Source organism: Podarcis filfolensis (assembly GCF_964270895.1).
Source record: "Podarcis filfolensis genome assembly, chromosome: 2".
Lineage (NCBI taxonomy): Eukaryota > Metazoa > Chordata > Lepidosauria > Squamata > Lacertidae > Podarcis > Podarcis filfolensis.
This window is the reverse complement of record NC_139605.1, coordinates 118647301-118775520: the sequence shown is the minus strand read 5'-3', so window position 1 is coordinate 118775520 and position 128220 is coordinate 118647301. Positions and strand designations below refer to the sequence as shown.

General features: G+C 44.2%; 4 protein-coding genes and 2 long non-coding RNA genes across 7 annotated transcripts; 4 read left to right on the top strand and 2 right to left on the bottom strand.

Annotated features, from left to right (window-relative positions):
• Positions 1-8427: 8427 nt before the first annotated feature.
• Positions 8428-24650, top strand: LOC310755887 (keratin, type II cytoskeletal 75-like). Its single transcript, XM_083599292.1, has 9 exons — positions 8428-9519; positions 12038-12252; positions 12954-13014; positions 14708-14803; positions 14942-15106; positions 16753-16878; positions 19540-19760; positions 22544-22578; positions 24211-24650. The coding sequence occupies exons 1-9, from the start codon at positions 9040-9042 to the stop codon at positions 24399-24401; spliced, it is 1590 nt and encodes a 529-aa protein (XP_083455418.1). The 5' UTR covers positions 8428-9039; the 3' UTR covers positions 24402-24650.
• Positions 24651-31458: 6808 nt separating this feature from the next.
• On the top strand, positions 31459-54868 carry LOC310755901 (keratin, type II cytoskeletal 6A-like). The gene is made up of 9 exons (XM_083599318.1): positions 31459-32158; positions 34231-34445; positions 36241-36301; positions 37857-37952; positions 41209-41373; positions 42817-42942; positions 44753-44973; positions 50968-51002; positions 52777-54868. Exons 1-9 carry the CDS (start codon positions 31604-31606, stop codon positions 53085-53087), a joined length of 1785 nt encoding a protein of 594 aa, XP_083455444.1. The 5' UTR covers positions 31459-31603; the 3' UTR covers positions 53088-54868.
• LOC310756023 lies at positions 35358-36169 on the bottom strand. The gene is made up of 2 exons (XR_014544656.1): positions 35976-36169; positions 35358-35939 (listed from the first exon to the last, which is right to left on the bottom strand). It is a non-coding gene; the product is annotated as an uncharacterized lncRNA (long non-coding RNA).
• A 1564-nt stretch (positions 54869-56432) lies between the features above and the next one.
• Positions 56433-63819, bottom strand: LOC310756044. Its single transcript, XR_014544680.1, has 2 exons — positions 63771-63819; positions 56433-56845 (listed from the first exon to the last, which is right to left on the bottom strand). It is a non-coding gene; the product is annotated as an uncharacterized lncRNA (long non-coding RNA).
• Positions 63820-71867: 8048 nt separating this feature from the next.
• LOC310755872 (keratin, type II cytoskeletal 6A-like) lies at positions 71868-89682 on the top strand. 2 transcript variants are annotated; one of them, XM_083599264.1, is made up of 10 exons: positions 71870-72545; positions 77837-78051; positions 79735-79795; positions 80315-80410; positions 81682-81846; positions 84219-84344; positions 85950-86170; positions 88172-88206; positions 88303-88413; positions 88444-89682. In XM_083599264.1, exons 1-10 carry the CDS (start codon positions 71994-71996, stop codon positions 88650-88652), a joined length of 1791 nt encoding a protein of 596 aa, XP_083455390.1. In that variant the 5' UTR covers positions 71870-71993; the 3' UTR covers positions 88653-89682. The 2 variants fall into 2 exon arrangements, with proteins under 2 accessions (XP_083455389.1, XP_083455390.1); XM_083599263.1 differs by having other exon boundaries at positions 71868-72545; positions 88303-89682.
• A 10677-nt stretch (positions 89683-100359) lies between these two features.
• LOC310754234 (keratin, type II cytoskeletal 71-like) lies at positions 100360-115257 on the top strand (the record flags this gene model as incomplete). Its single annotated transcript, XM_083595953.1, has 9 exons — positions 100360-101103; positions 105062-105273; positions 106199-106259; positions 107383-107478; positions 108841-109005; positions 109127-109252; positions 110968-111188; positions 111769-111797; positions 112287-115257. The coding sequence occupies 9 exons, from the start codon at positions 100360-100362 to the stop codon at positions 112853-112855; spliced, it is 2223 nt and encodes a 740-aa protein (XP_083452079.1). The 3' UTR covers positions 112856-115257.
• Between the last annotated feature and the right edge of the window lie 12963 nt (positions 115258-128220).

Below are 128220 nucleotides of genomic sequence, written 5' to 3'. Positions count from 1 at the left end.
CTGTTAGCTAGGGATCATGGGAGTTGTAGGCCAAAACATCTGGAGGGCCGCAGGTTGGGGATGCCTGGAATAGAGGCTTTGGTTTTGCTTTGTGAAAAAAGGGAGATCTGAAGCCCCTATGAACACCCTTTTACATGCCCTCTCCTTTCAAAATTGACAGCAGGAGGGTGTCACCATGAGCCAGCAGAATCTAGCAGAAAGAGAATCCTGGAAGAAAACCTAGAGTCATTCCTTGAACTATGAAAAATACCATGTGTGCCAAATTCTTCCTTTTGAATAAATTATGCAGGCTGCTACATTTTGCATAAATGTTGCAAAGTATAATTTATTCTAAATTTGCTTTCTGAAGACTCAGAATTTCTTCTGATATTTTTTTTCTGGTAAAGAATAGAGTGGCGGGGGGTAGGCAACAGTATGTAGGTGGAGACTCAGAGCCATGGGAAAGGGGCCAAGAACTATGGGGGGCTATGAAGGCTGACCCTCTAATCACTGGAACCTCTTCCCAGCTTCTGGGAGTCTATTCACATAGATTAGATGGCAAACATGAGACATGAAGTGGACGAGAACAGATTGGTCTCTTACAAACAGTGTGAACAGGTCAGTCCAAATGTTTGTTAAAAGGATGGCAAATTTATCATCATCATCACCCCCAGAGTTTCATGGACATCTTGCCAAAGACATCCCAGGTATTTCACCTGCTAATCATTTGATGAGTTCACTGCCATGGCAACAGCCACAGCGGATCTGTACATTGTACTGTAACGGGTGGAGGCTTGCTGATGTCATCATGGAAAGTGTGAATGAGGAATAAGTCTGCCTGTCTGCTAGATAAGAAAGGCAGGTGCAATACAGCCTCCTGGTTTAAACTGAAACTGGCTAAAAGTGTGTGTGTGTGTGTGTGTGTGTGTGTGTGTGTAAGTAAGTAACACACACACACACTGAAAAAAGGGGGAATGCAATTGTTGTAGATTTTTCTTTTTCTACTACAACCATTACAACAATCCTTTTCTTCTTTTAAAGGTAACCACTAAAAGTAAGCAATTATGCTTATAGCATAATGATAAAGCCATCATATAAGCAGTACAAAACATTATTATTATGAATTATTATTATATTTAGATTTCTTACTCATGCTTCCTCGGGATGCTGGTGGCGCTGTGGTCTAAACCACAGAGCCTAGGGCTTGCCGATCAGAAGGTTGGTGGTTTGAATCCCAGCGACGGGGTGAGCTCCCATTTCTCGGTCCCTGCTCCTGCCAACCTAGCAGTTCAAAAGCACATCAAAGTGTAAGTAGATAAATAGGTACCGCTCCGGCGGGAAGGTAAACAGCGTTTCTGTGTGCTGCTCTGGTTCACCAGAAGTGGCTTAGTCATGCTGGCCACATGACCCGGAAGCTGTACGCTGGCTCCCTCGGCCAATAAAGCGAGATGAGCGCCGCAACCCCAGAGTTGGCCACATCTAGACCTAGTGGACAGGGGTCCCTTTACCTTTACCTTTACTCATGCTTCACCATAAGGTCCCAGTACAAATGTAACAAACAATTTCTAAAAGCACAATTTCTATACAAGCACTTTTACCAGCATTTAAAAGCAAACCAGAAAAACCTGCTTGGAAGGTGCCCTCTATTTGCAGCTCTTTTCTGGTCCAGGTCTGGTGTAAAGAAAGGAAAGGCGTGGCCTTGAAGTTGTCTGCCAACATTTATTCCAAGCAGGAACACAGGTCACTTGGATACAGTTTTCCCCACTATGGTGAGATGTACTTATTCCTACAGGAGGCAGTGATGGCTGCCAACTTGGATTAATCTAATCTTTTAAAAGAATTAGCTTTATCCTCCCTTAATTTATCTAATTCTTTCAAAAGATTAGATTAATCCACTGACACTTTTGCTTGGCCTCCGCAATTGGAGGCGGTAATGGTTCTGAATACCAGGTGCTAGAAGCCACAAGAGTGAAGAATGCTTTTGTGTTCAGGTCCTGCTTAGATTTCCCTTGGGGGCATCTGGTTGGCAACCGTGAGAACCATCATGTGGCCTGATCCAGTAGGGCTCTTTTTATGTATTTGGATTTGAATCTTAGAAATTATTAATAAATGTGCATCTATTCATCTAAATCAGCACCTGCCATTTTGATGCAAATCTGTGTCCTCTTTTGCCCTCTCTTTGTGATGATGCATAATTGGCCACACCCTAACAGGTTACACCTCTGCAATACTGTTCTCTGCAATAGATAAATTCTAGACCCCACCCTAATGAATCCAGCCTGTTTATCCTGTCTCTTACCACACTTCTTCTCCTATATATACACCTACACCCTCAAGTTGCAGTTAAGCCTGCGTGGTTCTCTAAATTTCTACTGGTTCATATGGTTCAGTGTGCCCAGATCTTTACTGCTCAGACTGGGTGATGCTGACTTCTGTCACTTTCCCATCTTGCTCACAATCAGACCTGGTTCATAGAGTCCCAGGATAACAGAGTGAGAAGGAAGCAACATACCACATAATATTCAATCTTAATGTCACAAAGACTCAGCATTTTTGCCTCCTCCTTGGACTCTAAGTAAATGATGTCTCATCCACACTACACATTAAAATCTTAGTCAAACCTCCATTTAAGTCCATTTTGGGGGCCTAATCCTGCCTGCCGGTCGGTAAAAAACCCTCAACGACCTCAATCCTAAAAGAAGCTCAACAGCTCCAACCCTAAAGAAAGCTCAACAACTTCAATCCTAAAAAAGGTCAACAACTTTGGTTGGCCCTTTGGAAGGCCCCATGGCCCTTCACTTCATCAAATCTGGTCCTCTTTGAAAAAAGTTTGGACACCACTGACCTAAACTATGGGAGTAGGATACCTAAACTATGGGTTTTTGTGACATGCCTGACCCTAGCATGATCCAGTCCCTAGGCCAACTGCACACTTCCAGGCTCCACCTCAACCTACCAGAGACATTTTGCCACGACCTGCTAGCCTCTCAGGCTCTGCCCTGACCCCCAGGGTCTGTATCTCTGAAGATTTGGGCAATAATATCCAGACCGCCACCACAAGCCCTCAGTATCCCAAGCCTTAGTTAACAGAAGACTTGAATCTAGCCAATTTATTTCATGCCAATCTGTCCAGGTGCTTCTCCACCTGACTTAGGGTTGCTTGGTCCACTGAGATCCTAAGACCCAGAGGGCAGAGGCTATAACCAGACAGGGGTGGAGAACCTGCAGATATGTTGCTGGAATACAGCTCATATCATCTCTAGTCATTAGCCATGCTGGCTAAGGCTGATGGGATTTGGAGTCCAATACCATCTGAAAGGCCACAGGTTCCCCTTTTCTGAAGTAAGGGGTGCTGCCTGATAGGTTATGGAGTGGAGTCTAGTGGAATGGGGCAGAAGCCTAGCCTAACCTGACAGGAAAGAGAACCTGGTAGATGAAGGGACCAGATCCTGGCTGTGTCTGGTGCATCAGAGGTTGGAGACTGATGAGTATGGGGGGGGGGTGAAAGCTAACAGCAAAGGTTATGAAAGATGAGCAGAAATGACCCTTGTGGTCCCTTCCAACTCTGCAATTCTATGATTCTATGAAATTGGTGTGCCCTCTCTGGTTCTGATCTGTTGCCCAGATACTTTAGCTTTGATTCTCTGACAGTTTGCAGCTATGATCATCTCTTTGTCCCAAGGGTGGAGACGCTTTCCTAGCTTTCGGAATGATGCTGCAACCACAGCACAGAGTGCGAAGAGTTTGGCAATCCACCCCCCCCCCCAATGTTGCCTAAGTACCTGCACAACACTTGCCAAACGAAAGCAAGCATTTCCCAGTTGCCTAGGCACCACAGGAACACACCCTACTCTTTGCACTATGTTGTAAGGATGCAGTGCAGCCTACTGAACTACATGGACCATTAGTCTGACTCAACAGAAAGCAGCTTCCTATGTTCCTTAGTCAAGCTCTAAACTCTTACATGGCCTTTCAATTTTTCTAGGGCAGGGGTGCACAAACGTTTTTCAAAGAGGGCCAAATTTGATGAAGTGAGCATGCATGAGGGCCGACCAAAGTTGTTGAGCTTTTTTTTATACTGATTTTTTTATACTGATTTATACTGCCACGGGGGCCAGATTAAATCGACCGGCAGGCCCAGATTAGGCCCCCAAAACGGACTTTGGACATGCCTGTTCTAGGGTCAGATGAGCTAACCAAAGTCCAGAATGGGGTCAGACTAGAGTTGCAGGACCTTGGATAGCTCCAATCGGACTCTACCTGCCTGACTAACCACCACCAAGTGTTTGTCAGAGTAGTGGTGGTAGGTAATTTTAGATTCTGGACTTAATGATTTTATGAGAAGGCCATATGTAGTTGGTCTTATGACCATTGCCCCTCTTTATGTGCTTTTGGCTACAGTAGAATGATCGTTTCAAGCCTAATTTCAGCAAGGTGGAAGGAGAGGGTCCTGTGGGCACCTGCAAAGTCTTTGAGGGGCCCATGTGTGCCCATGGGCACCATGTTGGCAACCTCTGCTTTAATATTATATTAAAAGAAACCCAAACAATTCATTTATACATTTACTGCACACACACATGTACCATATCAATACAAAAAACATTCAAAATTATCATTCATTATTAAATTCACGGCATGTAGTGCATTATTATAGGATGGACAAACCATCCTATAATAACAGTCCCTTAAAATAAGTTACAGTGGTACCTCAGGTTAAGTACTTAATTCGTTTCAGAGGTCCGTACTTAACCTGAAACTGTTCTTAACCTGAAGCACCACTTTAGCTAATGGGGCCTCCTGCTGCTGCTGTGCCGCTGGAGCACGATTTCTGTTCTCACCCTGAAGCAAAGTTCTTAACCTGAAGCAGTATTTCTGGGTTAGCGGAGTCTGTAACCTGAAGCGTATGTAACCTGAAGCGTATGTAACCCGAGGTACCACTGTATAGCCATTTTTTAAATTATTATTTCCTAATCATATTCTTACAGCATTCCAAAGATCCCAATAGGCCCACATTTTCCTTAAACTTTAAAAAAAAATCCATCTCAGTACATCTTACGTAGATATTTAACATGGTTAATGAATGCAAGTGGCCCTGGTCTAGAGACACCAGAATACTAGTGGCTGGGAACTGTGGAAGGGGAGAATGCTCTTGTGCTCAGGCCCTGCCCTGCTTAAGGGTTTTCCCACGGGCATCTGGGTGGCCCATGGGAGAACAGGATGTTGAACTAGATGGGCACTTGGTCTGATCCAGCAGAACTCTTCTTAGGTTCTTGTGACACTCAGTTGGATGTCTGTAAGTGGTGCTCCATGTTAGGATTCTTGCTCCATGTTTGCAGTCATGGGATTGTTGTCTATCACATGACGGTGTATGTTTTCAATCAACAGTGTGGGAAGTGACGGAGACAGGATGTTTTGTGTTACTGTGTTCCGCGATGTAAGACTATTGTCCTTTGTTTCTTTCTCTCTTTGCTCTCTGATGAGAAAGAGGAAGGGGCTAAGGCAGAATGCTCCGAGTGTATTATATGTAAATACAGTGGTACCTCGGGTTACATACGCTTCAGGTTACATACGCTTCAGGTTACATACACTTCAGGTTACAGACTCTGCTAACCCAGAAATAGTACCTCGGGTTAAGAACTTTGCTTCAGGATGAGAACAGAAATCGTGCTCCGGTGGTATCAGTTGCTGTGATGTTCGGGCTGAAGAAAGCTTTTGTAGCTTCCGAACGACAGACCAGGAGGGAGAGAACTTGCCAGTTGGGCATGTGCCTCTGCCAGGGTCCTACACGAGAGTAAAGGTAAAGGGACCCCTGACAGTTAAGTCCAGTCGCGAATGACTCTGGGGTTGCGGCACTCATCTCGCTTTACAAGCCAAGTGAGCCAATGTTTGTCCGCAGACAGTTTTTTTTTAAAAATAAATATTTATTAAGATTTTACAAGGACAAATATACAAAAACACATAATAATAAAAAATAAAAAATAAAAAAATTAGTAAAACATACAGAAAAAACAAGAAAAATTAAAAACAATTGTTTTTCATAACATAAAACTCATTTGCTTGTTTCTTTGACTTCCTCACACCTCCCCTTCTTGTATTCCCATTTAAATAATCAAATCAGCAAATCCTTGCCCTCTTTCATTTATCTTATCTCTATAACTTAACATTTTATAACTCAGTATTTTCATCCATTATCAATTCATTTTTGCATATTCTTATTAACTTTGTTGCCAATACCACTTATTTCCAATCCAACACCATTTTAGTTATTTTTTTACCTAATTATACCCTTCTTCCGTATTCTTAAAGCATTACAGCTGGAAACCACTTAATTTCTATCCAACATCATTCTAACATTCATTAATTTTGCAATATTTTTGTAAATATTAAATTTCTTCCAATCTTCTTCCACCGCCTCTTCTCCCTGGTCCCGGATTCTGCCAGTCATTTCTGCCAATCCCATATAGTCCATCATCTTCATCTGCCATTCTTCCAAAGTGGGTAAATCTTGTGTCTTCCAATACTTTGCAATAAGTATTCTTGCTGCTGTTGTAGCATACATAAAAAAAGTTCTGTCCTTCTTTGGCACCAATTGGCCAACAATGCCCAGAAGAAAGGCCTCTGGTTTCTTCAGGAAGGTATATTTAAATACCTTTTTCATTTCATTATAAATCATTTCCCAGAAAGCCTTAATCCTTGGGCACGTCCACCAGAGGTGAAAAAATGTACCTTCAGTTTCTTTACATTTCCAACATTTATTATCGGGCAGGTGATATATTTTTGCAAGCTTGACTGGTGTCATGTACCACCTGTATATCATTTTCATAATATTCTCTCTTAAGGCATTACATGCCGTAAATTTCATACCAGTGGTCCACAACTGTTCCCAGTCAGCAAACATAATGTTATGTCCAACATCTTGTGCCCATTTAATCATAGCAGATTTCACTGTTTCATCCTGAGTGTTCCATTTCAACAGCAAGTTATACATCCTTGACAAAATCTTAGTTTTGGGTTCTAACAGTTCTGTTTCTAATTTTGATTTTTCCACCTGGAAGACTGCAGACAGTTTTTCCGGGTCATGTGGCCAGCATGACTAAGCCGCTTCTGGCGAAACCAGAGCAGCGCATGGAAACGCCGTTTACCTTCCCACCGGAGTGGTACCTATTTATCTACTTGCACTTCGTGCTTTTGAACTGCTAGGTTGGCAGGAGCAGGGACTGAGCAACGGGAGCTCACCCCATTGCAGGGATTCAAACTGCTGACCTTTTGATTGGCAAGTCCAAGGCTTAGTGGTTTATACCACAGCGCTACACAAGAGTAGGATGATCCTAACATGGTTATGGGCCCAGGAATCAGGGCCACAGACCCAGTGCCAGCAGATGAAGGACCGGGGGCTGTAAAGTTGTCTGGGTTCTACGCAGACACTCTAATAAACAGGAACGGGATAAGTGTCCCTCTTCTCACACATGCATTCACTGCCCAAGGGCTCCTTCGCATTTTAAAGGGGGTTTGTTTTTTCCTTGGTAATCAGGTCATTTCCCCTCCTAAAACATAGCATTTGTAGCTGGAGGACTGTCTGTGGCAGGAAGTCAATTTCAAAATTCTTAACTTAGAAATCCACATGTCTCCCTTTCTGTATTTATAGATTGCCTTTCAGAATTGTCCCTCAAAGTGGATAATTAAATAATAATATATGCAACAATAGCAGCGAGAATGCTACTAGCCCAGAGATGGAAGGAAGGAGAAGTACCAACGAAAGAAGAATGGCAGACGAAACTGATGGGGTATGCAGAGATGGCAAAACTGATGGAAGACCAGGCAAACCAGGAAGATCAAGTATTTTTAAAAGAAAGACTGGAGTAATTTTTTAATTTACTTAGAAGACCACTGTAAATAGTTAAAATCACTAGCGGGGATGTAATGACACTTGTAATGTGGAATTAACTATGGTAACTATGGATATATAACAGATGGACAATGGTAAAAGATGCAGTAAATTTAATCTTAAATATGGAACACATTGAGGGACGCAGGTGGTGCTGTGGTCTAAACCATTGAACCTAGAGCTTGCCGATCGGAAGGTCAGCAGTTCGAATCCCTGCGACTGGGTGAGCTCCTGTTGCTCGGTCCCAGCTCCTGCCCACCTAGCAGTTCAAAAGCACATCAAAGTGCAAGTAGATAAATAGGTACCGCTCCGGCGGGAAGGTAAATGGCATTTCCGTGCGCTGCTCTGGTTCACCAGAAGCAGCTTAGTCATGCTGGCCACATGAGCTGGAAAAACTGTCTGCGGACAAACGTCAGCACCCTCGGCCAGTAAAGTGAGATGAATGCCGCAACCCCAGAGTCGTTCACGACTGGACTTAACTGTCAGGGGTCCTTGTCCTTTATCTTTATGGAACCCATGGAGGGAGGGAAGGAGGACTCAAGGTTCAAAAGAACCTTTTATTTTAATGCTTGAAATGGTTAAGGTAAAATGTATAAAATTGTGAAAAAACCAATAATATTCTTTTTTAACAGATAATTAAATAATAATAACTTCTGAATGGAAGGGGGAGGGGCAATATACTTCACAAATTGTCAACCACTCCCATAAATTACCAGTGAGGGAGGGATAGATTTACTTGACTGCAGTAAATAGTAGAAAGAAACTAAAGGGGGGGGGGAATAAAAGCTTTCTGAATGTTTATAGCTGACAATTTAATACCTATGTTGGTCATGAGTGACAAGGATGATGAAATATGGATTTCAACTAGAGGCAGATACTGTGTTAATTATATAGGGGTAGGCTTCTGGAGTTAAAATGTTTGCAAGGTGAACGTCTGATAATCTCAATGAAAGTCATTTTTTGCATTTCACCCAGACCCACTAGGTGTGGACATATTATTTAGTGGGTTTCAAGAAAGGATGGGCTGGTGCCAGACTAACCAAGCCTGTGAATAGTTCGAATTTCTTTCATTTCACTTCTCCAACCAAGCCCAGCTTCTGAAAGCCATATAAAGGAAGACTCGGAGAGGATTTTGGACTGTTCATCTCTCTCTACGCCGCCACCTTTATGCCGCAATGAGTCGACAGTTGAATGCCAGAGCTTTGAATGGAGGGAGGGGGTTTAGTGCTGGTTCTGCAGTTGTTTTCGCAGGGGGCAGGATCAATGCCTCCTCTCCTAGCCGAAGAAGCGCCGGAGCAGCAAGTGGAATTGGTGGCATTTACAGTAGAAGTCTTTACAATCTGGGGGGTACTAAGCGCATCTCCCAGAGTGTGGTTCCTGGAGGTGCACATCGTGGAGGTGTATTTGGTAGCAATGCTGGGGTTAGTTTTGGTGGATTTCCTGGTGGTGGATGGGCCAATGGCAACTTTGGCAATGGAAGGAATGGCCCTGGGTTTCTTTCCCATCCTCCGGGGAGCATCCCAGAAGTCATCATTAACCAGAGCCTCCTGGCGCCACTTAACCTGGAAATTGATCCTGAGATCCAGAAAGTACGCAGAGAAGAAAGAGAGCAGATCAAGAACCTCAATGACAAATTTGCTTCCTTTATAGACAAGGTAGGATTTTTGAGCTCCTGTGTTAACTAACCGTTTCGTACTGTTGTTACATATTACTAAACTGTTACTAAATTCCTTTGTCAAACAGGAAACATTTAGCAGTACTCCAAATTGATATCCCTCTGATTATGTTAGTTCATACATTTTTGAATTATATATAATTTATCTGCCTCTTTCCCCCTTCGTGCAAACACTTTACGATTCTTATCTCACTTGTCACCACCAATGGACACACTGACGGTTATATAGGCATCTACTTTGGCCAGTTATTATCTAAATCTGGGAATGGGTCAGCTTTCTTGGATTCTGCCTGTCTTTTCATTATGGCAAATTAAAATACTTTAAATGAAAAATAGACATTTTAGTAGAAACACTGAACCTTAATTCACAGAATGGGGACAGATGGATGATTTAATAAGACTGTCCTTTTCCAAATTGATTTCCAAATCTAACGAAGCTTGGTGATGTTAAGGAAATGGGCTCTTTTCAGTTAGCCAGTGTGGTGTAGTGGTTAAGAGCGGTGGACTCGTAATCTGGTGAACCGGGTTCGATTCCCCACTCCTCCATATGCAGCTGCTGGGTGACCTTCGGCTAGTCACACTTCTTTGAAGTCTCTCAGCCCCACTCACCTCACAGAGTGTTTGTTGTGGGGGAGGAAGGGAAAGGAGAATGTTACCCGCTTTGAGACTCCTTTGGGTAGTGATAAAGCGGCACATCAAATCCAAACTTTTCTTCTTCTTTACATTTGTAAGAAGATCTTCTAACAATGTATTCTGGGTACATCCCCTGTTTCCATTTCAGAGAAAACATCATGTGGTAATATCATGGCATGATGCATTTGGGTTGAAGTTACTTTTTGGACAATTCTTAAAACCTGCTGTGATAGATGATAGATAGATAGATAGATAGATAGATAGATAGATGATAGAGAGATAGATGATAGATGATAGATGATAGATAGATAGATAGATAGATAGATAGATAGATAGATATAGAATATTGAAAGGCAACTCCATAATGTAACACCACTCCGTAACACATATCTTGACAAGTCTTGTGGGAGCCCAACAAACTCTCAGCATTGTTCTTGCTGGGGGTGGGGGGATGAGACGCAAAGCCCAAGGAGGTTAAACAAACAAACAAACAAACAAACAAACAAACAAACAAACTGTAGAGCAGCTTCTCGTTGTTCAGGAAGCATGTCTGAATCAAATTCCATACTCTAATATTTGTAAATTAAAATTCATAGTTTTCCATCTAAGCCAGAGGAAATTTACCTGGCCATTTTAGTGTAGGGGAACATGGGTTGCAAGCTACATAGTAAAGCAGTCAGGTGATTTCTTCAATGTAGACTGACTGGATGGGACACACAATACACCACAAGACTTTCTGTGATGCTGCTTCCTATGTGCTAGAGAAGAAATAAAATTGAAAAGAAATTTTCCTAATTTGATTCTCTTCCCCCAATTTGAAAGCTTTATGATTGCTTATGATGGCATGCGTCTCCATCCAGCAAGTGATATCCATTTGCAGAAGTAGACATTTGTGTGTGCAGCCAGTCAATGGATATTAACATCTTATTGCTCATGCATACTGCAGTGTTTATCCAAATCATATTGAACAGAGAGTAAGACCACTTTCATCCAAGGCCAACAATTGTTTCTGCAACCACAGCTGAATCAGGACCAGGGTGTTTAGAAAACATCTGGTATGTACAGGATTTGGCAAGGAAAATAATAATAGAATGTTAAGCATTATCATCCAGACAACATTTATTCAGTCAGTCATGCATCCAATGTCACAGTGTGGAGTGTTCCAGTTAAGGGTTCCAGCCAGCTAGCCAGCCAGCCATGCCCTTTTCCAGGACTCCATTCCATTTCCTCTCCCTCCTCGCAGGAAGTTTTCCATGCTCTCCTTCAATAGCCAGCATTTTGTGGTCCTCAATGTGCTGCTTTGGAAGTTCCCCTTTCCACATGGTGTTCTGATTTTGTGTGTGTGTGCTTTTGCAAAATTGGGGTTCCCCCATGAGTGCAGATACTACCATCTACAGCATGGAGGGAATTGTTTTGACTACATAAGGATCCATACCTTTGCAATTCATATCAGGAATAGCCAGTATTGTGAGCTCCAGTCAGATGCTGCTAAACCACAACTCCCACCATCCCCAATCATTGACTGTGCTGGATGGAACTTATGGGAGTTGTGGTCCAACATCTTCTGAAGGGCATCACATTGGCTACCCCTGATAGAGAGTGCCCTGTCCTTTAGAGTCGAAACCTGAATTTGAGCATTTTGGACTTCAAAATGTGCACTAAAAAAATTCAACAGTTCAGTTTCTTTTCTTTTATGTCATGTGACATTTTAGCACAATTGCTTTCCATGCTATGCCTGGAAGGGCTTAGAGCTGCAGTGTGACTACCCTTGGCCATTCCTATATGCATGTTGAAGCTGCTCACCACTGCTCTGTTGGGTGCTTGCAAAGCCACTCAGCCTCCCTTTCAATCTGTTTGATCCTCAGGTTCGATTCCTCGAGCAGCAGAACAAAGTCCTAGAGACCAAATGGAACCTCCTGCAGCAGCAACCCATCTCCCATGCGAAGAGCAACATGGATTCCCTCTTTGAGGCCTACACCAACAGCCTGAGGAAACATCTAGACTCTCTAAAGGGTGAAAGAGGGAGGCTGGGTTCAGAACTGAAGAACATGCAGGATCTAGTGGAAGACTTTAAGCGCAGGTAGGTGAGGAAAGGCAAGGCCAGCGCTCAGTTCTTCCCACCCGGAGTGCAATTCCCCAGTGATGGAGACGTACATTTTGAAGTTCAGGAGCTCATCATGACAGCCTTCATAGCTATGATCCGAACAGCAGCTCTCGAATGGAGGCAGCTGTGTTATCCATATCTTCACAGGCCCTTCCCTGTACCAAAGCAGCAGTGTGTAGCATAACACTAAATTTAATTAGGAACAACTGACAAGCCATAGATGTTAAAGAACAAATTCATCTGGTAAAGCACATCAGGCTTGAACCAAAGATCTTCAGCCCAATGAAATGCAACCTTTAGCTTTTAATTAGAAATGCAAACAATCTTGCAAAAGTACCCAGCTTCTCCTTGACCATTCCCCTCATTCTCTGAGTCTCTAAGTTAATCAGTCACAAATAAACTAGCAATCCTCATCAGCACCACATTCACTTGCCAGCGCATTTGCCTGCCGCTCTTTGCTCCTGTTTTGAGAAAGGTCTCCTATCATGGTTTACACATTTGATGGAAAGTGCCATTGTAGAATAGAAATTAGTAGAGCCCCTTACTCTCTATTTCACCTTTCCAGTGGCGTTTCCCCTGGTTTTGTGCCCCCCCTTTTTACTTTAAACAGATATTGAACAGATTATGGCCACAAATCCATCACAATCTTTGCTTTTGTTTTCGTTTACTCTCAAAAGGTACGAGGAAGAAATCAACAAGCGCACCACTGCTGAGAATGAATTTGTGCTGCTAAAAAAGGTAAGTCTTGAAATGCACACAAAGTGATGACACTCGTTATAAATCAGGGGTGAAATACCTCAGGCCTGAGGTCTGAATATAGCTCTGCCCAGGCCTCTTTCTGGCTCTGGGGAATCATCCTGCACAACCACACACTCTGTCTCCTCACTGTCCTGGCTTCATAGCCTCCAGGCTGTAACATGAACTCTGATATTGACTCTTGTGTGCCAGGGTGAAGGCTAGAGCCTCTCTCTCTCTCTCTCTCTCTCTCTCTCTCTCTCTCTCTCTCTCTCTCTCTGTGTGTGTGTGTGTGTGTGTAAAAGCCAACCTTCTGTACAAATGTAAAATCTACCTTCCTTTCCCTGCCCACATGGGCCTCTGGCCCTACCCATTATTGCCATGGGGCGCCTGGGGGGCTGCACAGAAGGGAGTGTGGCCTTTGCTCTGAAAAAGGTTCTCCACATCTATTCCAAATGGAGGTAAATGAAGGGGTATGTGAGTGTGGGAATATGTAAATATACAGATGACCTACCCAACAACTGTCCTGCTTTAAGCGGTACATCCTGGAATTACAGAAGCTTCTGATCAGATCCCATGATGTCCTGTTTTGGCTCACATGAGAGCGCAGCCCTGGAAGATGTGCATTTGGGGGGGCCACGTTCTCACACAAGTCACATGACTCATGCAGGAGCTGCTCTCCCAATTTTCCTCTGTGGCATGTTGGAGGGTATGCAACTAGTCGATTTACAATCAAAGCAGTGCATGAGTTTTGTTAAATTAAAAACAAACGAATGAAGACATATGTCTAGAATGAGCTCCATGTTCGAGTGGGCACTGGGAAAAAATAAAGCCCTCTGGTGTGCCTCCTCTGATGTTGATCTCTCCTGGTGGGCTTACCTGCTAGAGATTATGGCGGCAGCAGTGGCAGGCAGCTGTAGCAGGACTGGTGGCAGAGGCAGCACGGTAAGTCATCTGCCATGTAGATTTCCCACAGTGCTATAGAATGATGTTACGCTGGGGATGTTATGAGTATTTGAAATGGTGGGTGACTAACAAATCCACCATCATGTGTACTGGGCCCTGACACAGCACTGGAGCCCTAGCAGCTGCTCAAGGATATCAGCTGCTGATGCCATCGATGATAGATAGATAGATGACAGATAGATAGATGACAGATAGATAGATGATAGATAGATGATAGACAGATAGATATAGATGATAGATAGATGGATGATAGATATAGATAGACAGATGACAGATGAAATAGATATAGATATAGATAGATAGATAGATAGATAGATAGATGATAGATAGATTCACAATCTTTTCCATTCAACATAGGATTTAAGTTTGGGAGAGTGGAGGGCACAAATCTGAAATCTAAGATGGTAATTTCAGGGCTTTTAGCACTTCCAAAAAAATAAGGGCCTGTGTTTGGAAGGTGGGATGCAATGTGCTTCCGTTTGTACCTCCCTGCTTCAATTGGATTCACCCACAGAGGGAGGTGTGTTTTCAATGTTCTTCCGCTGCAGGCCCAGGACCTTGCATTGTAGATTTGAAAGGACCCTAGAGTAAAGGAGGAATGCCCCACAGTCCGTGATTTACTCCCTGCTGTTTCATCAAATGCTTAACTTAGGCTAGACCTCTACTGCTGTGTGTTCATTTGACTGGTTCTTAACCCTTTATGATCTTCAATGTAATTTCCCCCTCCCAGGATGTAGATGCGGCCTACATGAACAAGGTGGAGCTGGAGACCAGGGTGGCTTCTCTGACAGATGAACTCAACTTCTTGAGATCCCTGTATGAAGTGGTGAGGATACTTTGTGCTCTCCTAAGGACCACCTGAGATTCCCTGCATGAAATAAACTGATTTCAAACATTCCTACCCTTATCTGGATTCCATAGAGCAATGGCTACCCAATGATTAAGATTTTTGTGTGACTTACAGGAGCTATCACAGATGCAAGGGCAGCTAAGTGACACCAGCATCATCCTATCAATGGACAACAACCGTGACCTGGACCTGGACAGCATCATTGCAGAAGTCAAAGCTCAGTATGAAGATATGGCCAACAGGAGCCGAGCAGAAGCAGATGCCATGTACCAAAGCAAGGTGTGTACATATGGCTTGGGCATGTAACATGACAAGTGATGCAAAATGTGGCCATTAAAATGCCACTCGAATCCATATGAAACTTGACAAATTCACCAGAAGAAATTTGGACACCTGGAGCAGATTGAAGCTATCCTTTTTAGGAAGGATCTCTATAATAAAAATGAATGTGCTCCCCAAACTATTGTTTCTCTTTCAATCGATCCCGATACTGGGTGGGACAGACAGTCTCAGGGAATGGCAACGATCTATTTCAAAATTCATCTGGCGGGGGAAGAGACCCAGAACAAAACACCTAGTCTTAATTGATATTAAGGAGGCTTCTCCTCCAAATAAAAGTCTGTACTGTGAGGTGGTCTGTTTCACCTGGTTGAGGGATTGGTGTTCATTGGGGAACCCAGACTTATTAGGTCCTGAAGGATTTAATATCAGGTACAGTTGGCATGTGTACCTGATCTATGGAAAGTACATAAGGACTTTACCAATCATATTATCAGAAAATCCTTATTTATAGCCTGGGAGAAATACAGAGACCTTCTAGAACAGAAGATGCCATAGTGGATCTCACCAATTGAGGCAGTGGCTGTAAGGAGGAAAAACTCAAGTGGAAAGTGGCCCACCTACCGAACATTACTTAAAGAAACTTGACAAATTCCAAACAGGAGAGTTAATGAGAATTTCCCACCTAAAAATAATTCCCGCAGTTAGAGCACTGTAAAGGTAAAGGGACCCCTGACCGTTAGGTCCAGTCGCAAACAACTCTGGGGTTGCAGCGGTCATCTCGCTATACTGGCCGAGGGAGCCGGCGTACACCTTCCGGATCATGTAGCCAGCATGACTAAGCTGCTTCTGGAGAACCAGAGCAGCGCAGGGAAATGCCGTTTACCTTCCCACCGGAGTGGTACCTTTTTATCTACTTGCACTTGATGTGCTTTCGAACTGCTAGGTTGGCAGGAGCAGGGACCAAGCAACGGGAGCTCACCTCATCTTGGGGATTCGAACCGCCAACCTTCTGATCGGCAAGTCCTAGGCTCATGCTTTCTTGTTGCAAAGAAGAGCTCAAAACAATAAAAATCTATTGACTTGCTTCTAAAAAAAAATCTAGTCCACTCTTGTCTACTCTGGCTGGCTGCTATGGCTCCTCAAGGTCTTGGGCAGAGAGAGGGAGAGGGCTTTCTCATCACATGTCCCTTGATCCTATTGATTGGAGATGCCCAGGGACCTCCTTTATGTAAACACATGCTTTGCCACTGAGCTAAGATCCTTCTTGTCTGGGAATTTCTGCATTCAAAAGCCAAAGATGAGAATCTGAGGGACACTCAAGATTCAGAGGGTTTTTTTTTGTTTGTTTTATCGCGTCTTGCTTTTGCAATTGTATGCTGAAACATGCCATTGAACTAATGGATGGAATTCAGCTTAGTGCTAGGTGCAGTATGCACTTGCGGATCAAGGTCTGCTTGTGCAATGAGACCCCCCCACTCTATTCCACCTGCATGCCCCCTAAACCTGTTTTGGGGGCATAGTGCTTCCCTCCAACTCCTCTTTCACCTTCAGCCACTGGCAGTTGCAGGCAGTTGCAACTGGTGATGGATTTGGCCTAAGGTCTGGCTGCTGCTGTTACGCTTTATGATGTCACTTAAAATCAGTTTCAGGAACTTCAGCTCACAGCGAGGAAACATGACGATGCCTTGAAAAATTCCAAGATGGAGATTTCTGAGTTGAATCGACTCATCCACAGACTAAGATCAGAAACGGAAAGTGTGAAGAAACAAGTAAGATGCACATTCCTTTAGCAGATATGCATAGCAAAGGTTGTTTGTTTGCATCCAGTGATTGCTCTGCCACAGAGGTTCTCCATAAGTTGCTGGAATTCAGTTCCTATCAGCCTCAGCTAGCAAAATCAGAGATCATGAATGATGCGAGTTGTAGTCCTTCAACGTCTGGAGAGCCACATGGTTCTCATCCATGGTCTAATAATGTTACAGTGAATAGTGCACATTTCAGTGGTTTGGGAACAGACTTTTAATGGAGTGAATGCATTGTTAGCTACTTAAGAATTTAATATCAGTAATGCTTTCTGGAAAACAACTCAGTGCAGCACTACTTAGCTCCAGCAGTTTTACTATGGTTTTGCAATATTTGGGGTCAGTTTATATACACTGAGGGTGGGGAAACTGTGACCTTCTAGATTCTGTTGGACTCCAACTCCCATCAGCTCCAGACAGCCTGGCCGATGGTCAATGATGATGGGAGTTGTAGTCCATCAAGATCTGAAGTGCCACAGGTTCCCCACCTGTGATATTCACCCTGTTTTCAGGGTGTTTTAGCATCACCTTGTGAAGAAATGATCTTGAGTTAAGCCCAAGGCTGGCAATAATATTTATGTTTGATTCTACAAATATGCCTTGAATCCATTTCAACTAAATAATTCAGTTCCTGGTTTATAAATAGTTTTGCTGCTTTCACAACACAATGGGGTTCTCTCATTTACCGGTTTGGCATTCCATAGATACAGGTGTGTCATGAATCCTTTAAATTATGACTGCTACAAACTTCAAAATGTAAATACGGATTTTTGAGTTGTGAACTTTTTTTTTTTTTTAGTTTTCTTTCAAAAAGATGTATTCTGGTCTGATAATCTGTAACATGCTATGCCTCAAGAAGTGCAGGAAATAATTTTACCTTTGAAAAAATTGGGGGCTAAATCAGGAATAGGCAAATCATTCCTGTTAGCCATTCTGGCTGGGGCTGTTGGGACCTGGAGTCCAACATCATCTAGAACAGGGGTAGGCAACCTAAGGCCCATGGGCCGGATGCGGCCCAATCGCCTTCTCAATCCAGCCCGCGGACGGTCCAGGAATCAGCATGTTTTTACATGAGTAGAATGTGTCCTTTTATTTAAAATGCATCTCTGGGTTATTTGTGGGGCATAGGAATTTGTGTGTGTCCCCCCCCCCCAATATAGTCTGGCCCACCACATGGTCTGAGGCATAGCTGTCAACTGTCCCTTATTTGGCAGGAAACTCCCTTATCCCAGCGCCGTGTCCCGCTGCTGTCCCTTATTGATTATGTCCCTTAAATTTCCCGGGTTTCAAAGGAAGCAGCTCCTCTCCCTCCCTCCCTGCTGGCCAGGGAGGAGGAGGCTCCAACTGGGTTGCTTGGCTGCGTTGCTCACCCAATACGGAGTCTAAGAACGACTGGTGGGTGGAGCTTGCATGCCTTGTGCTGATCAAATCGGCCTCGTTGCCTGGGGATTCACCTTTGCTCAGTGCTTCCCAGCAGAGAGGTGACAGTGGTTTTCCTTGCTGCATCCCCTTTGCTGGGTTGCTGCGCTGTGAGAACCATCGCTTGAGGCTTTGTTTGGCTGATGGCTGGGCTTTCTGCTTTTGGCTCAGAGGGGCTCAGAAGCTGAACATACCTGTGCCCAGAAAATCCCTTATTTTGGCTGCTGATCCCTTATTTTCAAATCTGTAAGTTGACAGCTATGGTCTGAGGGACGGTGGACCGGCTCACGGCTGAAAAAGGTTACTGACCCCTGATCTAGAAGGCACCAAATTTCATGCACTGCAATGATTCCTAAGATGTTTTTGACTTACTGCATAGCTACATCTGATAGTTAAGGGCAAAAAATGGACTCCAGTAATCCAAATGAATGAAGCGTTCATTTAGAGGCAGAAAGAAGCATTTGAAACATTCAAAGCACTGTCACCTGTGGTGTAAATTCTTAAAGCCCCAATTCTTAAATTTATGGGTAGACCTTTTGTCAAGACGTTTGCTAACTTGTACTTGACAATGAAATGGAGTTTGTGACTGTGTAAGAACTTTTGCCTTTGGCTGTGTTATTTCAATTTGTTAGAAAGCTGTGTGCTATGTTCTTAAGAGGGATGCGGGTGGTGCTGTGGGTTAAACCACAGAGCCTAGAACTTGCTGATCAGAAGGTTGGCGGTTTGAATCCCCGTCACGGGGTGAGCTCCCGTTGCTCGGTCCCTGCTCCTGCCAACCTAGCAGTTCAAAAGCACGTCAAAGTGCAAGTAGATAAATAGGTACCACTCCGGCAGGAAGGCAAGCGGCATTTCCGTGCACTGCTCTAGTTTGCCAGAAGTGGCTTAGTCATGCTGGCCACATGACCCGGAAGCTGTACGCTGGCTCCCTCAGTCAATAAAGTGAGATGAGCACCGCAACCCCAGAGTTGGTCACAACTGGACTTAATGGTCAGGGGTCCCTTTACCTTTATGTTCTTAAGTTAGTGTTGTTATGGTAATTCTGGTATCAGTTTGAGACTGTACTGGGCATATGGAAATTTTATGAAAATAATAAATAATAATTAAAATTGTTAATGTTTGCCCTGAAAAAAACGCCCCCCAAAAGAAGCTCTGGTTATATGAGCTGATTTCTATGTGAGCTGATTTCTGTTCTTTGCATTTTCTCCATAGTGTGTCCATCTTCAGTCATCTATTGCTGAAGCTGAAGAACGTGGAGAGATAGCCCTCAAGGATGCAAGGGAAAAGCTGTTGGAACTGGAGAACGCCATGCAGAAGGCTAAGGAGGAGCTGGCCCGCCTTCTGCGTGATTATCAGGAACTTTTGAATATTAAGCTAGCTCTGGATATTGAGATTGCTACCTACAGGACCCTCTTGGAAGGAGAAGAATGGAGGTGGGTTTGGTGAACAGCAATGTCATGGCTGATAGGCTGTCCACACTAGGACTAGTTGCGTGGCGAGTTCTTGCCTCCCCCCTCAGAAATAACGACACGAGACACAAGAATTCAGGTTAATGGGTTAAATTAGGCCACAACTTTATTGATTACAGGAATTGAGCGGTATTGGCTTAGGCATTGGTCCTAACAACTACCCGGCTTCAGCCCGCTTGCTAGAAGACCGGTAAGGGTTAACCACCAGTAGGGGGAGTCCTGCTGAGGCACGTCAACTGGGAGTTCCCCCCGGAGTTACCGCTTGGGGGCGTGCCGTGGGCCCACACCTCCATAGGCTTAGGACAAGGCCACGCCCCCCGGAATCCTTTACCGGACTACCCTTTTGTTTTGGGGGAAGGTGATGGCGCTTCCTTCCCCCTTCATCTGCACAACAATAGAACAATACTCTTACCAATGCCTAACCGCCAATACCAAGTTGTGACGGATTGCTACGAGGTAGGCGAAAACCAAGTGGCTGGTGACAATCTGCCAAATGGAAAAATTCCTACCAGGCCCCTTGACGGCGACCAACCAAAGTCCATAGCAACGTCAGAGAGCCTAGCCTAATGGGTGGGAGGGAAGGGAAAAACCTGGCAAGCTGCAGCGTGGAAAAGAGGAAGAGCCTCGGCCGCGCCAGACCTAAATGTAGTGTGGCCACGCCCCCCGGGCCAGCCAATTGGCTGGCCTGGGGATGATGTGTCCGAGGATTCCCTGAGATCGCGGGAGTGGAAGGCAGCCCCCGCAAGTGTGGGGAGGGGCGTGAAGCCCGCAACCCCACCTCCTCCCTAGCTCGGAAGTGGCTTTGTTTCCATACTCACCATTTTCTCCATTTTCTCTGGCGTTGATGCGTTTTACTCCTCAATTTATTCTTGAGAATCCAGGAACTGATCTCGAAAGGTTCTGTTCTCGTTTACCCTGTTGCCCTGTCTACTTCAAATGTTGATTTGTTCTGTTGTTGTTGTTGTTTAAATCTCGTCACAATCTTCTGAGATCAGAACAAACACTGGACTCAGCTATACAGCTGCAAATAAAACCTTTTAAGTGCAATATACAACGTGACACAGGATGGCGATGGTGAGCCTTATGGAAAATTCAATGTATTTTTAAAAATGCTTTTAAAAAGCATTTTCAGAACGTTTTTAGTATGTGTGTAGATTCCACCACCATTGTCTCATGTAACGACAAGCAATCTTACATTGTTAATGCTGCCTCCTACATTCCCCATCTTCATCCTCCTGTACAGTCAGTGTTGGAGCAATAATAATAATAATAATAATAATAATAATAATAATAACAATAATAGCAATAATAATAAATAAGCCTGGGTGATACTAACAAGCTTCTAGGTAGTTTGATGAAGCTCAGTGCTATAGGGACAGGGGAAACCAGTTTTGCCAGCAAATCCTGAAGAGGGCACATGATCAGTTTCATTCAGCGCTGCTTGAAAAAATAATGGAAAATGTTGCTTTCCCCTTTATATAAAGACTAAATAATGCATTCACCCAGTGAACAGTGGCAGTACTAGTATAGCACTAATGCTTGTTTGTTTTAAAAAAGTTGTCTGGCAGTATTCACTGTATGTGAATACAATCTACACAATGTAAGTAGATTATCAAGCAATTTGCTTTGCTAACAATAATGCTAGCAGGTACAAATGAATTCAGTCTAGCAATGCTCATATTCAGAATGGGAATCCTGTGATCCTCCATGTGTTGATGGTCTACAGTTCTCATCATCCATGATTGTTGGTCATGCTGGCTGGGAGCTTGATTCCGACAATGTCTGGAGGGCCATGGGATCCTCATCCCTGTACAGAGGTGATGCTTTGCCACATTTATGAGCCATAAACAATAATGGATAACAACAGCAAGGCTGCAATCCTATACTGTACTTCCATTCTCAGTGGCAGGGATGTACTCGAATGTTGCAGAAATTGAGTTTCCATTCACACTTTAGCCAAATTTCCTTGACGAAGTGCATCTGCAACTGCTGCCGAATTGATACTGCACTCTGAGCCATTTTCGCTGTTTATCAGAACATATTCCTGCAATTGCTGCAGAAAGAATGAGTTTGACTGCATTTTAGCAAATGCAGTGACTCAAATTGCACCACCAATTTCTGTGTCAACTCTGTTTCCCCCATTGAAGCACATTTATAAAATTTATCTTAAACAACAATTCTAAAACAACAACAACAAACAACAACTGGCAGATTTAAACTTTTCAAGCTGAGAGAGACAACCAGTCTTTCATGGAGAAGAAAGCAAGTTGCAAGCAGGAGTAAGGTGGGAATTTTGTTTTGTTTTGCTGAGAACAAAGACACCACAAGAGCCTGGGGCACAATAGCATCCCTGCAGCCCAGAATAATCAACATGCTGTTAATGTTAGCTGTGCCATCAGTTGCAACTGACATTTCAAGAAACAAAGAGACAATTGAAATCAATTTTGCATTGGACAATTTCAGGTTGATTTACAAAGCGTTTTGTTAGCTGAATGGTTTTATGAGCCAGTTTTGGGCAAGGTAATTTCAGCAGCCAACAAACACCAAAATTCCAGTGAGTTCAATCCCTGCTCAACAGTAAGATCCATTGAACCCTATATACTCTTACTTGGAAGTAAGTCCTACTGAATTCAGTGGGGCTTAGCTTGGAGTAGACCTGAAAGTGTGCATGATGGAATAGTATCTGCAGAGAAGGAGGGTATGGAGTACTGAATTGCTCACTTTTTTCTTTTTCTTTCCCCAAACAGGATGTCTGGAGAATATGGCAGTGCTGTAAACATATGTAAGTAGCCAAAGATTTTGTGCCGGCATTCTGGGTTTGCAACAACAGCATGTTTCTGAAGCACCTGGGTCAGATTCAAGTACACTATTCCACTGGCAAGGACTGTCGCTGGTGCAGTGAAGCTTTCCCTCTCTCCTCTCTCTGCACTTCACCAAATCCACTCTCCACAGGCAGGAGATGCCTAGTACAGCATGTAGGGGCAGGAGAGAGGATATTCCCTTATACAGTGGTACCTCGGGTTACATACGCTTCATGTTAAGAACTTTGCTTCAGGATGAGAACAGGAATCGCGCTCCGGCGGCACGGTGGCAGCAGGAGGCCCCATTAGCTAAAGTGGTGCTTCAGGTTAATAACAGTTTCAGGTTAAGTACGGACCTCCGGAACAAATTAAGTACCGTATTCTTCGCTCTATAGGACGCACCAGACCATAGGACGCACCGGACCATAGGAGGGGGAGAATAGGAAAAAAAAAATTCTCCCCCTCTCTGCTCAGCACCCCTTCAGCAAAGTGGCAGGAGAAACGCTTTGCTGAAGGGGTGCTGCACAGATCTCCCTCTCCGTTGAAGTCAGGAGAGTCTTGTTCTCCCGGCTTCAGCAAAAGGAACCCGAAGCCTTCGGAGCGCAGCGCGAGGTCCCACTGTGGTCCAAAGGCTTCAGGCTGCTATCCCTGAAGCACCGACCCCTCTCGCTCTCCAGGCTTCAGCGAAAGCAACGCGAAGCCTCCGGAGCATGGAGGGAGCTCTCCCTCTGCACTTCGGAGGCTTCGCGTTGCTATCGCTGAAGCCAAGGAGCCTGCATTCGCTCCATAGGACGCACACACATTTTCCCTTAATTTTTGGAGGGGAAAAAGTGTGTCCTATAGAGCAAAAAATACGGTACTTAACCCAAGGTACCACTGTACTGCATCAGACCATTGGTCCATTAGCTCAGCACTGTCTACTCTGACTGGCAGTAGCTCTCTGGGGTTTCAGGCAGAAATCCTTCTACCTGCTCTACCTGGGGATACCTGAGGTTGCAGCTGGGACCTTCTGCGTGCAAAGCAGTTGCTGTACCACTGAGCTATGAACCTTCCCCAAGTTACAGCCCCTAATGAATAAGGATTCAGATTGTTTGCACATTAAATGTTCTGAACATTTCCAAAGCTTTTGAGTGTGAATATCATATGCCAACAGGGAACTCGTTCTCCTAAAGTGGACCCTTAGTTTGCTGAAGTACTTTTTTAAAAAAGCAGGAGGACAAGACCAAAAACAACTCATTGGGGACGGAACATCCTCAGATGGTGTAGAATAGTGGCTGTTAGGAGAAAAATGGGGAAAAAATGGATGAGGGGAGGTGGGTGAGATGGAATTTCTTAGAAAAGGACCCGGCTGGCTGGCTGGCTGGCTGGCTAGCTAGCTGCTGGATTTCAGAAAAAAAGGAACTCCTCTCTACAAGGTTTTGATGCATGGGCAATTTGTATTATGCCAAATTGTATCATATCCTATACAGGCTTAACTGAATGAGTGTCTCACTTGGGAATCTCTTTAAAATTAGTGTGCCACAATTAAAATGATCTTCTTCTTCTTCTTCTTCTTCTTCTTCTTCTTCTTCTTCTTCTTCTTCTTCTTCTTCTTCTTCTTCTTCTTCCTGAAGCTGTAGTTAGCAACAGCGGCATGGCAGGAGGGAATGGACTGAGCCGCAGAGAAGGGCTCAGCATCAGAAGTGGATCAAGTTCTGGAAGTGGCAGGGGCACCATGGGATATGGCTCTGGAGGTGGAGGAAGTTGCTCCGGTCTGAAAATCATATCAACAACCTCTACGAGCAAAAGGACAACCATCAGATGAACCATAATCATAATGTACTGAAGGACCAAACTGACCACTTGCAAAGCCTAGAGGCTGTCAACACTAAATATCTGCTGTGAAGAAACTTGCCCTTTGTGTGCAACAACTCTTTTTCATGGCTTCAGAACGGGGTTGGGAAACCTGTGGCACTCCACATGTTGCTAGACTATATCTCTCAGCAACCTTAGCCACTGACCATGTTGGCTGGCACTGATATATATAAAATCTCCTACAAGCATTTAACTTTAACTGCTATGGCTCCCCACGCCTCCAAATCCTAAGAACATCACAATGCCGAGAAGCCTCTAGTTAGGCTTTGCTAACCACCCTTGCACAAAGAACTACAATTCCCTGGGGTTCCTTCAAAGAGGGGGTGACAGTCAATTCAATACAGTGATACCTCTGGTTACGGGCTTGATCCGTTCCTGGGTGCCATTCGCACCCTAAAAAGTCCACAACTAGAGCGCCGCTTCTGCACACGTGGGCGGCGTGATAGAGCACTTCTGCGCATGTGCGAGGTGCGCAGAGCGCTTCTGCACATGTGTGGATGGCGAAACCCAGAAGTATACACTTCTGGGTTTGCTGCGTTCGTATCCTGAAAAAATGCAACCGGAGAATGATGTAACAAGAGGTAAAGGTAAAGGGAGCCCTGACCATTAGGTCCAGTCGTGGCCGACTCTGGGGTTGCGGCGCTCATCTCGCTTTATTGGCCGAGGGAGCTGGAGTAGAGCTTCTGGGTCATGTGGCCAGCATGACTAAGCCGCTTCTGGCGAACCAGAGCAGCGTACGGAAACGCCGTTTACCTTCCCGACGGAGCGGTACCTATTTATCTAATTGCACTTTGACGTGCTTTCGAACTGCTAGGTTGGCAGAAGCTGGGACTGAGCAACAGGAGCTCACCCCGTCGTGGGGATTCGAACCGCCGACCTTCTGATCGGCAAGTCCTAGGCTCTGTGGTTTAACCCACAGTGCCACCCGCGTCCCCCGTATCAAGAGGTACAACTGTATAAATCTGTGGTGTGCTGGGCTGTTAATATGCTGTCAATATTATTCCACACTGTTGCTTTGTGTTGCAAAAAATGGTTTGTGACACAGCAGCTCAGAATGGCACCCTAACACACATTCTCTCTCTGCTTCCCCCATTCAAACAGTTTGATCTTGCAAGCTTGAGTTCATCTAAAGTGGGCCTGGCTACCATTGTGGCCCTTTAGGTGAGGGGCCCACTGCCCAGTCACCCATCACTTGCTCTCACCGTGCTTTCCTTCTGGGATGTCAGGACCTCCCCAAAAGTACTGATCTTTCACTTTACTGATGGGCTTGTATGGCACAATCCCAGAATGAGAAAAGAATCGCAGGCCCACCAATGCTTGTTTGTGAGAACATACTATCTCCCAGGTTTTTTGAGGAGGGGGGAGGGGTCGGGGACTAAGGGAACATCCCATCTATAGCTCCCATCCTGAAAGAGAAAATCCCTGGAGGACAGAAAGTTAGCAAGAATGCACTTTTCTGCAATGACTAATGAGCAAACCTCCCCAATATAATCCCATTTCCTCATTGGCTGTGAGTAGAGCATATGTTATCTCAGCAGTGAGCAAAGGGCATGAACCTCCTGAGCCACCTGGTTGTGCCTACACGAAAGTTGGGGACTGCCTGCTGACCCAGCCAATAAGCCCTAGCCAGGCATTACATGGGTGTTGGGCATTCACCTTTTGGAAGTAGGAATGCTCGATGGGTGGATGTCCGGGGGGGGGGGGTGTTCAGGGGCGGGACTTGTGATATCAGGGACTGTAGTGCAAGACTGCTTCCCCTTCAACACAGGAGTGTCCTAAAGGTAAAGGTAAAGGGACCCCTGACCATTAGGTCCAGTTGTGACCGACTCTGGGGTTGTGGCACTCATCTTGCTTTATTGGCCGAGGGAGCTGGCGTACAGCTTCCGGGTCATGTGGCCAGCATGACTAAGCCGCTTCTGGTGAACCAGAACAGCGCACGGAAACGCCGTTTACCTTCCCGCCGGAGTGGTACCTATTTATCTACTTGCACTTCGTGCTTTCGAACTGCTAGGTTGGCAGGAGCAGGGACCAAGCAACGGGAGCTCAACCCATCACAGGGATTCGAACCGCCAACCTTCTGATCGGCAAGTCCTAGGCTCTGTGGTTTAACCCACAGCGCCACCTGCATCCCCAGGAGTGCCCTACACGTCTGTAATAGATGAACAGGGCTACTCAGAGGCTGGTGGCTGGAATTCAGGGTGGGGCTTGAACCTCCCTGGGTAAGGTGCCTAGCACTGGACACTTCTCACCATCACAGAAAGTCTTTGAGCTCATGGGCAATTATAAGTTACTGTGAAATCTCACCGTTTTTATTATGGCATCTTTTTCATCTATCCATACATTAGCTAGGGAAAAGAAGCATGTCACACTCACATATCGTCCTGGCATCTGTGTTCTATGTACATCATAGACACCAACTCCTCGGGGCCAAGGGTCTTTGCCCCCCCCTCAATAAAATATTTGAGGGTACCAGGATCCCCCCCCCCAAATCAATGGGCATTGCTATTCAAATAGTGCACATGCACCATGTCATGTGATCTATTATGTGGGGCATGGCTTACCTGGCTTCCCTCCCCAATATTTTATTCAAGTTGGCTTCCCTGATGTACAGTGAGGTGAGGCGGAGTCTGTGGTTCACATACAACTTCCCTTCCCTCCCATGTAGAGTAGGGGTAGGGAATGGCCCTCTAGATGCAGTTTGACGACAACCCCCATCAGCCATTGGCCATTGGCTGCATTGCAGCATAGTTTGAACTGCAGAAAGGTGGCGTACAATTGCAGGTATGTCTGTATGTATGGTGCGAGTTAGAGTCCACCAATATCTGGTAGGTCACAGGATTCTTATCCCTGACACAGAACATAGGGAAGGGATCATAGTTCAGCAGCAGAGCACTTGTTTGCATGCAGAAAGTCCTGGATTTAACTCCCTTCTCCATTTTTTTAAAAAAGCAATATTCATATGGCGAGTGATGTGAAAGACCTCTGACTGAGGAACATTTGGGCCCATCAGAGTAGACAATACTGGACTAGATGGACAAATAATCTGGCCCCATGCTGGGTGGCTTCTTATGTTCCTAGAGTGTGTGATGTGAAGCATGCATGCTTACACCTCTTTGGGTGGATGGAATCTGCACACATGCACAAGCCTGAGGGTGAACATCACATGATTATTTCCTACATGTTCCTTATGTTTAAAGACCATCACTGCCAGAGTTGTATGTGAGCCAGCCCTACATTTGTCATACGCCAACCCCCGTACCAGAACTCCTGATACACAATTCCAGAATGGAACTTGTTCTGTGCTTGGGGAGAAGAAAGGCATCTGATCCTCTGGAGTGGTGACAGCAGTCATATTTGAACGCTTTCCTACATAAAAAAAGTCTCTGCTTATTAAGAAGTCATCATTGCCAACACATGTTTTATAGCCTTAATCATCCCGAAATCTTAATTTTCTATGAGCAAGTAGTTATTGCATTGGGGAGAATTCATATATGTGACCCCCTTCCCTTCCATCATGCATTTGAGTCCAAAGTGGTACTGTCTGTGGAAAGTTGTACCATGCACTCTTTCTGAATGTGTAGATTGGCTTCACCGGCCGCTATATGTTATGTGTCATGGCAGCGCATGCAGTTTCATCACCTGAGGCAAAATGGGAAGGTGCCTCCCTGCTCTGATGTTGCTGCACCCCCAATGCCCCCCTTAACTGCCCAGTACAGTGACACTGGAGGCAGTTAGGGGTGCACTGCCTCTTGAGCTTCTGCCGCCTGAGGTGGTTGCCTCAGCCTACCTCATGGGTAGGCTGGCCCCGATATGTGCTTATATGTTTTTACTATATTCTTGATCCCTCTCACCCTCCAGAATTAAAGCATATCCTTACTTTAATGATGCCAGTAGGAGACCTCCTTAAAAAGAGGAATATTCAACACGCACACAACCTGTGGCTATACTCACAAAGGAAAGGTAGAAAAGACTGGTAGTTGAGAATGAGACCTATCAAGAAGCTATAGAATAATCAGGTCACGAGGAAACAGAGGAATTCCCCCCCCCCAACACCTCATATTAGATTTTTAATAAACATCCCTCTCTTTGCCCCCTCAGGCACATGGCAGTTTGAAGCAACTCCAGCTTGGAACATGAAACATGAAACAATGTGCTCCCCAGGGATGGTATTTGATAGGACCCACCTGCCTTGGATCCCCCCACATTTGGCTGCTTTTGACTGATTGTGTGCAACATTACTGCCTACTCAGATAATACATTGCTTCAGGCCAAGGCAGGTTCTTCCAAATAATGAGGTTAATATCCTGCCAAGGAGTGGGCTTTCTGCCAGGTTGTTTAGTACTGTTGGCACTGTGGCATCTGCCTCTAACGTACGAAGGACCAGAGCTCTTCACCTGTAGCATAAGATGCTATACTGTACATAAGACCAGGGGTGCTCTGTATTCCACTACCACTATTACTACTAGTGGTAAATAATATGATAATTTTATCATATTATTTAGAACACAGATAGCATATGTGGTTCTCTCCAGTTGTTGGGCTACAATTCCCATAATCCCATAACCTCTGGCCATGCTGTTTGGGGAAGATGGGAGCTGTGGTCCAACAAATATCAGGCTACCTCTGATTTAGAATGCTTCTGTTCCATTTCTGAGCCCAGAGAGGCTCTCCAAGTGGCTTACAAAAAGTTCTCAAAACACAAACTCAAATCTAGAACAGGTACAGAAATCACATAGTGTCCACAAAGAATCAAGATTATTCAGGTAGCACCTCCTGGATTCATCCTGCCCCCCCTACCCCCCCAGAATCATACAGTGGTAGGAATGGTAGAGTGATTTGATTTCTGTGAATTCCAACATGAACGCACCTGATCCGCACCTCCCAAACCAATGCGTGGATTGTTATTTTTTTGTGAGAACTAGGCCAACCAGATATCCAAACTCCCACCAGTCCCAACGAGCATGGCTAATGGTCAGGGAGAATACAAGTAGGTGTACATATTCTCCCCTGCAGAATGATGGTGGGAAGATCACAAAGCTTGTCTCTATGCATCACTGGATTCATGACACTGGGGGACTTGAAAACAACACAAAACACCTATCTGCAGAGCAGATGGAGATGCACAGATGTTGCTTTGTTGTTGTTTAGTCGTTTAGTCGTGTCCGACTCTTCATGACCCCATGGACAAGAGCACGCCAGGCACTCCTGTCTTCCACTGCCTCCCGCAGTTTGGTCAAACTCATGCTGGTAGCTTCGAGAACACTATCCAACCATCTCGTCCTCTGTCGTCCCCTTCTCCTTGTGCCCTCCATCTTTCCCAACATCAGGGTCTTTTCCAGGGAGTCTTCTCTTCTCATGAGGTGGCCAAAGTATTGGCGCCTCAGCTTCACGATCTGTCCTTCCAGTGAGCACTCAGGGCTGATTTCCTTAAGAATGGATAGGTTTGATCTTCTTGCAGTCCATGGGGCTCTCAAGAGTCTCCTCCAGCACCATAATTCAAAAGCATCAATTCTTCTGTGATCAGCCTTCTTTATGGTCCAGCTCTCACTTCCATACATCACTACCGGGAAACCATAGCTTTAACTATATGGACCTTTGTTGGCAAGGTGATGTCTCTGCTTTTTAAGATGCTGTCTAGGTTTGTCATTGCTTTTCTCCCAAGAAGCAGGCGTATTTTAATTTCATGGCTGCTGTCACCATCTGCAGTGATCATGGAGCCCAAGAAAGTAAAATCTCTCACTGCCTCCATGTTGCTACAACTCCCTTAATCCCTGACCATTACCCTTCCTGGAGTTAGGGCTGATGCGAGTTGGACTCCAACAGCATTCAGAGGGGACCATGTAGGCTACTGCTGCTTTAGAGTAGCAATTTTCAAGTTTTGGACTTTGAAATAATCAAAAGTATCCACAGACTCTTTCATCCATCCTCTTTAACCATGTGGAGGGGAGAGACTGTAATGTAAAACACTGACTGGGCAGGTTTCCACACCACACCATGGAGGGAAGTCTACATGCTTAGAGAAGGTTCTCTTCTGCAGACATGACCCCCAGTGTGTAGATGGTGGGGAACCAGCATCCAGTGCCTCTTCCCCATTTCTATTCCACTGCATTCAGGTCAGCCACATGTTGCAGAGGATTCTGTGCCTGTTGTAGGCAGCAAGGTTGGCTCAGGCAGAGCCCTGGCTTAGATCTGCTGGGCTCCTTTTTAACACCTGCATAGACTAAGGTTGCAAGGACTAAACCTTCTCTCTCCATCACATGTAGGGCGAGAGATGAGCAAGCCTCCTTTCCAGGACCTCTTGTTCTGCTGCTTAAAAGTCCTCTGATGTTTGGGGAACTGCTGCTTTCTAGCATTGTTAGGCCTTCCTTTGGCTTCTGCTGTTCTCAAGGTAGAAGAAAGAAGCACATGTCTCAAGGTTCTTGGGGAAAGGCTGTCCTTTCAACTACAGCGGCAGAAGCAGCAAATGCTGTTGCCCAGGGCAGCTGCTGGGACTGGCCTTGGGCTAAGAAATGTACTGTTCTTGTTCCAAAAGAAGATGAATGTCATTCCATGGCTATATGGGAAAGAGAGCAAAAAAGAGAATTGAACCAGAATCACCTCAGGGATTACATGTGATTCATCATAGCTCTCGGAGGCACTATGGATTTCAAGCCAATGATGTGAGGAGGGGAAAATAGGGAGCTTTGAAGTAAGATGCTGAAGAGGGATAATCCACAATTAAAGCAACTTTTTTAAAAAATAGTTGGGGAAAAGAACCATTTGCTGAGGTGTATTTATTATTATTTGGCTGAGGTGTGGAGGTGGTGGTGAGAAAATTAATTTGTTAGCATAGTTTTTGTGCCATTAAAGCCTGCAAGCCAAGCAATTTTGGTGCTTTGCTTCACTTCAAAGGAACACTTAGAGGACGTTTTTTAAAACAATCTGTTGCTGCCAAACATAGCCCAGCCCATTAACGAGCTTATTCTTGATTAATTACCTAACTCCAGCCAAGCCCACCTCAACATACATATGCGTGTATATATAGGGAGAGGAGACAGAATTTCTACCTCAGAGAGGGGTCTGGCGTCCTTCTCTCTCTTTCTTCCTCTCTCTCCCTCTTTTCCATAATAACTTTTTGCTAAATATTCTTCCCTATACTTTGAATAAGACACAATGAACAGGCAATTCAGTTCCAGGTCTGGGGGTGGGGTCAGGGTCTCCCGCGGCTACAGTTCTTCGACTGCTGCCATTCCTGGAGGGACAAAAGGCAGCTTCACCTCAGTTTCTTTATCCCGGGCTGGGAGAAGCAGTGGAGGGCTAGGGGGTGGCTTTGGGAGCAGAAGCCTATACAGCCTAGGAGTCAACAAAAGCAGCTCCATTAGTCATGGTACAGGTGGAACTGGAGGCTTCTGGGGTGGTGGAATGAGTAGTGGTGGTGGGTTTGGTGCAGGTGGGTTTGGTGGTGGAGGATTTTCAGTTGGGGGGTACGGAGCTGGAGGTGGTTCCTTTGCAGGATTTGGTGGTGGTGCATCAGGAATGGGGGGCTTTGGTGGTGGTCCAAGGATGGGCTTAATAGTTCCTCCTGGGGGCATCCAGCAAGTGACTGTCAACTCCAACCTCCTGTCACCACTCAACTTAGAGATTGACCCCGAGATCCAAAAAGTGCGTGTGCATGAAAGGGAGCAGATCAAATCCCTCAACAACAAGTTTGCATCCTTCATTGACAAGGTGAGTCAATTGAACGCAACATTGTGGTAGAGTTTGCAGGAAAGGGATGGGCCGCTCAAGGGTACGCTGGATGAAAGCAGATTGCAGGCATCATTCTTCCCAACCAAGGTTTCAGTCTGCCTCCTCTGTGGTTTCCCACAAACCATGTCTGGAATTGTAGATTGTTAGATGTCACGGATCTCTTTCACAGGACTACATTTCCCAGAATCCCATGGGAAGAGGGAATGACTATTAAAGCATAGTGTGGGTTTGCCTGCTGCTGCTTCTTCTTCAGCTGTTTGCCTTATTAAAGCAGCTGCCACACCCCATCCCCATTAACAAACCTTAGGTTAAGGTTGTGGGCCTTATTTTTAGTAGAAGACATTTTCAAGCCTGAGTCACCATTATATGCAAGAGCATTTATGTCCATGTTCATAGATGTTATGGATTTAGATCAGGGGTAGTCAATGTGGTAACCTCCACATCATGGGTAGGCAAACTAAGGCCCGGGGGCCAGATCTGGCCCTTCTAAATCCAGCCCGCAGACGGTCCGGGAATCAGCGTGTTTTTACATGAGTAGAATGTGTCCTTTTATTTAAAATGCACATCTGGGTTATTTGTGGGGCATAGGAATTCGTTCTTTTTCTTTCTTTCCAAAATATAGTCCGGCCCCCCCACAAGGTCTGAGGGACAGTGGACCGGCCCCCTGCTAAAAAAGTTTGCTGACCCCTGCTCCACATGTTGTGGCCTGCAACTCCCATCAGCCACCTATCCATTGGCTATGCACTGGAAACCCTGATTTAGATTATGAGTTGCCAGCTTGTAGCATGGGAGGGGCAGAAGCAGCAGGGCTTTCTTGTGGCACCTGGAGAGAAGCAGAATGGCCTGTGAGCCTGGCTATGCTATAAAGGCTAGCCTACATTCTTGCCTGGCTCTCCCATGTTGTGCTGCTGCTTGTTCTCCTGCTCAGTAGATCAGAGGCAAAACACCCTGAAGTTGCCTATATACTATAGTGCACACTACTAAGATGTTATGTAATACATTGGGCTTGACTTTTTGGTAGGATTGCTACCTTCTCAGTTTTCAACTAGCCACTTAAGTTGTGCCTAACAGGACCTTTATGTGAGATTCTAGCTGGTGAAAATACTCCCCCCTCCCATGCTGCGGAAACTAAATTTTCGCTTGCAAAGCTGCTGTTCAAAGGCACAAGCAAAAGCACATCTGTTTTGCCACCGTCAGCTGGCAACCTGGGTCACTCAGTGCTCTCAACAGCACAGCTATTTTAGGACTAAGTGGGGGTAGATTGAGATAAAAGTAGCATACAGGTTGACTCCTCGTAAGTAAAGAGTCTCCAAGAAGATTCTGGAGGCAAAGGCATGCTCATTTTAAGACTGTCATGTTTTGGTGAAGAACAAGCTGCTGTCACAGGTAGAAGACCAGTCCAGGAATGGGGAGGAGGCATGTTTTTGGTCATTTGGCAGTACTATTTATGGGACTCTTGTCGGAAAGGCTGGCTGCCATTGATTTAGAATCATGTTTCACAAAAAGGAGGGTACTGAATTCCCTTTATATGTAGCAATGATGATTAGTTGAAGCTTATCTTTGCTGTAGGAGGCCTCAGGATCCCACCAACACAAGTAAAGGCAAGATTCCTGCATCCTCCTTATGATGTCTTGAGAGAGATGCTGGTACAGCAGAGTGGCCAGGAGTGTGAGCCAGAAAATTCCCAATTCTAGTTTCATCTCAGAGAGGTGGATTTAGGCAAGCCACCATTGTCTCAGCCTCCGTTGCCATTGCAAAATGTGGATAATAATACTGGTCTGCCTTACAGGAGTGCTGTAAGTGCTTTGAAAACTTGAAACATTCAGCGGTATGCATGGCAATTTAAGCCATTCCCTGGGTCTTTTGCATTCATTCAGATATGTGTATCTCCAGGGTCTTTGATGATTTAAGGGGATTCATTGAAGAGTGCATCTAATCCTCATTGGTCAGTATGTAATAAGGACTGGGCTCTGGTTCCAGTATGCTTTTGACTCAGTTTATAGTTGTGATGATATGACTTTACATACCATGGGTCTCTTGATGGGTTTCAGGTACGGTTTCTGGAGCAACAGAATAAGGTTCTAGAAACCAAATGGGACCTACTACAGCAACACAGCAGCACAGGTACTAAGATCAACATCGAGCCAATGTTCGAGGCTTACATCGCTAATCTCAGGAGACAGCTGGATACCCTGACTGGTGATCGTGGGAGGCTGGATGGAGAACTCAGAAATGTGCAGGATCAGGTGGAAGACTTTAGAAAGAGGTGAGTGAGCCATGAGGGCCTGCTTGGGTAAGATGACTCAGCATACTCATTGATGCAGCAGAATAGTAAAGGTAAAGGGACCCCTGACCATTAGGTCCAGTCGCAGACGACTCTGGGGTTGCGGCACTCATCTCACTTTACTGGCCGAGGGAGCCGGCGTACAGCTTCCGGGTCATCTGGCCAGCATGACTAAGCTGCTTCTGGCAAACCAGAGCAGTGCATGGAAATGCCATTTATCTTCCTGCTGGAGTGGTACCTATTTATCAACTTGTACTTGGACGTGCTTTCGAACTGCTAGGTTGGCAGGAGCAGGGACCGAGCAACGGCAGCTCACCCCGTCACGGGGATTTGAACCGCCGACCTTCTGATCAGCAAGCCCTAGGCTCTGGTTTAACCAGCCTTGAAAAGGTGGCATGGACGGTACTATTTCAGACTGCAGGAGTGTGTGTGTGTGTGTGCGTGTGTGCGTGTGTGTACGATCCCATTTTTAATGCCCCCCTTAATATAAACCCAAATCTTCCTGGAAGTAGAAAATGAGCATGTAATTATGAAAAGTAGCATAGTCTGGCTCTCTATATCATCATCATCATCATCATCATCATCATCATCATCAAACCTTTTATTGGCATCACATACAAACATCCAAAACAGACCAATACAGAATTACCACTTCCCCAGTGGCACAAAACATTTGCTAAAAGAATGGAGGCAGAGCAGTCTATCGTCACATCTTTAGGTCTCCAGAGAGATCAGACGTCTGCAGTGTATTTCGATGACAAAAAACCAAATAGAGATATTTAGACACTAACTTGGTGAGCTCCTGATCAGGCTTTCTATACGCTGTGTTTATTTTCTGCTTGCAAGGAGGTTGCTGTTGTTTAATGTAGGGATTGGGAGCATTTTTTTAAAAAAAAGAATTCTGTTCCTGCTGTCTGAAATGGGGAGAGTGCCGTATGAGAAGACCATAGGCTTCTAGTTGGCCACTGTGAGAGAAAGATGTTGGACTAGATCAGCCATTGGCCTGACCCAACAGGCTCCTCTCAAGTGGCAAATTCCATCCTACTGCCATCTCAGGTCTTTGATGAGCTCAGTGGTCTGTCATGTGTCAATCCAGCCTTAGGAATGAGCTGAAGATGCAATCTAGATGTTTTCTGGCCTCATAGCAATGCTATCTTCTTTTCTTGGCATGGATTCCACCTTGTGGTTTAGGCTGGAGAAGTTTTCATTGCATATTAAAAAAATGAGGGCATTTAAAGCAAGTATTTACAGGATCATAAAATGCAGCTTGGCTCACAAAAAGAGCCATAAAAACGTGCAGCAGCAAATTCTGTCATATATAGTCATGATTCCTTGGCCTGTTGAAAAGTGTGTTGGTAGAAAAACACTGTAGAAACTTAGGGGCACAACTGCTTTAAAGGCAAGTGGGACTGAGGCACTTGAGACAGACTTTTAGGACCCCCACACAGATGGGATAGTCATTATCCTCTGACTTGGCTGATTTGAAGAATATTTTTGTATGCACTCCCTCACATATATGCAGCACACACAGATGGCCATGCATGCTGCTTGCATGCCTACAGCAAAACCCAACAAGTGTAATCTAGGCCCCATCTGCACTATACCTTTAAAGCACTATTATCCCACTTTAAACAGTCATAACCAGGTACCCCCAAACTCAGCCCTCCAGATGTTTTGGGACTACAACTCCCATCATCCCTAGCTAACGGGACAGTGGTCAGGAATGTTGGGAATTGTAGTTCTCAGAAGAATCCAAATCTGTTTCTTCTCTTAATAGATATGAAGATGAAATCAACAAGCGCACTGCGGCTGAAAATGAGTTTGTTGGCATCAAGAAGGTGACTTTTTATTTTTTTTAAAGCAGCAGCAATAAGTAGGAGTCTACTTTCAAGGGGAAATAGCATTTTGTCTCAGCTCTTAGAGGAGTCCAGATTAAATGAGTTTCAAATTCCAGCTCAGCTGGCTGTTTCCGGAATAGTTGTCTACTGGCTTTATTATTATCAATAATCAATGAAAGGAAGATGTAGTCAACTGATTGAGGCTGCAATTCTATACCCACTTACCTCAAAGCAAGCATTATTGACCTCTATGGGTCTTACTTCTGAGTAGATATGTAGGACACTTGGCTCTGAGTCAGGAGGCCCTTGGTTCAAACCTTTGCAATGTAAGGCTAATAGTACTGACCTTCTTTACAGATTTCTTGTGACAAATAGTGAAATAACATATGTGAAGCTCTGCATATGCTTTAGCATGGCTAATAGGAGCCTCCATAATACAGAAGAAGCACATAAGTGGATCACCACTTCTAGGGGACAAACAGCATTGCCTTGCGTGTCGAGGTCCCCAGGGCCACCCCAATAACTCACACATCACACCAAATTTTTTGTTTAAGGTTTTTGGCATAATTTTGACCACAACTTTATTAAATTACAAACACGTGAGTCATTATTTAGGCATTGGTTGTGACTATCTGCCCCCACCGTGGGGGACAGACTGACATTCCGCACGCCTGCGAAAGTCAGAAAAGGGGAATACACTTGGGGGTAGCGATGGAGCAGGGAACCTGCCCTCAGCCCTCCCCAAATGCAGCCAGGAGCTCTTGCAGTGGCCCGAGTCCCCTTGACAGGGTGGACAAGCAATAGTTAGCCCCCGATTCCTTTAACGGAATCCCTTGCAGCAGCAGCATTGGAGGGGCAGGCACAGCCAATCCATGCCCCTCCACCAACCAAACCATAAACCAATGCCTAACCGCAACCTTACAAGTTGTGACGATTTGCTACGCAGTAGGCAAAAACCAAATGGCCCCAGCCAATCAGCCAGGTGGACAAAATTCCTACCGGGCCCCTGCCCCAAGAGCAGATGACCCCATGACAGGCATAGCAAGGTCAAAGCAAACAATCCTAATTCTAGGGAGGGGGGGACGGGCAATCCGATGCACAGGCGAAAAGAGGAAGCCCTAGCCTTGTGCAAGGAGTTTTAGCATTTCTGGCTGTCAATCAACAAATGGCAACATTAACTTCTTCCCAACAACAAGGGAAGCCCAGTCGCATCAGTGGCCAACAATCAATTAGCCTGCCCCACAACTTTGGAGTGTCCTGGCGGCCCCCACCGCAACACGTGCTCTCCATGAAGGAGAACACGCTTTCTTTGTGTCCTGCTCATAAGCTTCCAGACGCATATTGGAAAATTATGCAGAACTTCATGGAAAACACATGCTTTGGTTGAAGGAGGTCCCTTAAAGTATCTTTAAGGTTTTCTAATGCCCCCGGGAAAGTCCTCTACCAAGTTGGCTGCCAGTCAGAGTTACTGGGCTGAGCACCAACAGCTGTCTATGACTTCTAGCTCGACTCTAGTCATGTTTAATGTAACACGAATTCAATGCATTTATTTCAGGATGTGGATGGTTCCTTCATGCACAAAATAGAGCTGCAAGCAAAAGGTGATAAACTGAGAGATGAAATCGACTTCTTGAGAGCCCTCTATGAGGCAGTAAGTGCTTAACTTTCTTGATTCAAAGAAATCAGAGTAATATGGAAACTGATGGGCTGTGTCCTCACTGCTGGAAGCCAAGTTACTTCTTGCAGAAAGAAGTGGGCTGACTCACGTGAGAAAGAGCACATGCAAAAGATGTTTCAGCTGAATAAGTTGAAAATGGGACATGTGACTGGATCCTTGGCAGATTCTGGAGGACAACATTTCATAGGTCTGCTGGGGAGTTAAATGTGAGCCTTGTTCAGTCATTTTTGAATTTTGCACAGACCTAGGAATGATTCATGGGAGTTGTGAGTGAACTGCCCTCAATATTGCATTGATGGTGCTCTAAAATATTTGTTTTAGAGTTGGTTATCTCTCCATCAGTTCAAAGTGGTGTTAGGAATCAGAAATGGGATACTGCAGGACAGCAAGGGAGGCAAAATGAAAACAAAACCAGTTACTCCTATCAGGCAGAGCCTTGTTGTTGCTTAGTCGTTTAGTCGTGTCCGACTCTTCGTGACCCCATGGAGCAGAGCACGCCAGGCACTCCTGTCTTCCACTGCCTCCCGCAGTTTGGTCAAACTCATGCTGGTAGCTTCGAGAACACTGTCCAACCATCTCGTCCTCTGTCGTCCCCTTCTCCTTGTGCCCTCCATCTTTCCGAACATCAGGGTCTTTTCCAGGGAGTCTTCTCTTCTCATGAGGTGGCCAAAGTATTGGAGCCTCAGCTTCAGGATCTGTCCTTCCAGTGAGCACTCAGGGCTGATTTCCTTAAGAATGGAGAGTTTTGATCTTCTTGCAGTCCATGGGACTCTCAAGAGTCTCCTCCAGCACCATAATTCAAAAGCATCAATTCTTCGGCGATCAGCCTTCTTTATGGTCCAGCCCTTACTTCCATACATCACTACTGGGAAAACCAAAGCCTTACAAGAGGACAAAATCTGGCATGCATTAGACATAACCTGGGGTTTTTTTTGGGGGGGAGGGGGTTATTGGGTTGTTGTTTTTATTTTGATTATATATTTTTATTTTGTTCTGTGAGACCTCTGGGTATAGGGCGGTATATAAAATAAAATAAAATAACCCAGTTATTTTATGTGATGGGGGAAAGCCGTATACATTCAAAGGAAAGGCTCTGATAGGGAAACATGAATGCACAGGAGTACCCTTGGCATGTCGCAACATAAACTGTGGATCAGATGGTTCTTTATAGAACAGGACGGGGAACCTGTGTTTCTCCAGATGCTGCTGGACTACAACTCCCATCATCCCTGCCTATTGGCTGGGACTGATGGGCGCTGGAGTCCATCCACTTCTGGAGGTGCCACAGATTCCCCATCTCTGTTTCAGAGCTTTGCTTTAAATGAAGGACAAAAAAGTTATTTAGAGTCTAGCCACAGAGTGAAGAATGTATGAGAGGGAAATTCTATGCAAGTTTATTTCAAAGTAAGTAAGTAAGTGGTACTAACTCCCAGGTAGGTAGGTGTGCATAGAATTTCACTGTGAGTCACATTTTATAATATGGCTGCCACACCCAGTATGCCTGAAACTAGTGGCTGTTCCACATGCTAGAGTGGTAAGAAATTAAGGTTGCCATATATCCAGAATTTCCCAGACACAGCCGGGATTTGGCCATCAAAAAAAGTGTCTGTGCGGAAATCGCTGTAAACGGCCTCGGCCCAGTATACCTGAACAGGCGTCTCCACCCCCATTGTTCTGCCCAGATGCTGAGGTCCAGCGCCGAGGGCCTTCTGGCGGTTCCCTCATTGCGAGAAGCAAAGCTATAGGGAACCAGGCAGAGGGCCTTCTCGGTAGTGGCGCCCACCCTGTGGAACGCCCTCCCATCAGATGTCAAAGCGATAAACAACTACCTGACATTTAGAAGACATCTTAAGGCAGCCCTGTTCAGGGAAGTTTTTAATGTGTGATATTTTAGTGTATTTTTGGTCTCTGTGGAAGCCGCCCAGAGTAGCTGGGGAAACCCAGCCAGATGGGCGGGATACAAATAATAAATTATTATTATTATTATTATTATTATTATTATTATTATTATTATTTTTCCAGGAAAATCCATACGTATGGCAACCCCTGTCAGAAGTGTAGAATTTGGCAAATTTCTTTCAAAAAAGCTCAAAAACTTTGGGGTCCGGATTTCCCCTTTTTGAAATATGGCAACCCTAAAGAAACCATTTCAGAATTATTATGTTTTTGGCGGGGGATGTTCCTCCTGCTATTTGAGTGCAGCTAAACTCCTCGATTCCATTTCAGATTTGAGGCTTGCCACACTGGGCTCACAAACAAACATATGCCAGGTTTTGCCATGAATGCTCAAAGGCCTCCTGCACTTGGCACTGGTCAGTCATGTCACATGTTGTTGTGAGACTCATGGCCAGGCATAGCAGGAACAGTGAGTCTGAAATGGTAGAGGTCCTTGCAGAATGTGCCATATGATGCTGAACTCTGCTATGTCTCTTGTATAACTGTTGTATAATTCTACCGTATCTCTAGTAGCAAGCCATATGGCCTGGCCAACACGTGGGTGGTCCCCCACCCACCCTCTGTGTGGTTTATCTCCACACCACTGCCATCCATTAGCAGGAATGTTTGACAGCAGGATGGGCGATGAATCACATAGTGGAGGCCTGATCTGTGTTTTGAGCTGGTACACACATTATAAAGGTTTCCATGTGGAGCAACTGCCATGCAGAGGCAGAGAAAGATAGCCTCCCTGTGGTGGTCCCATCATGGAAGGGTTTTCTCATTTAGTCACTTCTTAATAATTAAATTTTTCACCCAGCTGTAATCCTAAAATCCCTGGGTAGGTTGTTGTTGTTGTTTAGTCGTTTAGTCATGTCCGACTCTTCGTGACCCCCTGGACCAGAGTACGCCAGGCACTCCTGTCTTCCACTGCCTCCCGCAGTTTGGTCAAACTCATGCTGGTAGCTTTGAGAACACTGTCCAACCATCTCGACCTCTGTCGTCCCCTTCTCCTTGCGCCCTCAATCTTTCCCAGCATCAGGGTCTTTTCCAGGGAGTCTTCTCTTCTCACGAGGTGGCCAAAGTATTGGAGCCTCAGCTTCACGATCTGTCCTTCCAGTGAGCACTCAGGGCTGATTTCCTTAAGAATGGATAGGTTTGATCTTCTTGCAGTCCATGGGACCCTCAAGAGTCTCCTCCAACACCATAATTCAAAAGCATCAATTATTCGGCGATCAGCCTTCTTTATGGTCCAGCTCTCAGTGGGATACTAAGAACTTATTTTTTCATGCAGGAACTGGCTCAGATCCACGGACAGATCAGTGACACCAGCGTGATCCTACAGATGGACAACAACCGAGATCTAGACCTCAATAGCATCATTGCTGAGGTGAAAGCACAGTATGAAGACATTGCTAACAGGAGCCGGGCCGAAGCAGAAGCTTGGTATCAAAGCAAGGTGAGACCTTCTGCAGACTTTATCTCTGGCGCTCAGTGACTAAGAGGCCTCTGATCCATATCTGGGCCCTATTTTTCAGTCAACAGAGAAGCCTGAGGCAAATGAAAACTAAGTTGAACTTGCAGACCAAAAAGATTTTAAATCCAAAATGTTCCATTTTAATGGGAATATTTGCCAAATTGTAAGTTTTTGTGCCACAAATATTTGGAGCTCCTCTTTGTCCTGCCCCTCCAAATGCAATAACGTAGAACCATCAGGTAAGCATCACAGAAGGATGTGCAGACAATGCAGTATAGAGCCAACACTAATGCACTATTATTGACTCAGTGATATGTTGCAGAATACACCCTTCTTTAAAAAGTGTGGAAGGATTCAAAGAGGCAGTGCAAGAAGAATCTTCTGGGTGGCAAGCCTATTACTCAGGTTGCCTAGACTATTATTGTGGTTGTTGATGTAGTATTTATTTATGTCCCACCTTTTTTCCTGGTGGAATGCAAGGCAGCTTACAGATAAAAGCATGAATTGCTAAAAACATAGAAAAATAGTAAACATTAATAGATTCAAAAGTATTGTTGTTGTTGTTTAGTTGTTTAGTTGTGTCCGACTCTTCGTGACCCCATGGACCAGAGCACGCCAGGCACTCCTGTCTTCCACTGCCTCCTGCAGTTTGGTCAAACTCATGCTGGTAGCTTTGAGAACACTGTCCAACCATATAGTATATTGTATATTGTATATAGTATATAAAGGTAAAGGTACCCCTGATCATTAGGTCCAGTTGCGGACGACTGGGGTTGCAGTACTCATCTTGCTTTATTGGCCGAAATGCCGTTTACCTTCCCGCCAGAGCGGTACCTATTTATCTACTTGCACTTTGACCTGCTTTTGAACTGCTAGGTTGGCAGGAGCTGTGACCGAGCAATGGGAGCTCACCCCGTCGTGGGGATTCGAACTGCTGACCTTCTGATTGGCAAGTCCTGGCTCTGTGGTTTAATCCACAGCACCACCTGTGTCCCTTTAGTATATAGTATATAGTATATAGTATATCGTATATAGTATATCGTATATAGTATATAGTATATACTATATACTATATACTATATACTATATACTATATACTATATACTATATACTATATACTATATACTATATACTATACTATATACTATATAGTATATAGATATATTAAAAAATTCAAGCATTTTCTACCAAGGAAGCTATCAAACCACTTATAATTATAATAAAAACAGCACAGCACCAGCACTTTCATTAAAAGCAGTCCATTCTCAAAAGCCTATTGAAACAAGAGGGACAACAAGGAGGGAGCCAGTCTTGCTTCTCCAGGGAGGGAGTTCCAGAGCCTAACCAAGCTCCCCTTTCCCAAATCCTAGAACTGGTACTGCTTAAAGTAGCTCAGTTACCAAAGAATGCGTTTCTGCATTGCAGTTTCAGGAACTTCAGAGTACAGCAGCTGGTCATGGTGATGACCTGAAGAGTACCAAGAACGAGATTGCAGAGCTGAATCGAATCATCCACAGAATAAAATCAGAAATTGATAACGTTAAGAAACAGGTGGGGACCATTTTAATATAGCCACAACCGAATCTATGGCATGTGTGTATTTCATCCCCCTCCTTCTTTTTTTCTTCTTTTAATTATTTATTCAATTTGTATTTTCTTGCAAGTTCAGGCTGGGTGGAGCCTTTGCTCAATGGCAGAACACATGGACGGTATGCACAAGGTTGCAGGTTCAATCTCTGCTTGGTGATGCACATGGTGGGGGAATATGGGCTAGCATTTTGATGTCAGCGACATGGGGTGGGTGCTGCAAAAAACCTGTGTGCATGAGTAGTACTGATCCCACAATAAACACCCACCTGGAAGCAGTCACAGACAGCAGTTCCTGACAGTTGTCCACCACCCACCATTCTTCCATTCCAGATCTCTCTCACACTATAAACTTACTAAAACAGGAGCTAGAACCCTTCTCAAAAGTGTCATCAGGCTTAATATTTGTGGCCGCTGTTTAGTGCTCAGCACTAAACTGGGGAAAGCTGAGAAAATCTCAGTGGACACGGTGAAATTTATTTCTGTCCTGCTGCCACTTCTGCTTTTCCTCCTGAGCCCCTTGATTGAAATAGCAGCAGAAGAGGAATAAAGACAGGGACTGTTATAGATTCACTTTCATGGCTAATAGTGGCTTTGGGGCTGTAATGGGAAATAGTTCAAGGTAACAAATCCTGCAACCCTGACTCAATTTGTGCCTGCTGCAGCTACTTTTACTTTAGACTTGCATTTAACCAAAGGTTTTTATAGAGCCAGACATGGATCTCTCAGTCCACTGGGGGACGTCTGTTCATGCCCCGTGATACTAAAATAATGTATTGGTATTTGACACATCAAATCCATGCTAACTTAAGATGTTTTAAGTTAAAGCTGGGTGTATAATTCCAAACTACTCCTGAAAAGAATACGTTTGGCCCTGTAAGTTACCTGGTTGAGAAACTGCCTAGGAATTATATTGGGCAGCCCATATGAGTTCCTTGGAGCAGGATTGTGTAAATAAATACATATATACATACAATAGGTAAAGGGACCCCTGACTGTTAGGTCCAGTTGCGGACAACTCTGGGGTTGCGGCGCTCATCTCACTTTATTGGCCGAGGGAGCCGGGGTACAGCTTCCGGGTCATGTGGCCAGCATGACTAAGCCGCTTCTGGCGAACCAGAGCAGCGCACGGAAATGCTGTTTACCTTCCCACCGGAGTGGTACCTATTTATCTACTTGCACTTTGACACATTTTCGAACTGCTAGGTTGGCAGGAGCAGGGACCGAGCAACGGGAGCTCACCCCGTCGCAGGGATTCGAACCGCCGACCTTCTGATCAGCAAGACCTAGGCTCAGTGGCTTAGACCTCAGCGCCACCTGTGTCCCTATACATACCATTGATAGCCTTAATTATAGTGAGAGACAGAAAATAATCAAAATTCACAGAGGATTCTATGAGCTACACTTTAAATCGATTGCCTTTCGGTTTGATGTTTATCTGGCCAGCAATCCAGACTATCATCTGGAATATTTAGACTGACCTCTTGACAAACTTACAATGCCTCCAGCTGACCCTTTCCATTCTGACACCGAAATGGGAACCAAGGTATGACTGTGTGTTCACGAGGAAAACTGCTGTCACTTCATGAAAACAGGGTTAGGTGTCTCTGCGCTTCTTCTGTAGCAGATGTATGGAAAGAGCTGATTTGTGGCCAGTGGGCTCTTGAACTATCTACACGTAACACTGACAAGGCAATATTACATATTATGGTGTATGTAAAATAAACACTTTAGGAAGCTACTGACTATTTGACTTTCCTGATACCTGCTGCAGATTGCTCAGCTCCAGACAGCTATTGCTGATGCTGAACAGCGAGGGGAAATGGCCCTGAAAGATGCCAGAATGAAACTCACTGATCTTCAGCATGCCCTACAAAGTGCCAAGGATGAGCTGGCGCGCCTACTGCGGGATTACCAGGAGCTCATGAATGTCAAATTATCCCTGGATATTGAGATTGCTACATATAGAACTCTGTTGGAAGGAGAGGAATGCAGGTGGGTTCCATCTTGCGATGGTTTTATTTCATACCAGGTGCTGTAGCGTACTTTTGTTTGACACAACATGGCTAATGCCTGCATACGTGGGGTGTGAGTATCCATATTCAAATCTACACATATTTTAATACCCTAAAACTATACATTTGGTTTTGTATAACTATCAGATACCTTCAGCAAAGATTTGCCTGGTTAGTTTGTTCACGTCAGGGTGTGAAATGCTGCCTGCCCACTCTTTGCCCTTCAGTGTTGCCTTAGGTCTCGGATCTTAGCCTCCCAGTTTCTCCTGCTTGCCCATTCTTTGATCGTGGGTTACAAAGACCATACTTGGGCCTGCCTCCTTTCTCTTTGGCTCCTCCTCCCATTGAGCTGATGTTTCCTCTGTCCCACTTCCCCTCAGATCTTTGCTTCCTCCAAACATTATTCACAAGTCCAACTCACTTAGCATGCTCTCTCCCTTCAGCAATGCTGCCCCAGGATTCCCTGCTCCTTAGATGCCTCCTCTCCCTCACTTGGGCTTCCTGCCCCTATCTGCCCTCTCTCACCTTCCACTCCCCTTCCTACCAGCAATATATACAGTGGTACCTCTGGTTAAGAACTTAATTCGTTCCAGAGGTCCGTTCTTAACCTGAAACTGTTCTTAACCTGAGGTACCACTTTAGCTATTGGGGCCTTCCGCTGCCGCCGCCATGCTATTTCTGTTCTCATCCTGAAGCAAAGTTCTTAACCCGAGGTACTACTTCTGGGTTAGTGGAGTCTGTAACCTGAAGCATTTGTAACCTGAAGTGTTTGTAACCTGAGGTATCACTGTACAGCAGCGGGAGGCCCCATTAGGTAAAGTTGGTACCTCAGGTTAAGAACAGTTTCAGGTTAAGGAATGGACTTCCAGAACGAATTAAGTTCTTAACCTGAGGTACCACTGTACTCCCTCTTGTCCAGGGGAACCAGATACACAGATGCACACACACACACACCCTTCCACACACACAAAGTTAATTTCTATATCTTTAATGGTTGTGTAGGAGAGGTTATGTTAGTACAAGAGGCCTTTCTCTCTCATTCAAAAGTTTTCTCTTCTGTACAACAAAGGTTGTACAGGATTCTGTACGAAGCAAATGCAAGAACTCTGTACAGTATTTGAATCTGGTCACCCTACTCCTGTACCTAAAACCTACAAGAGATATTTTGTAGCCAAATGGATAGTACACATTTCTGTGTGGGAAGTGAAATATCTCGGCCTAGACTGATCCTTTCCCCACATTCCACAATACCATGGAGAATACTCATGGACATGCTATGCCATCATGGTAGCTCAGAAACTACAGTGGTACCTCGGGTTAAGTACGTAATTTGTTCCGGAGGTCTGTACTTAATCTGAAACTGTTCTTAACCTGAAGCACCACTTTAGCTAATGGGGCCTCCTGTGCCGCTGCGCCACCAGGGCACGATTTCTGTTCTCAACCTGAAGCAAAGTTCTTAACCTGAAGCACTTATTTCTGGGTTAGCGGACTCTGTTACCTGAAGCGTATGTAACCTGAAGCGTACATAAACCGCGGTACCACTGTAGTTAGAAGGGAGTTTCAAATGATAGGCATCAGCCAGTTTATAAACATAGAACATGGCATGATTCGCCCAGTTTGGGATTTTGCAAGAGAATCATTCAGGTGGTGGCACCCATTATTCCTGCTTTTTATTACATTTATTCATGTGGGCATTGAAAGGCAGATACATTTGCATGGCATTTATCCAATCATGTAAAATGTCTCATATTTAATGGATCTCTTAGCCAATATCTATGTGCATACTTAGGAAGTATTGCCTGCTGTTGCACATCATCAGTAACATTGCATGCATATGTCATAGAATTTTGTGTTTCCACATGCATTTTATTTGCATTCATATTAGCTGAAGCAGCTTATAACATTGGGTGGATTTTAAAAATGCAAATGCACAAATGTTTTACATGCATATAAGTAAGTCTGTGTTTGTTTATTAGTAGATGTGTATCTGCATTTTTAAAAAACATAATGCTACTTAGAGACTATTCATAAAAGGAATCTCTATTCATAAAAGGGTCTCTTAGCCCCTATCTTGGGCATGAAAGGCCTACTGACAGTTATGCAATGGTGAAAAACAGGTACTCTGTGCATGCTTAGAGGAACCTGCAACTTTGTTATTATTTGCTTATGTGCCTAAGGCTGACATCTGGCATTCAAAACAGATTCCAAGTACGACTCCTGTTGCTAGCTTGATAAGTCTCAATGAGTAAAAGGACCAGCCATTCATTCCTGGTCAAAGTGTTCCCACATATAAGCACCCTGGCCACTTGAGGGAGCTCTTGGTGATTGCTCCATGGCTGAAGTTGCTTGGGTTATTAATTGGCCCCTGGGGGCAGGTTTTGCAACTGGGGAAGGGAGAGGGAGTGTGCATGGCAATGTCAGGGGTGATTACATGGACTTACACCATAGTCCCAGCCAGTGGCAAAATGTTTCCCATTGAGCAGTGGCGTAGCGTGGGGGGTGCAGGGGGGGCCGGCCGCACTGGGCGCAACATCTGGGGGTTAGGGTTAGGGGGCGCAAATCCACGGGTTAGGGGGTGCAAATTACTTGCCTTGCCCCGGGTGCTGACAACCCACGCTACGCCACTGCCATTGAGATCTGAGCTCAACCGCACAATGACAGCAACCATGTAATGTAGACTATCTCAGAGGCAGAGCACTGGTTCCACTAGTTTGACTGGTGTGTCCTCCACCCCAGGATTGTGAGAAATGGTTAAGCCTGAAGCTGGCAAACAACCCCAGAAACCACTGTCAGTCTTGCACTCTGAGGCTGTGATTGCAGAATCCCCAGAGGCAGGGATAATGAAACGGCTTAGGACCGCAGCAACTGGGGAAACAAAATGGTGTGAACTGCCCCTCTGCTTACCAAATCAGAGTCCCCATTTCTTCACAAGCCACTCCCCTTCATACGCCTCCAGAGGGCGGGTCCAAGGCCTTTTGTTTCCTGAGATGATAGACTAGACACTGACTCCCTTCCCTAATTTGATGCACAGAAACCAATTGGACCGGCAGTTGAACTGTATTTCAGTGCTGGGTAGCCTCTACTAGACCTGACAGCTTAGCTTATTAGGAGTAGAGCAGTCTGTGTGGCAACAACCCCTACCTCCCAGTATTTGCTGGGAGAGCATGTTGAATTTTTCAAATTCCAGTTATGAGGGGTGCTAAAAAGTTGTGACATGACTTGGAAATTCAAAAAACATTCAGGGTAAATTAATATAATTTAGTTTTACCTGGTAAAATTAAAAGTATGTAAAATTGCATAGGAAAAATTAAAAATGGTTGTCAGATATTTGCATTATATAATATTATAGAATACATAATACACAATACGTAATATTAATTATATTATATTCTTGCTATTTATTCTTATTATTTCTATTCCCTGACATTTTCAGAAGGTAAAATTAAAATTCTTTGGTTTTCTGAAAGCTTTTTCATCAAGTGTAGACTTACCAAGCTAAATGTTGTCCAAACACAAAAATAATAGCGGATTTGAATTCTTCACACCCAAAAACATACAGTGGAACCTCGGGTTACATACCATCCTCCTCATCCTCTTTATGAATGCTTCGGGTAACAAGCTCCACTAACCCGGAAGTAGATGCCCCTAGTTGTGAACTTTGCCCCGGGATGCAAGTGGAAGTTGCACACCAGTGGCGCGGCGGCAGCAGGAGGCGCCATTAGCGAAAGCGCACCTCATGTTAAGAACGGTTTTGGCTTAAGAACGGACCTCTGGAACAAATTAAGTTCGTAACCGGAGGTACCACTGTATTTTAAAGACTGCTCACTGATAAACATTGCAAAATTATGTTTCACCCCCTAAAATGACACACCCTATTGTGGTTGCATCATCCTGGCCAATGGTTGGGCCGGCCCTGTGAGGCCTCCCACAAGCTCAAACAAAACCTGTGTCCCTTTCTCCCATTTAGTCAACATGTCAGAACAGCCATTTGGTTGAGGAAAAGGGCAATCTCACGGTCACTTCCTAGAGGCCCCCCGCTTTCAAGTATTGGAGGACGGGATAGTTTGTCAGAAGGTGAGGCACATGAATTCCTTTTAAAAGGGGGAAAATTCTCAAGGAACAAGGTGCAGTTTCACCTAAGAGCAGTATCTCCTGTTCCTGTAGTGGCTCTAAAATGTATTCTGAGTGGAAAGGTCTCTCTTTCCACTGACAGTATGTATCGTGAGGTGCTGGGCATTACTGTGAATTTGCAAATCATAAACTTATGACCAGTACCATCTGGAAGGCTATGAGTTGCCCATCTCTGCCTTAGGTCTGCTGGGCCAGTGCAACGTGGAAACCTGCTATATGTAATATTACACCAACAACCCAAGTTCGGGTGGGAGATGTTGCCTGCCATGACACCAGTGATGGGCAAGGGCAGGAAATGCTGCCTGACTAATCCTGGTAGTGTAAACGAACCATTGAGCCTCCCCAGGCTATAGAATGGGGCCTTCCAGATGTTGCTGGACTACAGCTCCCATCATGCCTGATGCTCACTGGGAATGATGGGAGTTGAAGTCAATGATATTTGGAGGGCAAGAGGTTCCCCATCCTTGGTCTAAGGTATGCAGATGCATGACTGGGATCTAGAGGAGGGCTCTTTAGTAGGTTTTCTTGCAGGGAGAGACATGCAGCTTCTCTTGTCCTTGGATGGCAAGCTTCATTTACTAGGAAATCTCCTTTTGTATGCAAGATACCAGGGGCCCTCACCTATCAGACCTCACCTGGAGTACTGTGTCCAGTTCTGGGCACCACAGTTCAAGAAGGACACTGACAAACTGGAACGTGTCCAGAGGAGGGCAACCAAAATGGTCAAAGGCCTGGAAACGATGCCTTATGAGGAACGGCTAAGGGAGCTGGGCATGTTTAGCCTGGAGAAGAGGAGGTTAAGGGGTGATATGATAGCCATGTTCAAATATATAAAAGGATGTCACATAGAGGAGGGAGAAGGGTTGTTTTCTGCTGCTCCAGAGAAGCGGACACGGAGCAATGGATCCAAACTACAAGAAAGAAGATTCCACCTAAACATTAGGAAGAACTTCCTGACAGTAAGAGCTGTTCGACAGTGGAATTTGCTGCCAAGGAGTGTGGTGGAGTCTCCTTCTTTGGAGGTCTTTAAGCAGAGGCTTGACAACCATATGTCAGGAGTGCTCTGATGGTGTTTCCTGCTTGGCAGGGGGTTGGACTCGATGGCCCTTGTGGTCTCTTCCAACTCTATGATTCTATGATTCGATGAACTTCCTCCATGTCTGATCTCCCCACTGAGTGACTAAAGTGCCAGGCAGAGTTTCTTGCTCTGTGTCTGGATACTGTCCTTATGACTTCTTGTTGTTGTTGTTGTTTAGTTGTTTAGTCGTGTCTGACTCTTCGTGACCCCATGGACCAGAGCACGCCAGGCACTTCTGTCTTCCACTGCCTCCCGCAGTTTGGTCAAACTCATGCTGGTAGCTTCGAGAACACTATCCAACCATCTCGTCCTCTGCCGTCCCCTTCTCCTTGTGCCCTCCATCTTTCCCAACATCAGGGTCTTTTCCAGGGAGTCTTCTTTTCTCATGAGGTGGCCAAAGTATTGGAGCCTCAGCTTCAGGATCTGTCCTTCCAGTGAGCACTCCGGGCTGATTTCCTTAAGAATGGATAGCTTTGATCTTCTTGCAGTCCATGGGACTCTCAAGAGTCTCCTCCAGCACCATAATTCAAAAGCATCAATTCTTCGGCGATCAGCCTTCTTTATGGTCCAGCTCTCACTTCCATACATCACTACTGGGAAAACCATAGCTTTTATTATACGGACCTTATGACTTAGCAGACATATTTATTTTGCCTGGGCACTGTTTCATTGGATTGTACTGTAACACACCTTAATCATTTTGCTCAAAAGCATTTCATCCTTGAATGATTGGCTGACTTGCCTTCAATGTTTTTCTCTCGCTAGGATGTCTGGAGAACTCACCACCCCTGTAAGCATGTGTAAGTATTTTAGTTATACTACTTTTCACTATGAATGTCCATGATACCGCACTCTCTCCCATAGGGTTTACCTCTGGGCTGAAGTTCCTGGGCTGAAGTTCTCCCAATCTAGAATTGTGCAGGACTTCCGAAGGCTCTTTTGAGAACTTCATAGAGTTGGGAAGAACGAAGGGACTGGGAAGGGCCATAGCTTAGATGGGGTTCATCTGCTTTGTGTGCGGAAGGTCTCCAATTTCATCCTTGGCATCTCCAGATAGCAGATTAAGCTGAATTAAACTGAAATCCCACATGGCTGCTGCCAGTCAATGTACTGAACTAGATGGAACAATGGTCTGACTTACTATTAGGCAGCTTCCTATGTTGCTATGAATCTCACATCCATACCATACATTTAAAGCATGTGGCTTCTCCTAAAGAACCCTGGGAACTGCAGTTTTGTTGGGGTGCTGGGAACTTAGAACTAAAGGGGTGAGCTACAGTTCCCATGATTCTTTGGGGGAAGCTATGTGTGTTAAATATGTTTTAAATGTATAGTGTGGTTTCTAACAGATGCCTTGTCACGTATCCCATCAAGAACCTCCAGGGAACAAAATTTCATAGCTTCCAAGTGGCCAACTTTGACAGAAAACAGTTTCCTTCCAGAAACTGAAGACAGTCTGAAGAAGAGGTCCCTGCCTGTGGTGTCTGCAGTCATCCCCTCTGTTGACTGTAGTAAAGAGATTTTGTAGGTTTTTGTATTGTTTTAAAAATACTAAAACGTGTGGTTATGTGTACACCACTGGCAGTGATGCTTCTTATATACCATACCTTGCCAAAGCCCCTTTCAGGCTTTATACTCATATATATTTCTCTATATGATCTCTTTGGATGGAAACTTACTTAAAAAGTTTATTGGTACTATTGCGTCACCTCACATCTCAAACCAAAAGTTTGATGGTGATCTGTAGATGAAAATATATATACAGGAGAAGCCAGCAGTGGATGTTGTAATTATGAGTTAGCAAATACCACAGGTTGACCAAAACGCATTAAGGTTACAACAGAGAGATCACATTTCTAGATACAATAAATGATGCCACCCTAATCTAACTAGAAAGGAGGCAAGCCTTGAAGTAATTCTGAGTGCTGCCCTGGATCTGGTGAAAGATGTAGGTGTTCTCATACTGGCTGGTGCAAATAAGTCCAAGGGGATGCCTGTGTGGTTAACAAGCAGAATCAAGGAATAAAAGCAGAATAAAAGGCAAGAAGGATTCTTTTGGGAAAATGTAAGCCTTGCCCAAATGAGGAATATAAAAAGGGGCACAAATTTTGGCGGGAACAAAAATGCAAGTTGACAAGAAGGCAGGTGAAAAAATAATAGTAATTTGAGAAGGGTATGTAAATAAGAATAATTAAAACTTATGATAAGTAATGTATTAGAGGCAGGGAAATAAATCAGAGGCAGGAAACGAGTTGGTTTGGCCTCTCAATGGGGTGCTGAATTGGACAGATCTTCGGTCCGATTCAGCAGTGCTCAGTCCTGAAACAAATTTATATATTATATTTGTTTTATTGCATTTATACGCCATCTTTCCTCCAAAAAGCTCAAGGTGGTTTGTTTACTTCTCCCTTGACCCATTTTATTCTCATAGCCACCCTGTGGGTTAGGCTAGGCTGCGAGGCAGCGATGGGCCCAAGGTTACCCAGTGAGCTTTGCAGTGTTTTGCACGCCGTGGCATCTGCTTGGAGAATTTCTCTGGAGCATCTTCCAGTAAAATGCCTTTTTTTCCCCCAGCGGTGATCAGCAGCTCTTCTACCGTGGGCGGAAGCAGTTACGGCCTTGGCGGCGGTGGCGGCGGCGGCCGAGTGAGCAGCGGAGGATTTTCCCTGGGTGGTGGTGGAGGAGGAGGCAGCGGCGGCAGCCTTCATCTCGGAATGGGGGGTGGCAGTGGCGGCGGTTATGGCATGAGCAGTGCGGTCACTGCAGGAGGGAGCAGTTACAGCTCTGGCTTTGGTGGGGGGCTGAGTTCAGGAGGGGGAGGGGGCTCCTCGAGTGTGAGATACAGCTCAACAACCTCATCATCAAGCAAGAAAGTAGTCAGATAAAAAGGAAAAGAACCACACTCACACAAGTGCAGCTACTTCTAGAAAATGTTCATATTTGTTCTAACTGCCCGCAGCAACACCCAGCCTCCAAGCTAGTTGTCCTTGACTCAATGATGGGAGAAATGATCCCCCAAATGATCACACACAGAAATGCAGTGGATATTCATGAAGAATGCCTTTCCACAGTGCCCCCTAGCCTATAGATTCTGTTGTTTAAGGCTATATTTCCCAATTAACATCATCATTGTGGCTGCACAAACATCTAGACCTCATTGGAATAAATGAGAGCAAACTTGACCAGAGAGCAGCGCAACTCCCACTTTGTTTATCTTTTCCATTCAGTCCCTGTTTCCCCGCTTCTCTCTGACACGGTTAACATTGGCTGCAGTGCAAGAATTCAGAACCACTTGCAGCGTGAATGAATCGAGGCACCCACATTAAATTGCGTTAGCTGCTGTCTCTGTTCCAGTTGTTTGGGAGGGAGCGCGGACGGAACTGGCATGACAGTTTGAAATCTTTCAAAAAGTCCGACAAAACCAGCAGGAAATTTACTTCAAATTTTGGGTATATTTTTTTTTTCTCCATTGAAGGCAAATAATATAACACTTGGATCCCATTGTAATATTGCAATCATTTGGGGGCATGCTCCAACTGCAAAAAAATAAATAAAGCACTTTAATGCCCTGCTGATTTCAGTGAGAGAATTAAGGATGTAATTCAACTTTGCCCACTGAAATGAAAGTGGCTGATAAAATGCTTAATCTTTGGCTGGATTGTACTTCTTAAAAACAAAACAACACCCTAGAAAACTTGAGTATGTCAAAGAATGACATTTATTTTAGATCATAGCTCCACTTCAAAAGACACATTTAAAATAAATCCCTACTTCTAATGACTTTGTTCTAAACTTTAGGCAGCAACTGAATGTACAGTTACACACAGGGTTTTAGAATGTGTAACACTATGTGAATTGCAACCTTAATGTCTGTGTTTTTCCCTATGAAATTCCATTGCTCCATTTGCAGATTTGTGGACTGATCTCTTGGAGCATTGAGAAGTGTGGAATGCAATGTATACCATCCTCCAGCCAAGGTGACACTGGGAATATCAAGTACTATATATTAAAATAATTTTGCCATAAAAGGCGTCTGAATTCAGTGCAATCTGATGCACATCTACTCAGAAGTAAGCCCCATTATGTTCAGTAGGACTTACTCACAGGTAAATGGCTGTACTCTTATGAATCCCATACCCACTTGCCTGAGTGTAAGTCCCCTTGAACTCAGGGGTCTTTACTACAGAGTAGACATATTGCGGATTGCACTGTTCATTTATTTTGAATGATTATAAACCACTTCTGACACCATGTGCCACAGGCACAGTCAAAACAGGGAATTGTTTAATGAACAAAAGGAGCAAGTGCACCAATCAATCAGCTTTGGTTCTTTTTTATTTTTCATGAGTGCCCAGGACAATGATAGAGTTTGGCTTCATCAACGTCACAGTATTCATTCCAGTGTAGTGGTCTTTAGGTCACATACCACTTGCAGCTCCTAAGTGGAGCACATATTTGTCTTGGTTGGGTTGCTTTGCAAAGTGATGAATTTTACAAGTTTGAATAGAATTTACACACTGTTGAATCCATAACTTAGCAAGCACATTCACCTTGATTGGTTTCTGTCTGCTAGTGCTTATTGTAAATAAAATTGCAGAGGCCCATCCTTTTCTCACTGTTCATTTTTTCTGCATGATCTTTATTGCCAATAAACTGCATTGTAATATTTCTTTCCTGCAAGTGTTTTTTTTTAAAATAAAAATTTAAAGTATAATGGAAGGATACCATGCAGCCTTGCAGAATTGCCTGGACCACATACAATCTGGGCAAGGAAGAGTCTAGTATAGGGAGCCTGTTGGGTCTCTGGTGAGACCAGAACATACTACCACATGGAAATACAGGACTGGACTGAGCTCCTGTAAACGAGGGTGGAAGGAAATGTGGTTTTGTGTGTGGATGTGTTTCTGTGGATGTGCTTTAAATGTATGATGCACACACAGTCAGAGTTTCAGAATTCAGTTAAGTCATCCCAGCTGAAGACGGCTAAAACTCAGAGTCAAATCACCACCTGAAGTTTATTAGATCAGTTGCAGCACCCCTAGTGCCATGGGTCACATGACAAAAGAAAGCTCAACTCCAGTATAGTCTGATGAAGCATGGAAAGATTACTACTGCCCCTATAGCTATGTGCATATATTAAGACGGAAGCTACACTGAGATTGTATTTGGTAATGCCAACTAAGAATAGGACACAGACTTACACCTTGATGCCAATTAGGGTTGTTCCGATGTAAGTCTCATTGAGCCCAAGGGGCCTCACTCCCAAAGAAGTATGGAAAAGATTGAAATACTTATTGTGGAGGACATCAAATGATGGCCAGGCTGACAATACAATTTATGTTGCTGTCATTTGCAGTGTTAGCATGTTGTTGTTGTTGTTCAGTCGTTTAGTCGTGTCCCCCTGGACCAGAGCACTCTTCTTGACCCCCTGGACCAGAGCACGCCAGGCACTTCTGTCCTCCACTGCCTCCCGCAGTTTGGTCAAACTCATGCTGGTAGCTTCGGGAACACCATCCAACCATCTCATCCTCTGCCATCCCCTTCTCCTTGTGCCCTCCATCTTTCCCAACATCAAGGTCTTTTCCAGGGAGTCTTCTCTTCTCATGAGGTGGCCAAAGTATTGGAGCCTCAGCTTCCCGATCTGTCCTTCCAGTGAGCACTCAGGGCTGATTTCCTTAAGAATGGAGAGGTTTGATCTTCTTGCAGTCCATGGGACCATTATGGTGCAGTCCAGCACCATAATTCAAAAGCAAGTGTTAGCATACTAGATGATAGATAGATGATAGATAGATGATAGATAGATAGATAGATAGATAGATAGATAGATAGATAATAGATAGATGATAGATAAAATATTCTTTCCACTGGATAAATTTGGTGAAATGTTCTCCCCCTCCCCAGTTTCTCTGACTACAAGTAAGATGGAGAATGGCAAAAGGTCATGTGCTCAGAGCTCTAAGTGAAATATACAGGAAATGTGAGAGTCAGTAGATAACTGCTTTCTGACCTGATCATTAGACCTGAAGGTGCAAATCAAGACAGTTTATATCAGAATCAAATAAACAGATCAAATTCCTAAATGAATCCATTTGGATTAGACGCAGCGCGTAATACATTCCAGGCTACCGCCATGACCTACATGCATGCCAAATTTGCTGTGTGAACCTTCTGGGAGAAAGAAGGCTGTGGCATGAAGACTTTCCCTGCAATCACCCACACCCACAAGAGGATTTGGACATCCTGCCTTTGAAGTAGAAGCCTGGTATATTAATTATAAGATTTCATGATGTCCACAGCCATATATGCATGGTACTTGACAATGATAACCCAAGATACCAGCTCCAGCTTGCTGTTCCAAACTGCTATAGTGAGAAGAAATTTCCTAAAACAGCCATGGAAATGTTCTTGTGGTCTTCTCCATTTCACACCTTTGTGTGAATCTCCAAGCTGCTGCCAGCCAGAAGCTCAAGATGTAGCCCAGTCAGAGATCCACGAGGCAGGAGACCATAGTAGCCAATCACTCCAAACTAAATCTGTCCCAAATGAACAGATGTGGATCCAAAGAGGGATGGTCAAATCAGTCTATCTCCAGATGGATATCACTGTTGTATGTGTTTACTTGCAAATTTGTTCTGTTTCATTTCTGTATAAATTGGTGAATAAGAAAAAAAAATCAGTATAAATGTATTTTGATCAAAATATGCATTTCTACAAAATGTATTTGGATACTATTTTCCCCATACAGGAACTGTACAAGTCAGTCAGCAGAGATGCTGTAGTGGTGGTTCCTGAGTCTGGATAATGGGGCTATTGCCTGTTTTGGATGGGGCCACACTCCTGTTGAAGGAGCAGGTTCATAGAGGCAGGGTGTGCTACTACTGGATCCATCTCTGTCACTAGAGCCCCAAGTGACCTCAGTGGTTAGGATTGCCTTTTCCCAGCTTTGGTCCATGTGCTGGTGACCTCAAGATTGGATTGCTGCCATATATGGAGTGAGAATGACCTGGAAGCTGCAGCTAGTGCAAAAGTGCAGTGGCTCGACTGCTCCTTAGGGAAGAATATCGCCATCATATTATGCCAGAAAGAATGGCATTGGCTGCCATCAGCTAACTGCCTAATTCCAACCTGCTGGTACAGGTGAACAAAGCCATATATAGCTCAGGACCAGGAAACTTAAAACAGTGTATTACATATACTCAACTGATTGCTGAGTTCTGCAGGAGAAGACATCCTGCAGATAATCATCTTTCTTTGGTCCCTATTACAGGTCTCAAACTGTGTCCCAAATTCAATTCTGTTTCTGGAAACAGGTGAATGCCCACTCTCCACCAAAGCATGGTGGGCTGCCTTGAGATACTGGCTCAAGATCTCAGTATTTGGCCTGGGGAAGGGATTATTAGTACATTTAACCAATGAGAAGTTTGTCAGCCCATGGCTGAAAACGATGGCCATAAAAGCCTCCTTGATTGGACTGCCATCATCCCTCTTATATCATCTGGGTCACGACACTGCCATTGAATCCCTGAGGCAAAGGCTTTGGGACATCTCACATAGCGACCTGCAATCCCAATCATATGTAATTTGTAGCCCAGTCACAGCTGGAATCCAATACAGGTACGACTTTCAGATATCCTCATACCTTACGAATTTGTCTGTACCTACCTATCGGCATTTATTTACCAAAGCCAGACTAAATGTATTTCCCTCAGAAGTTCTAAATGGCAGACTGAGGGGCATCCCCTCTCAGAACAGGCTTTGTTTATGTTCCCAGGACATCGATTGTATGAAGCATATCCTATTGCGATGTGGGCAATATGGGCAAGCAAGGGATCAACTGATCAAACCCATACTGGCAAATTTGCTGGGAAAATCCGAAGCCTCCCATATTAAATATCTTTTGGAAGACACGTCAAACGAAATTCCACTGGCCGTGGCAAAGTTTCTTTCAGGGGTTATAATAAATAAAAATCATTATGCCCTAGACGGGACGCGGGTGGCGCTGTGGGTAAAACCTCAGTGCCTAGGACTTGCCGATTGTATGGTCGGCGGTTCGAATCCCCGCGGCGGGGTGAGCTCCCATCTTTGGTCCCAGCTCCTGCCCACCTAGCAGTTTGAAAGCATCCCTAAGTGCAAGTAGATAAATAGGTACCGCTTTCTAGCGGGAAGGTAAACGGCGTTTCTGTGTGCTGCGCTGGTGCAGGCTCGCCAGAGCAGCTTCGTCATGCTGGCCACGTGACCCGGAAGTGTCTCCGGACAGCGCTGGCCCCCGGCCTCTTAAGTGAGATGGGCGCACAACCCTACAGTCGGACACGACTGGCCCGTATGGGCAGGGGTACCTTTACCTTTACCTTTTTATGCCCTAGATACAACAAAATGACTGCCTTGGTTTCTTCCATCTGTCTGTCTGGTTGATTTAACTGTATCTAGTTTTGAAATTGTTTTATGTTTTATGTTTTATGGGTCTTTGGACCGCAATAAAATATTGTTTGATTGATATCATCTTTATAAGGAGGTACATTCTGCATGAAGCCAGAATTGGGCCTTTAATGTGGCGCCAACTCCCCTTTAAAACTGCCCCTCTTTGTATATTATGCAGGATATTCTTTTTGGTGTATGTTGAAGAGTTGCCACTTTCAACAAACCTTCTAAGTGCAGCTTTTTTAAAAAAAGAAGATCCCAATTGGTATCTGTGTAACATCTAAAACTGTGTAATCTGCACATTAGTCTAGGAGCTGCAGGATCAGGTCAGTTCCCACCAGAGTTCACAAGAATTGAATTTTTCAAGCACTCCTTGAAGGGGGCAACTTTCCATGCAAAATGAGCACTATAGCTTTGCACATTTAAGAAGTGTAATAACATTCCCTTCTCCACATGCAGTTTTTTTTTAATGATGCAAAGGTGGTAATGATTCGAGGAAGAAGGGGGAAGTTGGTACCCTCTTGGGAATCTGCTGCCTTTATTCATAGCTTCACTGTGTTCCATTGTTGGTACAGCCCTGCATGTAGGGACTTGTGCTCCCACAATTAAAGCCCAACCCAATGCCTGGGAAGTAGGGCAGGCTTGCCATATATGGCTGCTGTAAGTTTGCATGGGCCTCTGTGGATGCTGTCTGGGCTGGAGGCTCATATATGATGGCTAGCGGGACCTGCTTAAGGTGTTACGCAAAGGAGACCCAGTGCGTTCCCATCAGAATCATCATACAGTGGACCCTCTGGATAATAACTTAATTTGTTCCAGGGGTCCGTTCACACCTGAAAATTACATAAATAGAGGCGCACTTCTGCGCACATGCACGGCGTGTTTGAGTGCATGTGCGCGTAGCGATACACTTCTGGGTTTGTTGTGGCTGTAACCCAAAGATTCTGTATCCAGAGGGATACAGAAGTAGATGTACAACTGTACTTTTCCTTCATTCATAAACTTTATTGCGCTAGCCAAAGGCCATGGCATCGTTCACGGGGGAACAAAAGGTAAAACAGCAATAACCATAAAAACATTTTAAAAAACATTTAGAACTACCGGTGCAATAAACCATGGTCAAGTCTCCTAGAGATTATTTGTTGCATAAGCTAGAATAGCAGGGAAATCTCAGGTAAAATATGCCAGCTTAAATGTCCAAATCCCCTTTGCAGTTGACCACTATTTTCTCTAGCTCTTTTCTCCTGATCTTCTTAGCTGCCAACGCATATAATGCTACTTTATAAGTTACAAAGGACTGTACTTCCTTTGTCTGGTACACTCAGGGCAGGGCAAAGGCAGGAGGTAGCAGGCGGGCCAACACTAGGGGGCCAAGGGGTCTTTGGTCCCCTCAATATCTAGAAGAAACAGGCCAGGGGCCCTGAATGTTTGAGACCTCCTTCCAATGGCTGGCTATTGGCCTCCTACAGTCTCACATATGACACACGAAGTTCCAAGGTGCACTGTGCTCATCAACAGAGCCATGCCGGAGGGCTGGATCTTCAGCATGACCCTTTGAGGAGCCCAGCACACCAGTGCTGCTGTATGGTGTCACACATGTTTGATGTCATTCATGTGTGACATCATGCAAACCCTCAATGTTGGGTGCAACTTGGTGCCTCTGGGAGGTTGCCTAGCAGCTGAGTTTGTTTATGTTTGTTTATTTAGCAATAATTATATACCACCTGATTGAAACAAAACCTCCAAGCAGTTTACCAGAAATATTAAATTTATCAATAAAAACTTTCAAAACTATTAAAATCCAGAACCAGCAGGACTAGGCTTTTCAGAAAGACTGGAAAAAAATTATGCTATATTTGAAAGACAACTGTAAACTATTAACATCGTTGGTAGGGTTATAAGAAGTTTTGTAAGGATAAAATTATCATTCATTACTAATTGTATTTAAGTATTTCTATAAGGATATAATTTAATAGGAATAAGAAATATAGGAAATTGCAGTATATGGAGATTAGATTTGAAAACCATCATTCGGGGAGGAGGGAAGTCACAGGCTCATGGAGCCAATTGTTTTATTTTGCAAAGTATGATGTTATGTAAGAAAATATCTGTAAAAACCAATAAAAATATATTTTTTTAAATATTTTTTAAAAACCCAATCTAAATCAGCAGTAAACTAAAAAGGGATTAAAGCATGTCAACATCTATGTACCTGGGTGGGCTTGTCTAAGCAAAAAAATGTTTTTGTACAGTTTGGAAAGGTATAAATACAAATATAATACATTGGAATAAATTGAGACTCTCCATCATCTAAAATGATGATTGTAACTCAATTCTTTTTTTTTGTTTGTTGTTTGTTTCAGATGCTGCCAATTTGGATACCAATAGCTCATCTGAACAAATGGCATTAAAACAATTAATAAGTTTATATTTCAATTGGACTGATCACGTATTTAAGAAATCTTTATTATACCCAGGGCTTTTTTTCAGCCGGAACTTTCCAGAACTCAGTTCTGGCACCTCTCATTGCCATGATAAGAAGAGAACAAGGTAGGCATTTATGGAGAGTTCTGGTACATCTTTTTCCAGAAAAAATAGCACTGATTATACTTCCACCAATCAGGCAGCAGTTGGGGCATTCCAAACTTAAGTAGCTATTATGAAGGGAGCCAATTTAGCCATACGGTGGAATTGTTGTTATCTAATAAGAGAACCCATTGGTCAAAACTGGTGGATAAAGAAATCCATATTGTTCCTATAGGGGTATTAACATTAATAATAATAAAAAAGCTTTGCTCACTGAGTTGGCTTACTAATTCCTATACACACAAATCATTTAGAATATGGAAAAAATGGACATTTTATCATGCTTGGTGAACATGTAAAAAAGCCAAAACATATTGAATACAAATATATGCATTGATCAGTGGCGTAGCATGGGTTGTCAGCACCCGGGGCAAGGCAAGTAATTTGCGCCCCCTAACCCGTGGATTTGCGCCCCCTAACCCGTGGATTTGCGCCCCCTAACCCATGGATTTGCCCTAACCCCAGATGTTGCGCCCGGTGCGGCCCGCCCCCCCCTGCACCCCCCACGCTACGCCACTGGCATTGATATGGAGAATTTTGAAGACTAACTATCAACTGAAGCCAGAATTCTTCCTGCTGGAACTTATAAACAGTTAGAAAAGGACTATGGAACTTTGCTTCAATATTTGATTATGACGGCGAGCAGTGGCGTAGCGTGGGTTGTCAGCACCCGGGGCAAGGCAAGTAATTTGCGCCCCCTAACCCGTGGATTTGCCCTAACCCCAGATGTTGCGCCCGGTGCGGCCAGCCCCCCCTGCACCCCCACGCTACGCCACTGACGGCGAGACTTTTAGATCCACAAAGATGGAAGGGCTCATCACTACCAACAATGGAAGAATGGCTATTAAAATTAACAGATTCAGCTGAGATGGTGAAACTGTCATGTTTAATGAGAGAAAAGTCATTGTTAACATTTATTGAAGAGTAGAAACCTCTCATAGACTTTTTGCATGAAAACGAAAACAAAATAATGACATTTCGATCTGAGGATGGAAGATAATGTTTGTTTATAAGAAGTGGCTTTTTAGGGTGTTATACTGGAGTGGTTGAAATGAATATTGTTTATATACAGTGGTCAGACGAAGAAACGAAAATTCTTTAATTTCTGAATTTTATTTCTCTCTCTCTTTCTTTCTATTTACCTGCTTTTATTTCTCTCTTTTTTCTATGTTCTTATTGTACAGTGGTACCTCAGGTTAAGTACTTAATTCATTCTGGAGGTCCATACTTAACCTGAAACTGTTCTTAACCTGAAGCACCACTTTAGCTAATGGGGCCTTCTGCTGCTGCTGCGCCGCCGGAGCACGATTTCTGTTCTCATCCTGAAGCAAAGTTCTTAACCTGAAGCACTATTTCTGGGTTAGCGGAGTCTGTAACCTGAAGCATATGTAACCTGAAGCGTATGTAACCTGAGGTACCACTGTATTTAGATTAATGTTTTAGTTTTATATTTATTTTTTAAAAAAGGCTATTTAGTATTAAGCCGATAAAATATAAAATATTTGAGAGGGCCTGGCCCATCCAAAGTTACTGGGCATTGCCATTCAAATGATCTTGTGATCAATTGTGTGGTACAGGGCCCCAACATTTTATTCAAGTTGGCACTCCTACCTCTGGCCATACAAACAGAGCTCTATATGATGCATGTTCCCCCCAATGTCTCAGATGTGGTAGAAGATACTTCTCTCCCCCGCCTCTTACTGTCAAATTAAGAGTCAATTGACAGCCTTATCAGATTGTTTGTGGAAGAGGGAGGGATGCTATCTTATCCTTCACTTCAGGAAACAAAATATATTGGCCCAGTCTTGAGCATAGATTGATAAACAGTGCATCCATGACATAATTGCTGCCATAATAGTAGTAGTAGTAATACTACTACTACTACTACTACTACTACTACTACTACTAATAATAATAATAATAATGTATGTTTGGACCATCCTACCTTACTCAAAAATCTGGCTACCTACAGAGGTTGCCCCACAAATAACTCACTGGAAGGACAGATTGTGAAGCTGAGGCTCCAATACTTTGGCCACCTCATGAGAAGAGAAGACTCCCTGGAAAAGACCCTGATGTTGGGAAGCATGGAGGGCACAAGGAGAAGGGGACGACAGAGGACGAGATGGTTGGATAGTGTTCTCGAAGCTACGAACATGAGTTTGACCAAACTGCCAGGGGCAGTGGAAGACAAGAGTGCCTGGCGTGCTCTGGTCCAGGGGGTCACAAAGAGCCGGACACGACTAAACGGCTAAACAACAACAACAACAACAACAGTAGTTCAACCAAGAGGTTACTAGAGCATAGTCAACAGAAGTTAGGCTACCCCTATCCAGATAAACTCTAATCTGATGGAAAACACACTGGGCTACTGAGGCTACTTGAGCCTCAAGTGACAGGAATGGTTCCAGAAGTACCCATAGATATGTTCATGCTCCTACAGAGAGAGTGTCTCCCCACCCAGAGCAAGCCACATCTCACCCACCCAGTCTAGGGAGCCACCTTGGGACTTGTGCCCCTTCTTAGCATCCCTTTTGAAAAAGCGCCCTGATGTTTTGCCTGACCTTGGCATCCCTCACCATCAGAAATGCTGTACGTCTCTTGGAGTCAAACATGTGCAGGCACGATCAGAAAGGAGTCTCTTCGTTTTAAGGCTTGATGTTATCAAGGCAACACAATTCCTCCTATCATGTTCAGTCCTGTATTATTAAATGGTGGGTTGGCCACTACGCTGGCCTAGGATGAATGAAAATGCTTTGAGTTCACAAGGGAAAGAGACGGAGCAGGTGGAAGCCTCATTCCTGCCCATCTTGCTCGGCATCAGCCACCTTAGGTGTGGCTTCCCGAGCATTATCCTGGATGGCACCACAAGTTTTAGCCAGCTCTGTAGCTATACAGGAGAAGGCTTAAGGATATAGAGTGATGAAAAGAGCTCCTTTGGCGCTTAGGGATTCTACAGAAGGTTCATTATGCCATTTCTCATTTTCTCCTTCTCTGGGTGGGGAACCATTTTCAGCCTGAGGACTTCATTCCCTTCTGGATAACCTTCTGAGGGCCTTATGCCATTGGTGGGAGGGAGCAGAGGCAGAGAAATGAATGTAGGGTTGACCTTTGTGCAGTAGGCTAGTTTCTAGAAACTCACACGCCCTTCTCTACTGTCTTGGCATGCAAGAGGCAGTATCAGAGTACAAGGCCACATCTCAGACAGGGAAAAACAATGACTGAAGCAAGGGCCATTGAGAGATGTGGCCTGAGGAGAGTATGAGGGCCAAACAGAGTTACATTAGACACACATTTGGGCACATTCCCCACCCTTGTGTGCTCTCTCGCTCTCTCCCCCTGGCCAAACAGATTGGAATATTTCAATAGGGGAAAAAATAGATGAAAACCGAGGAAAGAAAAAGCTGATGGACTTCTTTGTCCAGAGGGTGTGTGGCTGGGGAGAGGGTGTGGTCTGTGCAGAGTCCCAAGGGCTGCAAGAGTGCCCTGGAGGGCCACATTTGGCCTGAGCCCCCCCCCAAAAAATACATGTTTAAATATGCCCTCCTCAACTGCATACCCAATGCAACCTTACTGCTCACACTGCCCTAAATTTGCTGATTTGAATTTTTTGAGGAACCTTAAACAAATGCTTAAGAACTTGAGAATCTGTCTGGAATAGTGTTCAAATCCAGGGTTCATATCCCCACTCAACCATGAGGCTCACTGGGTGACTTTTGCTTATGGAGATCGGCATCTTCAACACTTTCCGTTTCCTGGCAGCGAGTTGCCCTGCTCTTTGGTCATGCATGCTGGGAAGTTGGGGGAACATTCTCCAATATGAATAGTCTTCAACCTTTTCAGACCCAGGAGCCACCTTTAACCCCTCATATAATTGTAGTGTTGTTGTGGCCCAACTTGGATCAGGCTGCAAGCCATAATGGGTCCCATCTGAAGAGCAATGCCCTAGATTGAGCCTTATTTGGATTGCAGAGAAACAGAGAAAGTTTTGTTTCATAAACACCCAATTTTGCTTTAACTGGTTTTTTGGGGAAACTGCCCTTTTTGCGCCTACCCTTTTAATTTTTTTTTTTTTGTATTTCTAAGATCTCTTGATTCCATGGGCATGTTGATATCCTCCCTCTTGTGCATGGCTAGTGCTGTCTTGGCTACAGAATCATCCTTGATGGATGTTGGGTCCATTATGTAATTGGCAGTGCTATTTTAGCAACATAAACAACAGCACCTACCCCCTGAAGATTGATGTTAAAGGGAATGATAGCTGCCTTGGTGGGAGGGGTCAGATAATGCCACAAAGCATTCAGATGAGATGCAAAATCTTGCTTGAAGAATGTTTGATGACTTCAGATGACTTCAGATACTCACCACATAATGAAGAGGAAAAGGTTGTATGTCCTCACATAAGGGCTGTAAAAAAGTATGGGAGCATCTTTGTGAGTGCTAAAGAGCCCTAGTAGGGAAGGCAAGACTTCAGAACTACGTTTAGCACAGGGAGGAGGGGGACTGTGATCTTCCAGATGTTGTGGGCTCCAGTTCCTATCAGCATCAGCCAACATGGCCAAAGGCCAGGGATGTTGGGGTATGTAGTCTTAGAACATTTGGAGGGTCATGTGTGCCTCATCTCTGGTTTAGCATGAGGGTTTTTAGGGTTTTTGTTTTTTTAAAACTAGACTACTGGTGTATATGACTTATGAATGAATGAATGAAACTTTATTTGCATCAGCCATCGGCCATAGCAACAAAAGAACATTGCGATATACACAGAACAAAATTAAAAGTCGATTATATAAAACACAGTTTAGGGTCCTGAATCAACAGTCAAATAGTGGACCTTATTCTGATTGTCCCAGCTAAAAACCTTGCAACTGTTGCTATCATCTGCTCCTCTTGATCTGCCAGGAGAAAAGACACTGTGGCAGTGGTTGGGCAACCCAGAATAGACAATAAAAGAGGGGTGATAATCTTATTCCTCAGGTCTTTATAAAGAGTGCAAGCCAGGAGGGCATGTGCCACTGATTCGGTGCTGCCATCTCCGCAGGGACATAAGCGTTTTTCGTGTGGAATCTGTTGGAATTGTCCCTCAAGTACAGCTGAGGGCAATACATTCAATCTCTCAAGAGTAAAAGCACATCTATATTTTGGAATTGCTAGGTTATACAGATGGGGTGCCAGAGAATCGAAGTGGGAAGATGGAAAATGGTCATACCATGGGGAAAATTTCCTTATTGTGGCCAAGTTGTTCTGATGCTCAAAATCATTTAGGCGTTGACAAATTAGACTGTTTGCTTTACTGAAACCTATAGTGATAATAATAATAATAATAATAATAATAATAATAATAATAATAATAATAATAATAATTTATTATTTATACCCTGCCCATCTGGCTGCCCCCCCCCCCAGCCACTCTGGGCGGCTTCCATAAAAACCAAAAATACAGTAAGTGAGTAGCTGGTGTGGGGATAAACCACAAGAGTGAAGTTTTTGATAGACAATTTTAGACCAGGCACTCTTGTGACAGTCTTGTAGCACTAGGGATATTAGACTGGGGGGGGGGGATTTGAGTTTAGCCGAAGCCAGAAGTTAAATGTCCTGTGCCAGATCCGTGACTTACTTGCTAACAGAGAGACAAAGAGTGGGGAATTTCTGGTCTCTCTCAGGTATGTGCTTCCCAGTGCTTGGGGGACTAGTCAGATCTAGACAGATGATTCAAGTTCAGCTCAAGAACAAACATAGCACAAATTAACATAAACATCCATATTTTGCCCACCCTGGTTGTGCCCACTCTGAGGGCATGCAGAGCCCATGGGGGAAAGGTGCAGTGTGCATGTATCCACTTGAAACATTTGCAGCTGCAGAAATTGACAGCCTAGTTCAGAAACACATCCTGCGGAAAGACTCTGAAGGGAGTGAGTCTTGGACCGGCTACTTGTTGCATTCCATTGGCCTTTCTGCCTGTTTAAACCTCTGACATCCTGAACATTTGCTCCTATATGACAACAAGAGTAGAGTACTGTGTCTCTGCAGTGCAGCAACCATGAACCGTGATAGATGGAACTCTGTATCCTAAATATTAACTGTATAGTACAGCTAGTCTTAGGTTTGGGCCGTAATAAGTCACAACTATAAATGAAGAGAAAAGAAGGTAACTCTGTGTGTGACCCGGAAGGTGAAAGGAGATTCCTGTGACTTGCTGCTATATTTAAAGCTGTTATGTACTGAGTTGAATAGGATCCAAAATGCAGCAGTCTGATTGGTCCTAGAACAATAGGATTCAAAATGCAGCAGTCTGATTGGTCCTAGAACAATGCAGCAGTATGATTGGTCTGCAGGAGCCACCCAATCCAGCTCCAGATGGAAGAGAATCCACAACCTGATTGGCCTACAGTAGAATTCCGGAATTAGCCAATCACGTGCAGCCCATTGTGTAAATAATGTATATAAAGCAGATACTTTGAGGGGACTTTCATTCCTCCTCACCACTATGAGCTGAATAAAGAGCATGAAATCCACTCTTGACTCTGAGTATATTTCAAAAGCATTATCATACCACTTTAAACTGAAATGGTTTCCCTCAAATAATCATGGGAGCTGAAGTTTGTCAAGGGTGTGGATAGTTGTTAGGGGGCCCTATTCCCCTTAAAAGGTAAAGGGACCCCTGACCATTAGGTCCAGTCGTGGCCGACTCTGGGGTTGCGGCGCTCATCTTGCTTTATTGGCCAAGGGAGCCAGCGTACAGCTTCCGGGTCATGTGGCCAGCATGACTAAGCTGCTTCTGGCAAACCAGAGCAGCGCATGGAAATGCTGTTTACCTTCCCACCAGAGTGGTACCTATTTATCTACTTGCACTTTGACACGCTTTCAAACTGCTAGGTTGGCAGGAGCTGGGACTGAGCAACAGAAGCTCACTCCGTCGTGGGGATTCGAACCACCGACCTTCTGATCGGCAAGTCCTAGGCTCAGTGGTTTAACCCACAGCGCCACCCGTGTCCCTCCTTATTCCCCTTACAGAGCTACAATTCTCAGAGTCAGTGCCTTTTTTCTAAAAAATGTTTAGGGGTACTCTCATTTTGACTCCAGAAAACCACCATTTTATAGTTCAAATCAGGGAAAATAAATACAGTAAATGGACAAAAGTACAAAGATTCACAAAATGTTTGGGGGTATGCGTGCCCCTGCGTACCCCCAGGGGAAAAGCAACAACACTGCTCAATCCCTCTTCCCAGAGAACTCTTGAAATTGTAACTCTGTGGGGGTGATCAGGGTCTTTTAGCAACTCTCTTTTTTTTTTTTAAGAAATATTTATTGAAATATTACAAAAACATAAATACAAGAGCACATAGTAAAAGAAAAAATAAAAATAAAAATACGACATATAAAAGCACAAAAACAATAAGAAAAATTAAAAACAATTCCATTTTTCATAGCTCAAAACCCATTTGCTTGTTTCTTTGACCTCCTCACACCTCCCCTTCTTGTATTCCCATTTAAATAATCAAACCAGCAAATCCTTACCCTCTTTCATTTATCTTAACTCTATATCTTAACATTTTATAACTCTGTATTTTCATCCATTATCAATTCATTTTTGCATATTCTTATTAACTTTGTTGCTGATACCACTTATTTCCAATCCAACATCATTTTGATTATGTTTTTACCTATTTATAACCCTTTTTTCATATTCTCTTAAAGCATTACAGCTGGAAACCACTTAATTTCTATCCAACATCATTCTAACATTCATTAATTTTACAATATTTCTGTAGATAGTCTTTAAATTTCTTCCAATCTTTAGTAACTCTCAACACCTTCAGCTAACTACAGTCCCCAGGAAGTTTTGGGGGGAAGCCATGGCTGTTTAAAGTTGTATGATACTGCTTTAAATGTTTCGTGAAAATGGGGCTATGACTCAGAAAAACCTTCTTTGAAAAAGTGACCAAGTGGACAGAAAGAATGCGTTGTTAACTAGCCTCACATAGCCGCCAACATTTATATGATGAAAATAGGGATGTCCCATTCCACAATGGTGATTTTACTATTTAGACCCCACACGTCTTATTGGGTTGCCGCAGCGCTCTGGGCATCTTACAACATGTATAAAAACATAATAAAACATTAAACATTTATTTAAAAAACTTCCCTATACAGGATTGCCTTCAGACGGCTCAGGGGTCGGATAACTCCAAACCCTCCAACATTTCTCTAATGAAAAAAAGGACGTCCTAAGGAAAAGCGGGACATTTCAGGATCAAATCAGAAACCAGGACGGCTTCTCTAAATCAGGGATGTCCCTGGAAAATAGGGACATTTGGAGGGTCTGGCCTCAGGGTTGGGACAGGCTCATCCACCTTTAGTCAGCAGGAGGTGGTTGTGGCAGCTTCTATCCTTAGCAAACACATGCATAGTTTGTTCCATTGCAGATCTCATTTGCTGCAAAGTTATTAAAGTTGTGGCTTTACTTTACCCAAAGTCAAGTTATTTTATTTCTGAGTGTGAGTGCAATCAAACCGCAAGCTATTACCTGCAAAAATAGTTCCGAGTGTGAGCAGATAAGTGTGACTCAAAACATAGCCCTGAGACACATCAATTCTCTCTCTCCCCCCCCCCCCGCTCCCATCATTGATTTTTGGGCACCACCATTAAGGGATGCAGTCTATTTATGCCACACTGTAAACCCTGGCAGGCCAACCGACTAAGCATTGGGTTCTAAAGAAGACAAAAAACCATTTGTATAAAGACAGAAACAAAGTGATTACTTATGACATGTATTCAAGGACATAATTTGCTTCTTGTCAAGGGTGTAGACTGGTGTTACTGCATTTGCTTTGCTGTGGAGGTAGCCGATGGACCACTATTCTGATCTAGGCTGTTCTCTAATTCTAAAACAAATCATTAGGGGTTGTGTACCATGCTGCATGAGTGAAGTTCCACTTGTATAATGAAACTTCCCCTTCATCTTTTGTCCCTGTGTGACTCCCAAATCTTCTATGGGAGACCCCAAGCCCTGTGGAGGGCATTTTAAAGTTGTGGGCAGCAGTGAAGATGAGAAGAAAGACAAGTTCGATTACACAAATGGAGGTCTGTTGCAAAAGCAGCACATAAATGCTGTTTACACTGGAACCTCGGGTTGCGAATGTGATCCATGCAGGAGGCATGTTTGCAACCCGCAGTGTTCGCAACCCGCAGCACTGCGTCTGCGCACACACGTGACATGATCCGGCGCTTCTGCACATGCGCTAAGCGCGATTTAGTGTTTCTGCACATGCACGATTGCCGAAACCCAGAAGCAACCCGTTCTGGTACTTCCGGGTTCAGCACGTCCATAACCCGAAAACACGCAACCCGCAGCGATCGCAACCTGAGGTATAACTGTACAGCCCTTAATCAATATTTTCCTGATATTTGCAGGTTGCATAATGGAATTTCTCAGCTGAAATTGATTTATGACTTATTGAACATAACGTGATTTTCATCTTCTTGTACATTGCTCTTATTGGTTGTAGCTCTTATGACTATTTTACTATTTTAAATGTTTAAATGAATATGCTGAAATGAAGGATGCAAAAGAAGGAACCAATAAACATAAGACATATAAAAATCCAATTAAAAATTGACTGGGTGGAATCCAACCAATGCATCCCAGGAGTGCAAAGATTTCTGCTTGTGAAGTGGGACTCCTGCCCCTTCCCCCCTCCAATGCATTCTGCTTGAATCTGCTATGTAGGGTTTGGGGCACCCCTAGTACAGATTTAGGAGATGTTCAGGGAGAAGAGAGTAGGGAAGTCCCATTGTACATGCAGGAATCCTTGCATCGATGTGTCAGTGAATTTGTGCTGCTTTGGATACAACCCATTGAAGTTCTCGCTGCATGTAAATTTGAAATGGAATACCCATGAAAGTCTTGGAAAGTGTGGGTTAGGCAACTTTGTATGTGAAGTGAATCAAATTTCTTCCCCCATCTCAAGTCTCTGTGTGGTACACATAGATCTGTTTAGTCCAGCTAACAAGCAAACAAATGAAAAGCAACAATTGTGGGTAGATAGACCTTGCATATCAGTGATGCTCTAGCATGAAGTAAAATATGTTGTTACCCAATGGCTCTATCTTTGCTAGTTTCTTCTCACATCACCATGGGCTCATGAGGAATGGAAATGAGTAGAGACACTGCAGCTAGCAATTCCTCCTCTCCTCCTCACTGAACGACTTCTGTATTTTATTGCACACAAAACATCAGTTTCCCTTTTCCATGTCTCGCGTTCTCTAAAGGATATCACCCTAAAGGTGTGCAAATTATGGCTTCTGCAGAACATTCTTCATCCCGACGCATACTTAGATCTCTCTACGCAAGACCATTAATGGGTAGAGAATATATCTCTTGGTTAGCATCATCCTACATTGCGTTATCTCACCTTTGTGTCCCATAGCTTAAAGCCGTTTGCAGGAGGCAAACATGGTAGCGGTTAACATGAAAGAGATGCTAACGAGCAAGTATTGCATGGCAAGCAATTTCGACAAATTAAAAGCTATCTAATAGGTGTGTTGCATTTGGTGTTGAGCCGTTAGTGGAGAACTCATTGCTTGAAGGCAAGCCAAGCCCTTGATGAATATTTTGCCTTAATCTTCCCATTCCCAGGCAACCAAGCCCAGCTCTCCAAACACATATAAGGAGAAATATCCCACTCCCACATCACAGGGGGCTCTCGGTCTCCTCCAGTCTCCGCTCGTCTCTCCCTGCTTCGCAACTTTTGCCATCCTACCTTTTGCCATCCTCCCAAGGAGCCACAATGAACCGGCAATTCAGTTCCAGATCGTTCTCAACAGGTGGAAGAAGGGGCTATTCTGTTTCTGGCAGTGGCTTTCGAATGGGCAGCGGCTCAACTTCCGTTGTTCCTGTTGGAGGAGTGGGAGCCTTCAGCGGTGGCTTTGGCAGCAGAAGTCTCTACAACCTTAATGGAAGCAGGCGGATATCCACGGGCCTAGTTTCTGGTGGTGGTGGTGGTGCTCACTTTGGAGGAGGCTTTGGCGCACGAAGTGTTGGGGGCGGTCTAGGATTCAGCAGTTTTAGCAGCGGTTATGGAGGTTATGGTGGTGGGGTAGGCTTTGGTGGTGGTCTTGGCATGGGCAGTCATGTTGGAGGCTTTGGTGGTGGTGGTGGATATGCCCTTGCAGGCCCTGCTCCCTGTCCAGCTCCGGGACGAATCCACAATGTCATTATAAACAAGAGCCTATTGGCTCCTCTGCACATGGAGGTTGATCCTGACATCCAGAGGGTCCGGGTGCAAGAGAGGGAACAGATCAAGACCCTCAACAACAAATTTGCCTCTTTCATCGATAAGGTAAGATGGAACAGGGAGGAAGTTGTATTGCAAAAGGGGCGAAAGGAAGACCTGTTGATATTCTAAAATAGGAAATGAAGTAACTTTTTCTCGCAATACAAGTGGTTAGAATGATGCTATTTCATGTATGGGTATCTTGGTGAACACAAAGCAGTCTAAGGGGGGATAGCATCACTAGGCCTGAAGCAATAAAATGTTGGTTTTCAATTGCTTGTAATTCTAGGGCAAGGGCAAATAACTTTAATCTATGGATGTAGGTTAAACACTAAGAAACTATGCAAGCATAGTTCAGCAGCAGAATTAGCTTCTTTAAGGGGATTGTAGAATATCCTTGTTGTTCAAAGCCTGGACAAGCAGCTGTCAAGGATGCTACAGATATGAGGAGCTAATTTTTGAGGATGAGATGAGTAGTTGGTTCCTTTTAACTCTGTGATTCTATCTACTTATACCTATGTAAAAAGATAAACTATTGAGATTTGTAAGCTTCTAAAGATTCCATACATCATGCCATCTGGGCAATTTAGATGTTTATGAGCCATGAAGTTTGTGGACCATACCTTACTGTTGATCACATATGCTTAAAAGGCTGGTTCTGTTTTGTGGATGCTTACATGTTTAGGACATTTAATATTAGCGTAACATGGAATGAGTAGAGCTCCCATTATCAGAGTATATGTGCAAGGACCTAAATTCTATCCACAGCATTTCTAGCACATGGGCTAGGAAAGATCTCTGACTGAGAAATTCAATAGTGATGATGCTATTCTAGTGTTCTAGGTAGCCTTGCAAGCAAATGTAGGACCAGCAACGTCAGTTATATTGACTTATAAGCATCCATGAGGCACAAACCATTTTGATTCCTCAACAGACATTAATCTGCAGAGCAAGTCATTTGGGGCAAATATTTCATTGCTGCTTCTCAAAAGAGGATTTTGTGTTCCTAAAATTGAAATGCATCTGAGTAAATATAGCTGGATACACAGTAGATTTTTTACAAGAGCAGAAAATGGCTGGAATGTACACAGAACTCATTGCATCCATTTTATTGGTTTCCCCCCTGAGGTTCCCACATGCAAGGTGATTTTGAGGACCAAACTACTTTTAAACATACATCTATTCCAAATGGAATGGAAATGAAATTTCATGAAGTCAACAGTTAGCAAGATTCTAGAACTTACCTTTTTGAATTTGGAAATGCTACAGATTCTGTGTTTGAAATTTGTCTTTGAGAGAGTTACATCATCATCATCATCATCATCATCATCATCATCATCATCATGACAACAGCAATAATACACATAAATCTTAAATCTTTGATTAGTTTTACAGCAGTAATGTCAAGGGTAAATTTTATGTTGTGAACAGCCCTGAGATTTACGGATGGTGGGCAGTACACAAATTTTGAAAAGAGAAAAGAAAAGGAAGAATTAAACCCAATCGCAAAGATACAAAGAACTGTGGATCCAGTACTGGGCTGGGGAAAGCTAGTGTCACATGATACTTCTGAAGTCACAATGTAGCTGAAGGCTCACTAAATTCCTCCATGTTCAGCGTGATCATTTTCGCAGCTCTTCAACGTAGCCTTTAAGATGTGTTAATAATCTTCTAGATGGACAAATTCCAGCAATTTTAAAGGTGTATTGATGTTTCGCCTCAGTTAGAATTGTCTCTGACATTTACCTTGTCAATTTCATGCCAAACACTGATTCAAAACATTCCCCTTTGGGAAGCTCATTGCTTTCCAAAGCCTTGACAAAGTTATCAAATGCTGCACATCTACAGTTTGCCAGGAGAACGTCATTGTTTTCCCCTTTTAAAATGCAAATGGAGAAAGAGAGTGGAAGATTGCGTAACTGAGTAGGGCACTATCTATAGCTGTACTGTAATGCTATAATCATAATAATTTAATTCAAAGCTACTGAATAACCCCACTCTCTCCCCAATATTTAAGGCTGCAGTCGTGTTCTCATTTCCCTAAGAGCAAGTCCCACTGGGACTTCTCAGCAGACAGGCTTAGGGTTCTGCTGTAATTAGACCTTTTAGCTATACAGTGGTACCTTGGGTTACATACGCTTCAGGTTACATACGCATCAGGTTACAAACTCCGCTAACTCAGAAATATTACCTTGGGTTAAGAACTTTGCTTCAGGATGAGAACAGAAATCGTGCTCCAGCGGTGCGTCAGCAGCAGGAGGCCCCATTAGCTAAAGTAGTGCTTCAGGTTAAGAACAGTTTCAGGTTAAGAAGCGACCTCTGGAATGAATTAAGTAATTAACCCGAGGTACCACTGTACATTTTGATGAAGAAGGGACTATAAAAATGTATTGCAGCCACATGTGATAGCCCAGGCACTGAATTTAACAACTGATTAGCAAAATATAAATATTAGTCTTTTCAAAATGCAGGAATAGGTGGGGAATTCAATTCAGTTTGCACTTTCTGAATCAAGATGTGAACAGAAACACATCCTTTGTGATTTGGAATCCAGTTCTCCAGCCAATAATGTGTACAAAGAGCATATGCTAAAGTCTGGATGTACATGCAAATATTAATAAACATACAGAAATACATTGTATCAGGGGAAATTGTTTTGCAAAAATGTCTCTGTTAGGCAAATTGCACACAAAAATGTATATTCACACTAAATTCACACTAAAATGATGATGACTTTTCACTAGAATTTTTTTATTTTATTTCAAACTGATATGGAAATGCGAAGGACGGGGAAAAGAAGAAATAAAAAGAAACTGAAATTTACAGATTGGCCCATCCCTATTGAAATATTAGGCACAAATTTCCACAGATGTTGAACACAGATGTTTTATCAGGAAAGTGTTCCTTTTTGAAAAATTCAGGGCCATGTGTACATATATAAGTATTGAATTAATACAAAACCAGTTCAGGCTACTTCTTGTATGTCAATGTTGTTGTATTGTGGCTGCCATAGGTGGGATAGATCAGATATGGAGTCAGGGGCTGTGTTCATTCTTGTGCTGAAGGGGTAAATGGAGATCAAGTGAAGACAGTATTATGCTTCCTTGCCCTATCAGAAGAGGAATATGTAGCTTGTGGAGAGGGGTGTCATTTCCCTTATTGGTTTCCAAAAAAATATATTGGGATGATATTCTGGTCCTGTCTTCTCACATTGAATACGATGTGCACACTTAACACCCTCAAGGAACACAGGATGTGCTTCACGCATAGTTACGCATAGGCCTGATTTATGCCATCGTGGTTTCATCCATATGATTTCATCCAGGTACTTGTTGCTCGCCTGTGAGATGATATGGTGTCAGAAGCCTGCATGCAGCCCGTACCAATTATGGCCTGTTGTGGAATCAGATGTTAACTCGGATCACAGCTTTGGGATTAGGGTGCAGGCTACTAGTGTTTAATGTTAATCTGAATCCATGTTATGCATGGAATTCAGGTATCTCCTACCCCTCTACCCAAAAAAAGGAAGATGGAAAGGCCTTATTTTAGACATAGCGTTATTTTCAAAGAACAGCAAACAGTCAGAACTTTCATGCAGTCTGCTCCTGTGCAGAACCTAAAACCTATAAACACTCTCAATATAATTTCACACTTTTCAGCAGTTTCTCTGTACCTGTACTTCTTATAAGCAAAGTTTTCCTACTGCTTATGTCAGAATTAGGGGACGCGGGTGGCACTTTAAACCACAGAGCCTAGGACTTGCTGATCAGAAGGTCGGCGGTTCGAATCCTGTTGCTTGGTCCCAGCTCCTGCCCACCTAGCAGTTCGAAATATTCACACATTACACTTTAGTACAAAGATATGGTCCATATGGGATGCGGATGGCGCTGTGGGTTAAACCACAGAGCCTAGGACTTGCCGATCAGAAGGTCGGCGGTTCGAATCCCCGCGACGGGGTGAGCTCCCGTTGCTCGGTCCCTGCTCCTGCCAACCTAGCAGTTCGAAAGCACATCAAAGTGCAAGTAGATAAATAGGTACCACTCCGGCAGAAAGGTAAACGGCGTTTCCATGCGCTGCTCTGGTTCGCCAGAAGCAGATTAGTCATGCTGGCCACATGACCTGGAAGCTGTACGCTGGCTCCCTCGGCCAATAAAGCAAGATGAGCGCCGCAACCCCAGAGTCGGTCACGACTGGACCTAATGGTCAGGGGGTCCCTTTACCTTTACCTTTACGTCAGAATTACTTCCCTCTCCGTGCAAAGATGTCCAGGGCTCTGTGCTCTACTAATGGGGAAAGGATCATCTTCAGCCAAGTGAGCAAGCAAGGGTTTCAGAGTCCCATGTTGGGAATAGTCTTGCAACTGTGCTACACTTGCACCAAGCTTCAAAAACCATTATCCCATTAATTCTTCCAACATCCCTTTAGGCTCAGTTCCTTATTACTATGTCTCTTGTTGTACAGATTAAGGAGCTGAAACTGTGAGATAGATAGTTTGCCCAAGGCCACCCACAGACTCCTTGGCAGAGTTCCAGTGTGCATTCAGTTCCCACAGTATAAAAGCCTGTATTCTGGAATAATTTGAGAGTTTGAATTACTGTTAGGAAATGGGTTTCTGTGCTTGATTTATATCTTAATAATAAATATGTTTTAACTGAAAATCATTTATCAGCACCACCCAGTTCCCCCTTTCCTATATTTTCACTCTCACTTTAGGGGCTCCATGATCAAGAACGGATCATGCTCACTCCCAAAATATACAAAGTGGCTTTCATTTTATAACAAAGAGTCCTTACTAGTTAGAAAAACATTTCTATTTTTTCACTTCCCCAAATGTACTGAGCAGATCTTCACTAAGGCCCCCTCTGGACTGGGCAGTTTTGTTGTTGTTGCTGCAGCAGCAAATATACTTATGGTCTTAATTGTCATTCACAATAAAATTTTGAAAGTCACCATTTTCAAAAGTCATAGTTCCGCCTTTTAGAACGTAATATTTCAAATACTGCTGAGTTATAAATTCATGCATGATTTCATTTCAGTTTTAATTGGCTTTTAAAATGCACTGAAGGGGTACGCGAAAGGTTGAAGGAAGCTATGCCTCTCCTGGTACTAATATATTGTGAGACAGGTATACCTGTGGTGGTATAGTCCTACCACAGGAGTGTAATACCTTAGAATGCGCGTGGCAGGTATTTAGTACAGGGCCAAAGACTCACCATCTTCTTTTTACATGATGAAAACTCTGTGAATTGACTCTGACCACATTCACACCACGCTTTTAAAGTACGTGGTTTTCCTCAAGGAATCCTGGGAATGATAACCTCTAGTCTCATCTCTGCCCTTCCCTTGTTGTGTTTCAGGTGCGATTCCTTGAGCAACAGAACAAAGTGCTGGAGACCAAATGGGACTTGCTCTACCAGCAGGGCAGCCCAGCTCTGAGGGACAATCTTGAGCCGCTTTATGAGGCTTACATTGACACTCTTCGAAGGCAGCTTGACCACCTAGTCAACGATAAAAACCACCTGGACATTGAACTGAAGAACACACAGGAGCTTGTAGAGGATTTCAAGAACAAGTATGTGGCAGAAAAGATGGCAGTGAGGGTGACAATGCCTCTTGCTTGCCTGCTTGGAGGACAAATAGATGTGTGTGTTGTGTGTGAGTGTGTGTGACTTTAGCCTGACTGAAATCGAGCCTACTTTTAAAAAGTGACATCCATAGTTCTGCACACTTTTTTTTGCCTCTGGCCCTACTTGGCATGTGGCCTCTGGAAGGTTCTCTATGGGGAAATGTGGCCCTCAGGCTGAAAAGTATTTCACACCTCTGGACTTTTGGGAGGTCTCTTCCATTCATCATCAGTTAATTTCCCACAAGGATAGCATACTCCTCAACCATCCCAATTTGAGCAGGACATCCCAGAATTACAGAAACCATCCTTGTTTCTGATTGGATCCTGGCATGTCCTGCTTTTTGGCCCAGCGCAGGAATTTGGGACCAAAAAGTGAGCGTCTTGATTTTGATCAGCAGGAAGTTTGAGGGTGTGAGATGGCTGTGATCCAGCAGAATGACCGCTCCCCACATCAAATGGGGCGCCTTTTGCGTGGTCACACACAGCTCCCCAGATCCCAGTGCAGCTCCTAGTTGTACAGGCTGGCTTCACCCTCCCCAGGCTGGATACCTGGAGGTCTCTGCCTACCTCAGCCAATCACCCAATCCCTCCTGGGGAGGTGTTGCCAGGGGATTGGCCAGGTAGGGGGAGGGACCACCCTGCCCACACAACAGAAGGTGAATCTTACCTGCGAAGCGTCAGTTGGCTCCAGAGCTTCTCCCACCCTGCCCTCCCTCAGTTAAGCCTTCTTTTGCAGGTTAACCTCTTCTCCACAGGTACACTGGCGCTGCTACGTCATGGTCGCTGTTGAGGGGCCGGAAAGGAATTTTCCTGCAATGGCAGGTTTTGCCTTTCCCATAGCAAAATGTCACAACTTTGGCAGTTTCAGGCCTTGGGTGGAATCCTTTAGTCTATCTTCCTAAATCGGGTGTGTGTGTGTGAAGTGGTGACCCACACCCCCCCTTGTGGCGATGATCCCAGGGTTCCTTGTTAAAGGGGTCTTGAGGGGAGGCATTGACCATATGCCGAGAGGTTGTCATTGCTCTCTCCTGCGATGGTGGCAAAACGGGGGCCGGGTTCTCTGGTTGAACATATATTCTCCAGAGCCAGCCCAATCCCTACACATTCTGGATAACCCTGATGTCTCCTAGATCCCCGGCTGGGGACTGGGAAGGATAAACACCCAGTGCCTGAGCCAAGGTCTCCCTACATCTGAAACTTAATAAAGTTGTGGCCAATTTTAATCTCATAGCATGTTGCCTTGAGTCATTATTCCACTTGGGGGTCGCCTGGGGTTGGGGGACTCTGCCTGTCCATGCAAAGCATATTCTCTTGGGATAAAGCAGTCTTCCAAAACATTGGGCTTCCTGTAACACTTTGAGTAAATCACTGTCTCATAGCTTCATCTGCCTCACAATGTTGTTATGAAGATATATACTACTGGATAGCTCAGTTGGTTATAGTGTGGTGCTGATAACACCAAGGTTGCAGGTTCAGTCCCATATGGGACACTGCATTGCAGGAGGTTGTACTAGATGATCCTCAGAGTCCCTTTCAACTGTATAATTCTATGATTCTATGCCTGTAAGGTTTGTATTTCATGCACTTAAATTATCATGGTGACAATAATTATTTTCCCCTTTCTAACAGATATGAAGATGAAATTAATAAACGTACAGCTTGTGAAAATGACTTTGTGGTGCTCAAAAAGGTAAGTGGCATTAGGAAAGTTTAAAACCAGAATGGCAGACCACTCTTATTTCCTATTTCTTATACACCCTGATCCTAAGTATCTGTATTCGTGTATTCATCTGTGAATGTGCAAGAATAATGACTAAAGTCAACACTTTTGCATTTTGTAGTTCCACTTGTGCAAAACCCAGACCTAAACCATGGTTTGTGCCATTTGACTGGTGAAGCAGACAATGGTCAGAGCTGGCGTGAAAGGTCACACACTTACTTTTCAGTTAATGTTCAAAATCGTCTAAAGCTCAGCTTTGGGTGGATTTTGATTGTTAAATTCAATTTTGAGGAAGACTTTTGACAAAACAGAAGCCTAGCTGTTGAGGTTAGTTCTTAATCAACAGATTCACATCAGGGAATTCCACTTCACTTTGTTCCAGGGTGTATCACACCAATATGTTTTGGAGTTTGCCCCTAATATTGGGCCTTATTGCACACACTGCTCTGCTTGGCTTATGCTAACAGTGATTTTATGTTCACCCCTAAGGATGTGGATGGCTCCTACATGCACAAGATAGATCTGGGATCCAAGGCTGACTCCTTGACTCAGCACATCCAGTTCTTAAGAGCGCTCTTCGATGCGGTAAATATTTTTATCTCCTTTTCTAACTGTATGGAAATGTATTCGCAAACCAATTGCATCATCCAAAATGTGACAAATAACTACAGCCCCACAAACAACAGATCCCTTGGACAGACTAAAGTACAGTCGTACCTTGGCTCCCGAACGCCTTGGGAGTTGAATGTTCTGGTTCCTGAATGATTGAAAACCAGAAGTGAGTGTTCTGGTTTTTGAATGTGTTTTTGGAAGCTAAATGTCCAGTGCAGCTTCCACTATTGTTTCTGGTGTGCCTGTGCAATTGGGACGCAATTGGAAGCCATGCCTTGGTTTTAGAACTTTTCAGAAGTTGAACGGACTTCTGGAATGGATTCCGTTCGACTTCTGAGGTACGCTTGTACTTCAACAAATTCATATCCACCTGCCAATCTATTCCCCAAGGACTTGACTTTATTCCAGTTTGTTAAAAACAAGCAAACATCCTAAACTGAACATTTCTCTTCAAGCCAGTCATTAATTTTAACACTGGCTAAACCAATTCCTGTTATTATGGCAGGGTGAGTGCCAGGGTCCTTGGTTGGAATGTGCACAGGCGGAAGAAGGGATGTGTGGTGGGTACTGTCCACCCTGGGTGTCACCACTGAGGGGGGTGACAAAATGCCGTGCAGCACTCACCGCAGGGCCTGCAGTGCACCCGAGCCATGTGTCTCTCCTGGGAGAGACACGGTGGCTTGGGTGCACACAGGCTCTGCACTGCCCAAACAGTCCGCCTGCTGCCTCCCCCCCAGTTGTATGGCGGCTGAGGGGGAGGAGGCAGGCAGACTCTGTGGTGTGCCCCACCCTTGCCCCGGCCCTATGGGTGGCTCGCCCCACCCCTGGGCGTGCCACCCCAGGCTCCTGAGTGGCTTTCTCCGCCACTGGTGATGTGCTATGCTGTTATGTGCTCTGTGCATACAGGCACATGAAAGCCAGGCTGTCAAGCACCAGGAGTCAGGGAAGAGTTTCCCCCTTTTGCGACAGCACCTTCAAGTGCAGTCTCTGCTTTTCCCCATAAGGACCTCTTACAGTATATCTGATAGTGGCGTTTGTAGCAAGGCTATAAATAAAATCCATTTATTTTCAGCAACCACAGGTTTCAGTCCAGTTTGTAGGCTATCTCAAATGTTCCTTTTAATAGAAAGGAAGGATTAAAAATGAATAAATACCTGCTGGCGCCAGAAACCACAAGATGTAAAGACCAAGATAGCACAAAAGTTTTTCAATTGATAATAAAAATTCTTTAATAATTCCCACAGGAACTGACTCAAGTACAGGCACAGGTTAAAGACACCAATGTCGTCCTACAAATGGACAACAACAGAGATCTGGACCTGAACAGCATCATTGCTGAAGTGAGAGCTCAGTATGAAGATATTGCCAACAGGAGCAGAGCTGAGGCAGAGGCTTGGTACCAAAATAAGGTAAAATTTTGGTGTAACTCAGACACAAATTGTTGCCAAAAACTGAAATTCAAAGGCCCTCCTGAATTTGAAAGTAGATTTTTGAACTGTTCCAAATTGTCCATTGGATTTCAAAGCTTAATTTAGAGCCCCATGCAAAATTTCAGAATACTTTATATTTGACAGTCAACAGTTGGCAATCAAATATTAAATTATTTTTCAGAAATGTGTAAAATTTTATGGATATTAAAGTTTGAACAATATGAGTTCAAAAAATTATAATTCTAAATTGGCACTTTATTTTTCACATGGTGACTTATGGAACCACTAGTTTTCCCCCCATTAGCCAATGCTCATCTTTTCAAGTGGTGGGGCTAAGTCTTTAGGAAAATGAAAAGAATAGTTTGTCACACAAATAAATCCAAACTGATATAAAACTTTTGCAATATGAAAATTCTCTCTATTCTTATTTTCTTTTTTGAGCTCCAAAATTGCTAAACTATGATCCAGTTATAGCAACTGAGAAGCACAACAATTTGAGCAATAGTTTTTATGACCTGATGTGGAGTATCTCTCCTCACATCACTCTAATAATAGTTGACAGAACTATTTATGTTGGGCCAAAGCCATGGTTTCTTCCTGCCTCAACATCACCCTCCCCAGCTAGTTGATGTTAATGTAGGAATGAAGTAACTACATTACCAATTCATAGGCATCACAAAATGGACAATGTTTATGATTGCCTACTTCACACATTGGGTGAGATTCAGCTAACAAAGCATGCCAACAGAAGCTCATGACTTGCACTAGCACAATGGGGGTTTCACTCCCCCCATTCCCCATGCCCCCCCTTATTGGTTTAGGGGTGTCAGGAGAACCCCCAAAAACAACATGCAGGGGGAGATCATTCCGTCAAGCCAGCATAAATGCTTTTCTCAATGGAGCAATCAGCTTAGCGTTGCACTGAATTCCTTCCATTAAGTATTTCCACATGAGTCCATTCACAAGGACACAAGGACTTTCTCCCATGTGTCTTTGCTGGTTTATATAGACAAGCTGAACAATATAACACAACACGATGGCCAATAACAATGGCACTAAACACTATTTATAGACTAATACAAATGATCAGAAATTACAACCAAAGTCTCTAAATCTTCTTCACCAGTCGCAGTAGAATAATTCAAAAGTTCGATATATACATAATCTGTCACCAAATATCGCTGGAACAGAGTTTCCGGATAACCAATCTGTTTCGTTCAATGCTTCATCAGCCAATCTTTTTTTTAAAAAAAATAGTTTTATTGGTTTACAAGAAAAACAAAAACACATATTAATTTCACATCGAATTTTTCACAAATTCTTCTTTTTCTGGACTTCCTTCAGCTTTTCCATAAATCATCCATAGTCATTATTTAAATTACGCATTCCTTAGATTTATATTGACATTATTTATATCTTTCTTTCTATTCCCTTTAGACAATACTTCTTAATTTTTCACAGTGCTTCTTTAAATCCCTCTAGCGTTATCTGTCCCTCACTTATATTTTCCAGATATTCCACAAATTTCCCCCAGTCCTCGATGAACTTTTGGTCTCTTAAATATCTAATCTTCCCTGTCAATTTGTCCAACTCTGCATAGTCTAACAGCTTCGTTCTCCAGTCTTCCACTGTCGGTATTTCCTGTTGTTTCCATGGAAACATCAGCCAATCTTGATCAATTCTTCATCAGCCAGATTTGTAAGAATTAATATGAGAAGGATGCAGTTCAATTTCTTAACAAGCCAATCTTACATGTAAGCAAATATAAATATAAAATATGCTCTGGATCAGTGCTCATATGATACTGTAGTCACTGATGAAGAAGATTTAGAGACTTTGGTTGCAATTTCTGATCATTTGTATTAGTCTATAAATAGTGTTTAGTGCCATTGTTATTGGCCATCGTGTTGTGTTATATTGTTCAACTCATTTTTGTTGGCTTAAGCAGAAAATATTCACACATTACACTTTAGTACAAAGATATGGTCCATATGGCCTTCCTGGTGTTGTTGAACTCCAACAGTTTCCAGCTCCAACATGACAAATTAGGAGGGGTGGTGGAAGTTGTAGTCCAACATTTGGATGGCCGAAGGTTCCACATCCCTGGTTTAATACCATCCAGAACTTTATCTGTTTCCAACATCTGTGTAGAAGTGCATCCATTATACCTTTCTTTGTAAAATTGCAACGATGTGTCCTTTCTAATCGATGCAATATGCTACCAACTGAAATCTAACTGAGCACCAACTCCTTTATCTATATCCATTTACAGACATGTACTTAGAAGAACTTGTTGACATGAGTTGCTTATGGAGTATATGATGATTGCTATTTTGTTTTGTGGATATCAGTTCCAGGAACTCCAAACTACAGCTTTCAAACACGGCGATGACTTGAAATCCACCAAAGATGAGATCGCAGAGATGAGCCGGCTTGTCCAAAGACTTCGCTCTGAAATTGAAATTGTGCAGAAAGCTGTAAGACATAACTTTCCCCCCCTCCGCATAGCATGTAGGCAACCAATTGAGGCAGCTAAGGGCTTCATGAGGCTCAAGGTTCCTTCTCCTATAATATGCTGTATAAATCTACGACAATCTCAGCCCATCCTGGACAAGTTTTGAGCAAGTCACAAGATATCCTAACAATTCCTTCTGATCACTTTTATTCAGTTTGTCAAGGACCTGTGTTGTTGCTATTTGTGTCTTAGGCTTGTACATCTTGTTCTTCCTCCTAGGAGTTTAAAGCAGCTTATATATAGTTCACTATACAATTGTCCCATCCATGCAACTCCCAGGTCCAGACCTGAATAACATGCCTTCAGACAGCTCTCATATATTCTAACCCTCCTAACACCTTCCTCACCCCCAGGATTTAACCTGGGCTTACCGTATGCAATTATCGATGCTTGGGTGCATTTTTGGCTTATGAAAGGAGGTGGATTTAAGAAATAGCAGGGGCAGGAGGGAGTGGAGAGCCATGGAACACCATAAACCACAGGCAAGGTAATAAGTATTAAAGTTTCAGAGGGAAAGGTAGGTGAGGAGCAGGGATGTTTCAAGGCATCATTTCCCACTCTGCCCTGTATTTGTTGCATACAGTACTGCTTCCGCTCTGCTGCAGTTCATCTTCTGCCAAAACCTACATTATTCATCTCACTGTCCACTGTGGCTTATATTACATAAATTATGCAATGACAGCATCCACCCCATTCATTTCAGTGCAAAGGAAATGCAATGAAAATAGTGGGGGGAATGCAATCAATTTTGTATTGTTCGTGGATTGAAAGCAACAACAGCAGTGAATGCCAACTGTATTCTCTAGATTAGTTTCCATTCCAGACATGAAACAAATAAGAGAACATTGTTGGCATTGGAATTATCTGACATCTCTAATGAGAAGTGACCAACAGCAGTTATGGCAAGACTGTTGCAATATCAGATGTCAAAAGCATCTCTTGAATGTGTGAGCAACTATAGTGTCAAAGTAAGATTTTGTAGATAGACTCAGTGGGTAGACTTGGCAATAGCCAATAGAATGAAAGAAAGTTCCAAGCTGGCCTTCCCTTTGCATTTATTATTTATTATTTTTGGGGGGCCTCATTCCTTCCTACATACAGAGTACTTCTTTAGTCCTAACCTGTTCCTCATCCCTTATCCCATAAAGCAAAAAATTCACCTCTCATTGTAACAAGCAACAGCATCACAAATAAAAGCAGCAATATGAGGGCAGGGTGTTTCTTTCAGGGACAGGACTTAGGATATGTACATGGTCAGCTTTGAGTATGGTGAGAGGAGAAGTCTTGCATGATGATGAATAAAGTGGAAAGACCAATGGAAAGCGGAAAGCAAAACCTACTTATTTTACTGGATCCTGTATCGTAAAATGGATGTTGACAGAACCCACAAAATCTTTGATTAAGACATCTTCGGATGCACAGTTGCCTTGGCAATTGCCATCTTTGATACTCCCCCTTTCTTTCAGAATAGCGTTTGGGGGAAAGATGTAGGAAACCAACCCACATGATTAATAACTAATAACCAAAGGAGGCACTTCTCCATTTTTTATTTTATTTTATTTTTTAGATTAATGGCCTGCAATCTTCCATAGCAGAATGTGAGCAGCGTGGGGAAATGGCCCTCAAAGATGCCAGGACAAAACTGGTCGACTTGCAGACTGCCCTGCACACGGCAAAGGATGAGCTGGCTCGTCTGCTGCGGGACTACCAGGAACTGATGAATGTGAAGCTGTCCCTGGATGTTGAAATTGCTACATACAAGACACTGCTGGAGGGAGAGGAGATCAGGTAGGCACTGGGAAATCAGACATATCTGACGGCATGTGGACCCAGGTGCAAAATATGTCTGCCCATTTTGTGGTTGGATGTTTTGAATGGGACACCTAGTTCTTTTTAGAATGTGGAACATAGGAGGCTGATTTATACTAAGACAGACTATTGGTTCACCTATCTCAGAACTGCCTACACTGACCGACAGCAGCTCTCCAGGGTTTCAGAATGGAGTCCGTCCCCAACATTACCTGGAGCAAACAGGGATTGGATAGGCATATAAGGCGCATATTCTGTCACTGAGCTCCGCCCCTGCCCCGTATCCAGTTCATGGAGCAGCCACTGCCTAGTAGCCCTTGGGGAGTTTCTTCAATGAGGAATGTACTCTGTTGAATGTTAATCTGTTGAATTTTCAAGGACCATGCAATGTTCATTCTGTAGCTGTCAGGTGTCAATCCATCAATGTGGCAGTGCCTTTGCTTTGGAACTCCCTTCCTGTTAACATTAGACAGGCACCCTCGCTATCCTGTTTTAAATGTCTGTTTAAAACCTTTTTATAGTCATACCTCGGTTTGCAAACGTGATCCGTGCGGGAGGCACGTTCGCAACCCGCAGCATTCGCAGGCTGAAGAGCCGCGTCTGCCCACATGTGTGAAGTGATTTGGTGTTTCTGTGCATGTGTGTGATGTCATTTTGTGCTTCTGCGCATGTGTGAGCGCTGAAACCCGGAAGTAACCCGTTCTGGTACTTCCGTGTTCAGCGCGGTCCGCAACCCAAAAATGCGCAACCCGCAGCGTTTGTAACCCGAGGTATGACTATATTTCAGGATTTTTCTTAGAAGGGTTGTGGGAATGGGTGATTGGCTAATGGGTGTGGTGAACCTGTTGACGACTGTTGATTACTGTAATTGGTCTTACATGAAAAAGCAAGGGATGCTTGCTAAAGCTATTATTGGTCACTAGTTCTTTAAAAATCCCTTGCTTTGTCCTGTCAGACCAATTGCAGTCATCAATCCTTCCCCTCCTTCTTATTATATATAAGGGTTTGGCGACTTCTGTCTCAGAGTACCTGAAGAAGTGTGCATACACACAAAAGCTTATACCCAGAACAAACTTAGTTGGTCTCTAAGGTGCTATTGGAAGGATTCTTTTAAAGACTTTCTTAGGACAAATAGACTTGATTCTTTTAAGGGAGTTTCTTTGTAAGAGCTTTTTAACAATCTATTTAAAGAATTTTTTTATTTTGCATTGGTTTGTGTACACTGCCAGGGCCGTCTTTAGCATATGTGCCTCTGGGGTGCAAAGATCAGCCCAGCACCCCCAAATTTAGTTTAGCTGGCGCATTTTTGAGGAAATGGAAATTCCCAGAATTCAGCACCCAGGTGCCCTGCACCCCTCTACCCCCCGGGCCCTGTACATTGCTTAGATTTTAAAAAATCAAGATATATAAATTATATATACCCCCCCTAAATAGAATGAATGTAGGTAGATTCAAGTACTGGAGCAGGGCTGGGGAAGCAGTGGCCCTCCAAATTAGGAGGCGCTGTTTCCTGTTCCACCTTGTTTTTGTCACGTGCAGCACTGTTTCCGTTTGCTGCAGTTTGACTTCTGCCCAAAGCTACATTATTCGTCTCAGGGCTTATCCACACTTACTTTTCCTCCACTCTTAAATTGTGGCACAGCCCACAATTGAAAGCTCTGTGTCCCAGCCCCCCTCCTTTTGCTCCGGAGCTTTCCCCATGAAAACCCACTCTTGGAAGCTGAATTGGAGCAAATGTCCATCTGCGAAAAACCCAACTTGACATTTGCTCTGGTAGAGCACTAAAGAGTGGGTTGGACTGCACCCCTGAACATTGACCATGCTGGCTGGGCTGGGGCTGATGGGAATTGTAGTCCAAAATATCTGGAGGGCAACAGGTTGAGGATGGCTGAGCTAAATCAATCCCTATAACTAATGAAATTACCAGGCTGGTCTAGCATGGTTTGCTCTCACTTCAATAGGTTGTGTTTATCTTTTTAGGATGTCTGGAGAATTCTCAACCCCTGTTAACGTATGTAAGTATGTGCCATAGCATCTGACTCCGTTAAGAAACAAGGCTCTTTGCTTGAGGGACAGAAGGACATCTCTAATATGATTTTCCTATCCCATAGCTGTGGTCAGCAGTTCTAGCACCATCAGTGGTGGCGGTGGAGGAGGAGGATATGGCCTTGGAGGCGGAAGCGGATACGGCCTTGGAGGAGGAAGTGGATATGGTGTCGGAGGTGCAGCAGGAAGCGGATATGGCATCGGAGGAGGAAGTGGGATGAGCCTTGGCGGTGGAGGCGGCGGGAGCTGTGGACATGGCCATGTCAGTGTTGGAGGAGGAAGAGTCAGCAGAATTAGTACCGGAGGCAGTTTAAGCGGTTCCGGAAGCCTCACCGGTGGAGGATATGGCTATGGAGGAGGCAGTTCGAGTGTGAAGATCGTACATTCCTCTTCAAGCAAGAGAATAAGCAGCTAAGGTGTCCTTGCTCGCACCCTCCAAAAGTACGCACCATTCCTTGCTTCAAGAAAACAAAGATTCTCCCCCAATTATGTACATCCCCCTCAAAGCCCATAACACACACACACACACACTTACTGGTGATTTTCACCTGTATAACTTCCCCCTCAACAATGCAACAAGGAAAGTGCCAAATATTCAATTATTCTGTTTATGCCACTCTTTGAGTCATGATGAGAAAAGTTAGCTGGTGCAGCTTTGTACCAGGCTGTAGGTCAGAGAAGCCCAGGCTTGAATATGTAGGCATATTTTTTAAAAAAAGAAAGAAAGAAAATGAATTCTTAAATTAGTGTTAAGGAGGAGGGTTTCTTGTTCAGCTTTCTCGCTGGCATGCTAGTTTTGTGTGGACAGGGAGGCTTTGTAATAAATAGGAAGCAGTTAAAAATGTGCTTGCTCTCCTCACCCAAGCAAAGGGCTGAAGTGGTACAGTACAGGAGAAATTGTACCACGCGACACGACTGTTCCAGTAGTGTGGTGTCTTCAGCCCAGTGCTCAGCCACAATAAGGTTGTAGAGAGTTGCTTTTTCCTTGCGCTCTAATTTTCTCTGTTGATACTTGATCTTCTCCACCCATGGGGTGCTTCTTCCAGAGCACTCTCATCCTTTTTGTGTTACAGTTGCATAATTCTGAAGCAAACTGGTGCATAGCCTTGTCCCAGAATGTCTCTTTTCTCACCCAAGTGGCTCCTCCCCAAGCCCATTTCATGGCAAAGAAAAGGAATGTCCGGAAGCGAAATGAGAAATGGATAAATAAGGTGGTGCAAAACAACAGAAGTGCTTTCATAAGCTCCCTTTAAAAATAATAATAATTGTGTTGTATATTCCATTTTAAAATACACAGTCTGTGTGTGTTTCCAATGTTAAACATTGCTGACAATAAGCTACAATTCACGTATTCAACAATTTCATTGGCCGTTCCGTAAGTCTGATGAAGTATGCTCTTGTCTATGGAAGCTTATACTGCAATAAATCTGTTAGCTTTTATGGTATGACTGTATTTCAGGATTTTTCTTAGAAGGGTTGTGGGAATGGGTGATTGGCTAAGGGGTATGGTGAACCTGTTGACGACTGTTGATTACTGTAATTGGTCCTACATGAAAAAGCAAGGGATGCTTGCTAAAGCAATTTCTGGTCACTATCTCTTTAAAAATCCCTTGCTTTTTCCTATCAGACCAATTGCAGTCATCAGTCCTTCCCTCCTTCTTATTATACATAAGGGTTTGGTGACTTCTGTCTCAGAGTACCTGAAGAAGTGTGCATACACACAAAAGCTTATACCCAGAACAAACTTAGTTGGTCTCTAAGGTGCTATTGGAAGGATTCTTTTAAGACTCCTTGTTGTTTTTACAGTTCAAAGCATTGGTATCTCTCTAGGCAACAGGTAGAAATGTGCTTACAGATCAGGCCCAGGAAGACTACTCTGGAGACCGCTTATGTCAGGCATGGCCAAACCTGGCCCTCCCCCTGTTTTGGGACTACAGTTCCCGTCATCCCTGACCACTGGTCCTGTTAGCTAAGGATGATGGGAGTTGTAGTCCCAAAACAGCTGGAGGGCCAAGTTTGGCCATGCCTGGCTTATGTTAAATACCAGGTACTTGTCATGTGTTCATGCTGCTCCCGTGGCGAGAGAGGGAGACATGTGAGAGACATCAAAATGGACAGATACTCCCATCTCTAAAACCAGGGTGGAACCCACATGGTGCCTTCTGTTAGACTCCAAATTCCCACTGAACAAAGTGAATGCAAGCAATATTCAGGGATAAAGATTGGTGGAGCAGGTACATCCTAATCCAGATAGGAGCTCAGTCAATGCTAATTCCCACCTCATACACTGATGCAATGCCTATGTAAAGGAGGAATTTCAGAAGCTCAGTCAAAATCTGAAAATCAAAACATACCTCTGCTGCAAGGACTGCTTACCGTATTCCGGTGTGGACATGAGCAGGCAGCTCATCTGTATGCCTTACTCTGGAACTATTCAGCTGCCGTATTCGGAGCTAGGAAGGAATTTGCCTGCAGACAAATGATGCTTGCCTGGGGTTTTTGCCTACCTCATAGCAATTGTCACAACTTTTGGCAAAAAAGGCATTGAGTTGGATTCTTAGTCAAGACCTAGGGGGTGGGTGGGTGCCCGACCCCCAGGTCCAGGATCAAATTCAGGATACCCCAGTAACAGGGTATAGGGGTTGGGTTCTCCTCAAAGCCCCACATGGGGGACTGATGGGCCACAGGATATACCAAAATCACGACCCATTAGATTTGTGTCAGTGGGATATCCTTACCACAAGGTTCCACCCTGATGGAGGTATCAGCAAACAGTTGGTTTGGCAGATGCAAGATAAAGATCCAGTGCTGATGTCAAAGCCAATTTACACCTGGTCAATAAAGTTATGGCCATTTCAATCCCAAGCTGGTGTCATATGTTTTTCTCTCCCCCTCCTCCACCTCATATACAGTGGTACCTCAGTTTAAGTACTTAATTCGTTCCAGAGGTCCGTTCTTAACCTGAAACTGTTCTTAACCTGAAGCACCACTTTAGCTAATGGGGGCCTCCTGATGCCGCCACGCCGCCGTCATGCGATTTCTGTTCTCATCCTGAAGCAAAGTTCTTAACCCAAGGTACTATTTCTGGGTTAGTGGAGTCTGTAACCTGAAGCGTATGTAACCCGAGGTACCACTGTATTTGGCCCCACTTCACTGTTGTCTGCAACTTTATTCTCAGCTCTGTGGTGTGAGAGGCCTTATTTTTGGCTCAAAATGTAAACATTTAAAAACATGGACTCTCTTTCTGCAGACCAGATAACACCACTCTCCAAACACACAGACACTGCTGCTTATTGCAATAAATATATCCCTGCACTGAAGGGGGTTGGACTAGATGACTCTTAGGGTCCATTCCAACTCTACAGTTCTGTGATTCTACAGTGGGAAGGAAAGCTCCATCCAGTGGAGGATTCCCTCCAGTAGGGGAAGAGACATAGCTCAGTGGCAGAGCATCTACTTTGCATACAGAAGATCCCAGGTTCAGTCTCTGGAATCTCCAGGTAGGGCTCTGAATGTCCCCTGGCTGAAACCATGGGAAGGTGCTGCCAATCCGTGTAGGCAATACTGAGCTAGATGGGCCAGTGGTGTAAGGCAGCTTTCTAAGTTCTTCCTATGGTGCATATAACCGGATCCTCTGCCATTTGCTATTCTTTACATAGCAAAACAGGGACGCGGGTGGTGCTGTGGTCCAAAACACAGAGCCTTGGGCTTGCTGATCGGAAGGTTAGTGGTTCAAATCCCCACGACAGGGTGAGCTCCGGTTGTTCAGTCCCAGCTCCTGCCAACCCAGCAGTTCGAAAGCACATCAAAGTGCAAGTAGATAAATAGGTACCACTCCGGCAGGAAGGTAAACAGCGTTTCCATGCGCTGCCCTGGTTCGCCAGAAGCAGCTTAGTCATGCTGGCCCCATGACCTGGAAGCTGTATGCTGGCTCCCTCGGCCAGTAAAGCAAGATGAGAGCCGCAACCCCAGAGTCGTCCACGACTGGACCTAATGGTCAGGGGTCCCTTTACCTTTTTACATAACAAAACAGTGTGCATGTTACTTACATTACGGCTGTGTTCAGCACTTTTACAAAAGGGATGTGTGTGGGGAAAAACAGAATCAGTATCATCCACAAGTACATAGAAGACAATGCCTTGCCTGCACCTTATAATCTAAATATGTCCCTGTTTCAGGAGGCCTCAATTTAGTTATCTTATATCCGTTTTGAAGATCTCCATCATGGATTCTGTTTCATGCAAAAGGGCAGAATGATATATTTCTGTCCTGCACTCTAGGATAGCTCAGCTGAATCTCAGGGTCATGGCTTTGAGTTCCACATTGGGCGAAAGATTCCTGCATTCCAGGAGGTTGGACTAGATGAGCCTTGTGAACCCTTCCAACTCTACAGTTCTATGACTGTATGACCTGAGCCATCTTCCTGTGGTCAGGTTGTTTACCTTGTCCTAAACACCTGTCAGGTGAGATCGCTGGACAGCCTGTTCTATGCTGACATTGTTTCCCCCCTGAAGTGTTGAATTGACTTCATGGCTATGGTTCTTCTTCCCAAAAGCTGCTTTGTGGACCTATTTTGGCTGGGCAAAAGGCCTCAAACAAATCAACCAGCATGGGCCAACTGCAACAAAAGAGAAGTTTTCAGTGTTCCCATGGAAATACTTGAGTGTGCAGAAAAACAACAATATTAGCTTCTTAAATTAGTTGATACATTTTATTCCTGCCACACACAGGGGCATAGCAGCGGGCGGGCGATAGGGGCGCTCCGCACCGGGTGCCACCACTGAAAGGGTGACAGATTCTGGGCGGCACTCACCATGGAGCCTGCAGTGCACCCAAGCCATGCGTCTCTCCTGGGAGAGATGCGGTGTCTCGGGCGCGCACAGGCTCCGCTGCCGAAAAGGTCTGCCTGCTGCCTCCCCGCTCAGCTGTAGGGTGGCTGAGGGGGAGGAAGCAGGCAGACACCTCAGAGCCCCACAGGCGCTTGCTCTGCTTCTAGCACATTCCTCTCGCAGGACAAGACTTGGCATGGGGCACTGGAGCAAGCACTGGAGCCAAGAACTTCCTGCTGAAGATTAAGCCATTTGAAAATTAATTGAGTTAATTGTTCCCTCAGCTGCTATTTGGTCTGCAGGAAAGGCCTCTTATGCTTAGCTTTTCTGCTTATTTGCATGCTATGAATGGATGAAACACATAAGAGTTTGGATTTGATATCCCGCTTTATCACTACCCGAAGGAGTCTCAAAGCGGCTAACATTCTCCTTTCCCTTTCTCCCCCACAACAAACACTCTGTGAGGTGAGTGAGGCTGAGGGACTTCAGAGAAGTGTGACTGGCCCAAGGTCACCCGGCAGCTGCATGTGGAGGAGCGGAGACGCAAACCCAGTTCACCAGATTACAAGACTACCGCTCTTAACCACTACACCACATTGGCTCTCATAAGGGGGAAGGGCTTGGGACTGGGCTAAATTAAATTGTGCTGGTTGGGGGAGGTATTGAGCACAGGACGCTATAAAGTTCATGTTTAAATTACTGCCTTTGAAGCATACCACAATGAATTTTCAGAATAAAAAAAATGCATTTTGAGGAGTTATTTCACCTATGAGAAGACTGCACGAGATTTTTGTTTTCTCCCTGCAATTCGCTTCAGTTTTTTATTGTTCTTTTGTTTTGTTTCATGTTTTGGATCCAGTTCCTTGAGCAGCAGATGATGCTGCCGACCAAATGGGAAATGCTACAGCAACGCCATAGGTGCCTTTGACTGGACTTAACTGTCCAGTGGTCCTTTTTCTTTAGGGACACGGGTGACGCTGTGGTCTAAACCACTGAGCCTCTTGGGCTTGCCGATCAGAAGGTCAGCGGTTCTAATCCCCACGATGGGGTGAGCTCCTGCCAACCTAGCAGTTTGAAAGCACGCCAAAAAGTGCAAGCAAATAAATAGGTACCGCTCCAGCAGGAGGGTAAATGGCATTTCTGTGCGCTGCTCTGGTTTTGAGTTTCCGTTGTGCCAGAAACAGCTTAGTCATGCTCACCACATGACCCAGAAAAACTGCAGACAAACACTGGCTCCCTCGGCCAGTAAAGTGAGATGAGCACCGCAACCCCAGAGTTGTCTGCGACTGGACTTAACTGTCAGGGGTCCTTTACCTTTACCTTTTTACAGCACTATAGTCTGCAAAGTGTGAACCTTCAAAGTACTGAATCACTTTTTCCAGTCTTCTACCCAAAACTTGAGGATGCAACTAAGCGGAGTGCAAGGACAGAAGGGACTGCTGTTATCAGAACCCCAGCTACTGCAAGTGGTTGTGGAACACCCAGCTACAAGGTTGGAGAATATAGTTAAAAAGGAACAAGCACTTTGGAAATTGCCTCAGACAATTGGAAAACTGGAGGTTATGCAAAACAATGGATAAGGTCTTGCTCTGACGCTGCAATTGGTGGAGATATCTCAGGTGGCCTAGAAAACTTTGAAGGCATCTTCTGTTGTTCTGCAAGTCAGAGATATAGCTCTGGAAGGGTAGGGTGTTGCTCCAGATGCATTACCTGCTCTAGTGGTAGCATAGGTAGATCAGCATCTTGTGGGAGTGAAGGATATGCTTCTCCCATTTTTGTAAGAGAGCATTTTTGTAGAAGTAGTGTATATGACACTAGAGGCAAAGAGAGCTCTGAGATATGTGTAGCTCTAGAAGTTCAGGTTGCAGCTCCAAAGACAAGAGATACAATTGTATGCATGAGGAATGTGATTACAAAAGCTTAGGGAACTGCTGCAGGAAGAGTGTTTGGCTAGAAGATTGTAGAGATGAAGGAAGATTTTTGGGTACTATGTTTGGCTCCAAACCTTCTGGAGATGAGCAGTTCTGGAAGTAAGAGACCCAGTTTTGGAATTGGGAAGGGTAGATCTAGAGGTATTAGTAGTTTAGAGTGGGGAATAAATAGCCCACCAGAATGTGGAAGTGGAGGGTTTCATTTTGGGACACTTGACTGTGGGTCAACTGAATGTGAAGGACGTGCCTTCTGGGCAAGGAACTACTTTGTGAGCATTGGGGTTCATGGAGTTACCTGGGCAGGGAAGATTGATTGTTAAACCATTCTGGAAACTGTAGATTTGTAAGGGGCAAATAGTCTGCTAACAGCTCTCAGAACCCTTCACAGACGGATGGATGCGGGTGGCGCTGTGGGTTAAACCACAGAGCCTAGGGCCTTGCCAATCAGAAGGTTGGCGGTTCGAATCCCCGCGACGGGGTGAGCTCCCGTTGCTCGGTCCCTGCTCCTGCCAACCTAGCAGTTCAAAAGCATATCAAGTGCAAGTAGATAAATATGTACCACTCCAGCGGGAAGGTAAACGGCGTTTCTGTGCACTGCTCTGGTTTGCCAGAAGCGGCTTAGTCATGCTGGCCACATGACCCGGAAGCTGTACGCTGGCTCCCTCGGCCAATAAAGCGAGATGAGCACTGCAACCCCAGAGTCGTCCATGACTGGTCCTAACGGTCAGGGGTCCCTTTACCCTTTACCTTTATGGATGTTTAAAGTGGCATGATATTGCTTTAAATGTATCATACAGATGGTTTCTATTGCACTATTGCATCAAGAATATGTGGCAGAATACACCCACAAGAAAATACATCCGTCTGGAGAAGCCTGAAGTATATGGCAGACTGTACTCTTCTGAGTAACCATAAGAATATTCTATTCATCCAGCAAAAAATATTTCCTCTGTAGGTGTGTTTTTCTTCCCCCGCCCACCTTAATAGATTCCTGTTCTTGAAATCTTTAGTAGCCCTAAGCAGTTGTCAAATTACAAGAGGCATATATTTAATGGAGCAAATTGCATCTTAGATGGAAAAGGATCCTCCCTGCAGAAGGTGGTGAGCCTGGCATTCCTCATGAACCCAATAAAATTAACGAATGCCTAAGTGAGGGGATTAACAAGGCAAATAAGCCTGGTCTAACTTTGCCACAGACACAGGGCTCAATAAATGCTGCCCGTTCTGTCTCAAAGGCAGACATGCCTTTTAAATGAAAGGGAGTTGGTTGCTGGATCAAGGCTGGAACAGAATCCCAAGGAGGTCCTTCCTCTTCTTGCCCCACAGTCATCAGACTTGGTGGCACCTCCGGAACAGGGCATGGTGATCTTTGGACGTGTCAGCTGGTCCAGAGGAATGTGATGAACAAGTGAATAGCCCAAGTGTATGGCCCCCTACAGACACACACAAACCCACACACCCAAAATCAAAACAACCATCTCCTCCCACAAAGACATTAAAACTTTGTGCCAGTTGAACCATTTTTGAATGAGTTACTTACAAGGAGATGTCTGATTGTGCAAGTATAGCTGTCTAGATTCAAATGCCAGAGGCAGATGCTTTTATTCCAGCCTCACAGAATCCCCTTTCCTTCATTCTGTGGAACTGTGTGAACATAACAACACCAACCACATTTATATCCTGCCTTTTCTCCAAAGTGTTCAGGGAGGCATACATGACTCTCTCCCTGTCCCTTTTATCTGCACAACAAACCTGTGAGGTATGTTAGCCTGAAAGAGAGTCGCTTATCCAAGGTCCCCAGTCTACCCATTCATGGCTGAGTGGGGATTTGAACTCTATCTCTGAGATCTTATTCCAGTAGACTACTGGAATAAGCCACTACACTGGCTTTCACATCCTTTCTTTCCCTCCATTCCCTTCTCAGGAAAATGTCTGTCCACTCCTTGACCATATACAATAAGATGCATGAGAGCATTAAGTGGCAAGAGAGATTTTCATTTATTGCCATCATGGATGTTTGCACCTTGCAAGCTGGTTTCTGTCTGTCATCTGCGTAAAAAGGTAAAGGACGCCTGACCGTTAAGTTCAGTCACGGACAACTCTGGGGTTGCGGCGCTCATCTAGCTTTAGTGGCCGAGGGAGCCAGCGTTTGTCCACGGACAGCTTCCAGGTCATGTGGCCAGCATGACTAACCCACTTCTGGTGAACCAGAGCAGCGCACAGAAACGCCGTTTACCTTCCCGCCGGAGTGGTACCTATTTATCTACTTGCACTTTGAGGTGCTTTCGAACTGCTAGGTTGGCAGGAGCAGGGACCAAGCAACGGGAACTCACCCCGTCGTGGGGATTTGAACCGCCAACCTTCTGATCGGCAAGTCCTAGGCTCTATGGTTTAGACCACAGCACCACCTGCGTCCCTTGCCATCTGTGTACAACAGCACTTATTTCCATGCAAGCTGCTTGTCTCAGAAATACTGATGGTATTTCTCATTTAAGTCAGCAAATGACTCACTTGCTGGGTTGTAGCTTAGCCTTGATGCTTTCTTCAGCTCCACCATTGCAGGTTGCTTGCCTGGTTTCATATTTACTCAAAGGTCCAGACCTTAACTAGCATTCCAGTCCTGAAAAGTAGCTGAGTGACCAAGAACTGCTAGAGGCTGGGCTATTCCAAATTTAAAAAATGATTATGAGGCATGTGAACCACAGCACTTGCTGTCCTTGCTGAGCAAGAGGCAGGAGAGCCAGTGGCTTCAATTAGAATGCTTCTTACTGACAGATGTACAGCTGCTGGCATTTTGCCACACATGAAGAAATATGTTAAATTCAGGACGACAAATCAACATACTACAATGCAGGCAGTTTTTCAGGCCTTGATGAGGAGAATGGAACTGCTATCGCAGGGGCTCTCTCCAGTAACTCTCCTGCAAGATCATCTGGTGTACATACTACCTCAGAAGGTGCTGGGCTCTCCTGTAATGGAAGTTTTAAAGCAGAGGTTGGGTGTCCATCTGCGATGGGTGCTTTAGTTGAGATTTCTGCATTGCAATGGGTTGGGTTAGATGTCCCATACAATTCTATGGTTCTATGATTCCGTTGTATGCATGTGTGGGTATAAATGCAGCTGGTGTGATTCGTGCCAGCAGGATCTAGTGCAATGCCTCAAAATGGAGCAATGCGGGGGGGGGGGCAGGACAGAGTTTGCCTGGGTCTATTGGATCATGAGCCGGCCCCACTGCCACCACGTGACAGCATTTCTGGTGGTTTGTTGTTCTTCAGTTCTATGAATTTGCGCCTTTGTAGAAAACTGGATGATGCTAATGCTTCTCTTCATTTCTTGTTGCTTGCATTAATTGTGTCTCTGTACACTAACACCATCTCAGTACAGTGGAACCTCTACTTATCACCATAATCTGTTCCGGTGGCCCGTCCTTTAGGTGAAATGGGTTGCTGATAGAAGCGCCGTTGTGCGCATGTGCAGATGGCGGCAGCTGCTTCTGCGCATGCGCAAATGGCGGAAGCTGCTTCTACGCATGCATGAATCACAGCAAACCCAGTATTTACTTCCGGGTTTGCCGCAGTCACGACTTGGATCGGGCCCAAGTAGAGGCAGTCGTAAGTAGAGGTTCTACTGTACAGTGATACCTTGGTTTACATCCATAATCCGTTCTGGAGGTCCGGTTGTAAACCAAAACAGGTTGTATCCCAAGGCGTGCTTTCACCAATGGGGCCTCCCTCCCCCCCAAAAAATGGGTTGTAATCCAAAAAAAGGGACACGCACTTCCGGGTTTGACGTGGTTGTAATCCAAAACAGTTGCAAACCAAGGTACCACTGTATTAGAAACATCTTCTGAACAGATAAGGGTGACAGTAACAACAAACAATAATGCTTCAGCTTTTATATTGTATTTCCCCCCCAAAACACAGGCATTATTGCAATAATCATTACAAAAACACTGTAAGCATAGCTATATAGAAGCAGGGAGAAGAGTGCATTCATGTTTTCATAATTTTCCAGCCAACCAGCTGGCTCCACTCACTGATCTGTTCATGCTATAAATAATAAAAGGGTAGATGTGCCAGCTGTGCATGTTAAAGGCACAATCATTTGATTGAAAATGGAACGGCTTTTTGAGATGTGTCAATAATAATGAGCAACGAAAATAGTAGGCATGAGAAGTAGTCTTGATTTACGCCCCCCCCCCATGTAATCCTGATTATGTCAGAGGTGGGCAACCTGGGTGCATTATAGCCAGCTCTCATCAGCTGTAGTCCAGCAAGAACTGGAGGGTCTCAGGTTACCCATACCTGTTACATATCTTAGAGAGGACTTTTACACCTCGTTTTTTATGATTTTAGTTCTGAATTTCAAAAGTTTGCAAAACGATACATACATTCCAAATACACATCCATTTCACATTTGACTTCCCCTCCATGGTTTCCCCTGTAATTTCTAAATTTGTTGCATATTATAAATATTCTATCCTTTCCAAATTGCACTCCAATAAGTCTTCATCTGCTGTTCTTCATTCAAATTCTACCTGCATTTTTACATGTTTACAGTAATTCTTTAAATATTCAACAAAAGTTTTCCACTCCGCCTTAAAGTCTGCCTCTTCTTGATCTCTTGATAGTTAAATTCGCTAATTCAGCGTATTTCATCAGTTTTAGCTGCCACACTTCTTTAGTAGGTACCGCCTGATTTTGCCATTTTTGTGCATTTAAGTGCCAGCCTTTGCAGTGTGGCGCCCAGTGCCAGTCACGCTTCGTTGCGTTTGTTGACTGAACTAAAAAGTTTCGTGAGCCTATTTATTTATTTATTGTGAAACTCATATTTCGTCATTTTGTCACACACACACCCCTCAGTGATGACACCCGGGGCAGCCCGCACCCACCGCAGCCCCCTTCCTTCGCTGCTGCATGGAAGATGGGGCAGGATGGTGGCATCTGCATGAGGCAAATTGCAAAGGGCCTTCCTGAAGCCATTTAGCTTGAGCCTAATTTCCTTATGGAAAACAGATTAATTAGATAACACAACATCATCATCCAGCTGCTTGCAACCCAAGCGACTTCTCCCCATTTCAGATTACTTCATTGGCATAAGGTTCTCTTTCTTTGATGTCTCCTTTTGTATGCATGTTGAAAAATGCATTTCATTTGCCATTTATGACTTCCAAGTCAACCAGTCCCATGGATTAAACTGATTGCTACCTTGAGGCCAAGCCCATCTTATTGAAGGTATATAAAGCCTAAACTTCCAGTGGACATGTGAAAAGGGGTTCCATTCTCTTCCCCTCTCTCTGGGACACCTGGTTGCAGCTCAGCTTTGCTTCAATAATCTCTGTCCCATCCCTGATTAAGCCATCATGAGCCGGCAGTGCTTCAGTTCCCGGTCCCTTAATGGAAGACGGCCATCATCTGGCTCAGCCATCAGCAGTGGATTTAGGGGTGGCAACAGTCTGTCTTCGATCTGCTACACCGGAGCAGGCAGATGTGGTGGCTACAGCAGTATAAGCCACTATAATATCGGCCGTAGCAGAAGACTTTCTGGCGGAAGCCTTGGTGGATACGGAGGAAGTTCTGGTGGATACAGTGCAGGCTTTAGGGACTTCAGTGGTTTGGGCTATGGTCCTGGGCCATTGGGCTATGGTTTTGGGCATGTAGGTTATGGTGCTGGCATTGGCAGGCCTGGAGGCTTTAGTAGTCGAAGTGCAGGGGCCTATGGCACAGCTGGAGGAGTCGGCAGCCAAAGCCTTGGAGGCTACGGTGGCGAAGGAAGTGGTAGCTGCAGATATGGTGGCTTCAGCAGCCGAAGTTTTGGTGGTGTTTGTGGCAGAGGCTATAGGACAGTTGGCTTTGGCAGCCCGAGTCTGGGTGGTGGTGTGTATGGCAGCAGAAGCATTATTTGTGGTCGTCCTGTTTGTGGGGGATTGGGCAATGAGCCCATTGGCCGTTTTGGTGACTGCAGGGGGATCCAGTCGGTCAGGGTCAATACAAACCTCTTGAGGCCCCTTTGCATACAGGTTGATCCAGAGATCTCTAGAGTGAAGGTGGAGGAGCGAGAGCAGATCAAATGCCTCAATGACAAGTTTGCCTGCTTCATCGATAAGGTGAGATTGTATGGTGAGTCTGCTCTGTTGCATTCTGTTTGAGTTAGCCTCTTGTGAAGAGACAAAGAGATGTTTTACTTTTCAAAGAGCTTCTAGTAGTTTTTGTGTCTGGGATTAAGTGGGGGAATGCAAGGATGTGTAACCATTTGGACTGCATGTTTAGTTTCCGAGTTACTCAACTTATGATTACATTTCTCCTTGCCTTTTAAAAACAGATTTCATTTCTAGGCCTGTCAATCAATGAAATAAAACTGACTAATCAACTATGTTTATTTACTAATCAACTAATCAAAATGTTTATTTAAATATTAATTATTTAAATAGTTTTGCATATAACTAAAAAATACAGGGCAAATATCCTTTTAGAGCATTAAAGGGCTGTGTCCACACTACAGTAACACACCAGAACCAAAATAGCCCTTATTAACAAAATAATAATAATAATATTTTTTTATTATTTTTATCCCGCCCTCCCCAGCCGAAGCTGGGCTCAGAGTGGCTAACAACAGTAAAATAATGCAACATTCTAAAATCATTTCATTATAAAATTAATTCAAATCAGATTAATGGCAAAAGTGATTCTAATGCCTCCAGACTGATTAAAATTGGCCTGCATTGGTTATTTTATTTCTTTTTTAAGATGTATATTGTGTATGGTGTTGGAATGGGTCACAACAAACAAGATAAAGAGATAAAACAGAGTTTAAAACAAAAATCCAGCAAAAGTAATAGTCCTTCAGTCTGGACATACTATCATAAAAGGTCTGCAAGAAGAAAGCAAGCTTTTATTGGGTGCCAAAATATATACAAAGCAGAAGCCAGACAGAGCTCAGAGGGGAGAATATTCCACAGGTGGGTGCTACTGGGCAAGACTGCATGGGGAATGGCATTCCTTCAGGCACTCAGACCCCGAGTCATTTAGGCTTTTGCATATTGCATTGGTGACTAATAGGCATTTAGCATTAATATTTAAGAACTGGTGTCATAAGATCTTGCAAATGTGCCTGATGATCATCTGGCTGCTGCATTCAGATCTAGTTATAATCTCCAGACCGTCTACATGGGTAGACCCTTGTAGAATGCATTTCAGTAATCCAACTGTGAGATTACCAGGGCATGGATAAAATAGGCTAGAATCCTAGTGTGACACCCTGCAGAACCAAACTGTGCAGATTCCTGAAATCCTGACCAGTAGCCTCTTGGAGACTGCGTGAAAAGAGGCAAGTTGCAGCACAGCACTCAGCAGTGGCCAGCACAACTCATGGCCAGAATGAGCAAGAGGGAGTTTAGCTGTGAGTTGTGCCACGTTGCTGAATGCTCTGCATCCTCCAACTTCTTTCCTATGGTCTATGGACGCAGGTGGCACTGTTGTCTAAACCACAGAGCCTAGGGCTTGTTGATCAGAAGGTCGGCGGTTTGAATCCCCATGATGGGGTGAGCTCCCATTGCTCGGTCCCTGCTCCTGCCAACCTAGCAGTTCGAAAGCACATCAAAGTGCAAGTAGATAAATAGGTACCACTCTGGTGGGAAGGTAAATAATGTTTCTGTATGCTGCTTTGGTTTTGCCAGAAGCAGCTTAGTCATGCTGGCCACATGACCCAGAAAAACTGTCTGCAGACAAACGCCAGCTCCCTCGGCCTGTAAAGCGAGATGAGCGCCGCAACCCCAGAGTTGTCTGCGACTGGACTTAACTGTCAGGGGTCCTTTACCTTTTTACCAAGCAGGGCCTCCTTCTCCAGCTGCTTTAAAGCAAGAGGTCCATGGAAGCAAATAAATCCCTCTGGGTTTTCACATGCATTGAGTGTGTGGGTGCAAATGGCCCCTTTTCTTGGCTGCTCTAACTTATGGAGGTGATGGAAATGCATAATTTCCAGCTGCCTTGTAAAAACCCAGTGGGGTCTCAAAATTTCAGTAGCACCCTGCGCAATGCCAAAATTCAATGACTCCCACCTCTCGTCTTCCATTCTACATGGCAGCACTGCCTGCAGTGCCCCCAAGGCTCTGCGCCCAGTGCAGCCAAACCAGTCGTGCTCTCCTAAATCTGCCTCGGACAAACCCCACCCAACCCAGTATTGCCTTTGCAAACAGACAACAGCTCTCTAGGGGTTCAGACAGGGGAGATTCCCAGCCCTATTGGGAGGTGCTGGGAAAATGAACCTGGGACCTTCTGCTTGGGGGGGGGAAATGCTGTACCACTGTCCTGTGGCCCTTCCACAATTCTATTTAAGCAGAAATGGACTGAACTCTTTCAGACCCTTTGGAATTTAAACTTGAAAATCATTTTGTGTGTGTGTAATATTAAACAATTTATACTCCACTCTGTGTATTTTGATGTTTCCTTTGGATGAATTTGAACTGGGAACTGAATGTGAACCAAACTAGTTTCTTTAGTAAAGCGACAAATGTGAACTGGAATTAGTTATTTATTTTTTATTTTTTTAAAATGGACTTTCCAAGCTCTGGTTCTGTGTGGCTTGCTCCCAGGCCAAGCCTTAACTTGATTAACAATTAAATTTATTGCGTGTCGAGGTCCCCAATCCACCCCCCAAAATAACTCACAACGGACACGTAATTTTTTGTTTAAGATTTTTGGCATGATTTTGGCCACAACTTTATTAAAATACAAACTGTGAGTGGTTGTTTAGGCATTGGTTAAGACTATCTGTCCCCCCGCCTGGGGACAGAACTGACTTCCGGGCACCACCGAAAGACAGTGCGGGGGAAAGCAGGTCGGGGAAGAATTGGAGCTGAGACACAGACCCTCAACTCTCACCCGCCTGCTCCCCGAAGGCTTGCCGGCCCTAGTCCCATTCCAGGGATTGGACGAAAAGATGGCAAGCCCCAGGATTCCTTTAACGGAATTCCCTTTCTGCAGCAACCATGGAGGGGCAGGCCCAGCCTATCCTAACCCCTCCTCCACCAGATTTATAACCAATGCCTAACCACAACCTTACAAGTTGTGACGATTTGCTACGCAGTAGGCAAAAACCACCCAGCCAGCCAATTTGCCAGGTGGAAAAATTCCTACCAGGCCCCTGCTCAAAGGCAGACGACCCCATGACAGGCATAGCAAGGTCAACGCAACAACCCCTTATTCTAGGGCGGGTGGGCGGGTGATCTGTTGCATGCAGCAAAAGAGAAAGTACAAGGCTGCATGCAGAGTATTTAAACCTTTTACCCCTCCCACCAAAATTGCAACATAACTTTTCCCCCAGCAACTCGGCAATCCAATCAATGCCCCCTGGCCATCTTGGAGAACTTACCCAGCAACAAAGGGGGTGGCTCAGTAGACCCCACCGCAACACGTGCTCTCCCTGAAGGAGAACACGCTTTATGACTGCACGCTTAGATAAAACTTGCTTGGGAGTAAGCCCCATTCAACATAGGAGGGCAAACTGTCGATTCTGAGTCAATAAAAATAGGATTGCACTATAAGGCTTGCAGCTCTGTCTATTTGCAAACCATTCTTTTTTCCAATGGCAGATTTAAATGCTCTTGTTCCATAGTTTGTCACTGTATACTTAAAAGTAGTCATTTCTTCTCCGATAGCATTCCCTAAGCAATTACAGCTGTACTGCATAGTATACTATCCATCAACTCAGTTCCTGGGAATCACAAGTGGGAGAATGCTGTTACACAAGGTACTGCTTGTGGGTTTCCCACAGGCATCTGGCTAGCTACTGTGAGAACAGAACAATGGACTACAATGGGCCTTTGGCTTGATCCAGCAGAGCTCTTTATGTTCCTAGATAATTGTGGGTTCACTCTGTTTCTTCATTGTCAACTCAACTCTTCTGTTTGCTTTAGAAATGCATGAAATGCCAGTGCCTGGTTCTGGCAAAACAACCCAACCCACTGGATTCAAGAACTGAGGAGGAGATTTTTCTCCACCTCATAGGAAGACCTAATAGGTTCCTGTGTTTAGTAGACTATCACCATGGCTCCATTTTAATTGCAGGTGAGGCACTTGGAGCAGCAAAACAAGCTTTTGGAAACCAAATGGAATTGCCTGCAGCAACAGGGGCCTGTTGAGAAGAAAACCATTGACCACCTGTTTGAGAACTACATTGCAACCCTGAGGAGGCAGCTGGATCTTTTGCTGAATGAGCGGGAGCAGCTGCAATGTGAACAAGCTAAATTCCAGGATGTGGTTGAAGAGTACAAATGCAGGTAAATGGTGGGCTGTCTTCCCCGCAAAAGGTCTGGTTTAAGAAATGAATAAGGGGCCTATTTCTCCTGGGATGCTGTGTCCTCTAACCATTTGTGATGGTTCTAAGACACAGCTATCGGCAATTTGAGAAGAATAATGCTGGCCCACCTTATAGGGCTATTGTAAAGATTATGGTGGTTGTTGTTTAGTCGCGTCCGACTCTTCATGACCCCATGGACCAGAGCACGCCAGGCACTCCTGTCTTCCACTGCCTCCCGCAGTTTGGTCAAACTCATGCTGGTAGCGTTGAGAACACTATCCAACCATCTTGTCCTCTGTCGTCCCCTTCTCCTTGTGCCCTCCATCTTTCCCAACATCAGGGTCTTTTCCAGGGAGTCTTCTCTTCTCATGAGGTAGCCAAAGTATTGGAGTCTCAGCTTCAGGATCTGTCCTTCCAGTGAGCACTCAGGGCTGATTTCCTTAAGAATGGATAGCTTTGATCTTCTTGCAGTCCATGGGACTCTCAAGAGTCTCCTCCAGCACCATAATTCAAAAGCATCAATTCTTCAGCGATCAGCCTTCTTTATGGTCCAGCTCTCACTTTCATACATCACTACTGGGAAAATTATGGTGGTAGAGTGACTAAAAAAAAAGTTTGGACACTTGAAATGTGCTTTATAAAACAAGTGCTAAGTGTTACTTTTATGTTATTTTCATTCTGAGTTCTACGAGATAGATTCAGTGGAGAAATATTGCCTGGTTCAATATGATGAACATGCTCACCCTTCTTTCACCCTGTGCTTCTCAGCCATGCTGAGTCCCAAGCCAGAATCTCCCCAATGCAAGTCCAGCCCTCTGTCCATGGCCAGACAGTGGCTCCCAGACACTTTGCAGTAGAGCTGATTCTCAGGAATCTTTGTATCTCCTTCTGTTCTCCACTACAAGGTATGAAGAAGAAATCAACCGGCGTATGGCTGCGGAAAATGAATTTGTGTTGCTGAAAAAGGTGAGTCAAACTGGTTTCGAAGAATGGAAAAGGCAATTAATTAAAATGTTCAAAGAGTTGGAGGCATGGCATGGTCATTACAATTTGCCCTGCTTGAGAAGCTCCCCCCAAAGCATCTTCTAAGCACATTGCTGGAAAAAGATCTTTCTTTTTATGCATCCATATTCTTCTTACTAGGTACCTTATAATAGTCTTTGTGTGCACGTTGCCTATATTGTAGCAGAAGTAGGGAACTGATGGCCTTCCAGATGTTGATAGACTCAGTCCCACCATTGGCTCCAGACAGGTGGATGGTGGAATTTGTAGTCTGGCAACATCTAGAAGGTTGTGTGTACCCTACACCCTTTTAAATTTTTTTTTAGAAAGGCCCAATAAAATCATAGTATACATACATATGCAATGCTACAGTGATTTTTTTTCTTTTGATCTAAGAGTCGAAAGCACGTCAAGTGCAAGTAGATAAATAGGTACGGGAAGGTAAACGGTGTTTCCATGTGCTGCTCTGGTTCACCAGAAGCGGCTTAGTCATGCTGGCCACATGACCCGGAAAAACTGTCTGCGGACAAATATCGGCTCCCTCGGCCTTTGAGTGAGATGAGCGCCACAACCCCAGAGTCGTCCGCAACTGGACCTAATGGTCAGGGGGTACCTTTACCTTTTTTAGAATCAAGCAAATATCAGGTTTGGGTCAGGTTACAGACAGTAAAACTTTGGGGTTCACTCTGTGTCAGCTACAGTGGATTGCAGGGAGTGACATGGTACAATTCTAACCATCTCTACTCAGAAGAAAGTCCCATTGAGCGCAATGAGACTTACTCCCAGCAGTGAGAGCTACTTCAAATGTGTGAAAATATACCAATATGGGAAGCACAGTCCCATAAGTATATATTGTTTGGAAAAGTTCTGGTAAGCTGCACATTGACAGAAAGGTTCCCTTCCTGTGACTGTGCCTCTACTTCTCCCAACTCCACTTGAGACAAGTAGATAACACAAGAATGGTTGATTATCTGCCATATTAAAGCTCAGGTCTTTCTTGACTGAAAGTATGGAGACCTCCTCTCCTCTCTCTCTTAAGCAAGCCTTGTTGTCACAAGAGAAGTATTTATTGCGTCTTGTCTTTCAGGATGTGGATTGTGCTTACACCGGGAAAGTGGAGCTGGAGGTGAAAGTGGAAGCTCTAAGACAGGAGCTGGAGTTCCTCAGATGTGTCCATGAAGCAGTAAGTATTTTTCATGATTTATTTTGGATCTCGGTTTTCTTAACTTAAATTCATTTTTTCACATTTCTGCAGCAATTTGCGATTTTTGAAATAAGAAAAACAAATTCTCATGAAATTTCGCCTGCAGTTTAGCATGAATATCTCCTAATAAACACATTTTATATGAAGTTTTCACCAATGTACATTTTTTTAAAGCAATGTCCCCTAAAATAAAGCAATTTTGCATGCTATTTTCCCCAGAATATCCATTCTTGTGAACATTGGTTGGAGAACTGCATTGTAAAATTCGATAGATCCGCCTTTAAATGTGAGCTGAATCAAACCAATTCCCCATGCCAATTTCCAAGGCAACCGGAAGACAGCTTTAGATAGTTCATCCATCTCTACAGCTAATGAAGTAGTGTCTTCTATTAATATTGGATACAGCAGCAAGCTTTAAAAATACAAACTAATCATCATTCACATTAAAATTATTACCCGCCCTTCAACATGAGAGCAGTACATGTGAAAAGGATCTAGGAGTCTTGGTTGACCACAAACTTGACATGAGCCAACAGTGTGACGCGGCAGCTAAAAAAGCCAATGCAATTCTGGGCTGCATCAATAGGAGTATAGCATCTAGATCAAGGGAAGTAATAGTGCCACTGTATTCTGCTCTGGTCAGACCTCACCTGGACTACTGTGTCCAGTTCTGGGCACCACAGTTCAAGAAGGACACTGACAAACTGGAACGTGTCCAGAGGAGGGCAACCAAAATGGTCAAAGGCCTGGAAACGATGCCTTATGAGGAACGGCTAAGGGAGCTGGGCATGTTTAGCCTGGAGAAGAGGAGGTTAAGGGGTGATATGATAGCCATGTTCAAATATATAAAAGGATGTCACATAGAGGAGGGAGAAAGGTTGTTTTCTGCTGCTCCAGAGAAGCGGACACGGAGCAATGGTTCCAAACTACAAGAAAGAAAATTCCACCTAAACATTAGGAAGAACTTCCGGACAGTAAGAGCTGTTCGACAGTGGAATTTGCTGCCAAGGAGTGTGGTGGAGTCTCCTTCTTTGGAGGTCTTTAAGCAGAGGCTTGACAACCATATGTCAGGAGTGCTCTGATGGTGTTTCCTGCTTGGCAGGGGGTTGGACTCGATGGCCCTTGTGGTCTCTTCCAACTCTATGATTCTATGATTCTATGATTCTAACATCAGGTACCCTGGTGGGTTACAACACTTTAAAAGTCAGAACTAAAACCATTTAAAAGGTGTTACAGTCACAAGAATAGAGTGGCGACATGGAACAGCCCAAACTGTCTCCCTCCAGTATGGACAATTGATGACCTGCTAAAAAAACAACACCAATTATGTTTTCTTTTCAGGAAATAGAAAGCTTACAGACAACAACAGCTGACACCAACGTTGTTGTGTCTATGGACAACAACCGAGAGCTGGACATGGAGGGGATCATTAACTCTGTGAGGTGTCAGTATGAGGAGATTGTACAGAGGAGCAAGGATGAGGTCAATGCTCTTTACGAAACCAAGGTAAACATGATATAGGCCTGTCTGCAACAGAGAGAAGCAAATGCCATTGACGGTTACCACTGTTTTAGATAGCTGAATCCACAGAGGCAAAAATAAAGGCATCCTTTCTCTCTGATTTTAGTTCAAAGATCTGCAGTCCACCTATGGGCATCACTGTGACGCTTTGGCTAAGGGCCGCCATGAAATCCAGGACCTGACTCGCCTTATCCAGCGACTCAAGGCTGATATGGAAAATGCCAAGAAACAGGTGAGAGAGGTGAAGTTGAACAGGAGAAGGTTGAGCAGCAGAAATCATTTTCCTGGTCTTGATGTACACCAGGGATAGTCAATGAGGAGCCTTCCAGGTGCGTTTTGTCAATGGGAGATGTAGTCCATCAGGGATGGTAGGAGCCAACAGCACCTGGAGGTCACCTCACTGGCCACCCCCAGATTCACACTGACCTTTGTGCTTACCATTCAGAACTGAAAGAAACGTTTTGTATTTATTAAAAAATGGGAGGCAAAGGAAGGAAAATTCCCGGTCCTGCTGTAATAAAAGTTAAGGCATTAATGCTGTCTTAGGTTGCTAGATTCATTGGTTTATATTCTACTCATTCCAAAACCTGAAACCTCATTGATAATTTTAAAAATCCACCTGCTCATACATAATTTCCATTCCTCTTTGTACCAGCCTTTCTAATTCTCCCCTCCAAGAAGTCATCTGATTTCCCCACCACCACCCTACGTTTCCTCTTTCCTGCCCCAGCTCTTTCCTTCATACCATAGACACCTCTGGCGCATTTCTTAATGTCTAATGATCAGAGAGCCTTGGACTAAACTGAATCAGAAGAATCACATACGGCTTCAGAGTCTGGGGCTGCATGCATACCATACTCTTAAAGCACATTCAAAGCACATTCTGCCACCCTCCCCCAGTAATAATGGGACCTGCAAATTACCCCTCAGAGAACTATAATTCTTAGCCCCTTAAGAAACTACATTTCTCAGGATTCTTGGGTGTGTGTGTGCTTTGAATGTGCTTCAAAAGTATGTAATGCATGTAGTCTGTGACTATCTACTTAGACTGGGCCAGGAGGCAGAATAGGTACAGATCTTTCTCCTACTCATTGAATGTTATTACACTGAGAATGACCTTTCAAGCCCTAAACAGCCTCGGTCCAGTATACCTGAAGGAGCGTCTCCACCCCCATTGTTCTGCCTGGACACTTAGGTCCAGCTTTGAGGGCCTTTTGGCAGTTCCCTCACTGCAATAAGTGAAGCTACAGGGAACCAGGCAGAGGCCTTCTCGGTAGTGGCGCCCGCTCTGTGGAACACCCTCCCATCAGATGTCAAAGAAATAAACAACTATCTGATGTTTAGAAGACATCTGAAGGCTGCCCTGTTTAGGGAAGCTTTTAATGACTGATGTTTTAATGTATTTTTAATCTTTTGTTACTGGGACGCGGGTGGCGCTGTGGTTAAACCACAGAGCCTAGGACTTGCCGATCAGAAGGTCGGCGGTTCGAATCCCCGCGACGGGGTGAGCTCCCGTTGCTCGGTCCCTGCTCCTGCCAACCTAGCAGTTTGAAAGCACGTCAAAGTGCAAGTAGATAAATAGGTACCGCTCTGGAGGGAAGGTAAACAGTGTTTCCATGCGCTGCTCTGGTTTGCCAGAAGCGGCTTAGTCATGCTGGCCACATGACCCGGAAGCTGTACGCTGGCTCCCTTGGCCAATAAAGCGAGATGAGCGCCGCAACCCCAGAGTCGGTCACGACTGGACCTAATGGTCAGGGGTCCCTTTACCTTTACCTAATCTTTTGTTGGAAGCCGCCCAGAGTGGCTAGGGAAACCCAGCCATATGGGTGGGGTATAAATAATAATAATAATAATAATAATAATAATAATAATAATAATAATAATAATAATAATAAATTTATTATTCATGGAACAACTCTTTTCTCTCTTTATCTGTGCCTTTTGAAGATTGATGTACTACAGACAGCGATCGCTGACAATGAGCAGCGTGGCGACTGTGCCCTGAAGGATGCCAAGGCAAAACTTGCGGAGGTGGAGAATGCCCTGCAGTGCTCTAAGGATGAACTTGCCCGCCTGCTAAGGGATTACCAGGATTTGCTGAATGTCAAGATGGCTTTGGACATCGAGATTGCTATGTATAGGTCACTTCTGGAAGGAGAAGAGAGCAGGTGGGTGGGGGAAAAATCAGCGCCCATGCAATACTCATACATCCTTGCTAGAACATTGCTTATATTGCTCTTTGGAATGTAAATATAGAGATTTTGATGAACAACCTAAAATCAACAATAATATCGCATTGATAAAATGAATACAGAATAAAAGAAAAGATCAGATTACTACATCATAGAAAGATCACTCCTCAGGAAGTGCTTGGGTTAAGATGCTGAATTAATCAGCTGGAATCCAGGAAGAAATCCTGTTATCAAGTTATCTCAATAATGTGTGGTTGATTCTTCACTATTACTAAGTTTTGAAACGTGGCCAAATAATATATGATATGATTGAACCTAGTAAGCTTACACAAAAATCTTGCCTTTCAATTATTCACTATTCCTCAAAGTCACATTTCAAAAGTGAGATTCGGAAATATAAAAGAAAATTTGAAAGTAATTTGAATTCTGAAATACTGGGGGGGGGGATTAATATTTTGACTACTGCTGCTACTTCTGCTGCTATTATTAAATCCCCGATTACTACAGAATTGTGGCACTCTTGGAATATTAACATTTTCTTTTCTTTTCGCAACAGGATATGTAGTTCTACTCCGGTTAACATAGGTAAGTAACTTTAAAGCTATATATTATTGCATTAGGAAGCGGGTGGCGCTGTGGTCTAAACCACAGAGCCCAGGGCTCGCTGATCAGAAGGTCGGCGGTTCAAATCCCCGAGACAGGGTGAGCTCCCGTTGTTCGGTCCCTGCTCTTGCCAACCTAGCAGTTCAAAAGCACATCAAAGTGCAAGTAGATAAATAGGTACCACTCCAGCGGGAATGTAAATGGCGTTTCTGTGCGCTGCTCTGGTTCACCAGAAGCGGCTTAGTCATGATGGCCACATGACCTGGCAGCTGTCTGCAGACAAACACCGGCTCCCTTGGCTTATAGAGCAAGATGAGTGCCGCAACCCCAGAGTCGTCCATGACTGGACCTAATGGTCAGGGGTGCCTTTACCTTTACCTTTATTATTGCATTGAAAAATGCTATTCATTTCACTGAGAGGCCTTAGATGTGTGTGTCTGAGTAACTGTTTCTTTTCCTCTACTCTTGTAGCTGTGTTGGGTTGCTCCAACATCTCTCCAGGCGGTGGAGCTGCATATGGTGGTACCTTGGGAGGAGGTGGTGGATTTGGAAGGAGATGTGTCTATGGACTTGGATCAGAAGGACAAAGTGCCAGCGGCGGTGGAGGATTCAGTTCCAGAAGTGGAAGGCTGAACTACAGAGCTGGATTTAGCTCTAGGAGTGGAGGGTACCTTTCAAGATGCACAATGAGCTCTGGATTTGGGCAATGCAATACCAGTAGTGTGGCTCCCTGTGGACCTAGAGATTGTGGCTTAGGGTCCATAGGTAGTGGAGGCTTTAGTTCTAGGAGCAGAGGATACAGTTCCAGAAGTGGGGGTTACAGCTCAAGTGGACCATGCATTTCCTCTGCTGGTGGAGGCTACACCACTGAGAGCACAGGAGGCTGTGGAGTGACCCACACCTCTGAGTGTTCAAGTGGTGGCTACGCCACTGGTGCCGCTTCTTCCACTAATGCCGGATGCAGCAGTGGAGATGCGAGACACAACTCTGGGAGTGGATGTCGAACAGGGTATGGAGGAAGCTGCTCCATCATCAGATAAAGTTCAGGCCCAGAATATTGTTTGGGGGCAGTGGGGGATGTTTCTGTTTGCTGAGGAAAGCAATATACCATTATCCATCACTGCAATTTGTGTTAAAAACGAGGAAGATCTTGGTATTAGGGAATCCCCTTTCTTTGGCCTTTTAACTCCCCCCACCCCTCCCAAAGTCCAGAACACCTTGATTCTGTACATCACTACAGAAGTGATGGGTTTTTGCCACATGGTGGGTTTTGCCATAGGGGTGAGAAGGGTGTCAGAGAGGGCAACCTCACTGAGAAACCCCCACCATTTCAGTCATTGCATTGTATCCAACTAAGTTATAATCAGAGTAGACCCATTTAAATTAATGGACCTAAGTTAGTCATGTGTCCAGTAGCTTCAGTGGGTCTCCTCTGAGAAGGGCTAACTTTGGTTACAACCCATAATTATTGACAACCTCTTGCCTCATGATATGGTGCCATCTTTTCATGAAGATTTCTGCACCTAGTAATGTTGGCTGTTTGCTGGGTGACTTAAAGTAGTCAATAATATTCATACTGAAGCCCAGAATCCTAGGGAAGACGCTTTGGGTGGATTTCAGCATCATGCTATGGTGAATGTCCCACCAGCACAAGCATTGCAACTTGCCAGGTGGAATGGTCCTCTCTCTTTGCCCCTTGTGTGTTGTTCTGGAGGTTCTCCCAATGCCTTCCAAGCCAATTTCAGGGTTGCCAGGGGGCATGAGGGGGGAGAAGAAGGGGTAAAGCCCCTTTGCACGAGGGGTGGCCCTCACACAGGGCTTGTGCTGATGGGACTCATTAGGTGAATCCCACACTATGTCAAGGGCATTGTAGGAAATTGAAATGGCTGATCTTCAGGCTCAGCCACGTAGTATGAGCAGGGCTTCCCACCTGGGTGCTGGAATCCCAGCAGCTATATGAGGATGCTGTGGGTTGTATTCAACCAACCCTTACTCAGGTAGATCCATCAAAATCAATGGCCAAGACTAACCGGGGGCCCATCTGCACTATGCATTTAAAGCATAAAAAGTCATTACTCCTCCAAAGAATTCTGGGAACTGTAGTTTGTTGAAGGTGCTTGGGAGATCCCATTCCCCTCACAGAGTGACAGCCCCCAGAGGTCCCTGGGAAGAGAGACTGATGGATAAATCACTCTGGGAACTGTAGCTTTGTGAAGGGAATAGGGCTCATCTAGCAACTCTTGGCACCCTTGACAAAACATTGTTCCCTTGATTTTTTAAGAGAAGCCAAAACTGTTTAAAGTGGTGTGATACTGCTTTAAATGTATGGCACATGTCTCATGTGCATTCGTTTTATGGGTCTGCCTTGAATAAAAGTTACTTGAACACAACCCTGTGTTTCTAATGCTAGCCTTTGTGAACAGGTTCAGAAACTTAATCTTAACAATTTTTGGAGGTAGTTTAATTGACCTGTGAGATGGTGGAGGTTGATTCCTCCCATTATAGTATTTATTATTCAATGGATCAGAGAAAACCATTTTAGGTCCATTACATTAGATGAGGGGTAGGGAACCTCTGGTCATCCAGATGTTTTTGAATTATGCTGACTGGGGTTGGTGGGAGTTGGAAGCCAACAGCATCTGGAGGGCCACATGTTCCTCATCCCTGCATCCCATGGAACATCTGTATTTCTTTGATCATATGTGAACTATGCTTGCATCAAAGTTATATTTGTTTAATTATGAAGTCTCAGAATGAGGCCTGGGAATTATTGTTTGGTGAAGATGCTGTCTGTTCCTAGCTCAGATAAGTACTGTTTCCAATTGTTCATGGGAAAGCAAATACTGTTATATATTCTTTTTTGTAGTTCACAGTGGAAATAACACTTTCCTCCTCAGTGCTACTGGTGGGAACAGATTTAATAGTTATTCCCATTTTCCAGATATCCCAAGGGATTGTCATTCTGTGAGAAGCAGCTAGAATATTCTATAACAGAAAATGTACAGTACTCCACTAAAGTATCACTCTCAAAATCCTTGGGGTATCTGTTAAATGTTCAAAAAAACCAACACGTATTTCTCATGTAAATATGGCTTCATCTCTCTGCTGTGTAATTGTATCTTCTGAGGTTAAATAAGGATCAGTTGATACATCTCTTTGTAGTAACTTGAACAAAGAGTACTAATGGCTTACACTTCTTATTTTCCACTCAATATACATGAAAGGAAAGCTTTGGGATTATTATGCATATATGTGATTACTATCACACTGCCTGCCCGCCACTTATCAAACAGCCCTCCCCTTTTCTTTGTCTGGCAAATAAACAGTATCTGTAAATCTTCTTGTGTCAGATGATTATTTTTAATATGAGGTGGTTCAAGGTAGGGATTGGGGATAGATTTGATTCTGTTCACGTTTAAAAGCGAATCTACCTATTTTACAATTTTACAATTTCTGAAACGATGAGTGAACAAAAACGCATCCATCCTTCCAAATCTACACTTTTCTGAATTTTGCAATGCAAGTAGTGTGTACGGCAAGGCATATATTAGGGTAAAAAGTGTGCATAGAAATGCATATATTAATAAAATACAACAAAGGTGCATTATATTAGGGAGAACTGCTTTGCAAATATGTATGTATTAGGCATACAACAAGTATAGACATTAGGAGAAATTTGCACTAAAACGCTGATGAATTCTCAAACTGCCTATCTGTAGCTTATGGTCAACCTGTAAAACAGGGGTAGTCAATGTCCTCCAGCTGCTGTTGGATTCAAAGTCCCATCAGCCCAAGCCACCACATTCAGTGGGTCAGAGACGATGGGAGTTGTTGTCTAACAATATTTGGAGGATGGCAGACTGGCTGCTCTTGCTTAAAGATACCAAGTGTTCACCAATGGCCATCTAAACCAGGCTTCCTCAACCTGTGCTCTCCAGATGTTTGGAGACTACAATTCCCATAATCCCTGACCACTGGTCCTGCTAGCTGGGGATCATGGGAGTTGTAGGCCAAAACATCTGGAGGGTCGAGGTTGAGGAAGCCTGATCTAAACTATAGGATACAGCTATATTATCACAACTGCTCAGAAACTGAACACATCAATTGAAAGTTGGCTTCCTTTGGAATGATAGTTATAGGTGGAATATTATGCTTCGAAATAACATTGCTTCATTTATAATTTTGATTGGAAAGTTATATGGCCTTGAATTTGATTTTCTTTTTAAATCCACTTTTTTCCTACCTGTTCAAAACTCGATTGCAAAAAGAGATTTCTTTAGGAGGAGAGTAATCATTGACCCGTGGGATGCAGGTGGCGCTGTGGGTTAAACCACAGAGCCTAGGACTTGCCGGTCAGAAGGTCGGCGGTTCAAATCCCCGCAACGGGGTGAGCTCCCATTGCTCCGTCCCTGCTCCTGTCCACCTAGCAGTTCGAAAGCACATCAAAGTGCAAGTAGATAAATAGGTACTGCTCTGGTGGGAAGGTAAATGGCGTTTCCGTGCGCTGCTCTGGTTCTCCGGAAGCGGCTTAGTCATGCTGGCCACGCTGTATGCCGGCTCCCTTGGCCAATAAAGCGAGATGAGCGCCACAACCCCAGAGTCGGCCACGACTGGACCTAATGGTCAGGGGTCCCTTTACCTTTACCTTTAATCATCGACCCTAGCCTCTGAGAAGTAGAACAGAAAAGGCAATGATTGCACTACCAGGAGGTAGTTTTACACTACTTACATTAGTCCTTTGCATGTACCTGTACCATACTTTGCTACACTATATGTGCCCACTTCCTGAACTGTTCCCCCCACCTTTCTGGAAATTGTGGAAATATAAATATAAGTTTGTTCTGGATCATCTGAGAACAAAACTACAAAAAACAATTTTGTGTGCCCTGTGAGAATAATATTCACTCTTTTAGATTCAGACAAGAGTATCAGTGTCATATACATATCTTGCTTTCCATGGAAAATTATTGCACTGGAACATTATTTGACGTTTATGAAATTCTCCCAGGATTATTATTATTATTATTATTAGGGGGAGAGCAAGTATTACCAAATCTTGTTTCCAGAGTGATACAGTTTTATGTGTTCAGAATCCAATCACTATGATATATATGGACTTTGTGCAGACTGCTGTGTATATCATTTGGTACATTTTTGTACAGGTTACATCACAACCCCAGAATAAATGTTGATGAGATTTTGGGATCACAACGGCACCTTCATTCACTCTCCCCTTTTGCTCTTAAAAATGGGGCTCTCTGCATTATACATGCTTGGGGGCAAGACCTGCATTCAAGGCCTTAGTTTGCCCTTCTGCACCACGTGTTAAGAAAGATGCTGATCAGGTGTGGTCTCACCTGCGGCCCTCCAGCTGTTGCTGCAGCTGTTGTCCTGCCGTACTGATGGGCCAGGCTGATGGGAGTTGGAGATCTAATTTGTTTCCCTGCGCCAAACTCCGGTTCACTGAAGCTGTCATTTGTGCCTGCACAATGGCTGCCTGAAATGTACACACCTCAGCTTAACTATGGCTTCCATTTTCAAATCGGATGGAAGCTGGTTTGAGGGGAGAGCACCTTGAACAGGGGCATTTCTTAAGAAGCTACAGGACACCTATTGATTGTGGCTAATGTGATGTCTACTCAGCTTCAAAATCCAGCCATGGGAGGGCGCTGGAGCCACTGTAAGTGGTAATGTGTACACATTATTCTGCTGCCCCAAAGGACAGGGCTGGAATTAATAGACTTACGTTACAGAAGGGTAGGTTTCAGCTGAACATTAAAAGAACCTTCTTTACTGTTTATAGTAGGTTGACATTGGAACCAATTAGCAAGGTTGGTATTCTCCTGCTTGTTGGAGGTTTTCAAGCAGAAGATGGACAGCCACCTAGATCTTGGTTTCCTGTATCAAGCAGGGGGTTGATCTAGATGGCTTAAAAGGAACCCCACTGCAGCTCTACAGTTCTATGGCAGTGACAGCCGATAAGATCCTTGCTAATGACCCATCTAGTCCAGCATCCCGGGCTCACAGTGGCCAATCAGAGGCCTGTCCTGTGGGAAGCCCAAAAGCAGAACCAGAGTGAGACAACACTCCCCATTCACACACACAAACACTTGTGTTTCCTACCAATTAACATACAGAGTCATGCCGTCTCTGACAGTGGTGGGAGAATACAGCCATTGTGCAAGTATTCACACCAGTGACCAGATTACGGTGACAATAGTGATGGGCTTTTTCACAAGAAATATAAACAAACAAGCCAACAAAAAGGACAGGCACGCCAGCAAAATATTAGAAGATGTATTGGCTAGCACCATCTAGTGGGAAAGGAATGGCAGACAGTTTTTGTAAGGATTAGATCTAGAATAATTTGGAGAGGAAGCATTCTTCTTTACTGCCAAAAGGTTGGATTTGAATTTACCTTCTCTCCTGCCCCCCCCATCATCATTTTCAGTTATGGATATTCGTGGATGGGCTTTCTGAGGGAGGGGAAAATAAAATGTAAAGTATTGGCTTGGAGAAGTCTCCATTTAATTTCCTTGAAATCCATCAACAACAAAAATGTGAGAATGATGGGCAAACACCTACAGCTTGTTTTGGAATGGGTCTGCTAAAAGCAAATAGTACTGAAGAATGCTCAGTGCACATTTGAACACAAGCTATTTTTGTTTGACATCATGCCAAATCAAGTGCCAATGAGCCCCCAGTGAGGAACTCAGGAGACAATGGGTCTTAGAGACTTTGCTCCAGCTGAAGCTGAACATAACATCAAGGTCTTCCTTCTGCAATAGCTTCCCCCTTTCCTCAAATTTGCTAAGGCAGGGGGGGCAGCAGTGCAGAGATCTCGTTGCAACTGTAGGTCCATCTGTGTCCATTGACAATGGGAAATATGGGGACTACATTTCAAAACAGGTAGATTGAAAGACCTGTTGATAGAATAAACCTATTTACTGCCATTTCTATTAAAAGAATAAGGACTGTTTACAACAGATAGGAAAATGCAACACATGACAATAAAAAGAACATCAGTGAACTAAAACCTACAAAAGAAAATATAAAAAACCAAAATATAATAGAAAAAAACTAACAGATTACTGGGTGCAGATGGCATCCACCTGAGAGTTGCAAAATTGCTGCTCTAACAAAAATGCCCTTCTCAGGTGAGCCTCCATACCCGAAGACCAGAAAGTGTCCAAGGTAGCACCCATTTTTTAAAAGGGGTCTGGGGTGTGTCCTGCAGGAAATTGCAGGCCAATCAGCTGTACGTCTGCCCCAGAAAAACTGGTGGGAAGTATTGTTAAAATAACAGTGCATAAAGAAGAACAAGCCTAGCTAAAGCAGAACCAGCATGGCTTCTGCAAAAAAAGTTGTGCCTTGTGAACCTATAAAAGTTCTTTGAGAATGTCACCAAGCAGATAAAGAGGTGGTCTTGTTGACATAATGCACTTCAGGGATGTCTGAGCTGAACTCTGAGCTCTGTCTTAGGAGGGAGGAGCATGAAATCTGAATTTCACCACATTGCTAGGCTTGATCCATTTCCATTTGCATGAGAGGGGAAAAGGTGCTTGAGCTTCTTGTTTCTAATAATGGGTTGCTGTGCTATTTAATATACATACTCACCAGGGAGGAAGAATAAAGACTTTGCATTGCCCCCGCCCCATCCTAGAGATGGATTGTGCTATATGGGTTTCATATCCTGCAGTGTCACTCACCTGGTGGTTAAGTTTCTGTCAATGGAATAAAGATTGAAGCAATTTTCAATTCTCTCTCCTGCAGTCACTCACCCCCGATACACCTCAATCCTCTGGACCAGATTTGGGGGGGGGGGCTGCAAGGTGGAGGGGGTATTAAAAATGGCTTCTCTCCTTGTTCTACTGATAGACATCTTACCAGCTGAGTGAGACCCCTGGGTGTTATCCAGTGTTCTTTAAAAGTGTCCCTTAAAACTGAATTACTAGCATGTCATTTGTCCTGCATTGTTCAAGAATCTGTAGTCTCCTACGGAAAACTGCAAAAATCACAGGTTGGGATAAGGAGTAGAAGCAAAGGTGTTTGTCTTATTTGTTCCACTTGTTTGCCCCTCACATGCATGTAATAACTACATAATTGTATACCTTGCCAGGAAACAGAACAAGTTGTGAAATTTCTTTCTCTGGTTGTTCGTAGTGACTGGAGCAGCATACTTGAAAGGTGGTTTACACCTGAGGGCATCTTCTGTTGCAGGATGTTGACAGATATGTGCAGTCCCTCAAGAGTGTTGATTTTATAGTATGTGCTGACTGTTTTCACACATGAGTCTGTCAGCTGTAAAAATGCTAAGATTAGCATCTGTTGCATCAGTGAGAGAAGAGGTGTTTTTTGGCTTCTGGCTATTCCATTGTGGTAAGAAGCTTAGTTTTAATAATAATAATAAGGTAGACAGCAAAGATGAAAAGTGAACCCCATATGTAAGAAGTAGAGCTACATTTCTAGCATCAAAGAAATACATGCTTCTGGTTCTACAGGTTTTAATTCCCAACACCTTTGACAGATTCTGAGCAGAGCAGACATACTTGATGGAACTCCACTGGAGGGCACTTTTAAATCATGCTTCTCTGCTCGGCCTCCTCCTCTGAACACAAGAAGATCCCTGCCAGATTAGACCAATGGACCATGTAGTCCAGCATCCTTGTCCCACAGCGGCCAACCAGATGCCTACGAGAAGCCTATAAGCAAAATATGAGTGCAACAATGCTCTTGCCCACTGCTATTTTTCTAGAAAAAAAGAGGTGCCAAAAACTCACCATGAACACCTCCCTCGTCCTCTTAGAATGGCAATGGAGCCCACCTGGGAGGTGCTGGACCTGAGTTCCAGCTGACAAAAAGGCCCTGCTCTTGCCACTAGTGATTTTCAGCAACTGGTATTCAGAGGCAGACCGTCTCTGTCGCTGGAGGAAGTACGCAGCCATAATGTCAAGCAGCTACTAAGATTTGCCTAATCTGTGATTTGCCTAATTCCCTTTTAAAGGCACCCAAGTCGGTGACTATTTCTCCTTCTTGTCTGATATTCATTTCTAGAATATCATAGAAGATATACATAGTGACCATCTTACTTTTTTCTGAAATGTTTCTCTGAGCACCTGGCCAAGGATGAAGTGATGCTGGGGACTAGCCACTCCCCAGATCCTGACATACAATTGGAACCATACAAATGGAACTATAGGTAAAGGTAAAGGGAACCCTGACCATTAGGTCCAGTTGTGGCCGACTCTGGGGTTGTGCGCTCATCTCTCTCTATAGGCAAAGGGAGCTGGCGTACAGCTTCCGGATCATGTGGCCAGCATGACTAAGCCGCTTCTGGCAAATGAGAGCAGCGCATGGAAACGCTGTTTACCTTCCCGCCAGAGCGGTACCTATTTATCTACTTGCACTGGCATACTTTTGAACTGCTAGGTTGGCAGGAGCTGGGACCGAGCAACGGGAGCTCACCCCGTTGCGGGGATTCGAACCACCAACCTTCTGATCGGCAAGTCCTAGGCTCTGTGTTTAACCCACAGCACCACCTGCGTCCCTTAATTGGAACCATAGTATGCCACAAAAAGAGGAGTCCCATCAGAGAGGACAGAGCTTGAAGGTTATTCATTTATCTTCCTCCCCCCCAAAAAAAACCAACCCCAAGTGATTTACAAAATTGACTTAAAACCAAATTCAATGATAGAATAGAAATAAAGACACACCCATACATACAAGAGACAGATCTAATATATCCCCTTCCACTAAAAGAGGCCATATTCACTTAAAAACTTCTAAATTAAGCGCTGAAGGCCTGGGTTAAAAGAAAAGTTATGGCAGGTAAGCAGGGCCAGCTCAGCTGTTAGGCAAGGTGAGATTCCTTGGCGGCACCGCTGCCTCCTCCAGCAGCACAGAAACATCAACATTGGTGTTGATTTGGAGTGAGATCTCACCCAAAATCAGTACGATATTGTCACAGATCAGTGCTGATGGCGGTGGTAGATGAGGCAGGGTGTGTGGCAGCAGCAGAGTGGGCAGGGGAGGCAGCGGCAGATATGGTGGTGGCAGGAGCAGCCGCAATGGCAGGGCAGGGCAGCACTTCCCATCTCACCTCAAGCAGCAAAACAGGATGCACCAACCCTGCAGATAAGGTGGGGGAGGCTTAATGAAATGTTGAAACTCCACTCCTTGACTTCTCACATTTGAAGCATGCCCTCTCTGCAATTTTCTTAAAAACTGTTCCAGTGATGAGCATGCCACAAAAGATAAGGGTGATGGTGGCCATTCACTCACCCAAATAATTTGAGCACTGGTAGAATTTCACCTAAAATGTTGCTTTTCACCTAAAGCAAACGTTAGAATTACTGTATTTTTCGCTCTATAAGACTCCCTTTCCCCTCCTAAAAAGTAAGGGGAAATGTGTGTGCGTCTTATGGAGCGAATTCAGGCTGCACAGCTATCCCAGAAGCCAGAACAGCAAGAGGGATTGCTGCTTTCACTGCGCAGCAATCCCTCTTACTGTTCTGGCTTCTGAGATTCAGAATATTTTTTTTCTTGTTTTCCTCCTCCAAAAACTAGGCGCTTCTTGTGGTCTGGTGCGTCTTATAGAGCAAAACATTTGAGGATCGCTCCGCAGGTGACTCATTCAAAAATTTGGAAGAAAGCCCTCAAGTACTGGCAAATTTGCTCAGGGGAAATGGTTGCACATCTGCATCTCAAAGTGAATCAATCCAATCGACTTGAGCAAGAAAGCCAAGCCATGGCTTGCAAGGAAAGGCTGGATGTTGCATTCTGCTCTGGTCATCAGTCAGATCCTGAGAGGAAGCAGAACCCACCCACAATGTCACCTAGCAATAATATTGGGTGCAACATCACAACAGCAACCAACATCCTCACTTCCATCCAACTCACTTCTAGCAGCAGCTTGGAGCTCTCCTGCTCACAAAGGCTTCATCATTAATGCCACGTGAAAGAGCAGCTCTGAGAGCAAGGGTGTACATACATAGTTGCCCTCTCCATGAATGGGCAAGCCCACACTTAGAGGAGTTCTGTGTGTATGCGAGGTTCTAGATGAGGGTACTTATTTCTAGTTACATCCCAATTTATTAGAAGAGTCAGGGGGATATTTACTGATTACATATATTTCCCACCTTCCACCCATCATGTGGCAGGCAAGCAAGCCTCAATAAGAAGTAATGACTTACCGGCAGTTTTTTGTACGTTTATTTACAAAAAAACCAAACCCACATGCAGAGCATGGCTTCTTGCCTGCTCACATTGACAATAGTTGGTCAGTCTGAATCTTCACCCCTCCCACAGCAGGAAGGACGCCAATCTCCTGCCTTTCCCCTCTTGCCTTTCTGTTGTCCTCTGATCTTATCCAGTCTCCTTGAATGGGGCCTGAGAGGCTGGCCTCCACCCTCCCCACTTCCACTTGACACGGTCTCAGACCTCTGCTTATCTGCTGATTGCCTAGCAATGCTCTGGATGCATTCCAACTCTTCTTCTTCTTGAGAGCTAAAAGAGTCTTCCCCGGGAAGGGGAGTCAAGCTGCCCTTTCTCGACTCTGTCAGCCAGCTCTCATCTGCAGAGTCGGTTGCTTGTTCACTAACTTCAGTCTTTGAGTCTGACTCTTCCCCTGCGCTCCGGGGGCCCACATTCCTGACATCATTGGAAGATGCTGCATGTGGGATACTTAGGTGGTTTCCCATCCAGGCACACACCAGACCCCCAGACCAGCTTAGCTTCAGTAAGGTGGCAGCCCCAATTGCCTTCAAATGTGATTGTAATTCGTTTTTATCACATTTCTAACCCACCATTCCCCAGGGTAGTTCTCTTAGTTCTCTCCCTTATATGTTGCTTATGGCAACCCTGTGATGGTCAGTTAGGCTGAAAGACTCAAACATCCTGGTTAATTTGTATTTGGGTGGTAGCAACTCTAACAGAATGGCATTGCTAACAGAACAGGCCATGCTACCTGTTAATATTACAACTGAGAGGCGTCTAAATGTAAATAAGCAATTGGGCATCACATAATTTTTATGCTCTTATTAAATTGGGAGCCACGAGATGTAGCCCTTATAGCAAGCCACCTAGCAAGGCTGTTCCAGCAAGTTAGTATTGGAATTACCAAACCTAGAATAAATTTGCTAAACTATAATTAATTCAGAGAGTTCCTAAAATGCATAATTTCTTGTGCAGCAGCTTTGCAAACGAAGCATTTATATAGATCCCCCTTAGCATTTCGCTGGGGAATTTATGTTTACTTTGCTGTTTTGCAATGGTGTTTTAACTGCTGGCAGGCAAAAACCAAACCCAAAGGAAGGCCTCATATTACTTTTTTTCTGGATTAACCAAGCCCATATATTGCAAACAGATATAAAGCAGAAGCTTGAGAGTGTCATATTAGAGGGGACCCTTTCTTGCTTTTCTGCTGCACCGACATTGTCTTACACGGCTTGGGCATGAGCCGACAACTATACATGGCAAACTCCATCCATGGAAGAAGAAGGTTCTCTTCTGCCTCTGACATATGTGGTCTAAGCAGATGTAGACTGAGTGCATCTTCTATATCCCAGCCTGGTGGAAGAAGTGGAATTGGTGGCTATAGCACCAGGAGTCTCTCAACCATAGGTGGAATCAGAAGAATTTCTTGCGTTGGAGGCTACCAGATTGGGGGTTATGGAGGTCTTGGTGCTGGACATCACATTACCTATGGTGGTCAGAGTTATTGTGGCATTCCAAGAAGCTACGTTGAGCTCAGAAATTATGCTGGCAGTGGTCAAAATGACCATTTCCACGAAGTCAGCATCAACGAACGCCTTCTGAAACCACTCTGTATAGGAGTTGACCCTGAGATCCAGAAAATACGCACTAAAGAGAAGGAACAGATGAAATCTCTCAACAACCAGTTTGCTTGCTTCATTGATCAGGTCAGAGTATGAATGACTAGTCATTCATTCAATCATTCACTCATTCACTCATGAAGTAGGAAGTGGCAAATGAGGTTTCTTTCTATGGGGCAGTAGTGGGTAGATGACCCAATGCAACATGTGGTGAGAGGATTCATTCCAAGAGCAGGTGCTTGGTATGTGTTCAGATATCACAAAGTTTGCACATGAGAGAAATGCTTTGGAAATTTTGATCTGAAGCAATTTTATGCCAGAGCTCTTTGAGGTATGGTGTGTGTATATGGGGAAGGGGACAGGGGTCTGCTATTTTTGCTCACTTCAGTATTTATTCATTTTGATACAAAATGACTGCAAGATTCAGCTACGAATAGTGTAGTTGCATATTAGTTGTCAACTTTTATCATGTCAAATGTTGAATAAATGCCAAATATCCTGAATGCTAATGTACCATGTGCACCAAAGTGAACAAAGTCTAAAATAAAACTGACCATACTGGATTTTTAAAAGTAAATTGTGTTCATACTTTTTTTTAAAAAAAAAAAATTCTAAGTGTGGCAACTGATACCTGCTAGAGAATCCTGAAGCAGAATTCTTGCAGTATTTTGCTGATGTTGGGTTGGTGCTATTGTTACAGTAGACTCTACCATTTTCAAATGTGGTGAAGCCATGAGTAATTTTGCTAATCGTGGAAAAGCTCTTTTCTTTTACCTCCAATTCCTCCAGATTGATTCCTTGAAATGGTCAGGACTGTCCTAGTTCACCATAATATGTAATCTGGTGGACACTTCAGGTATAGAAGTCAGAAAATGTCCTGTGTGAATTATTTAGACAGTTGATGGAATTCCACACAATGATGGGCGGTTCAAAAGTGCAAGCATTAGATGATAGATAGATGATAGATTAGATAGATAATAGAAAGAAAGATAGATGATAGATGATAGATAGATAGATAGATAGATAGATAGATAGATAGATAGATAGATGATAGATAGATAGATGATAGAATAATAAAGTGGCTACTAGGTTAAGGCATGATATGGGGAGTGAGTGTGGATGGGGGTAAAATTCAGTTCAGTTCGCCCATGAAAAGTGAGTCTGCCTAATTTGCACTTTCCAAAACAAAAAGTGAACCAAAACACAGCCACCCTTTGAAAGTTGTATTCCTTCAAATTTTGCAGTGCCATTCTCCAGCCATGTGTACAAAAAAGCACATTCTGGGATAAGTATTGCATGTGTTAGTAAAAATAGCATACAAAATGCATTGCATTGGGGAAAACCACTGCTGAAATGTGTAGCTTAGGCAAAATTGCATACAAAAATGTGCATATTAGGATACTCCCCTCCAATGCAAACTGATTGCAGATATGGAGAATTGACTTAACACTGGAAAAAGGAGAAACAGAGAAGTTGAAATTGTCAGATTCACCCATCCTTTGGGCTGACAAAGCTGGACAGCTGAATATAATCTCCACACTGTTCTTATAGATTTTCAGCTGTAAGCCTTTGCACGTCACAACATGCATTATTGTAAGCAGCTATGCCACTGCAATTAATTTTCAAAGTACACATGCTGTGCACATCTATAAGAGCAATGTGGCAAATAATATGTGGGAGAGAGAAAAGGTAAAAAGAAAAGAGCTGTGTATAGGGGTAAATAGATGGGTGTCTATATTTAAAGACAGGTGCAACACACTATTCTGACAATATTAAAGGAGGAGTGTCATCCTTTGACCCACAAGTGTTTCTGAGACTGTTGCACTAACTGCACCAATAATCATAGAACTGTAGATTTCAAAGAGACCATAAGGGTCGTCTGGTCCAACCTCTTGCAGTGCAGGAAATAAAGCTAAAGAATCCCAACCTCTGTTGAAAAGCCTTCAGTGGAGGAGAGTCCACCATAAATAAATCTATTCATTTTCTGAGAAATCTGCAAAACTGGTGTGGGTGGGTGTATTGAAAGACAGATGGTGGGAGAATGGATGTTAGATAGACAGCTAGATCAGGCATAGGCAAACTCAGCCCTCCAGATGTTTTGGGACTACAACTCCCACCATCCTTAGCTAACAGGACCAGTGGTCAGGGATGATGGGAGTTGTAGTCCCAAAACATCTGGAGGACCGAGTTTGCCTATGCCTGAGATATACAGCTTTTCTTAAGTGCTGCAGCTGAGGCTGAAATAGAATGACTTGCCAAAGGCAACCCATTCATAATCCATGACAATATAGGAACTGGAGTATTTTACCTCAACATGCTCTTGACAACACAACTATGCCACTTGAATTTAGTGTCTTTCTTGTCTTTAATTAACGCTTATAAAGATATTCTTCTAAAGGTTCCTCTATTTCATACTTTTACATTTGATTTTATGTTGCTTTTAGGTTCTATGGGCAGAAATTTTTTCAGTGGTGACCTTGCTGTGGAAGGGTGACTGCTGCATTTTGTCATGTACATCATTTTTATTTAGTACGCTTGCTGAAACAAAGCAATGTCTTTAGCAGGTGCCGAAATGGCAACAGTAGAGACACCTGCATGCCATTCAACAGAGGGAGTTCCAAAAGTAAGGTGTCGCCACAGTTCTCACACCATGCAGAAGGGATCTCCTGACAGATGCCCTCTTCTGCAAGATGTCCTGCAAGAATACATTGATGTGCGATTAACTGTTACCCACAGTGCAATTTGGAAGACTAACACAAAATAACTGTGTGTGGCTTATCCCTCTCCCCTACAATCCCTCCTTCCATCCCCTTCCATTTTGGATTTTCCCTTCTTTGATTTCAGGTCCGATGTCTAGAGCAGAAGAACAAGGTGTTGGTAACCAAATGGAACGTCCTGCAAGAGCAGATGCCACCTGCTAGGATAGATCTCGATTCCCTCTTTGAAAGATGCATCTGCGGCCTACGCAAGCAGCTGGACTTCTTGCAGAATGAAAAGGAGCAAATGGAACCGCAGCTGCAGAACATACAGCAGATCGTAGAGGAGCTTAAATGCAGGTAGGCATTGGCAATGCACGGTCATGTGCTGGTGAAGTTTCATTGTGCCAAAGGAGCCACTTTGGTTTAAGTGTACTTAAGCATACTTGCAGGGATGCGGGTGGCACTGTGGGTTAAACCACAGAGCCTAGGACTTGCCGATCAGAAGGTCGGCGGTTCGAATCCCCATGACGGGGTGAGCTCCCATTGCTTAGTCTCTGCTCCTGCCAACCTAGCAGTTTGAAAGCATGTCCAAGTGCAAGTAGATAAATAGGTACCGCTCCGGCGGGAAGGTAAACAGCATTTCCGTGTGCTGCTCTGGTTCACCAGAAGCGGCTTAGTCATGCTGGCCACATGACCCGGAAGCTGTACCCCGGCTCCGTCGGCCAATAAAGCGAGATGAACGCCGCAATCCCAGAGTCGGCCACGACTGGACCTAATGGTCAGGGGTCCCTTTACCTTTAAGCATACTTGCAGAAGAGAAAGAACAATCTATTTGTCTTTTATATATTTTCTTACATTGGATCAGCATAGATG

Excerpts from the sequence above, each read along its gene's own strand:
- LOC310755887 (XM_083599292.1), top strand. The coding sequence starts at position 9,040 with ATGAGTCGACAGTTGAATGCCAGAGCTTTGAATGGAGGGAGGGGGTTT. Across the intron at positions 15,107-16,752 it reads ATGCCATGTACCAAAGCAAG|TTTCAGGAACTTCAGCTCAC; the intron begins GTGTGTACATAT and ends ACTTAAAATCAG. Across the intron at positions 19,761-22,543 it reads TTGGAAGGAGAAGAATGGAG|GATGTCTGGAGAATATGGCA; the intron begins GTGGGTTTGGTG and ends TTCCCCAAACAG.
- LOC310755872 (XM_083599263.1), top strand. The coding sequence starts at position 71,994 with ATGAACCGGCAATTCAGTTCCAGATCGTTCTCAACAGGTGGAAGAAGG. Across the intron at positions 78,052-79,734 it reads GTAGAGGATTTCAAGAACAA|ATATGAAGATGAAATTAATA; the intron begins GTATGTGGCAGA and ends CCTTTCTAACAG. Across the intron at positions 81,847-84,218 it reads AGGCTTGGTACCAAAATAAG|TTCCAGGAACTCCAAACTAC; the intron begins GTAAAATTTTGG and ends TGTGGATATCAG.
- LOC310755901 (XM_083599318.1), top strand. The coding sequence starts at position 31,604 with ATGAACAGGCAATTCAGTTCCAGGTCTGGGGGTGGGGTCAGGGTCTCC. Across the intron at positions 34,446-36,240 it reads GTGGAAGACTTTAGAAAGAG|ATATGAAGATGAAATCAACA; the intron begins GTGAGTGAGCCA and ends TTCTCTTAATAG. Across the intron at positions 36,302-37,856 it reads AGTTTGTTGGCATCAAGAAG|GATGTGGATGGTTCCTTCAT; the intron begins GTGACTTTTTAT and ends CATTTATTTCAG.